The 139,127-nt window shown below is 47.0% G+C and overlaps 4 protein-coding genes and 1 long non-coding RNA gene across 13 annotated transcripts; 2 read left to right on the forward strand and 3 right to left on the reverse strand.

Moving 5' to 3' along the window:
- Window positions 1-1,874: 1,874 nt before the first annotated feature.
- On the reverse strand, window positions 1,875-7,542 carry LOC146765605 (uncharacterized). The gene is made up of 3 exons (XR_014949854.1): window positions 7,376-7,542; window positions 6,747-6,822; window positions 1,875-6,136 (listed from the first exon to the last, which is right to left on the reverse strand). It is a non-coding gene; the product is annotated as an uncharacterized LOC146765605 (long non-coding RNA).
- DOCK5 (dedicator of cytokinesis 5) lies at window positions 7,450-93,195 on the forward strand. Of its 4 annotated transcripts, none has more exons than XM_077789239.2 (52): window positions 7,577-7,938; window positions 26,002-26,085; window positions 32,632-32,672; window positions 34,040-34,095; window positions 35,400-35,496; window positions 38,988-39,136; window positions 39,841-39,976; window positions 40,135-40,292; window positions 40,927-41,008; window positions 41,826-41,955; window positions 43,672-43,744; window positions 45,124-45,266; window positions 45,834-45,959; window positions 46,534-46,658; window positions 46,756-46,854; window positions 48,218-48,290; window positions 49,049-49,152; window positions 49,428-49,620; window positions 50,363-50,460; window positions 51,446-51,535; window positions 51,900-52,000; window positions 52,781-52,915; window positions 53,573-53,684; window positions 53,962-54,032; window positions 55,725-55,831; window positions 56,473-56,609; window positions 57,288-57,383; window positions 58,785-58,883; window positions 60,976-61,070; window positions 61,584-61,662; window positions 61,853-61,953; window positions 62,885-62,943; window positions 63,417-63,571; window positions 64,828-64,913; window positions 65,402-65,558; window positions 66,747-66,787; window positions 66,879-66,969; window positions 67,843-67,962; window positions 68,951-69,040; window positions 69,794-69,898; window positions 71,258-71,399; window positions 73,682-73,763; window positions 73,944-74,028; window positions 75,018-75,104; window positions 75,511-75,687; window positions 78,605-78,688; window positions 79,069-79,206; window positions 80,581-80,747; window positions 82,309-82,486; window positions 85,007-85,145; window positions 87,034-87,131; window positions 88,992-93,195. In XM_077789239.2, exons 1-52 carry the CDS (start codon window positions 7,896-7,898, stop codon window positions 89,082-89,084), a joined length of 5,607 nt encoding a protein of 1,868 aa, XP_077645365.2. In that variant the 5' UTR covers window positions 7,577-7,895; the 3' UTR covers window positions 89,085-93,195. The 4 variants fall into 4 exon arrangements, with proteins under 4 accessions (XP_085415353.1, XP_077645365.2, XP_085415352.1 ...); XM_085559226.1 differs by having other exon boundaries at window positions 85,010-85,145; XM_085559227.1 differs by lacking the exon at window positions 26,002-26,085 and having other exon boundaries at window positions 7,450-7,938.
- On the reverse strand, window positions 93,178-98,671 carry GNRH1 (gonadotropin releasing hormone 1). 2 transcript variants are annotated; one of them, XM_085559233.1, is made up of 5 exons: window positions 98,455-98,671; window positions 98,026-98,116; window positions 96,151-96,292; window positions 95,328-95,423; window positions 93,178-93,613 (listed from the first exon to the last, which is right to left on the reverse strand). In XM_085559233.1, the coding sequence occupies exons 1-5, from the start codon at window positions 98,669-98,671 to the stop codon at window positions 93,572-93,574; spliced, it is 588 nt and encodes a 195-aa protein (XP_085415359.1). In that variant the 3' UTR covers window positions 93,178-93,571. The 2 variants fall into 2 exon arrangements, with proteins under 2 accessions (XP_085415359.1, XP_021403989.2); XM_021548314.3 differs by having other exon boundaries at window positions 96,824-98,598.
- A 133-nt stretch (window positions 98,672-98,804) lies between these two features.
- KCTD9 (potassium channel tetramerization domain containing 9) lies at window positions 98,805-107,003 on the reverse strand. Of its 2 annotated transcripts, XM_021548312.3 has the most exons (12): window positions 106,937-107,003; window positions 105,919-106,040; window positions 105,256-105,299; window positions 104,981-105,077; window positions 104,733-104,791; window positions 103,990-104,118; window positions 103,502-103,569; window positions 103,319-103,414; window positions 102,549-102,698; window positions 102,169-102,274; window positions 101,077-101,210; window positions 98,805-100,853 (listed from the first exon to the last, which is right to left on the reverse strand). In XM_021548312.3, the coding sequence occupies exons 1-12, from the start codon at window positions 106,982-106,984 to the stop codon at window positions 100,737-100,739; spliced, it is 1,170 nt and encodes a 389-aa protein (XP_021403987.1). In that variant the 5' UTR covers window positions 106,985-107,003; the 3' UTR covers window positions 98,805-100,736. The 2 variants fall into 2 exon arrangements, with proteins under 2 accessions (XP_021403987.1, XP_077645364.1); XM_077789238.2 differs by lacking the exon at window positions 103,990-104,118.
- A 172-nt stretch (window positions 107,004-107,175) lies between these two features.
- CDCA2 (cell division cycle associated 2) lies at window positions 107,176-120,098 on the forward strand. 4 transcript variants are annotated; one of them, XM_085559230.1, is made up of 15 exons: window positions 107,176-107,330; window positions 109,191-109,763; window positions 110,300-110,430; window positions 111,020-111,161; window positions 111,709-111,905; window positions 112,186-112,264; window positions 112,635-112,861; window positions 113,409-113,496; window positions 113,985-114,196; window positions 114,631-114,709; window positions 115,325-115,377; window positions 115,984-116,124; window positions 116,578-116,752; window positions 117,195-117,418; window positions 117,878-120,098. In XM_085559230.1, the coding sequence occupies exons 2-15, from the start codon at window positions 109,250-109,252 to the stop codon at window positions 118,661-118,663; spliced, it is 3,048 nt and encodes a 1,015-aa protein (XP_085415356.1). In that variant the 5' UTR covers window positions 107,176-107,330; window positions 109,191-109,249; the 3' UTR covers window positions 118,664-120,098. The 4 variants fall into 4 exon arrangements, with proteins under 4 accessions (XP_085415356.1, XP_085415358.1, XP_085415355.1 ...); XM_085559232.1 differs by having other exon boundaries at window positions 117,881-120,098; XM_085559229.1 differs by lacking the exon at window positions 107,176-107,330 and adding an exon at window positions 107,456-107,488.
- The last annotated feature ends 19,029 nt before the right edge of the window (window positions 120,099-139,127 follow it).

Consider the following 139,127-nt stretch of genomic DNA (forward strand, 5'->3'; position numbering starts at 1 on the left):
AGCCAGGGACCTCGTAAATCGGGAAAGCTGGGCAGGACAGAACACACATCCAACCAATGTGATTAATGCAACGTTCTCCGTTTGTTCCAGAGAAGATGGCAGCTTTTATACACTTCTATTTAGTTTACAGCTTACAAAGGCACTCTCATTGGCAAGCCAACATTGTTTGTCTTTGTCTTAAGGTGGCCTAAACCTCACACTATAAACCTGTGCTGCTTCACACCCAGACAGCCCAGTGCTCCCCATCACACCTTAATACAATTTCTAACTGTCACAAACTCTTAATTTCTAACTGTGCCACAAGCTCTTTAATTTCTAACTGCACCACAAACTCTTAATTTCTAACTGTGCCACAAACTCTTAATTTCTAACTGCATCACAAACTCTTAATTTCTAACTGTGCCACAAACCCTTAATTTCTAACTGTGCCACAAACTCTTAATTTCCAACTGTGTCCCAGGCTTGGAGGCCTCACAAGGCCCCGATCTGAGGCCTGGGCTGGAGTAGCTCAAATCTCATTCCAAACATAGATCGTGCCCTCTCTCTCTCAGAAATGCTGCAACAGAAATGTGTTTATTTTCTCTTAGCACAAAAGGCTCCATCCTTCTTGTGCAGTTTTTTCCCTATTTCTTAAGTAGTGTGTCTCTAATTCACAGCTGAGCCCCGAGTCAATATTCTGGGCTGAAAGCTCTCCTCTCTCCTCTCTCCTCTCTCCTCTCTCCTCTCTCCTCTCTCCTCTCTCCTCTCTCCTCTCCTCTCCTCTCCTCTCCTCTCCTCTCCTCTCTCCTCTCTCCTCTCACAGCTCCTGGATCTGGACTCTCACAGAGGATAATCCTCCACCCTGAGAGCTGCTGCTGGGTCAGGCACTTTTGTCTTACACTGCTCAGGCCTGGATTAGGAAAGCAATTCTAAAATCAAACCTTTCTCTGCAGCTTTGGGGAAATTAGGCTGCTGTGCTTGAGATAACTCTGATTTGGGCTGAGTTACTGGGGCAGGGTATTGACAAGCTGTTCCTCTCCATATCTACACTAAACTCAATAATTAAAATCCCAACAAACAGGAAGACACAGAGAAGGTTTTCCTCACTCACTACAGCGAGTTACAAGTTGCCAGCAAGTAATTCTGTTTTCTTTTTCTTGCTGGGTTGATTCCCTGCTCCAGGCAGTGGGTACAGCTCTGAATGCCTGGCAAGAGCGAGCTGACATCAGTGCAGCACTCCCGAAACTCAGGAACAGAGATTTGTCAGGAATTCTCTTTGGCCAGGGCCACATCCAGCCTGGGGCTCATTCCCCGGGATCAGAGAGGTGAGGGCAGTGTGCTGGCTCTGCCTGGATGGAGGGTGGTCAGTCAGTGATGCCGGAGGGCTGGGAGCAGCAGGAGCTGCTTCCCTGCAGGAGAAAGTCGCAGTTTTGTCACACGATGCCACCTTCAGTGCAGGGCAGAGTGGCACGGCCGCTGCTCTCAGCATTCCCTGCAGGACAGAGGTTCCCAGTCCTCCCAGTTCTGCAGGACCTATGGAGAGAGTGGCCACTCACCCAGCTGGCAGTGCCCCCTCCCAGTGCCCTCCTGGGCTCCCACAGTGACTCAGAACAGGCACTTTTACTAAAGAAAATAAATAAACATTTGTGTATGACATCCTCAATCTGAAGCGGGGCTGGGATCGTGTCAGAATCTGAGGTATTGATGATTCTGAGATTCTAGAAAGTCTCTGTCTGTCAGCCCCGTGCCAAAGCAGAAGCCAGAATTGGTCTGTGCTGTTTCCAGGTTGTTTATTCTGTTGATCTCTCACATGTTCTGCTGCCCTGCCCAGCTCTGTCCTGCAGGGCAGCGTGTGGGGCTCTGCCCTCAGTGGGATGTGACAAACATTCAATACCAGAAACTCCCTGGGCTGGATTTACAATAACGTGCCAATATCTGTCACCTACGTTGGACAGTGTGTCCCCAGCCTGAACCAACAGAAAAATGCCAACACCACAGTGAGACATGGAGGGCATGAAGAAGGAGAAAAAGGACAAGGCACACCCAATTTCCTCCAGCTTGTCCCCTTTGGACCCCTCATCTAGAATCCTAAAATTTTACTTTTGCACCCGTGCCACACTTAATTATTGCTTATATCAAACCCTCAGAGCTGGTAATTGATCCTGTAAGATTGAAAACTCTTTTCCATGGACAGAGATCACAGCCAGTGTCTCTGGGGCTCTGTCCAGGGGGTTCCTGAGCCCTGCCAGGGTCCCAGGGCAGCCAGAGGGAAGCTCTGGACTCCCACACCAAGGAGTCTGTGCCTGGCTGTTGTTGGAATGCAGATCCCCAAGTCACCAGAACTGGGAGGTTTTGGACACTGCTGAACCCAGCTGGGTGAGCTGTGGTGGAGTCACCACCCCGGAGGTGTCCAAAGGCAGGGTGGGATTTGGAGATTTGGGGACGTGCTGTGCTGGGCACGGTGGGACTGGCTGAGGTCGGGTTTGGTGTTTTTTTCCCAACCTCAGAGACCTTTCCCAACCTCAGTGATTCCATGCCAGGTCTCTGCAGCTCCTGGCTTTGAGCTGGGAGTGCTGGGGAGGTACAAATTGACTCTGACACACACTATAAACCCACACCTGAGTGGCTCCTGGGGAATTCACTGTTCCTGGATTCCTTTCAGCAGGAACCTGAGGTACTTTTGAACTCCTACAAGGCACCTTTCAGCATCATTAAGCACCTAAGCACCTTTACATATCTGTCCCCAGGAAATCTCCTGTCCAAATCCTGCAACGTTTGGTAGTTTTACACAAAAGCAACAACTTCTTCAGGAGGACAAATCCTGTTTCCAGCAGAGCACAGTGTAACCCACAGCAGCTCATGCATTGCTGCAAGGTTTCTGTCTCCAGCAAACCCAGTTCAGTGTGTTTCACCTGATGGAAAGAAATAATTTCTTTACTGGATGAAACAACAATTTTTCCCTCCCCTGTCCAGCTGCAGATGGGAACAAGTTTGTCACACCTTGGCTCCATCAGAGCTGGGTTCTGGTGCCTGTAAATTCAGTTTAATTAATGAACTCTGCCCTTTCTCACAGCATGGCTGGAGCCAGGGGAATGGGTGGCAGGTAAAGAGTGGTTTTGCTGAAAAAATATTTAGAAATACACCTGACACCTCAACATAACACGAAATTAACTGCCAAGAGGGTAATGCAAACCAAGGGACAAAAATCAACATTAGCAGACAAATGGGTAACAAAACGTGCAGTGGAATATTCAGACAGAACATATCTGGGCAATGGGATTGCCAGACAATACCTTAAACATTGTTCCATGATCAAACGTGTTCAGGCAGATGGATAAACCCACTGCTTTCCTCCTTTTTGTGGGGTATTTGCATATTAATTATCCACCGTCCTCTGCTGCTTTTTCTGTATGGTTTCTGCTGGGGACTGAAAATCCAAAGTTAATTTCTTTTCAGACCTGATCATTCACCTTCCAGAGGGACAGACTTGTTACATTAATGAACAGATGGCTTTTGTTGTATCAGTTTTTTTGTTGGCTTCATTATTTTTTCTCCAGTTTCCACGTCCTTTCTGTTGCTAAAATATAACCTGGTTTATTCAAGGGCCTCTTTGCTGTTTGTACATGCACAAAGCCGGACTTGAGAGGATCCAGACTGATCCAGGAGAGTTCTTAAGATCCCAGAAAAAAAAAAAAAACAAAAAAAAACCGTTTTTTTCTTTTTTTTTGTCTAGCTGTAGTAGCAATTTAATTGCTGTAGTTCTGATTTGGACACAGGAGGGCACCAGAATTCCATGTCTTAAACTTCAGTTGTGCCACAAAAAAAAAAAAAAAAAAAAAAAAAAAAAAAAAAAAAAAAAAAAATCAGAAAAATCTGCAATAAATGGACTTTTTAAAATTACTTTAACTTCACATTTAGAAGCTTAGAGACATTTAGAAATGTAGAGAAAGGTTCTCCTTTTGCAGCCTGATGGTTTGCAAATGTGCTGCTCTTTCAGCTATGAGGACCCAGGAGTAACAAGTAACACGACTTTTTTAGAGCACTAAAAATGGGGGTGAACCTCAGTCACCCAAATTCTCCCCAGCTCTGATCTGTCCCTCGACCTCAGAATCGGGGGTTTGATGTGGCTGAGAGTTAATTTCTGCTGCAGCCTCAATTAAAATTTAATTATTGATCCTGTTCCTGCTTGGGGCAGAGAAGAACAGGCTCCCCATCAATGGCCCTGTGAAGCAACAGAGAAAATGAGAAGGAAAACATGGATTTGGTGATTTAAAAATGAGATAAAAGACTTTCTGAAATAACTCCACCTCTCAGCGAGAGCTGAGCTCGCTGCCTGACATTTGCACATCCTGATACCTGATGGAGCATTCCCCAAGTTCCCCCACTTGGGTAAAACCAGCACTCCAGTTGCTACTTGCCTGCCTTTCATGCTTTGCTCTGGTTTTCATTTGCTGCCAAGAATTTGTTTCACCTGGGCTGGAAAAACACTGGCATAGCTCAGGCAGCTTATCTAAAAATCAGGGATCTGACAGGAAAATCAGGGTCTGGGCTGTCAGTTCCACTCCTGAGCAGAGAATTGGCAGCCAGAATTCAGGAGGCCTTGAAAAAGAGTTGGTGTCTCCATGAAAACTTTTCTTCTTTAATGATCTGGCCCCAGCTCTCAGCAGGTTCCTTGGTCCCCCTCCTGTCCCCTGCAGGACACCTCTCATGGAGCTGATTCTCTTCTTTTTTTGGGGGGTTTGTGCTGCAGAAATCAATGCCCAGGCCAAGTAAAATAAAAGAAAGAAAGCAATACAACTGCTTTTCTAAGGAAAGAAACAGCTGGTTGTGTTCTGCTGAGGAAAAACATTTTAACTGATTTTGGGTATTAGCACCTTGAATTTCAGCAAGGAATATTTCATTCCAAGCACTGGAACTTTTACAAGATTTAACCATCAGCCCTGGAAGGTGATGGATGGAGCATTCCCAGGATGGAAGGGAATACAGAGTGATCCAAAAACACCATTCTCCTCTGCTTCTCTTGTTGCCACACGCTGCAAAAAAAGGCCACAGCAAAGCCACATCCCAGTAATAGCAGGGAATATTTTGAAATCCAGGTAGTCCAAAATCAGACCTAGAAAATCATGGTTAATTGTCTTGACATCCCATTCACGTGAAGGCCTCAGAGGCCTTTGCAATATTTAGTTTTCATTGATAAAGCCTGGGTGAATCTTTCAGGATTTGCCAAACCCATGAATATTTTCTGTTCACACAGTTGGGACCAGGAGGGGCCTTGGCAGGGCGTGTGCTCTCTGTGAGCCCCCAGCTCCAGAAAAACACACCCTGGCACCACTCAACCTTCAGCCAGAGGAGCTGCAGCTTTTTCTGCATGAGAACAAGGATTTGATGTGCCAGAACAAGGTCTGAGCGAGGCTGGCTGCGCTGAGTTGGTGTTTTATAAATAACAAATCAGTTAAGCAGCTCCAGCTTGCAAATCTTGTCTCCTTTTCCTTCTGTCCCTCCCTGCCCCGCTCTGAGGTGCTGCTGGAGCTCTCAGGAGTTCTCAGGAGTCCTCAGGCTGCCGTGTCCAGGGAGCAGCTCCAGGAGCATCTCCCCAGCAGCAGCCCTTGGGCAAAACCCAAACATCATTTCAGGGCAGGGTTTGGGTCAGGGTTATGAATTTTCCATAAAAAGGGTTCTGAATTTTCCGTAAAAAGGGTTCTGAATTTTCTGTAAATTCATTTCCCCCATTTGGCTGCCTGCTGTGAGCAGGGTGTGACAGGCCAGCACATCCTGGGTGAGTAAGGCTCTGCGTGTGTGACAAACCCAGCTCTGCTCCTGGGGGTGACAGATCAGCAGCACTGTGACAAAAACCAGGGCGCTGTGCAGAGGGACTGTGCCTGAGGGTGACAGCGAGTGTCCTGCCTGTGGCTTTTGGCTTTTATTTGGGTTTATTTGTTAGAGCAAATTGCTGATAATTAATTCTTAGTTATGCTGCTCTGCCCTTTACAGGCGCCAGTGAAGAGGAAGGAAAACTGAACTTACTGGAAACACAGGTGAGAGAGGAGGGAGTATGGAAAACTCTTCCTGAACACGCCAGGCTGGAATCAGAGATCCAAAGTGATCTGCCCAGGGCACCCTGAGAGCTGGGCAAAAACTCTGCCCTGCTGCCTCTCACCTGCAGTGTAAAATAATCAAAAATGTGATGATCTCTCCAGATCTTCACGCTTTAATGCAGTTAAAGAAGTGGTCAGATGTTAAAATATTCAGAATGATCACCGTTCTCTTTCACGAGAGACAGAGGTGTCCTGTCCATGGCAGGGGGCTGGAAGGAAGTATGATTGAAGTCCCCTCCAGCCCCACCATTCCATGATTCCATGGGCTCCACGGGCACTAATACAGAACATATCCAGTTATTACAGCCCCAGAGAGATGGGAAGAACCCGGATCTCCTCTGTTTGGCCCCAAGGCTGGGTGAACAATGTGATTTAACATCTCTTTAGGTGCTACTGAGCACCCCTGTCCCAGGACTTTGCCAGCCCAGCTCTGGCCCTGCAGGACCCAGCTCATGCTCAGCTGGTCCCCGTGTCCCCAGCTCGAGGTGCTTCACCTCAAAGCCCTTTGTGGAGTGGCAGCTCCTGGCCCTGGAGTGGAGCTTTGCGTCACCGCGTGCCCAGTCAATCTCTAGAACATCGAGTCTCCTGTCAAGTGTGGCCCTGTGACATTTCCCAGATGCTTGGAGTGCTTTTCGAGTCACCTCGTTGTTTTCTTAGCTATTAATGAGTTACCTTGACCAGCGCAGCGGCCTTGGAGCAGCCTGGGCTGCTGGAAGGGTTGGGGTGACACAGGCACCAAACCATGATCCTGTCAAATCACAGAATATCCTGAGCTGGAGGGGACCCACTGGGATCACTGATCCAGCCCCAGGCTGTGCACAGACCCCCAAAATCCCACCCTGTGCATCCCTGGAGTGGTGTCCAAACTCTCCTGGAGCTCTGGCAGCCTCGGGGCCGTGCCCATTCCCTGGGGAGCCTGGGCAGTGCCAGCACCTCTGGGGGAAGAGCCTTTCCCTGATCCCCAACCTTTCCCTGATCCCCAACCTTTCCCTGATCCGCAACATTTCCTGATCCCCAACCTTTCCCTGATCCCCAACCTTTCCCTGATCCCCAACCCTTCCCTGATCCCCAACCTTTCCCTGATCCCCAACCTTTCCCTGATCCCCAACCTTTCCCTGATCCGCAACATTTCCTGATCCCCAACCCTTCCCTGATCCCCAGCCTTTCCCTGATCCCCAACCTTTCCTTGATCCCCAACCTTTCCTGACACCCACGCTCTGCTGGCACTGAAACCCCTCATTTTCAGTGCCATCGGGGCCATTTCTGCACGCTCACACCCCAAACCCTTGAAGCAGCAGTACCGGAACCAGGACCCGGCTCTGTCCCCAGCGCTGCCCCGCCGGCTCCGGCCGTTCCCCGGTCCCGGGGCGGAGCCGTGCGGGGCAGGTGATGCCGGGGGCGGGGAGAGCCGCCTCCTTCTCTTCTTCCTCCTCCTCCTCCTTCTCTTCTTCCTCCTCCTCCTCCTTCTCTTCATCCTCCTCCTCCTCCTCCTCCTCCTCTTTTTCCTCCTCCTCCTTCTCTTCCTCCTCCTCCTCCTGCCGCGCTCTCCCCTCCCTCTCCTGCGCTCGGCGCGCCGGGGGAGGCTGCGAAGTTGGGCGTGTGCCGGGGAGTTTTTGGAGCGTGTTTGGGAGCGAGTTCGGGAGTTTTTGGAGCGGGGGCAGGAGCGGAGCATGGCTGAGCAGCCCGGAGCGCCCGGCCCGCGGCTGCAGCGCGGGGCTGCGGCGGGCGAGGCGCGGCGCTGAGCGAACCCCCGAACCCCCGAACCCCGGGACCCCCGAACCCCGGGACCCCCGGACCCCCGGGACCCCCGAACCCGCCGGCATGGCCCGCTGGATCCCCACCAAGCGCGAGAAGTATGGGGTCGGTGAGTGAGTGCCAGCCGGGATGCCCCGGACCTTCTGCCCATCCCTTTCCCCCTTTTCCATGCTTCCCTCTGTTCCGCACCTTCTCTCCCACTCCGTCCCATCCCTTCTCGTCTGTCCCATCCCTGTCCCTCATTTTCCTTCTCTCCCTTCCCCTCCTTCACTCCATCCCTTCCCGCTCCGGGCATCCCTCTCCCGTTCCCGGGCTGCCGCTCCCGGAATTTCGGGGTGCACGGAGCCGGGGGTGCGCGTCCGCCGCTCTTCTCCAGGAACCCCTCAAAGTTCAGGGCTGACTTTCCCAGTATGATTTACACTGAAAAAAAAAAAAAAAGCTCTAACGCAGCAGAAAAGAGTTTGCCTTCTGGTGTGGTGTGCCTGGAAGGAGATGTGGTTGGAAAAGGATAAAGAGAGTGTCATGGGCAAATTGAGGGCTCTGGGTGACGTCTTTGCCAGAGGCTGGAAATCTTGATTTAGGGTCAGGGATAGGGAAAGCTTGAGTGGAAGTCTCCCAGGCCAGGTTGGACGGGGCTTGGAGCAAGCTGGGACAGTGGAAGGTGCTCCTGCCCATGGCAGAAGTGAAACTGGAGGAGCTTTGGGGTCCTTCCAACCCAAAGCATTCCATGATTCCGTGAGTGACGCCTCGTACCTCCTGCTCTCTCCTTTATTTAAAAGGATTCTTCTGAGTGCTGGCTCATTTGTCTGTAACAGGAACAGAACCCTGTGGTGTTGCTGATACAATTCCGCTCTGCTTGAGAGTTTAAACCCACAGTTTTGAGGTTGGTGGTGAGAACTGGGCAGGGAACATTTGGCAGGAAGCCACTTATGACACAGAGAGCTTTTGATAACTTATTTTACTAAGAGCGATCTTCTGTGCCGCCGGTGTTTAGCAGTGGACTTCTCAACGTGAGAAAAAAAATAACTAATTTTGTGCTTGCAAAGTGCTCGTTGCCCCAGCTCCCATGAGGGTGTTCAGCCTGTGAGTTTGAAGGTGAAAAACCTCACCCTGGGTGATTTTCACAGTGACTTCGAGCCGGGTGACAGAGTGGCTGTGCAGGGAGGCAGCTCAGCTCCTCAGGAGCTGCAGGGACATTTCACAGCCTTATCTGGTTTCTCCAGGTAACTGGCAGGGTGTGGAGTGCTGACACCCTGAACTTTGCTTCTTGCTGTTTCTCCATGGAAGCGTGGACATGGCCTGCTGAGATTGCTGCGGGCGTCCGTCATTCCCAGACTTCGGTGGATGATCAGATAACCCCATATCCTGCCGGGGTGATTGCCTGTGCTGCTGCTCTCTGAGCACACCTCAGGATGGCCTTGGGCAGCAGATGAATCAGAGGCACTCCTCTGACTTCCCTTTTATTTATTACCTTCCGGGGTGAGTTTTCCATGCTGGCCTCAGCTCCTTGTGACAGCTCCTCTTCCAGAAAAGGGCCTGGAATAAGCAGTGTGAAGGGAAAAAATGCCTCTTCTGCATCTTTCCACCCAAAAAGCGTGTGGTGGGATGTACCACGGGTGATCACCTGGGTGAAAAGGTGTTTTTTTCCCCCAGGTGACATGGGGGATGTCCTGCTGCAGCTCTGGGGTTTAATTCGTTGCCAGGACCAATGAAGTTGATCCAAAGGAATTGACAGAATTATTCAGGCACCGCCTGGCTCTGTCGGGAAGTGTTTGGCTCACTTGTGTTGTACTTGTGTCAATTTGGTGTTTGCGGACTCGATGAGTTTCTTATCTGCAAGTGTGTCCCGTGCTGTGCTCCAGGGCCCAGCTCTCCCTGGTTTGGGGTTATTTTGGAGGGGTTGAAGAGGACTGAGAGGGAGATTTGGGATTTTGGGCTGGGGCTGTACCAGTGGTGAAGTGGCTGCAAGGAGGGGAATGCCCCGGGTTGTGTGGGGTGGTGACAAACCCCAGCCAGGGAGCTGTGAAGAGCAAAGACACTGCTTTTGTTCAGAATAAAGAAAAGAAAAGATTGTGTATATGCATCTCACCAATGCACATAAACATCTCCAAAGGCTGCCAGGATGGTGCCAGACCCTTCCCAGTCATGGCCATAAAATAAAACACAAGTCCCATCTCACCATGAGGAAAATCTTTTCCCATGGAGGTGGCAGAGCCCTGGAGCAGCTCCAGTGAGGGTCTGGAATGTCCCTCTCTGGTGACATCCCAAACCCACCTGGATGAATCCTGTGCTCCAGCTGACCCTGCTTGGGCAGGGGCTGGGACTGGGTGAACTCCAGAGGTCCCTTCCACCCTTAAATAGTCTGGGATTCTGCAAAAGGTTCTTTCCCAAATTTTCCCTGAACCAGGACACCCTGATTCTGGCGTTCTCCTGGTGTTCACCCTGCTCTGGTGTAGCTGCTGGTGGTCTTTGCTTCGGACACTTCTGTAGAACTCCTTGGATTTATTTAAAACACGACCCTGGAAGGCATGGCAGTGAAGTGGGGAATTCCAGGGAGTCAGCCGTGTGATTCAGTGTCACTTGTCTGCTTTCTGTACCCTTCAGGAGGGTTTCTGTGCTGGGCTGTATTTTACAGATCCCTGCACTGCGAGTTCCAGGGGGTTTGCTGCGTTGTAGCTCTGTCCTGAACTGGTTAAAGCTGGGGAGGGCTCCCTTGGCAGAGGGCTGAGTTTGGAGTGGCAGCAGCAGGGAGGGCAAAACTGGGAATTGCAGTGTTTTTAGGGAAGCAAACGTGAGAGACAAGCAGCTTGCAGCTTCTCCCTCGCAGTGAATTGCCAACCAAGAGACAGATGGGATTTGGGGATGGATCAGCTCACAGGCAGCATCTCCTCGCTGAGCAGCAGGCTTTGCTGGCTCTGACAGAGCCTCCTTGCCACAGGCTGAAAGAGCATCTTCTTGGGAAGCTGATCAGTTTTTGAGCCACACTGAACAAAATAACCTGTTCTGGTCATGTGTTTCTCTCAAAAAGGAGTTGTCATTTGCAGAAATCCTTTCGCAAAGACTCTTTCCAGTCAAAGAACTCTGCTCTGAGGGAAAGAACACCTTAGTGAATTCCCCAGGCTTTTAACTTTCCTTATCTATTTGGTTTAAAATTATTAACTTAGAGCATAAGGAACCAATAATGTAATTACTTTCTTTTTCTGCTGGCAGTAACCTGCATTTGCACGGCCTTTTACTCGAGTGCTACACCTGGGTTGTAAAAGCAATTCTGGCATTGCTCATCAGCTGTTCTTCACTTCGTGGACTGGAAACTGTTAATGGAGTGAGAGAACCTGGAGTCTGTGGAATCCTGAATTGATCTGTAATAAATCCATGATAAACAAGCAGGCAGCTCCCTTTTCCTGACCCCTTTCTGCTGGAGTGGCAGTGCTGCCTTTGGGGTTTCCAGGTGTCTGCAGAGATGATGGATCAGGCACACCAGCTTCTGGTGGCTCCTCTGACTGTGAACCAACAGGATGTGAAGTGTTTATTCATCCTTGTGGCAGCCTGAGCTGAAAATGCACCGATTGTTTGGTGAATACACAAATCTGAGCTTCCAGAATCAGGAAATAATTACTTGGGTTTGGTTAGAAATGCTCTGAGGGGTGAAAACCAGCATAATTGTGGTGAAGGTGGTGGCTTGCACCTGGATGCGCTGGGAGGGCTGGGGGGATTCCATTGTCCTGAGGGAAGAGCTGGAGCTGTGCCAGGGGATTTTTAAGTTGGATTTTGGGAAAGGCTCTTCCCCCAGAGGGTGCTGGGCACCCCGTGAGGCTGTCACAGCTCCAGGAGAGTTTGGACAGCGCTGCCAGGGATGCCCAGGGTGGGATTGTTCAGGTGTCTGGGTTTGGATCAGCGATCCCAGTGGGTCCTTTCCAGCTCAGGACATTCCATGATTCCTTGACCCTCGTTTTTGGGGCAGTGTGGCTGTTCCACAGAGTTCATGTGCTGGGACTGGGGAGGGACCTGGGATTAGCCCTGCCAGGTTTTGGTGGCCTCTCACACCCGTGGCACCTGTCCTGGCTGGCAGGAGCAGAGCATTGGGCTGCTTTATTTGAAAATAAGTGTTGAAGTCTTTCCTTTGTCAGATCCCACTGGTGGCTGGCTCAGGAATGGCTCAGGAATGGCTCGGGAATGGCTCAGGAATGGCTCAGGAATGGCTCAGGAATGGCGCAGGAATGGCTCAGGAATGGCTCGGGAATGGCTCGGGAATGGCTCAGGAATGGCTCAGGAATGGCTCGGGAATGGCAGCAATTCCTCAAACACCAGCCCTGGGTGCTGATGGAGCAGGGAGGGAGCTGCAGGACCAGGGCTGCTCACTCCTGCTTTGGTTCCTGGTGGCTCCTTGGAGTGGCTGCCAGGAACAGAGGCCAGACAGAGGCAGAGAATAAAGTGGGCGTTTATTAAAGTTCTTCTGTAGATGAGTTTTTCAGACAGGTATGATCTTGATCCATTTACATATCAATGGATTAATCCTCCATTAATCCATTGGGTCAATCCTCCAATTACAGCTTCAGGTGATGAAGTAATTTACCCCCAGTTTGCTCCCCACAATTGACTTTTGTTGATACTTTTCCGGGCCTGAGGCAGTGCAGTGTCCTTGGTTCTCAGGCCTGGAGGGATTGTTTTGTGTGCCCAGGTTGTGAAGGCAGTAACTCAGCTCTCAGTGGAGTTGAGTTACGCACTGGGGCAGCGCAGGATGTGCAAAATATAAATGCTAAAATGGAAGGCATCACCTGGGGTGCTGGGCCATCAGCTCCTGGCTCCCTGTCCCCATTGCAGGCAGCTGCAGAGCTCTCTCCTCACACAGTCTGGGATCAAAGCCCTTCACAGGGAGTTGTGCATCGTGGCAAATTAGGGCAAAATCCATATTTGCCTCAACTTGCTCCTTGCTTTTCTCCCTCTTCTGACTTGGAGCTGACGTCCACTGTTGTGCCTCTGCTTCCTTGCAGGGGCTCCAGAAGGATGGAAAAGCCAATCCCCCCATTCCCGCTCCTTTCTCCTGCTTTATTATCATTTATGGCTAAAAATTGTCTGATGGCAATGCCAACAAAATTCCTAATGGGGAAAAGCAAAACCTTGGCGCTGTTAACAGCAGAGAATTGAATCTTCCCAGCAGATAACACTTCATTTCTGACCTAACTTCCCAACTTTTAGTGCTGTGTCTGCAGTTGATTGGATGTGAAATTTGGCCATGCTGCTTCTTTGCTTCCATAGTCCTTTCTGGTTTTTATTTTTTTAAATCCATATTAGCCAGGGTCTGTCTTCTCTTATTTTTGGTGATCTCTACTCTATTGCTTAAGTCATTCCCTGTGAAATTAATCCTGTGGACTTCAAAGGCATCTCACTGCCATGAGCAGGACTTGTCATTGTTCCTTATCTTACTCTCCCTTTGAAAAGGAATATTTCCCCAAGTGTTTGTGACTTGTGGCTGCTTCAGTTTCTGACTGACATAACCTTGGTGTTCAGGAACTGCCCACAGTTCATCTTTTTAACAATTAAATCTCTTTATGGAGACTCTAAAGTCATCCAGAGCTGCTGGGTGCTTCTGGAATCGGGCTGAGCTCTGTCCTGCTGAGTAAATGTGGGTTAATTGTTCTGAGGCATTGAGAGGTCACAGGAACCAACATCCCCCAGAGCTGGGCATGGGACCAGTGCTGAATTTCACACCAATTCTTGATTGTCCTGGTGGTTCTTCCTCTGGCACAGCTGCAAATGGGAGTTACGGAGAGAAAAAGCAAAATAAACACTCATGAGCTGAGAAAAATGTAAATATATTGGTCAAGAAACAGTGACAGTGTACTAATGTATAATATCCTTTATCGTAATAATGTGTAATAATCCCTATCATTCAGCTGCTGAAAAATGCACCCTCCTTCTACCTGCAAACTTTAATTGGAAATCTACATTTTTTTTTGCTCTTCAACTTGCACTTTACTTGAGTGGTAGAACATTTCTCTCAACTATCGCTTTTAAAGAAAAAAAGTCCTGTTTCTGCCAGGACATTAAAGACACAACCATGACCAAGCTGAAAACCATGTCAGCCCACAGCCATAAACACATTTCCCCCTTGCTGCTGGAGCTGAGGGGATGTTTCAGGTCCATTTAACTGCTGAGGCCTGAATGCCTGAAATCCTGCCATGGGTTTGGGTGCATTTGCCAGCAATTGTGCTAATAAAACCAGCCCATAAATACAAAAATTTATTAAACAGCTTTTTGGGCTGGTAGTCCGTGGTTGCCCTCATAAAGCGATGATGTTGCAGAGTTTTAGTTGGAGCCGTTGCTAAAATGATAAAAATGTCTTTTTTTGGTGCAGTACAGGCTGTTCTTCTGGGGAGATCTCCCTGGGCTAGAGGGGGAAGCTCCATTTAAAGGATTAATTAATTCTCTGGCAGCCTCGTCACAGAATGCAAACCCAGCAGTGCCTGTGCTGTGGGGAGTGCTCTTTGCTCACTGACACCGAATTTTTGGGAGGGGTTGGTGCAATCCAAGTGCCCCTGGTCCTGAAGGGTGCCGAGTCTGAGACAAAAGTTCATGAAGGTGCAGTGGAGATAAAGATTCCTGTTCTTGGGAAGCCTGGAACTTTGATCCACCATGGCAATTAAGCCATTAATGGCTTCAGCTCTGAAGTTCTGAGAGTGGCTCAGAATGTCATGGACAAGTAGTGGCCAGTTAGTTCTGGAAAAGTGCTGCTGGTTTTTTTTTAATATTTATTTATTTATTGTTGTTGTTTTGTTTTGTTTTTTTACCTTATTTCCCCTGGTTCTTGCAGCAGCTCCATTCTCCTGCTCTGACAATGCCATGGGGGCTTCAAGTTGCAGAGAGACAGAGTTTGAGGTAAAGGAATAAAGTAGGGAAGGCTTCAGTGGTTAATTTTTTGTCTCATGGCATCTCAGGCAGTTCAATTAAAACTTATTGCAAATTTTGGAGCAGTTTGTTCTTCATTCTTCCTGGCAACAAAGGGATCAATATTCTTGTTTGGCTTTTTGCTTCCAGTGTAAGCCCCCCCCATTCCCTGCCAAGATTTCCTGCTCCTCATTTTAATCCTATTCCCCCATTTCTTGTTATTTGGGATAGGTGGCAAGAGAAAAACACCTCGAAATTTGCATTTCTCTGGAAGTGAGAAGCTGTGAACCAGTCTGTCTGTGCAGTGCCCGTTCTCTGATGGGTTTTGTTCTGCAGAATGGGATCAGTGAGCCCCAGGCCATGAAGGGAAGGTAAATCTGCCCCAAAATCTGCCTTGGGTGAGCAGAACCCGAGGTGCAGAATTGCAATCCCATTGTTCTGCATGTCAGAATTTCTCCTTGTGTTACCCCTGCCAGCTCCAGAGAGCTCCGGGTTTTCCATAAAGGGGTTTCCCAGTGGAGCTAAAATCTTCCTTGGCACTGAATCCCAAATTTCTCCCGATGGGCTGAGCCATGCTATGAGCTCTTTCCTCAACCTGTGGGAGAGCTGCTCTCTCTCCTGAGCCCTGGGAAGGTGTTGGAGCCCTTTTTACACATTCCCAGCTGTGACTCAGGTGGGTTTTGCTTGCAGCTGGCAAGGGGGGGTTCCTCAGCTTTATTCTGGTTTGCTGCTGGTTGTGTTGGTTGTGTTGATGCCAGCAAGGGACAGACTGAAATTTGGACTCAGGGGTCCATTCTGCTGAAATTTGGACTCAGGGGTCCATTCTGCTGAAATTTGGACTCAGAGGTCCATTCTGCTGAAATTTGGACTGAGGGGTCCCTTGTGCTGAAGTTTGGACTCAGGGTTCCATTATGCTGAAATTTGGACTCGGGGTTCCATTCTGCTGAAATAAATTTGGACTCAGGGTTCCATTATGCTGAAATTTGGACTCGGGGTTCCATTCTGCTGAAATAAATTTGGACTCAGGGTTCCATTCTGCTGAAGTTCAGCCCTCGGGCACATTTGGACCCTGTGCTCAAATATTTCACTCCTTAAACCCCTCATCTCTGCCCCTGGAATATGCAAACAGCAGAGCTCAGGGTGGGAGCACTCAACTCTGGCATTTCCAAGTTTTCCCACTCCTGCTTTGATGTTTTGCCCAGCGAGAACTGGGACAGTAATTTCAAGCCAGTGGCAAATTCAATTAATTCTTTTGAAAGTGCTTTCAACTTGGAAACGAGCTGAGCAGTCCAATTTATGGAGTGGTGGGGTCTTGCTTTTACAAATCTGCCTGAAAATTTCATTGGAAAAGTTATTATGTTGTACTTAAAGTACCCAAGCACAAATTGCACTTTTAGCTCAGAGGAAAAAAGGTAATTACAGACAGACTTGCTAAAATCCAGTTGCAGTTGTGTGGGTGTTGTAAACAAACACTGCATCTTCACAGGCCGTAAAAATGAAAATTAAATCAGAGGTTGCTTTTGTGGAGTTGGATTTCAGAGCCCTGGTAGGGGTGTGCAGTTATTAAATCAGAATTAGTGCCACAGTACTGTGGAGTAGAAACTCCTTCTTGTGGAGGGCGCAGCCCCAAGAATGGCTTTGTGTTCTCCCAGGTCTTTGTCCAGAGGAACAAAGGAAAACCATAATCTTTGAGGTGTGTGGAATTGCAGTGAGGCCAGCAGCTGGGCTGACCTCAAGCCAGGTTCTGCCCCCTCGAAAAGCAGCAGCAAAACCCTTTGTTCTGTGCTCACATTGGAACAATTTCAGGGGTTGGGGTGATTATTTTAAATGTTTTAATGCCTTTTTGGGAGAATACTGGTCCTTCAGGCTGGGTGTAGCTGCTGGGATCCCAAAGAGGCAGAACAAAGCTGCAGGGCTTGGGGGACAATAACATCAGCACCTTTAACCCTGGCAGGATGCCTGGCAGAGATCACCAGACCTGGAACACTCTGCAGCCTTAAAAACTGATGCTTAGGCTAAGCTTCATTATTTATCTCCCCTTTTTCATGTTTGGACTCTTTTAGAGGAGGTGCTGCTCTCACTGGGGTGCACTGGGAGCAAAAGCTGGGGCACTCCCCCAGAGCACAGCCTGGGGAACGGCAGGATCAGGGAAGATCAGATTGGAGGAGACCTCGAGGGTCATCTGGCCCAACCTCTCCTGGCAGAACCTCGGAGATCCCATGAACAGATGTCTCAAACCTGGTAAAATTTACAGAAGTGTGAAGAGAGGCCAGGCTGGTTTTCCAGCTCTGTCTCTGCAAGGGGGAACATTTCCTGGTGCTCCAAGGGGACTGGAATTGCAGGTCTGGGTGTTGTGGTTGGTTTCTTTTTTCTGAAATCATGGCCTAGATCTGGTTGGGTGCTGTAAATTCAGGAGCACGTTGGCTCCTCCATTGGCAGCGCTGATTTATTTATCCTCTGGCTCACAACACTCCTTACCCAGACAGGAGCTGAGACAGCTCATGTAGATTAATTCCTTATCGGAGCTTAAAACCCCCAAGGGCCCTTCAGAGTGAAAATAAAAAAGGAAATGGAGAGGCCAGTGAAGAAAATGACACAGCAAAAGGTTTGTGTGTGAGTATTCATTGGGAAGATAAGCCAGAGTGTCTGTGAGGGTCAGAGCATGGGAGCAGCTGAAGTTTGGCTCCTTCCACCCTGAGCCACACTCAGAGACAAAACAGTTTGTGCTGGGGTGAAATTTGTGCCCAAATCTGGGTGTTCAGGGTGTATCTGTGTCCTGTGTGCAGTTCAAATGCACTCTGAGAACTGAATATTCTTTCATTTTACAGAGATACCGTGGTGTAAACACTTTGCAACAAATATTTGAGGGAAGGTGACTGATGGGAATTCTGCAGACATGAAAATACAGATATTATTATCTCTTTTTTTTTTCCTTACAGTCAGGATATCTCATGCCTCAGCAGTTCTGAGTGATCTCAGTTTGCCTAATTTGGATCTGAGAAGCTCTGATTTAAATCCAGGGACTCATTTGTCCCTTCACCAGAGCTCTGTTGTGGAGCTGCCTGTGGGTTTGGGGGCATTTAAAGCTGTGAGAGACCACGGGCTCATCCCATGGGAGCCCTTGTGTAACCTTGGGAAAACCTCCCCATTCCCATGGGCTGGGCTGTGAGGTTGTTTTTCCTAAAGCAATCCAGGCTTTAGGAGATTAAAGCGTTGAGCCCAGGATCTGATCCAGCCCCGGATGGGCAGTGAGACAGAGATTAGCCCAGAGATGATGAGGGCATGGCAGCCACCCGTCCCTGCTCCCAGATCCGGGAATCACTTTCGTTTCGGGCTGCTGGGTCAGGACAGGATCTGCAAAACCTCTGATTATTTGCCTGTCTCACTCCAAAATAATCCATTATTCAGAGGAAATGTTTCAGATTTCGATCAAGTGTGCATCAAGTCCTTGTCCTTGGCAGGTGAGCAGGGGACACGATGATTTGGGTTGGGTTCCTGGAGCAGTCTGAGCTTGGAAGTGTTGGAAGCCTCTTGAGGGCTCTTCCTGCTTTTCTCCTGCTTCCCAAAAAAAGGAACGTGTAGGAACTCAAAATGTCCCATGTTGGAATCTGAGGTATTGATGATTCTGAGATTGTAAAAGTCTCTGTCTGTCACCCTGCTGCCAAAGCAGAAGCCATAATTGGTCTGTGCTGGTTTCCAGGTTGTTTATTCTGTTGATCTCTCACATGTTCTGCTGCCCTGCCCAGCTCTGTCCTGCAGGGCAGCGTGTGGGGCTCTGCCCTCAGTGGGATGTGACAAACATTCAATACCAGAAACTCCCTGGGCTGCATTTACAAGAACGTGCCAATATCTGTCACCTACGTTGGACAGTGTGTCCCCAGCCTGAACCAACAGAAAAATGCCAACACCACAGTGAGACATGGAGGGCATGAAGAAGGAGAAAAAGGACAAGGCACACCCAATTTCCTCCAGCTTGTCCCCTTTGGACCCCTCATCTAGAATACGAAAATTTTACTTTTGCACCCGTGCCACACTTAATTATTACTTATATCAAACCCTCAGAGGTGGTAATTGATCCTGTAAGATTGAAAACTCCTTTCCATGGCCAGAGATCACAGCCAGTGTCTCTGGGGGCTCTGTCCAGGGGGTTCCTGAGCCCTGCCAGGTCCCAGGGCCAGAGGGAAGCTCTGGATTCCCACAGTCCCTCAGACATTTTTAGATATTCCAAGTCAGAAGCATTTAAAACCCTAACAAACAGCTAAAAATAACTGTAATTTTAGACTTAAACAATAGAATGATTTACCAACCTTACCAAAAAAACCCAAGAAGTCAAAAAAGTTTAGATATTGTAGTAGAAGTAGTCACAAAATAAAGAAAAAAAATAAATACTGTACAGGGGGGGTTTAAGTCTTATACGGAGGGGTTTTAGTCTTATACATAAAAGTCAAAAGTTTTAAAATAGAAAAATTTAAGCCTGTCCTGTCCTCCCTCCTTCTTATTCCTTACCTCCATATTCTTAGTAGTGTTAGCACTCACAAATTAGTTTAGAATAAAAAACCACCATTTAATATAAGTAATAAACATTAAAGAAAAACTATAAACATTTAACACATAATATACCATATAAAAAATAACACCAACCCTGGGTGGGGAGAGAAACGAAGAAAACAAAGAGTCAAAAAAAATGTCAAAGTATGTGTACCTTTACCTAAGCTGCTGAGCAAACCGCAGCAGCTCAAGAAAACAATCTTTTAAATAACTTACAATGAGCTACCTTAAAACCAAACAACAAAAGACTACTAAGCCTTTCTTTAAAAACACAAGTTAAAAGAAAAGTTTTTCCGCCACACAAAGCCACCCCCAACCTGAGGTGATCTCCAAGAGGAGTGAGTGTAAAACCCAATGGTTCCAGCATCCAGATCGGAAAGGGCACGTCCCCTCCTCCTGCAGAGGCAGAGGATGTCATTGCTCGGGTGATTTAATGCTCATTTTTGAGATAGCCCAGTTTGAAAACGTTGAGTGCACTCATTGTGTGAGGTCACCAGTGAGTGTGCAAGGTGCTGGAGTCATAAACCCACAGAATTCCAGGGAGCTTGGGGCTGGAAAGGACCTTAAAGATCCCCTCATTCCCTGGGCAGGGATTCTCCACCTGCAGCCCCTCAGAGCTGGACATTGGCAGCTGAGGGTGGCTGTCAATGAAAGCATTTCCAGCTGCATAATCCCATTAAATCGGAGTTACTGACATCCCAAATGCTCAGCACTCACTGGCAACTTTTGGAATTGATCTGAATGGCAGCAACCACCATCCAAGAGTGGGATTTTTTTTTTTTTTTTAATCACAGTGACTAAATGTCTGTATTTCCCAGTGTTGAACCATGAATTACTTTTTTTTTTTTTTTTTTTTTTTTTTAAGCAGAAGAAGTAGCCTGACATCTAAATCTTAATTACGCCTTTCTCAGTTTGTCAGACACAAATTCCTGGGAAGTTACCAGAATGTTTTTGCTCCATACATAAAAAAGACTTTGTTTCTCTGAAGAATTAATTCCTTGGGTAGTTCCTTGTTTTTTTTTTAAATAAAGCCACTGTGTTTTTGCTGGATCTTGGCACCGGGGACCATCCCGGGCTGCTCCGGGCAGGGCTGTCCTGGGGAAGGGCCATTCCTCAGTGAGATCAGCTCGCTTTGGTTGTGTCTCTGGGGTTTGGCTGTGGGGCTGAGGGGTGGAATGAGCTGGGGCCGGGTCCTGCAGGGCCCTGAATGGGCTCCTTTGTTCTGGGCAGCAGAACTGCTCAGATGGGAGGGCAGGGGGAGCAGGACGTGGCATTTGGATGGGGTTTTTGTGTGGGGGGGTTCAGAGCCAGCTCAGAGATAATGGATCTTGCAGGGACTCTGTTTTCCAGGCCAATAATCCACATTTTAAGTGCCCTCATGGAGGGAAAGATTCCATTTCCTGCCGATTTGAATGATGCACAAATTGTGTGTGGCGGTTGCTGCTTTGTTCTCTTTGCATTTTGAGGCATTTTAGCCCAGCTTGGCCTTTAGGACAGCCTTGAAAAAGTAATTAATCTGTGGGAAAAAATGGGTCTAGGAATTAAGAGAAATCATGGAATGGTTAGATTGGAAGAAATTTAACAGCATATCCCATCCCACGCCTGGCATGGCAGGGACACCTCCCACTGTCCCAGGCTGCAGCCTGGCCCTGGGCACTTCAGGGATCCAGGGGCAGCCACTGGGAATTCCAGACCACCCTGACAGGGAGGAATTCCTTCCCAATATCCCACCTAAACCTCCTCTCTCTCACTTTGAAGCCATTCCTCCTAAAATCTGTCCCTGGTTCCACTGAACCCCAGCTCAGGTTCCATGAGCTGCTCACAGGCCTCTTGCAAAAACTGAGACTTCTCCCCAGGCTCTGGGACAAAGTGGAGTGTTGGAATCTGAGTATTGATGATTCTGAGATTGTAGAAAATCTCTGTCTGTCAGCCCCCTGCCAAAGCAGAAGCCATAATTGGTCTGTGCTGGTTTCCAGGTTGTTTATTCTGTTGATCTCTCACATGTTCTGCTGCCCTGCCCAGCTCTGTCCTGCAGGGCAGCGTGTGGGGCTCTGCCCTCAGTGGGATGTGACAAACATTCAATACCAGAAACTCCCTGGGCTGCATTTACAAGAACGTGCCAAGATCTGTCACCTACGTTGGACAGTGTGTCCCCAGCCTGAACCAACAGAAAAATGCCAACACCACCCTTCTCAGCCCTGGCGAGCCCAGGCTGTGCCAGCTTTCCTTTGCCACTCGTGCAGTCACTGTTTTGGCGTGAGTTTGGAGCAGAGCATCAGCCAGAGCTCACCTCAGGTCAGGGTGGCTCCGTGTGGTGGAAAAGTCTCTCCTCTGACCCGAGCTCCCAAAGAAAGGCTCAGCAGTCTCTGTTGTTGGGTCTCAAGGCAGTTTATTGCAAGTTTTCTAAAAGATTTTCTCCTGGGGCTGCTGTGGTTTGCTCACAGCTCAGGCAGAGGCACACACACACCCTGACATCCTCTCTGACTCCCGACTGCTTCTTCTCTCCCCACCCATGTACAAAACCAAAACCCCCCTGTACAGCACTTAAAAATTCTTCCCTCTACTTTGTGACTACTTCTACTCTAATATCTAAACTTTTGTGACTTCTTGTTCTTCCTGCAAGGCTGGTAAATCATTCCATGGTTCAAACCCAAAATCACAGCTGTTTGCAGCTGCCTGCCAGGGTCTCAAATGCTTCTGACCTGGGCCCAGAACATCCAGAAATCTCTAGGGACATTTTGAGTTCTGACAAGCATCCCCCAAGGTTGTGCAATGCCCTCAGGGTTCCTCCTCCAGCCCTGCTAGGGAATCACCCTCTGCCCTGGAGTATGAAAATTGCTGCTTATCTTCACCTTCTGGCCCTGGCTGTGCCATAAAGTGAACTGCTCATGGAATTATCTGCTGCCCTTTCCAATCCTGATGTATTCCATAGGCTGGGTGCACTTGGAAAACACATTCTTCACCTTTTAACCAAACTGAAGCGCTAAACCAAACACAGCGAGACCTTGCCTCCAGTTGTGATCATTCAACAAACCCAGGCTCGTGTTTTCCACCTCCACCTCTTTATTTGGATTAAATTTCCTCAATTTCACTTCTGCGTTTCATCTGGGATGATAAAAGGAGCAGGATCAACACTCTGAAGTGAATTTCAAAGGACAGAATCACAGCTGAAGTTTAGCTCGGAGCAAAAAGACTGAACTTCAGACATTGCTGCAAATTTGAATGCAAAAGTCTCTGTATTATTTTTCCTTCTTCCTTTCTTTCTGCTCTGTCAGGATTTAAGTGAAGGGGTTTTATTTTTCCACACCATGCCCATGTTTGTGAAGTGCAGCTTCCTTTTCCTTTCAAGTCAGGGAGAGGTCAGGGAGGGGGCTCAGCAGCACAAATCCCTGCAGATGGGATGGCTGGGACAGCTCTGCCTTCCAGCAGCAGGAAACATCACTTGCAAGCAGCAGAGTTCCCAGGGAAAATATGCCAGCAATTTGTCTTTTATAATCTTGTACATAAGCATGAGGGAGGAGGTTTCAGACAGTGACCCTCTGTTCTGCCTTAGTTCTGTCTGGCATGGCGAGGAAAGATAAAATTGGATAAAATTGACTTTTTTATGTTGTTGTTTTTTGTGTTTTTTTTTATTTTTTTATTTTTTTTTTTTAATGTGGGAGTTCCTCCAGGTTGTAAATGCTGCGTTTTGGGATGTGAAACCTGCCCGGTGGAGCAGGCAAGGGGAAGGGAAGGGGAGTGCAGGGGTTGCTTCTGTCTTGTGGCTGCTGTGATCTGCAGGAAGGGGAAGGGGATGGCTGGGTCCTCCCTGGTGCTCTTTGGGCTGAATTAACTCTGTGTTCCCAGCAGAAAGGCTGAGTCCGCCCACCTTTCCCTGGAAAAATGCAGCCTGGTGCTGATAGAATGGGTGATTGTCCCAGAAAAAGCCACGGCGTGTGGGAATTGTGTGTGGGAATCCCTGGGTGTGGCAGCCCTGCAGCTCCACGGGGACCTGGAGGGGCCAGGCCAGAGAGAGCTGGGGGTGCTCCGGGGCTGGAAGCCTCTGGAGCTGGGATGGGAGAGCTGGGAATGCTCACCTGGAGAGGGGAAATTCCAGGGAGAGCTGGGAATGTTCATTTGGAGAAGGGAAGGATCCAGGGAGAGCTGGGAATGTTCATTTGGAGAAGGGACATTCCAGGGAGAGCTGGGAATGCTCACCTGGAGAAGAAAAGGAGCTGTGAATGCTCACCTGGAGGAGGAGAGGGATCCAGGAGAGCTGGGAATGCTCACCTGGAGAAGGGAAATTCCAGGGAGAGCTGGGAATGTTCATTTGGAGAGGGGAAATTCTGGGGAGAGCTGGGAATGCTCACCTGGAGAAGAAAAGGAGCTGTGAATGCTCACCTGGAGAAGGGAAATTCCAGGGAGAGCTGGGAATGTTCACTTGGAGGAGGAGAAGGATCCAGGAGAGCCGGGAATGCTCACCTGGGGCAGGGAAGGATCCAGGAGAGTTGGAATGTTCACCTGGAGAGGGGAAACTCCAGGGAGAGCTGGGAATGTTCCCCTGGAGAAGGGAAGGATCCAGGGAGAGCTGGGAATGTTCACCTGGAGAAGGGAAGGATCCAGGGAGAGCTGGGAATGTTCACCTGGAGAAGGGAAGGATCCAGGGAGAGCTGGGAATGTTCCCCTGGAGAAGGGAAGGATCCAGGGAGAGCTGGGAATGTTCACCTGGAGAAGGGAAGGATCCAGGGAGAGCTCAGAGCCTGGAGGGGCTCCAGGAGAGCTGGAGAGGGACTGGGGACAAGGGATGGAGGGACAGGACACAGGGAATGGCTCCCACTGCCAGAGAGCAGGGATGGATGGATGGATGGGTGGATGGATGGATGGATGGATGGATGGATGGATGGATGGATGGGTGGATGGATGGATGGATGGATGGATGATGGATGGATGGATGGATGGATGGATGGATGGATGGATGGATGGAAGGATGGAAGGATGGATGGGATTTTGGGATGGAATTCCTGCCTGGGAAGGTGGGGATGGGCTGGGATGGAATTCCCAGTGAGCTGTGGCTGCCCCTGGATCCTGGCAGTGCCCAGGCCAGGCTGGGGTGGCTGGGGCAGTGGGAGGTGTCCCTGCCATGGCAGGGGTGGCACTGGGTGGGATTTAAATCCCCTCCCAGCCCAAACCATTCCACGCTTCTCACTCACGTCCAGCTTTGGCCATGAACATTATCCAGATTTTTTTCTGTTAGAATGTGAATGGAATTTTTACTTCATGGCCCGTTCTGGGCTCTTGAAGGTGTCTGAGCTGCTCAACCAGCTCACCAGTCAGCTTTAAAATCCTGATTTACTTCTGTGGGGAGGGAGAGGAAGGTGGGTGAGGAAGCTGCTCTTAGGAGCAGAAATCCAGCAAAATTCCTGTAATCCTGTGGAAATCAAGGATTCAGAGCCTTGTCCATGTGTCTGGGAGCAAAGCCTGCCCTGCACAAGGAAATCTGGGATCAGGGATCCTGCAGGGATGCACATCCCCGGCCTGTTGGGATATTTGTAGCCAAAATATTTGGAAAAACCTCTGATCAGGGAGAGAATTTCCGGTGGTGAAAGCCCCAGGCTGTGCTGGAGCCCGGCCAGGAGGCAGAGCTCCTCATCCCAGTGGGAATGGGGGCATTTCATGGGAATTTCCTGGCAAAAGAGCTCTGATTTTTATTTATTTATTTCATTTCCAGTCCAGAACTCCTCAAACACAAACCTTGGGAAGTCTCAACAATTTCCCTCCGAAAATTATTCGGGTGGTTTTTTTGCTTTCTTAAAACCAAATGTGGTTATTCACCAATGGATTTCCTCAGGGATACATAAATGTGGGAATTTTGTGTTTGGGAAGATTTCATTGCCTCATTTAGGATGTGATCTATTCTTAAATCAGTATTTTAAATAAATCAGGTGGTCTGGGTTTGGTCTGCTCTGACTTTGCTGCTCAATTCCCTGAACCACAGCAAAACATTTCGCTGATTTTTTTTTTTCAAAACATTTCACTGATGTCTTTTTACTTGGTTTGAAAGCAAATTTAGTTTAAATTTCTCATCTGGTCCCAGGGAGGGCTCTGCTTTGCCCCGAGAAGCTGCAGCAAATCCCAGGGAAAAAGCACTCCAGGAGTGTGGGCTCCTGCACTTAATCCTATTCCCACTGGAAATCCCATAAGCATCCGTCTTAATTTTGTCTTTAGGAGGGATTAAATTTGCACAGAATCCCAAGTTTTGGTGCTAAAATTGTTTCTTGGCTGGGCAGAGCCTTTAGCAGCAAACAAGTGTGATTTGGTTTGGGAATGGTTTAGTCTGGAGCAAGGGTGGTTTTTATTACAACATCCCATTTCTGATGTTTTCTGATGCTGGAGTGGCTCCTGAGGAAGACTGAAAAATGAGAATTATGGCACTGATGTGCCTGAGGTGGTGGTGACCTCTGTGGGCAGGTTTTTGGCAAAGTGAGAACGTGCAGCTCCTCCAGAAGGTGTCCCAGGCCTGTCTGGAAGGTCAAATAATATATTTGATATATAATTTCATAGATAATCTATATTTCAATAGATAAACTAGATTTTATCTATTTCTGCATGATAAAATCTGGAAATGGATACAGGCTGTCCTTTCCCAGTGTATTCCACACCCATTCCTTTTCCCAAATTCCTCCCCTGCCTTTGGAGAGCCCATTCCCAAAGCTGATTCCCTCATGGTTCTGTTTTTGCTCCTTTTCTCCCCATTTTTCAGCCATCTACAACTACGAGGCCGTGCAGGACGTGGAGCTGTCCCTGCAGGTGGGGGACACTGTTCACATCCTGGAGATGTACGAAGGTAGGTGCAGCTCACAGGGGGTTGGAGAGGAAAACAGGAACAAATCAAGATTGGTTTTCAAATTTTAGCTTTGTACCTAAATTTTTAGGGTTTTTTTGTACCAGATTTTTAGGTTTCTCTTACGCCCCAAAGCACAAATTTGGTGTGTGGTAGCTGCTGTAGCCTCTTAATTTTTAAAATGCTGTTAAAAATGCAGAAAAGCAGAAAGTTTCTCATATCTGTGCTGTTACAGGCAGAGTTTATCAAGGTAAGGTTTCACCAGTATCTCACTAAAAGACAAAGAAACATTTAATTCTGGCTGTTCACTGCTGTTTTCACCCCACACTTCTTTGATTTGGCTCTTCTTTGGGCCAGGCCAGGCACCTGTGCTCATGAGATGAACTGATCCTGCTGGAAAATAAGAATGATCATTTTTAAAAAACCGAGCTTTTAACCTGAGTGGATGGCAGAAAAGGAGGGGAAAGGGCTGATTATTTCATAATTCATGTTGCTTTGAGTTGTAATATCACAAACTGGCATTAAATGTTCTTAAAATGCTCCAGTTGTGGAGCCTCCATGCCCTTTTTAGGTTTTCCTAGTCCTTCACTGGGACATTTTTCTTAATGCCTTAATGTAAACCACAGGGTAAACAAAATTCTTATTCTGAAGTTTAAAATGACACTGGAGTGTTTCAAATCTCCCTATCAAATTTGACTCTTTGACAAAGATTTCAATATTAAGACTGGAACAGAGATATTCAATCACTTTAAGGAACATTCTGGTCACTGCTTCCCTCTCCAAAACTCCAAGGTAAAATAGAAATCCAATTATTTTCACAAGCAACATGGATTTGAAGGAAGATTCCGTGGTGGGGGAGAGGGGAAAAAGGGAAATGCCCAGGGGAAATCACTGATTTATGACACGGTTCTGCAAAAAGACACAGGGAAGAGGGAGGAAAACTCCCTCAGAAGGAGGAGGCATCTTGTACTCCCCAGAATTTGGGGGAATATAATTCTTTCTCCCTGTTTTAAATTTTTAAAATCATTGTTTAGCCCCTGTTTCTTATAATCAGTTCAACAGAGACAGGAATAGGGAATGAGTACATAAATGGCACCTTTTTTTTATTTTTTTGGCCTGAAGTCTCCCAGTTTGGAGCTTTGTCAGGAGAAAATTGCCTGTGAATAGTTTGGGAAAGACGTGGATGTTTTCGTGTGTGGAGGGGAACGTGATTGTTCCCATATGCTGAGCCATCAGTGGGGAGCAGAAATCTGTGCCCGAGGCACCTCAGCATTCCTGCAGGGCAACAAAAATCTCTTTTCCCAGAAAAATCCAGGCCAGAGAGTTGTGAGCGCACAGGAGAAGATGCAGAGATGGTGACTGCTGTGGGTCTGCTCTAATTTCCCATAAATTCACCTCAAACCCTCTCCATTCCCATTTTCTGCCTGCCTGGGAGGAGCTTCTTGTGTCTTCCCTGTGGGAATCCAGGAATTCCCTCTGGCTGCCCTGGGACCCTGGCAGGGCTCAGGAACCCCCTGGACAGAGCCCCAGAGACACTGGCTGTGATCTCTGTCCATGGAAAAGAGTTTTCAATCTCACAGGATCAATTACCAGCTCTGAGGGTTTGATATCAGTAATAATTAAGTGTGGCATGGGTGCAAAAGTAAAATTTTAGGATTCTAGATGAGGGGTCCAAAGGGGACAAGATGGAGGAAATTGGGTGTGCCTTGTCCTTTTTCTCCTTCTTCATGCCCTCCATGTCTCACTGTGGTGTTGGCATTTTTCTGTTGGTTCAGGCTGGGGACACACTGTCCAACGTAGGTGACAGATATTGGCACGTTCTTGTAAATGCAGCCCAGGGAGTTTCTGGTATTGAATGTTTGTCACATCCCACTGAGGGCAGAGCCCCACACGCTGCCCTGCAGGACAGAGCTGGGCAGGGCAGCAGAACATGTGAGAGAAAAACAGAATAAACAACCTGGAAACCAGCACAGACCAATTCTGGCTTCTGCTTTGGCAGCGGGGCTGACAGACAGAGACTTTTACAATCTCAGAATCATCAATACCTCAGATTCCGACATTCCCGAATGTATTTTTTTGGGATATCAGCTCTGAGCTGTGCTCCCAGCTCCCTGTGGCTCTGTTTTGAGGGTAGATGTTCTCACAAGAGGCTTTTTCTGCTCCTTTTCATGCTAATGCTGCCTGCTCACCACTGGAGCTGATAAAAACTGGTTTTGTTCCTCTAATCACTGCTCTTATCTGGACACACAAGCCTCGACTTAGGAAAAGTTTCCATGGAACCAGGGCGGGGGTTCTGTGGGAGGAAAGGCTGGAGATGCCCTGTGGAATCATTTTTTGAGGCTGGGAGATTCCCCATGAAGTCATTTTTTGGGGGGGGTTAGGACATGCCCTGTGGTGTAGTTTTTTTGGGGCTGGAAATGCCCTGTGGAGTCATTTTTTGGGGTCTGGGAGATGCCCTGTGAAATAATGAAATAGGTGACTATGTGAAATAGTGCAATAGTGAAATAATCTTTGAGGGTTGGGACAAGCCCTGTGAAATCATGATTTGGAGGTTGGGAGATGCCCTATAAAATAATTATTTGGGGCTGGGAGGAGGAAGCCCTGTGAAAGCATTTTTGGAGGCTGATAGGTATTTTTGGGGGTTAGAAGATGCCCTGTGGGTCACTTTTTGGGTTACCTTACCTTACCCATAGCTGAGGGCATTCCTTAGGCTGTCAGTGCCATTCCTCAGGGATTTCAGGGGAGTTTTGGGGCTGTCCAGAGGCTCTGGCTCCAGCAGCCCCTGGGTGTTGTCGCTGTCACTGCCCAGCTCAGGATGCTCAGGAGCACATCCCAGGAATTCCCAGTGATCCAGAACATTCCTGCTGGGATTTGGTGTTTGCAGGAAATGTTATCTGCTGCCAGGGCTGCCAGACACAACACTGACAGAGCTGAGCTGCTCTGGGGGCTCAGGCAGAGGCAATAAAGGGGATTTTGGGTGTGCTTTGGGGCAGTTTTTGCACAAACTTCTCCTGAGGCAGCTCCCAAACCCTCTGGGCAGTCCCTGCAGTCAGGTGCTGCTCCTGTGCTGCCTCACCGTGCCAAAATTTCAGGGTTTTTGAAATTGCTGCTGGGTTGTGCTGCCACTGCAAAGGCTGGAATCACAACATATCCCAAGGGACCCACAGGGATCATCCAGTCCAACCCTGGCCCTGTACAGACATCCCAAAATCCCACCCCAAAATTGGGGCTGAGGCTCTGAACATGCTTTGCCTCTTGTTTTCCGAGCCCCAGCCAGGCTGATGCAGCTGGGGTGGATGGTCAGAGCACCTGAGAAGATTTGGGGGGGATAACACGGGGTGATAACACAGCAGAGATCACGCAGGGGGTGATAACACACAGGATAACACGGGGTGATAACACACAGGATAACACGGGGTGATAACACAGCAGGGATCACACAGGGGGTGATAACACACAGGATCACACAGGGGGTGATAACACACGGGATAACACGGGGTGATAACACAGCAGGGATCACACAGGGGATGATAACACAGGATCACACAGGGGGTGATAACACAGGAGGGATCACACAGGGGATGATAACACACAGGATCACACAGGGGTGATAACACACGGGATCACACAGGGGTGATAACACAGCAGGGATCACACAGGGGTTGATAACACACAGGATCACACAGGGGTGATAACACAGCAGGGATCACACAGGGGTGATAACACAGGAGGGATCACACAGGGGATGATAACACACAGGATCACACAGGGGGTGATAACACACAGGATCACACAGGGGGTGATAACACACAGGATCACACAGGGGTTGATAACACAGGAGGGATCACACAGGGGGTGATAACACACGGGATAACACGGGGTGATAACACAGCAGGGATCACACACAGGGAGTGATAACACACGGGATAACACGGGGTGATAACACACAGGATCACACAGGGGGTGATAACACACAGGATCACACAGGGGTGATAACACAGCAGGGATCACACAGGGGGTGATAACACACGGGATCACACAGGGGGTGATAACACACGGGATCACACGGGGTGATAACACACAGGATCACACAGGAGGTGATAACACACAGGATAACACAGGGGTGGATAACACAGCAGGGATCACACGACAGGGATGACACAGGGGGTGATTGATTCATTTTTCTGAGCTGCAGCTCCCCTGTGCCAGGGATTCATCAGGGGGTGATATCCCTGCAAATTCAGCTCCAACTTGGACAAAGGGCATAGGGGAAGACGTCAGAGGAAAACCACAGGCTGAGCAGTGAATGAAGGTTCCAGATACTTCCACTATGAGCTGATGTCTGTGGAGTCATTGAGTGGTTTGGGTTGGAAGGGACATTAAAATCATCCTGTCACACCCCCTGCCATGGGCAGGGACATCTTCCACTATCCCAGGTTGCTCCAACCTGGCCTTGGGATGGAAACACTTCCAGGGATGCTTCTGTGTGCCAGTAACTATCAGTGTAGGACACCTGAGGGCTCTCAGATCTCTTTTCTTGGATCCCCTTTTCCTTTTACACAAGGAATCCCTCCCAATCTGCAGGATTTATCATTATTTTTTTAGCTGTAGGATTTCAGGGGGACTGCAGGAAAAGCCACGCTGTGGCTGGAAGGAATGTGTGCTCACATACCGTGACCCCTGGCAGGTGCTGCTCCTGCTGAAAAGGAGTTCACCTTGAATTTGTTCCTGGTTTTGCTCAGCCCTGGGGAGGGTGAAGCAATGCCCTGAGTGCTGTGGGACAGGACAGACCCCGCAGGAGGAGGAACAGGGACCTTGTGGTCCCACGCGTGACCTGGCCTTGCATCACTGCGGAGAACTTGATCATCACCGGAGCCTTGTCCTTAGATTTGTCTTCTCCATGCTGCATAAAATCCACTTGGTGAAGGGTAAAATTGAGAACTTCATCCATTAAAATTACCCCAACAAAACAACAACCCCAAACTTTCAGTAATTTCTTTTCAAGTCTGCTTATTTTTTTTGTTTTCACTCAGATTTCAGTCTGAGTTTGTCTTTTCCATGCTGCATAAAATCCACTTAGTGAAGGGTAAAATTGAGGACTTGATCAACCCCAACAAAACAACCCCAAACTTCGAGTCATTTCTTTGTAAGTCTGCTTTGTTTTTTTTGTTTTCACTCAGATTTCAGTCTGAGTGTTGGAGCAGCTGAAATTTTCCCTGTCATCATCAGCTACAAAACCTTTCTCAGTTTTTAGCCCATCTCTGCTAGGGGAAAACCACTCAAAACACTTAAACAGTCTCATTCCACTGAAGATTTAAGCAGATTTTGGGGGTTTCTTTAAGAAGAAATCACATAGTTAATTAACCACTGCCCAAAGATTGATGTTCATGTTGAAGTGATGGATGAAGTTATTGAAGGTGGGAGCAGAATTCTGACAGAACTTGCAGGAGGTGCTTGCAGAAACAGCTTTGCACAATCAGACCCAACGTGCTTTTATGCAATGATTGCAAAATATTTTACAGGAATGGGGGGAAGGCCAAGGGGCCCTTTGAAACAGGGGGAAGTGGTTCTGTCCAAGGGCTGAACGTGTTCATTGGGATCAAAATCCCTCCTGGGAAATTCCAATGAGCTCTGTCTCCCACCCGGAGTCATTTGTGCTTTCCCCTTCAATTAATGGCAACTTAGATAAAAATAGAACCTAAATCTTCTCATCCCTAATCCAGGACCTCATCCATGGCTCCATGAGCAATGGATAATCTTGTTTTCCTCCTGTGGAAAGAAATGGAATTTCTTCTTTCCTCTGAACTCATTACTGGAGTATTGGAATTTTTGAGGTGGAGGTACCTCCCCATTGCTGGAGAAAAGGCACAAAACTGCACTTCAGAAAATAAATAAATAGAAATTCAACCACATGCACATAAAAATACTCAATAAAATACTAATTAAACCATTTTAAGGTCTGATGTATGGTTGAGGAGTGTCAGATCCATGGTTCTTTATGGGACCATCTTCGATAAATTTAGGAATATGGGGGGGGACCAACAATAAAAACACCAAAAAAATGTAGAAAATAAACCTAGAGGAAGCAGCCTCCCCTCCTCTCTTCTTTTCCTGATTATTCCCTTAAACCCCTTTGCCTTCTTGATGCTGCCACTCAGCTGGATGTAATCTCCTGGGAGGGGCTTTAATGAATTCAGCCATTAAATGGATTCAGCCTCCCAACCCAATCCCTTCCATGGAAATCCTGGTGAAAACCCTGGTGCCAAAGAAGGAGAAATGTTCTCTCAGAAACATTTGCTCCTGAGGCCTGGGCAGCACAATTATTGCTTCTTACAGTTTTTAGATCTTCCCAAAGGTAGGATTGATAAACAGGATTTGTGCCAGGGCAGGGAGCTCAGCTCCTACAAACAGAGGTGTCTCCCAGGAGTGGATCCCAAATGAGAAAATCAATAAATTGGTGTTGTAGAAAGGTGGTGAGAATCACAATCCGTATTTCATTGCTGCCAACAGGAAATAATTAAGTACAAATATCTGTGTTTGCTTTGCCAGGCTGGTACCGAGGATACACGCTCCGGAATAAATCCAAGAAGGTACGACCTCACTTTTGGGTGACTCCCATTTTAATTTCACACCTCGCCAGAGCCCATCTGCTGCTGAAAACTCCTTTATTCTTGTCTGAAGCTCAGGCAGGACTCCTTGCTGTGGTGTCCTGTCCTCAGTGACAGAAATTAATGACCTTGAGCTGCAAGTTCAGAGCCACGTGTTGGGAATTCCTGCACTGGAAGCGTGAGGAATGCAGTTGGAATTTCCAAAATTCCCTGCTCCCATCTCCATACAGGGGTTTATTGCTTTATCATGATGCTCTGGGACCTCTGCACATCCAGAATTTGTTTTATTTAATGGGAATATCAGAGTTTTGACTGGAAGATATTCCAGAAATTAAACATCCCTGGCTCTCAGCCAAGCTGCTGGAGCATGGGCTGGAGGCTGCTTGGAAATCCAGGTTCCCCCAGGAATGCTGCACCTCTCCTGTGGTGACATCCTGAGACAGAGTAAAAATTTAACAAGGTAAAAATCCATTTAGATTTAGATAAAATGTGCCACTTTAAGCTTGCTAAATATGCTATTTAGTCTACTGACTTCAGGCCTAGCAAAACTACCCCAACTAGAGAAAAAGAATGCAAATTTCCACACTAAAAAATAAATAAAAAAGACTCCTCAAACCTTAAAACAGGGCAGAGTGACCCAAAAGTTCTTTCTGTACTTTCTGACAAAAACTAAGTACAGTTGTAACTAGCTATAAGTATAATGTAAAACCAGCAAAATAAATATGCATTTACCTATTATAAAATCCTATGCATATAAAAATTAATAAGAATAATTTAAAAAAAATCAAAAGTTCTCAAAAGTACCCATGTCCATCAAAAAGCAATAAATCCCAACGTGCATCCACAGCACTATAAATAAAAATACCCATTCCCTACAAATCTTTATTGATCTTTATTAAAATTATAAAATTTAATTTTTCATCTTCATTTCAATCCCCCACAGCCTCTGGCTTTAGGGGTGAAGAGGAGAGAAAAGGGAGCAGAAAAGGATTCCAGCATTTCCAGGAGGTTTCTCTGCAGCAACAAGAATTTGGGAAATTCTGCAGCTGCTGGTGATGGGAGCTTTTCTAGGGAGCACGGGGTAGCATGACGGAGGACTGCAGGAATATTTCATGAGAATTACTGATAATTTTCAGGAATTTCCTGCAGGAAGATGAGGTTCATTAGAGTAAAACAAGGAATCAGATGCTCTGAGTTGCCAATGTGGAACCTGTCGCTCCTCCCTGTCCTTTTTTCCTGGCATACCGGGACATTTCTTACTCCTTTCCCCTGTTTGCTGTTAAATATCTTCTTGTCACATCCTATCCCACAGTAGGATTGATTTATTTCATTTCTCTCTTTATTTTTAGGGCATTTTCCCAGAAACTTACATCCATTTAAAAGAGGCCATCGTGAAGGACCGGGGGTAGGTTGGCACTTCTTTGGCAGCAAAACCCAGGGAATTTCATTCCGTTTAAACCCAAAAAGAAGCAATTCAAATAGCTGTGGGTGCCACGAGCCCAGCGTGTACTTCCTTGCACTGCACAATTGCATTTTTCGGAGTGCTGGCGGGGCAGAGCAGTGGGGAGCAGGAGATGGTTTGAAGGATGGAGGAGGTTCTGCTGGACGAGTCAGTAGTGGGGAGGGTCAGTCCAGCTCCATCCAGCCCCTCCGGGGACTCCTGGAAGTCCTAACAGCCTGCTGCAGGCAGCCAAGGGCCCAGCAGGAGCGTGGATTCCTTCCTGTCTTGGAAAACACTGGAGGAAATGACTCCTCCTTGGATTCCTTGGGTCTGTGCTCGTTAACAGCGGCTGCAAAGGAAGCAGCTTTATAAAACACTTCTTTTTCAACTCTTATTTTCAAGTAACTGTTACAATCCCAAGTGGGGATTTGTCCAAACTTTGTTTCTGTCTCTTTATCCTGGGTTTGGAATGGATCCGATGGGAATAAGAGGAGTGAAAGGAGCTTGAAGCATTTTTGTTGTAGTTTAATATAAGAACAAAGCATGTATTAAGTTATAAGGTAAATTAAAGTAGATGTTTAGTGTAAACTATTGTTTTATGTAAAAGTGTGTTAAATATAATTTTAATAATAATTTTTGCAATCAGAAGCAAAGAGTAGAGTATGGTACATAAAAAGGAAAGTGTTACACCAGCAGATTTTCTCCGAGCAGTGCCATGTGTGGCATAGAAGCACAGGATGTGGCAGCTGTGTTCCTTAGGGGGTTTGTGGCACAAGAAAGGCTCCTCTCTCCCTCAATAAACTGAGTATTAATTATCTAGAAGGTGAGAACCTGGTTGGGATCCAGGTTGTGTCTCATTGTAGTTAGGTAGTGAGAAGAAGAATGTTTTAAAAAGTTTTCATTTTAAATTTTGTATGTTTTTTTTTCCCCTTTCTTTTTTCTTTTATAATAGTATAGTAGTAGTAGCTTAATAAAGTTTTCCCTTGTGATTACATTAAGCCAGCTCTGCTCTGTTTCCTGATTGCATTTCACAGCATCCAGTTGAGAGGTTGCATTTTCATAAGGGCAGGCATTGTGCCAGCGTCAAACCACGACATTTTTGCATTAAGAATGGATGATGGCTGTGTTGAGAAGAGCTTAATGGTTTGACACCACGTGTGAGCGAGTTGTGTGCAAATCAACTCCTCTGGAGTCCCATTTGTGGTGTTTCTCAACCAAGGGTGTTTTCCATGAAGTTTTAACCCCGAGTGTGACACGTTTCTGCGCAGGCAGCACGAGACGGTGATTCCCAGCGAGCTGCCCCTGGGCCAGGAGCTGACGGCCACGCTGCGGGAGTGGGCAGTGATCTGGCACAAGCTCTACGTGGTGAGTTCTCGGGGGCTGCTCTGTGCCCAGCTGAGCTGAGTTTAGGGCAAATTTGGGGGAAAAACCTCTGGAAGGATTCCCCCCAGAAAACAAACACGGCCCCTCCCCACCCACCTGGTTTGGGAAGAATTTTCACAGAGAGAAGTGGAAAAAAACCTGTTTATTTAACAGATAAAACCCTCCCCAGCACCAAAAAAAATTAACAGCACTGATGACAACTAAACTCTTTCACCACTCTGAAGAGATGACAAATCCAGAAAGTCTCTCCTGGGAGTGGTCGCCTGGGTCTGGGCGCTGGGGATTATTGTAAATGCAGGAGAATCCAATGGGAAGAAATGCTGAGTCTGACTGAATTCAGAAAGCTGAATGATTTCTTTATTATAACTATGCTAAAATACATTAATATACTATAGAAAAAGGAGGGTACTAAAACTAGATACTACTTTCTCTGACCTTAACACAACTTGTGACCCTCTCTGAGAGCCCAGCCCCTGGTGGGTTGGATTGGCCATCGGGCTCAAACAATCCTCACCAGAATCCAACCAAGCACTCACCCCAGGTAAACAATTCTCCAAACACATTCCACATGGGAAAAACAAGGAGCAGAACTAGAAATTGTTTTCTCTTTCACTTCTCTCTGTGCACCTCTATGAAAAATCCTGAGAGGGAGAGAAATGTGGATGGCTGCTGCAGATCACAGAGCGCAGGCTCTCGGTGTTCCTCTGTGTTTCCCATGTCCCAGTTTGGAGCAGTTGGAGTGATATTCTGGAAAGGGAAAGGAAAAAAAAGAACAGTCCAGGGAAAGAATTGGACTGCTTATAAACTAATGCAAAAGCAAGCAAACAAAGCAAAAGCAAGCCAGCCAGCACCAGCCTCTTCTAGACAACAGACCATGGGCAAGACAAAACAAACCTTCACTTTCAGAGTCATTCTGAAAGCACAGGACAGAATATCAAACATAAACAGAGCACACGAGTGGGGATACAAGCACCATAACATCAGCCCGTGGCAGCTCTGCAGGGCGCCCTGTGCCTGGGGCAGAGGCAGGAAAACCCAGGCGGGCACAAAGCTGGAGTTGGGACACGGCTCTGCTGGGCTGGGAATGCTGGAGGGATTCTGTGGATGGCTGATCCCCAGCCAGGGCACCCCTGGGAAGCAGGGAAAATTCAGGGATGTGTTGTGGGGGGAGATGTGAGTTGTCAAAAACATCATGGAATATCCTGAGCTGGAGGGGATCACTGATCCAGACTCCCCAAAATCCCACCCTGGGCACCCCTGGAGGGCTGTCCAGCCCTCCTGGAGCTCTGGCAGCCTCGGGGCTGTGCCCAGCATCTCTGGGGGAAGAACCTTTGCCAAAATCCAGCCTGAGCTGCCCTGGCACAGCCCCAGCTGCTCCTGGGTCCTGTCCTTGTCCCAGCAGGAGCTGCCCCACAGGAGGAATTCCTTGGCTGCTCCAAGGCCTCCCCTGTCTGGGGTTCTCAGCAGGGTGGGGAAGGAGCTCTCCTGTCCTAAATAAATCCCTGAGCACAGAGTCCCCTCAGCAGTGTCACTAACCTGCCACTGCAGGGATTTGAGGACTGTCCTGCAGCTTCTTGCTCAAGGAAATGAGTCCACAGCGAGTTCCTTTATTTTAAAGGCACACTAAAGAGTCAAACTTGATTTTTCTCTGAGTTCAGCCTGCACAAGACGTGCTCCAATACTTTTAATTAAGAAGAGGGGGTGAGTTTTAAATGAGCTCTAATCACCCAGTGCACCCACAGCAAGTTTTCCTATTGGAAATTTCACCAGGCCACAAATAAGTTGTGTTTGTGTGCCACAAAGCCACAAGAATTTGTTCCACCCTCTCAATTTAATGAGAAGCTCTACGTGCTGGTATTACTGTGTGAAAAGAGAGTTTTGTTCCTGGCATATTTATTTCTGAATAACTTTCAGATCCCAGCCTCACAATCTGTTATTTTAACAAGCAGAAATCTTTCATGTTCCTGTGCTTAACCACTACAAGGCTTAAAATAGGTTTGGAAAATGTTGTGGTTTAAAATGGATTTGAGTTTATTTTATTTTCCCTGCAGTATGTAGAAAAAGAATTTTTTAAAAAGATAAAGGAGGAAGGAGGCATTTGAAGAGAAAAGGGAAACATGAGGGGATTTTTTATTTTGGCAGCATTTAATTTCACTTCTTTAATTTCTGTGGGTTTCATTGCAGCAGTGCAAAATAAATACAAAACTGAGGAGAGTGTTTAATTGGTTTAGTTAATAGGAATTATCTGTGGAGATAACTCAGGTCAAATTGAGATCTGCTCTGAAAATTCAAACAAATTGCCTTTTCTTAGCAAGCTGTTTTACACAAGAACATAAGGGTTTTTTTTTTTTATTTATGAAATATATCTCAAATATCCTTTCCATAGAGCTGAAAACTCAGCCCTCGTCAGCACCTTGGTGTTCACCCAAATCAAAGGGAGGATTGTTTTCATACCTTTAAATTTGAGGGAAATACGAGTAGCTGACACCATTCCTGTCCATTGCGGAGAAGAGAATGGGGAGAAAATTGAATTTCGGTTCTTTTTGTGCTGGGTGGGAGCAGGGGGTTTGTAGCTTACCATTAACAGCTCCAGCCCCCAGTGAACCCCAGAAGGTGCCACTGGCTGAGGGGCAGATGTGACCCAAACCAAACCCCTGGGCTTCGGGATCCCCGTGCAAAACCAGGCCCTGATGTGCACTTGAATTTCTCCTTTGGAGCTGAATCACCTCATCACTGTGCCAGTAACTCAAATCTGTGGCAATTCCCTGTGAAAAGAGTCAGAATCCTCCCAGGAGCTGCCCCACTGAGGTGGCAGGCAGAGAGTGAAGCCTTTTTTTGGGCTCCCTTTTTAATGGGTTCAACGTCTTCCCTGACACTTCTAAAAGCTTATTTATCTGAGCACATGCTGCCACAAACAGGGTGGGTTACCACGTATCCATGTTTAATTTAATTACAGCCTTGGAGCTTGGAGGTGCAGGAACAAAGTGTGGGTATGGGACTGATTTTATGAGGGTGCAACCAGTAAAGGGCAGGGGAAGTATTTTCATTAATTGGAGATGATAACTGAAGGGATGGCGGGGCTTTTTCAGTGTCCTTATTCAGTTGTGGTCCTTTAGCATAATTTCTCTGTCCCTTTTATAAAAAACCTCCATCAGAGCAGTCTGGAAGTGCTGGAAATCACCAGAGGTCTATTTTTAGTGGGTGAGGTTTTTCTGAAATAACGTCCTGGGGAAAGGTGAAGCCCTTAAAGGCACTTAAATATCTTAAAGGCACTTAAACCTTGGCAGTGCCAAGTGCTGCAGAATTTACTGCATGGCTCTGATCTTGTGTGTTACAAAGTGCCAGGTATTTTTGGTTAAAGAAAACTTGTGTGGTTCTGCAGCTGCACACATTTCACAAGGGTTGCTGAGCTAAGGTTTCCAGGTTTTCCTTGATTAAAATTGCCTATTTTTTTTTTTTTTTTTTTGCCTCAGAACAACAAAACCACGCAGTTCAGGCATGTCCAGCAGCTCACCTACAGCCTGATAGAGTGGAGATCCCAAATCCTGTCCGGGACCCTGCCCAAGGATGAACTGGCTGAGCTCAAGAAAAAAGTCACAGCCAAGATTGATTATGGCAACAGGTGAGCTCCAAACTCCACCTGGAGGCTCCCAAACCCCGGGGAAGGCTCTTAATGCAGAACCAGGCACTGAATTGGGCTGAAATTAGGTGAAGTGGCAGCTTTGAGTCCCTCTGACAAGGTGGCCACCTGGCAGGTGGACGTGGAGCAGTTGGTTCTTGATGTGCCACAGATCTCTGTGCCTTGGCAGGAATTCTCCTCTCTTAATTCTGCACAATTCCTGGCACGGGGTGGCCTTTCCCTCGGAGCACAGCGCGTGCCTGGTCGGGATGCTGGTGGGGAAATGCTCTATCAGCAGCTGAGGGGCAGGGTTCCATGGACAGCCCAGCCCTGGGTGCTTTGCAGTCCCCAGCACTCACTTGTCTGCCTGCCAGCTGTGAGTCAGGCCCAGTAAGTGAATTAAAAAGCTTATGGAAAGAATAACAATCAGCTGCAATCTGTGAGCTTGGTAGGCATTCATCCACCTCTGAAACAAAGCCGTTTAAGCAGGAATAAAGGAGATGTCGTTTTAGGATTGAGTTACCTGACTAATTCTTTCTGCCTTTAATGGGCAAATGGGAGGGAGGAGGTTTTTAAGGCAGGAAAGCCAGCAGTGAGTGAGGCTGTTCCAAGGAGTGGGATGTTGGGCACTGGCAGCCTGGGCAGTGATTTGATCTTTGCTGCTCCCACACTCTGACTCTTTTATTTTGTCTCCTGGGGCTGTCCAGGATCCTGGGTCTGGACCTGGTTGTCCGAGATGACAATGGGAACATCCTGGACCCCGATGAGACCAGCACCATCTCCCTCTTCAAGGCCCATGAAACTGCATCCAAGAGGATTGACGAGAGGATCCAGGAGGAGAAGGTACCTCTGCTGTCCCTGGTGTGGCCTCTTCAGTCACTGTGCCCGCCGTGTTTTTATATTCCTCTTAACGTTGTGCTTCTTTGGCGGCAGAACTAAATTCTCCTGTGTCTGTTGGTATATAAATATAAAATTTAATGGAAATACGGAATTCTTTGCAGTCCCTGCAGCAGAGTTTGGACCTCAGGGGACAGCCAATATTCAACTCCACACACACTTACAGCCTCTATGTGAACTTCAAAAACTTTGTCTGCAACATTGGGGAAGATGCAGAGCTGCTGATGAGCCTCTATGACCCTGACCTCTCCAAATTCATCAGGTAGGGGCTTTTTTTTGGAAATTCTTATGCAATGCAGTCACCATTCGTAGAAGTCAGCAGGTTGGGAAGGGAGATCCAGCAGATGTTTTCCAGTTCTCTTGGTTGCTGCCCCAGTGGGGGAAAATTAATTCCAATTACTTTGGAATGAATTTCAGAGAGATAGGAAGTCCAGGCACTGTCCTGCCTAGAGCTAGGTATTTCTTTGATCCCACATTGTCTTTTTATATTGTTAATTTTCCCTGCTGTGGCTGCAAGCCTTGGTGAAACATTTCATTAATTATTTCCCAGTAAATCATGGATTTAAATGTTGTTTGCCATCCAGTCAGTGCCAGTTCACATCTGAAGAGTTGGGGAGGATATGAGGAACTTTATCAGGGAGGCAGTTCCGTGTCAGGAACACTCTGTGTCCACCACTGCACTTATCAGGTGTGGCCACGCAGTGGGAATTGTCCAGGGAAGCAGCTGCCAGGGCTCACCCCATCTGCCTCCATAAGTGAGTCACTCCAGAGGCATTTTGGGATAAAAGACTGGTCAAATATTCCTAAAAGGTCAAAATGCTGTTGGGCTTTTGCCAGGGAATGAAGATGTCAGGTGTTGATTTGTTAAAATTTGCTTTTTCTCCCTTTCTTTGCAGTGAAAATTACCTGGTTCGCTGGGGCAGCAATGGGATGCCTAAAGAAATTGAGAAACTGAACAACCTCCAAGCTGTGTTTACTGTAAGTTCAGAGAATCCCAGCAGAGGTTGGGTTGGGAGGGACCTGAATCCCACCCAGTGCCACCCCTGCCATGGCAGGGACACCTCCCACTGTCCCAGGTGCTCCAGCCTGGCCCTGGGCACTGCCAGGGATCCAGGGCAGCCCCAGCTCACTGGGAATTCCACCCCAGCCCTGCCAGGGAAGGATTTCTCCCCAGTATCTCCTCTATCCCTGCCCTCTGGCAGTGGGAAGCCATTCCCTGTGTCCTGGCACTACAATGTCTCCATCCCCCTCGTGGTCTCCCTCCAGATCCAGAGGGCCACAATTTTTACCTGTGTAGAGCCCAACAAAACCCCTCCCTCCCACTCTCCTTGTTTCTTCTTTACCACCCAGAAAGGATGGAACTTTGTAGCAGCACATTTCTCTCCCTCTCAGGATTTTTCAGGAGGTGCACAGAGAGAAATGAAATGAAATCAATTTCTATTTCTGCTCCTTGTTTTTCCTATGTGGAATGTGTTTGGAGAATTGTTTACCTGGGGTGAGTGCTTGATTGGATTCTGGTGAGAATTGTTTGAGCCTGATGGCCAATCCATCCCAATCCAATCCAACCCACCTGGGGCTGGGCTCTCAGAGAGGGTCACGAGTTGTGTTAGGGTCAGAGAAAGTAGTATCTAGTTTTAGTACCCTCCTTTTATATAGTATATTAATGTATTTTAGCATAGTTTTAATAAAGAAATAATTCAGCCTTCTGAATTGAGTCAGACATTGTCATTTCTTCTTGGGTTCTCCTGCATTTGCAATAGAACTTGATGTGAACTCTTTTTTTTTTTTTTTTCAGGACTTGAGCAGCTCTGACCTGATCAGGCCCAGGATCAGCCTGGTGTGCCAGATCGTGCGGGTGGGGCACATGGAGCTGAAGGATGGCAAGAAGCACACCTGGGGGCTCCGCAGGCCCTTCGGCGTGGCAGGTGGGCACTGCCACCCTGGTGCCGGAGCAATCCCTGCTTCAGGGCTCCGTGTGCTGGAAAAGTCTCTCCTCCAACCCGAGCTCCCAAAGAAAGGCTCAGCAGTCTCTGTTGTTGGTCTCAAGGCAGTTTATTGCAAGTTATCTAAAAGATTTTCTCCTGGGGCTGCTGTGGTTTGCTCAGAGCTCAGGCAGAGGCACACACACACCCTGACATCCTCTCTGACCCCAACTGCTTCTTCTCCCCCTGCCCAGGGCTGCTTTTCTATCTTTTATATGGTACATTACATGTTACATGTTCACAGTTTTCCCCAATGCCTATTACCTATATTAAATGGTGCTTTTCTATCTTTTATATGTACATTACGTGTTACATGTTCACAGTTTTCCCCAATGCCTATTGCCTATATTAAATGGTGCTTTTCTATGGTACATTACGTGTTACATGTTCACAGTTTTCCCCAATGCCTATTACCTATACTAAATGGTGCTTTTCTATCTTTTATATGGTACATTACGTGTTACATGTTTACAGTTTTTCCCCAATGCCTATTACCTATATTAAATGGTGCCTTTCCACTCTAAACCAATCTGTGAGTGCCAACATCACCAAGAACATGGAGGTGAGGAAGGAGAAAGAGGGAGGACAGGGCAGGCCCAAATCCCAAATCCATCTTAAACCCTCTGACCCCCATGTACAAAACCAAACCCCCCTGTACAGCACTCAGAAATTCTTCCCTCTACTTTGTGACTACTTCTACTCTAATATCTAAACTTTTGTGACTTCTTGTTCTTCCTGCAAGGCTGGTAAATTGTTCCATGGCTCAAACCCAAAATCACAGCTGTTTGCAGCTGCCTGCCAGGGTCTCAAATGCTTCTGACCTGGGCCCAGAACATCCAAAAATGTCTGAGGGACATTTGGAGTTCCGACACCCTGGGGACACCAGCACGACCCAGAAGCCCTGCCTGGGGGGACTGGGACACGGGGCTGGGAGCTGGGAATTGTGTGCTGTGAGTGCCAGGGCCAGCAGCTCTGCCCCAGAGCAGACAAACTGTCCCCACGAGAACCCTTCATGCAGTGGGAGCTGGAGATCAAACACTGTCACTGCTCCCTTTTGTCACCTCCCCCAAAGATAACGGGCTGCCAGGCTGCAGAGACTTACAGGGCCTTATCAGAGTGGGATTTGCTCCTCAGGACTTGTGGGATAAAGCTGGAGGTTTTAAAGAAGCCTTGGTGAGCCAGACTGCCAATTCTTATTTTGCTCCTGGGATTTCTTGTGAAGGGGCTTACTTGAAATCCTCGGTGGAAATCAATTTCCAAAGAGGCAGCATTTGAATAGAAGTGGAGTTTCTTTGCCTTGAAATGCCCCAGTCCCACCTGGTTTTTCTCAGAGTATTTTATCAGAGTGTATTCAGTATATTCACACTCACTGCTGTGGGCTGACATGCACATCAATGTAAATGTGCTTTTAAAAAAGCTAAAATGAGAGTGATTCCCTCTGTTGCTGTCACAGAATCCCAGATGTTTTGGGGTTGGAAATAGCCTTAAATCCCATGCAGTTCCACCCCTGCCATGGCCAGAACTCCTTCCACTATCCCAGGTCACTCGGATCCCTTGTTTTGAGTGACCCAAAATAACCCTTTGCTGTTTCCATTCTGAGAGGGAGAAGCTGTCTCTGGGGTCTTGGCAGCTCTGAGGGATGCTCTGGTGTCGTTGCAGTGATGGACATCACCGACATCATCCATGGCAAGGTGGACGACGAGGAGAAGCAGCATTTTATCCCCTTCCAGCAGTGAGTACTGGGCTCCAGAGCTCACCCCAGCCCTGGCCGAAGCTCTGGGGCAGGACAGATCTGCCTGGGAGCCTGGCAGAGCCCCAGGCACAAAGAGATCAGTGAGACAGCAGTCAGCTCTTTGCGGGGAGAACTTTCTGCCAGCCCTCAGGAACCTTTGTTCCCCTTGGTTTCCGTGGCTCTGTGAGAGACTCAGTTGCTGGAATTTCTGTGGGGTGAGGAAAAGCAGCACAGAGCAAAATAATGTTGTGGGGCTGGGGGGATGTGACTTAGAAAATTGTTGAGGGGTTGAAAGGCAGGACTTTGGCAGAGGCTGAGCAGAGACACAGATTTTTGTGTGGGGCCCTCTGTGCCCCTCCCTGGTCAGGCTCAGCCATAGGGAAGGGGTTTCTCCTCTTCCTGGGGAAGAAATTCCAACCCCAACCGAGTTCTGCATTTCTGCACTGAGAGTTCGACTTTGTGTGTTCTGCCTGCTCTGGTTGCTCACTTTTTTTGGCACATTAGAGTCACGAAAACGGAGCTTGTTTGGGTAGACCCAGCCTTGTTGTTACAGCCCTAAATAGAGCAAAGCATTGGCTGCAGCCATTTGTTATTACAGGCTATTTTCAGGGGAGATTTGGGTTTGTTCCCCTGCCCTCTCAGTGCCTGGAAGAATGGCTTTCCCTTTGCAAAATAACATTAGTCTGCTACTTTTTTTTTTTATAAGTTTGATTGGTTAATTTTTTTTTGTTTCAGGGTTTTTGTTTTGGTTTGGTTTTTTTCGTTTGTTTGTTTGTTTGTTTTTAATTATTTGGTTTGGGGTTTACTTGGGGTTGGGTTGTTTTGTTTTTTTTTACTTGTTTGTTTGATTCATTTTTCGTTTTGTTGGTTTGAGTTTTTTTCCCATCTTTCTTCTGCTCCAGTGAGGCTGAATTCAGAGCCCCAGGTGGACACCAGGATGAGCAGCCTGTGGAGACCTTGTTTCTCCCTCTTTATTGGTGGTGTGGGTACAGGAGTAAAGTCAGGGTCAAGATCTAAACCTCATTAGTCCTGTTTGTGACTAGGGATGGGTTCATCACTTAGGTGTTGTCACAGCAATCATTAATTTATATTAATTTATATTAGTTTACCAATAGTTAATCTGGTTCTGAGGCAAACCTGAAGTAAGGGCTTCAATCCTGAGGTCAGTGTTACTTAGGTTGAGGGATACATGCATTTCCTAGCATGAAGGTTTAAATGGATTTTGTGCAGGTGAAGGAATGAAAATCCCCATGGAATCCTTAAAAAAAATCCCACATTTATTTGGAAAACAGGCGACTCTTGGCCAGGCCCCTCCTTGTAGGTGGTTGGCGTCAGTGTGCCCCAGTTCCTGATGCCGTTTTGGTGGTTCTTCTGCCCAGGATTGCCATGGAAACCTACATCAGGCAGCGGCAGCTGATCATGTCCCCCCTGATCACCTCCCACGTCATCGGCGAGAACGAGCCCCTCACCTCCGTCTTCAACAAAGTCATCGCTGCCAAGGAGGTCAACCACAAGGGCCAAGGTGCAGCCTGGGGGAGGCTCCAGGGAATAAACGAGTGCTGAAAGTCTGAGGATGACGCTTTAGTGGAGTTCCATCCCTTCCCCGAGCCCAATCCGTGCTCCTTGCCGTGGTTCTCACTTTGTCCCTTTGTCACCCCATCACACACGGAGCTGAAATCCACAAAAAACCAGACAAAACCTGCACAGGAACAGCTCTTCCAGCTCCTCACTTGCTCGCTGGTCTTATGTTTAAGGTCGATATTTTTTTAACACCTTTAAAATAAAAGTGTTTTATGGGACGTGAAATATTTGTAAGTAGACTTGGCTGCATGTCCCAAATGCTTTGGGGTTAAATCACATTATTCCTTGGCTCAAAGGCAATCAAGATTCATCTCTGAAAGTTTGGGGTTTGCTTCAGAGAATCTTCTTGCCCAGAAAAATCTTACTTAGATTCAGGGACAGAGAGGACTGGGCAATGGAGAACATGGAATTGTCATGAAAACACTGATTTTTTGGAAGCACAGACTGAAATTTCACAGGTTTGTACCTTTTTATTTTCAGTAAACGAGTGTCATCCCCCTTTTCTTAGGTCTCTGGGTGTCCCTGAAGCTGCTCCCTGGGGATCTGGCTCAGGTTCAGAAGGATTTTTCTCACCTTGTAGACAGATCTACTGCAGTGGCTCGAAAAATGGGTTTCCCTGAGATCATCCTTCCCGGTAGGTTCCATGTGCTTTTGCATTCCATGGAGTGAAAGAGCCACCTGAAATTCTAGAATTTCTGTCAGAAAAAGATTTATTAAAAAAAAAAAGATTTATTTTTATCTGAAAACTTTTTATTTTTCTTGAAATGTCCAGGTTTTTGGTTTTTTTTTGTTTTTTTGGGGTTTTTTTTTGCCACAAGAAGTTGAAAACATGAGTTTCCTTTCTTACAGCAAAATGATGGTTTATGGAGCTTCTGGAAGAAAATCTCTTTAGTCAAAGGAGTTTTTATTGCATATGGCTTTGACCCACCCATTCGGAGTGGGTTTAACCCTAGAAATTTCATTAAATTAAAAAAAAAAAAACAGAAAGAAAACCAAACAAAACATCAGGACACAGGTCTGTAGAAAGGAAAATGGTTCATTTTAGAAGATTTTGTGTAATTTGAGATGGAGATGAAAACGATGTGCTGGTGGGTGTTGTTAATGAAAGGCTAAGAGGAAATTAGGATAACGTGGTACCTAAGGGTGTTCAATTTTAACCTGTCACACTGGGAGTGAACAACCAGCTGATTAAACTCTGGGAATTGCAGGTGACGTCCGCAATGACATCTACGTCACCCTGATCCAGGGGGAATTTGACAAAGGCAAGAAGAAAACCCCCAAGAACGTCGAGGTCACCATGTCTGTGCACGACGAGGACGGGAACCTGCAGGAGGTAGGATGGCCTCCGACACCCAAAATATTCTGGATTCACCACCCAAAATATTCTGTATTGACCTTTTTCCCCCGTGCCTGTGTTTTTTCCTCCAAAGAAAGCCATCCACCCCGGGGCTGGCTACGAGGGGGTCTCGGAGTACAAGTCTGTGGTGTATTACCAGGTCAAGCAGCCCTGCTGGTACGAGACTGTCAAGGTGAGGCTCTGTCAGTCCCTGTGTGTCTCTGCTGGGCAGCAGCACGGCTCTGGGGCTCTGCAGAAGGCTGCCCTGACTGTAGTAGAAACCCATTCTGTTATAAACTCTTCTGATATGATGGAATCTGAGCTATTGATGATTCTGAGATTGTAAAAGTCTCTGTCTGTCAGCCCCGCTGCCAAAGCAGAAGCCAGAATTGGTCTGTGCTGGTTCCAGGTTGTTTATTCTGTTGATCTCTCACATGTTCTGCTGCCCTGCCCAGCTCTGTCCTGCAGGGCAGCGTGTGGGGCTCTGCCCTCAGTGGGATGTGACAAACATTAAATACCAGAAACTCCCTGGGCTGCATTTACAAGAACGTGCCAATATCTGTCACCTACGTTGGACAGTGTGTCCCCAGCCTGAGCCAACAGAAAAATGCCAACACCACAGTGAGACATGGAGGGCATGAAGAAGGAGAAAAAGGACAAGGCACACCCAATTTCCTCCAGCTTGTCCCCTTTGGACCCCTCATCTACAATCCTAAAATTTCACTTTTGCACTCGTGCCACACTTAATTATTACTTATATCAAACCCTCAGAGCTGGTAATTGATCCTGTGAGATTGGAAACTCTTTTCCATGGACAGAGATCACAGCCAGTGTCTCTGGGGCTCTGTCCAGGGGGGTTCCTGAGCCCTGCTAGGGTCCCAGGGCAGCCAGAGGGAAGCTCAAATTCCCACACTGATACAGGTACACCTGATTGGTCATTTAATCAACACCCCTCACCCCTAATTTGGCCAATTAAGAAAACACCCTTTGGTGAACATTTTATGAGAGAACAACTGTTTGAAACACCAGTTGCAAGATTGTTTTAATTCTTTCCCTGAGCTTCTCACAGCTTTTCTCAGAACAATGCCTGGCAAAGTGATCTGTTTCTCTCTCTGACTAAACTTCATTTCCACAGGTCCCCCTTTTTGTTTAAAGGAGGAGGCAGCATCTGTAATGCCCTGCAGGGCTCCTTGCAGGGAAAACAAGCACAGCTCAAGAGGTCACTTTAGCAATGTGCTGGCTGTTAATCTGAACCTCAATCAGACACTGATTTAGAATGCTCAGAGAGATTTCCAATTTTCAAATTCTTTACAATCAAGCCTTGTTGTTTTTTCCTGTAAAAAACCCCTTATTAATTCCAAGGCAGCAACAGGCATTTTTAGTCTGCTCAATGTGTCTAACTTGTCAGCAACACTTTTCCAGAAACGTCAGCAGCTGCTTTCTTCTCTGTGTGCAAACCTGAGCTGATGTACAGCCAGCAGCTGCACCAGCACCAGAACGTGCTGGAGAGTGGCTGGGGGCAGGAAAAATGTGTTTTCACCCTGTTCTCCCTGCAGGTGGCCATTGCCATAGAAGAAGTCAGTCGCTGCCACCTGAGGTTCACCTTCCGCCACCGCTCGTCCCAGGAATGTGAGTGCCAGGAGGGGACACCTGCAGGACTGCTGTGAACTTGAATTTCTGTATAGCCACAGTGTTTCTTCCTGCCCAGTTTACTTATTCCCAGTTTTGTGGCAAGCAAAAAAACCAAAACTCATTCAGATTTTTTGCACCCAAAGTTAGGTGCTGGTTTTTGTCCTGAAACTGAAATTTGATAAGGAGCAGCAGTTTATCCCCTCGAAAGACAATTATCTATGTTTGTTATTGATTTGGTTTCTCAGTGTAGGGTGTTGCTTTTAATTTATTCCCCAAAATTCACTGCAAGGCCTGGTGGGCTTCTAATGATGTTCCTATAGAAAGATTGCTAATTAGGCTAATGAAAGGCTAATGAGAGAGTGAGAGCCAGAAGTTCCATCAGATCACTTCAGAGCCCTGAAAAGAAATCAATAATGTGAGGCTCAGCCATTGAAAGGAAGGCAGTGACATCATTCCATATCTACAGCTCACAAACCAAAATCCCAACCAAAAATATCTATAAAATTCTCTATCAGAGGATCATTGAATTGTTAAGGTTAGAAAAAACCTGGAAGATCAAGGAGTCCAACCATTAATCTGTCCATCTATCAGCACAAAACCCACTGAAATTGTGTGTGGGAGATGCTCCAGGAGGATGTGTTTGTGTAGCTGCAGTTGCCTATGAAATACAGCTGCTGCTGAGGTTAGAGGGCTGCATTTTGGGTTGTGTGGGCATGAATAAGACAATTCCTAATGAAGATTTCTCCATTTTGCAGCCAGGGATAGATCTGAGAGAGCTTTTGGCATGGGCTTTGTGAAGCTGATGAATGCAGATGGAACGACGCTGCAGGATGGCAAACACAATTTGATTATTTACAAGGTAACCTGGGCATTTCCAGCCTTGTCTGTGTTAAATTCATCAAAATGCTCTCCTGGCTGATTTTCCAAGCTATAGAAAGGTACACTGTGTGTGTGGGGGGTGTAAAATCCTCTTAAACTCTGTGGCTTTGGAAATAACTCAGTTCATTTGCAGTATGAGCAACTTATCCCTGAAATTCAGAACTCAAGCAATGACAGAGATGAAAAAACATTTCAAACCCATTCTGGCTGTCACTGTGGGACATGACCCTTCTCCTTGCTGTGTCCAACCAACAGGGTGACAACAAGAAAATGGAAGATGCCAGGAGTTATTTGACTCTTCCTTGCACCAAAACGGAGGTGGAGGAGAAGGAGGCTCCCTCAGGGAAAAACCTGCACCCTCTGGCCAACTTCACCCCCACCAAGGACAGCACAAAGGACAGCTTCCAGATCGCCACTGTCATCTGCTCCACCAAACTCACCCAGAATGGTAGGGGCTCTGCAATACACAGGGCATTTTTAAATTCAGGCAGGTTTCTGTGTGTGCCCAGAGAGCTTTTCAGCTTTTGTTTTTCTTCTCGTGTGTCAGTGGCAGCCCTGTCCCATCAAGCTGCCAGAACAAGCTCCCCGAATGTTTGTGCAGCCCCTAGAAACACCTTTCACACAAATATTCCATCCAGACTGCCAGTGTTGAACCCAACAAGTTTGTTGGCACGTGGAAATGTCACCTGTCAGTGACAGTGTCTGTGTTTTATCAGAATGTTAAACATTTAAGGTTAATTGCCTTCTTTCCTCTGGCTGTTAAGAGAGCAGCAGTTAGGGCTGAGCTCTCCAGGGTGGTGGTGTGCATTAACTCTGCTGTGCTGCCAGAGGGGTCAGAATGAGGAGCAGTGTGTGACTGAGTCCAGCCTGTGCTGGTAAATGATGGGAGACTTCCAGCAGCAGCTCTGGAAGGCTCCTGCACTGAGTTGTGCACTTCAATGAAATTCCTGGCTTGAGGTACCTGCTCTGAAAAAAACCTGCAGAATGGTCTCAAGCGTGTTATCAGATAGCAGCCAGGTTTCCATTTATAGCAGAGCTTTGCTGTTTTGCCAAGACAAGAGAAGCACCTCAAGGTAACGTTCTGTACCTCAGGGTGATTGTTCTTTGTGCACTGACTAAAAATATCCCCCAGCCTTGCTGTGGGCTGCTCTGCAGCAGGAATTGCTGATGGCTGCTTTGTGTCCTTGCAGTTGACCTGCTGGGTTTGCTGAACTGGCGCTCCAACGCCCACAACATCGCCCACAACCTCAGGAAGCTCATGGAGGTGGAAGGAGGGGAAATTGTGAAGGTATCCCCAGGGATCTGAGCCTCCTTGGTGCACACACTGTCGTGTGTCAGCCTGGTGTTGGACCCAAAAGGTGTCTGGGCAGGCTGGGAGGGCAGGTCTGAGTGCTGAGGAATGGGAGAATCATCAAATCATGGGATGGTTTGGCTTGGAAGGGACCTGAAAATTAGATTTTTCCACCCCCTGCCATGGGCAGGGTCACCTTCCACCGTCCCAGCTTGCTCCAGCCTGGCCTTGGACATCTGGACACCAGGGATGGGGTAGCCACACCTTCTCTGGGAACCTCTGCTCCACCCCTCATTAGGGGAATTTACCAGAATTACACAAGTTGAATATTAGAGGGATCAGGGAGAGAGCGTTGAATTTATTTTCCCCTTTATCCTTATGAAATAAGAGACACATCCAAAGCCTAACATTTAATTTTCAACTCCTCTGTGAATGAGGAGGGGCTTGCTGTGAATCTGGGAGCAGAGAGAGCCCAGAGATCTCACAGAACAGGAGATGGGGAGTGGGCAGTGGACCTGATATGGGGGGAATTCCCACAGCAAATGGTGTGCTGAAGGATTTAGGAGGAAGGATCTCACCTGTGCTGGGTTTTTGCAAGGTGATGGTTTTGTGGAGCAGCTGAACACGGGGTTGATGTGTCACTGTGTCACTGCAGACTGGCTGAGGGCAGTGTCCTGCCTCGGGACAGGGCGGGCTGCTCCGGAGAGGTCAGGATTTTTATCCTGTGGGATGAAAAGGGAATAGAACAGCAAAGTGGGACCTTTTAGAGCTGAGAAGAAAAGATTTTCCTTCCTATAGAGATGATCATGACAATCATGTGCATGAACACAGGGCTGAGATCCCTTTTTAGATGTTTTCTCGTGGACAGGTTTTACAGTTCAGCCAGGCTGGAAGGGGAGGAATGATCCAGCTCATGCTCCTGTGCAGGATGCCAGAAGCAGTTGCCTTTCCCCACCCTTTTACTGTTCCTTTTCCCCTCTAGTTTTTGCCAGACACCCTCGATGCACTTTTCAACATCATGATGGAAATGTCAGAAAATGAAACCTATGATTTCCTGGTGTTTGATGCGCTGGTGAGTGAACCCTCTATGGCTGCAGAGTTTGTTTTCAGCCACATTTCCAGTCTGTTCCGGGTAATTCCAGTGAGCAGTTGGTATTTTGCTCTAGAAATAAATGATATTTAAACACTTTTTAAGGCTTTTTCAGGAGCCAGGACTGAAATGTACATCAGGTTTTTAGTACCCATAGTTAAAAGAGTAATAAATTGCACACACACAGTATTTAGTGACTGTTACAACATGAATAACCCTCTCTGTAGCATTGATGCTGTTGATAAAACAAAAATTACAACCCAGCAAAATAAATGGAATTAGAGACTGTTCTATTCAAGTTAGTGTGCAGCTCTGTGGATCTGTTTCCTTCTGGATTTTTTGGCAGGTATTTATTATTTCTTTGATTGGAGACATCAAGTTCCAGCATTTCAACACTGTGCTTGAGACTTACATTTACAAACACTTCAGTGCAACCCTGGCCTACGTGTGAGTATTGGTCCCAAAGCTCGGGTGCCACCCAGCAGTGTGACTGGGGGCTTTGGGGATGACATCAGCTCCTGGTGATGTATTTGATGAGGTCATTTTGGATGATGTTAATGTGATAAAGGCAGCAGAGAGCAGAGTTCCATCCCTTCTCTGCATTCAGGAGAAAAAGAATCCTTCTTAGTGCTCTTTTTACCCTCTAAAAAATTCCGTTGTGAGGTTTTTTTCTGGCAAAGCAGACAGAAAAGACACTTCTGTCGTGGATCTTGGCTTTCCAGCCCCTTGATCAAGCACCCCTTAGCCAAAAGTCATCACCCTTGTGGTGGCAGAAGTGAAAAGTTCAAACTGAGGGCAAAACCAGAAACCAAACTGCTTTTCCTCTTTAAAAATCTCCTGTTAATTTTTATTGATCTGCATGAATTGGCTGCCACCCTAAAGGAGGAAACACAGCTTGAAGTCCTCTTCTCCTGCCCATCCACGTTTCCTTTTCTCCTCCTGCTCCACACGTGGGAATTCTCTCACAGGGAGAAAGCCTCGGTCCCTTCCCCTGGGAGCGGGGTTTGCATCCTCCTGGACAGGTCCTTTCAGGGCAAAAGAAAAGCAGAGCAAGAGGGTGGAATCTGTGACCTTTTAGCCCGAGGTTTGGGAAGGAAATGGGCAGTGAGGAGGAGCCCTGTGGTGTTTTTGTGCCTGCAGTTCCTCTCTGGGGCGAGGCAGCTGAACCTGCACAGGAGCTGAACCGTGCCCGAATCGCTTCCCCTTTTTGTGTTTTTATTTCCAAAGGAAACTCACCAAAGTCCTGAACTGCTACGTGGGGAATGCTGAGGACTCCAGCAAGACAGAGCTGCTCTTTGCAGCCCTGAAGGCCCTGAAATACCTGTTCAGGTTCATCGTGCAGTCACGGGTCTTGTACCTGAGGTGGGTCCAGCCCTTCCATCCCTGCGCCTCCTCTGGGAAACCACTGGGGTTCCTTCCAGTAAATATCACTACAACAGATATTCTTCACCAAATCCTCCATCACTGACTGATTAAGAGGATCTTTCTGCCCTTCGTTAGTGGCTGGAACAAATGAGTTGAGCAAAAATTAAAGTACTAGATTAGAAGGGAGAAAAACCTCTTAGTTCCCCCTAACGTGCAATAAGCAGCACATGGTAGAGCTGAAAAGGAACCCAGTATTTATTTTATAAAGTAAAATATGGAATTTCCTCCTCATTTTCAGAAACTTTAAGAAACTCATAGATACTTCAATCATTAGGTGAGGTGGGAGATGACACATTTCTCCAATCAAAGTAGTTTAATTGCAGCTTCAAAAACATCCTTCCAGAGATTCACAGTGAGGGTTTGAAACTCTTTATTCATGTCCATTATGGATTTTTTTCCTGTTTAATACTTGGAACTCAAGCAGAATTTGCTGCAGTAGCAGCCTGGAAAGTGCAGTTTTCCCTGCAAAATGTCCAATTCCATTTTTACCCCCGTGTCTTTGTGGAAGGAGATGGCATTAAGATGTTGTTCCACGGGATGAAATCCTGTTTCAGCTGCTGGATTTCCGTGTGTAACTGGCCCTGTTCTTTGCAGTGTTTATGGGAAGAGTGAGGATGGGAATGAATTCAATGATGCAATTCGCCAGCTGTTCCTCTCCTTCAATGTCCTCATGGACCGGCCCCTGGAGGAGGCTGTCAAGATCAAGGTGAGCATCATTTCCAGGAAAAAGTAAAAATCTTTAATTAGATCAACTGGTGCAGCTGGGAAGGGGCTGGGCCAGAAAAAGGAATGAGAGAATTATCCATTAATCACTTCTCCTGCACTTTTCCTACTCTGCACTGCAGATCTGGAGTGGCTGGAGGCTCTTTGAATGCATAAATTTGATTTTAAACCTGTTCTCTGCAGTTGTCCTTATATTTACTTTTGACAAAAACTGGATTTCCCACGTGTGTTTCATGTCCTTGGTTTATTTCTTTTTTCAGGGGGCAGCTTTAAAATATTTGCCCAGCATCATAAATGATGTCAAGCTGGTATTTGACCCCGTTGAGCTCAGGTAACTATTAAGTTTGTTTGTCCTCTAAACCCATCTGATCTGGTGGGAAGAGCTTTGGAGCTTTGGCTAAAAAGAGCCACTCTGGTTATGATCTGATGGCGCAGATCCTGTGCATGGACTCGAGGAAGTGCTTGCAGGGCTTTACAGGATGTTAGTGGAGTTCAGAGGATTCTCTGCATCCCAGTTTTTCATTCTGGGAGTGCCCAAGCCCAGGCTGGATGGGCTTGGAGCCACCTGGGGCAGTGAGAGGTGTCCCTGCCCATGGCAGGGTGAAGCTGGGTGATTTTAGTGCCCCTTGATGCCCAAATCATTCCAGGATTCTGGGATCCTAACAGGCACCTTGAGATTTTACTGAAAAGCAAAATCTGAGGGCAGTGAAGTGTTGAAACCTCGTGCAAGTTTCCACCAGCTCTTGGTGAATGCTCTTGGAAAGTGTGGCAAAGGCCAAGCTTTGGTTGGGAACCCAAAAGTTGTTTTTATCTGGGAAATTCTCAGCCCTGTGGATTCCTGGTGCTCAGAGCTTTGCCCAGCCCTGCCTCCTTGCCCTGACACAAGTGATTTGCTGGGCAGCAGCAGAGAGGCAGCAAATGTCCCTGGAATTGAATTAAGGGAATCTGGGGTTGGAGATGAAAGGGGCATCTGGAAGGAGGCTGTGCCTTTGCTGCTGTGGATGTTCCAAATTTCACCAGCGGGCTGCTGAGTTGGTTCAAATGAATCTTTCCAAACTCTTGCTTTCCCTGGGTGTGACAGCTAGTGGGATTTACCTGTGTGGCACTGCAGGGTGAGAGAGAGGCCATGATTTATGTCTGGAATAAGATTTAAGCTACTCCAGTCTAGACCTCAGGTCTGGGCCTTGTGAGGCCTCCAAGCCTGGGATACAGTTAGAAATTAAATTAAGAGTTTATGGCACAGTTAGAAATTAAGAGTTTGTGGCACAGTTAGAAATTGTATTAATGTGTGATGGGGAGCACTGGGCTGTCTGGGTGTGAAGCAGCACAGGTTTATAGTGTGAGGTTTAGGCCACCTTAAGACAAACAATGTTGGCTTGCCAATGAGAGTGCCTTTGTAAACTGTAAACTAAATAGAAGTGTATAAAAACTGCCATCTTCTCTCTAATAAAGGGAGAACGTTTGATTAACCATATTGGTTTAACGGGTGTTTGTCCTGTCCAGTTTTCCTGTCTTATGAGGACCCTGGCTTTGGGAGGGCACAGAGCAGTGCCTGTTTTAGGGTTTGGGATGTACCTGGCGTGTCCTAGAATAAAAGCACCATTTAAAGGGTCCCAGGCCTTCCAGGGCAGCCAGAGGGAAGCCCTGGATTCCCACAAGCAGGCCCAAGCTTAATAACAAAGGAAAAAACTTTATTAAACTACTTCTACTATAAAAGGAAAAAAAAAAGAAAAACACACACCAACTCCAAAATGAAAACCTTCCAAAACATTCCTCCTCCCCTCTCCAATTCCAACAAACCATAGTGAGACACATTTGGACCCTCCAGTCATGTTCCCACCCTTCAGATAATCAATACTCAGTCCATGGAGGGAGAGAGGAGTTTTTCCTGTGCCACAGACCCCCAAGAAGCACAGAAGAAGCACAGCTGCCACTTCTGGTGTGGCCCGGGTGCCTGGCAGTGTCTGTGTGGGATGGATGGGCTGGGAATGCTGACCCTCTGCTCCCTCTGTGCTGCACACAGTGTCCTCTTCAGCAAGTTCATCCAGAGCATCCCTGACAACCAGCTGGTCCGGCAGAAGCTGAACTGCCTGACCAAGATCGTGGAGAGTGACCTGTTCAAGCAGGCTGGTGAGTGGCACTTGGAAGGCTCTGGGTTCTGCCAGGGGCCACCCACCCTTCAAAACCCTTCCCCTGTCAGTCATCAGGGGCAATCCACCATTAAATCCAACTCAAAGCATTCCTTGCCGTGGAAGAACTGAGTTTTTTTGCTGTTCAGTCTTTATTCAGTGCCCAGTATGTGGGATCCTGATCCAGGGTGGTGATGTAGAAGGAGGGAGAAGCTGAGTGTGCTGTTTGGTGGAATATACAGAATTTATGAATGAAAGGGCAGGGTTAAATGGGATATTGGGAAGGAATTCCTCCCTGTGAAGGTGGGCAGGGCCTGAGCTGCAATTCCCAGAGCTGTGGCTGCCCCTGGATCCCTGGCAGTGCCCAAGGCCAGGCTGGAGCAGCCTGGGACAGTGGGAGGTGTCCCTGCCATGGCAGGGGTGGCATGAGATTATCTTTTTGGTCCCTTCAACTTAACCCATTCTGGCATTCCATTATTCAAATTACAGATCATTTATGACTCTCTCCAGTCCTTTTTTTGTAACTCCAGTGGCTTTAAGCAAGTTCTGCTGTCCCAGATGGAATCAGGAGCAGGACCCTGCTGTGAGGTGCCCACAGCCAGGCATGCTGAGGCTCTGCTCTGTCCCTGTGTCACTTTGCAGAGTGCAGAGATGCCCTCCTGCCCCTGCTCATCGATCAGCTGAGTGGGCAGCTGGATGACAACTCCAGCAAGCCCGACCACGAGGCCAGCTCCCAGCTCCTGAGCAGTGTCCTGGAGGTCCTGGACCGCAAAGATGTGGTGAGCACGAGCTCTCAGGGCTGCCAGTTCAGCTCAGTTCTTCTTTTGAGATGTTACAGGAAAGAAACATGCTCAGCTTATGCTTTAATGAGCCAGAATTGTGATATTTATAGAAATTTTGTGATGCCTTGCTGTGCAGGTCTTTGTAGGAGCTCTGTCTGAAAAGGAGTCAGGAAAGGCTGAATTAGTTGTTATCACTACTAGAAGCAGTTACTTCCCTTTCTAGGGACCAATATGTCATCTCAGCTGCTTTGGTGGCTTGTTCAGTAATTTGGAGCAAGTCAAAGAAATATTATATGGTATAAAAATGAGGGGGTTGCTCATTCTTTCTATTGTGGAATAAGGACAACAATCACTGTTCAGGCAGAAAGATGCACTTCCCACTCTGGCCATGGGAACTGTTCTTAGGGGCTGTGAACAGAGTGGTTTGAACTGCTCAGAGAAAAGATGTGGAAGCCTCAGGATGAGCTGATGAAGCTGGGACAGATCCATTAAGGGAATTCTCCACCAAGTGAATCCCAGAGCGTTTGAATCGATCGCTCGTGCGCTTAAATCTCCTTCTTCTTCTTCCCCTAATGGCAACTGAACGCTGCCAGGGCAGTCGTCCCACACAGGGAGCTGTGCAGGAAGGCTGTGCCTGAGCAATGGTCTCCAATGTCCCTTGCTGGCTGTCCCCAGGGTGCCACTGCTCTGCACGTGCAGCTGATGATGGAGCGGCTGCTGCGCCGGGTCAACCGCACGGTGATCGGGATGAGCCGCCAGTCCCCGCACATCGTGAGAGCCCTGCCCTGCCTCCCCAGCCCTCTGACAGAGGGGTTCACTCACCTTGGAGCCCTGCCCTGCCTCCCCAGCCCCTCTGACACAGGGTTCATATCCTGGGAGCCCTGCCCTGCCTCCCCAGCCCTCTGACACGGGTTCATACCCTGGGAGCCCTTCCCCACCCCTGTGTCCCTTCCCCTGAGAGCCCTTCCCCACCTCTGTGTCCCTTCCCCTGAGAGCCCTTCCCCACCTCTGTGTCCCTTCCCCTGAGAGCCCTTCCCCACCTCTGTGTCCCTTCCCCTGAGAGCCCTTCCCCACCCCTGCCTCCCCAGCCCCTCTGACAGTGGGGTTCATACCCTGGGAGCCCACCCCTGCCTCCCCAGCCCCTCTGACACAGGGTTCATACCCTGGGAGCCCTGCCCTGCCTCCCCAGCCCTCTGACACGGGTTCATACCCTGGGAACCCTTCTCTGCCTCCCTTCTTTCTCCAGCCCCTCTGACACAGGGTTCATACCCTGGGAGCCCTGCCCTGCCTCCCCAGCCCCTCTGACACAGGGGTTCATACCCTGGGAGCCTTTCCCTGCCTCCCCAGCCCTCTGACAGAGGGTTCATACCCTGGGAGCCCTTCTCTGCCTCCCTTCTTTCTCCAGCCCCTCTGACACAGGGCTTCACTCCCCTGGGAGCTCTCAGTGGGCAGCAGTGCCTGATGCACTCATCCCTCCTTGCCCTGCAGGGTTTCTCTGTCACCCAGCCATGGCTCCTGGTGTTTTTTCTGAGGATTAGGATTCAGGTTATCCCTCTCCAGTCTGAGCTGAGTCACTGAGTCGTTTCCTTTTGGCCCCTGTGCTCAGAATTCTGTGTCAGTGCAGCGCCTGACACAGGATCTTTGCTGCATTTTGTCACCTGGGCTCAAGAGGATGAAATGCTGGGGGATGAGACCATTCAGGGGCATTTCTGAGCCCTGTGTGGCAGCTGGGGTGTTAAAATTCACCCTGGAGCTCATCTACAGAAGGATGGGGAAGCCAGGAGCTGGGGATTTACCTGATTTTTGATAAGTCTGGGGTCACTTTAATGTGCTACCCATAAGAATTGCAGCTGGCCCTGCTAAATCTGGAAATCTGAGTCAGCTTGGAAAAGACTTCTAATATCTGATGGAGTAGATCAATATATACAAAACAAAATTCTGTGTTTGAAGGATGTGTTTCTTTTGCAATCCATGGGGGGGAAAGAAAGCAATAGCCAGATTTCAAGCTTTAATTTTAGGAATTCTTGACTGGTTTAGAGGTTGATGTTAGGACACAGATAAGGATATTCTGATCAGTGATACTTGACCAGGTCACACTGATGTGCCACACTTAGAAGTTCCAGTGCTTAACCCAGGCAAATAACCCAGTATTTTGTGGTTTTCCCATTCCAGGGTATTTTCGTGGCCTGCATGACAGCCATCCTGAGGCAGATGGATGATTTCCATTACAGCCATTACATCAACACCTTCAAAACCAGGCAGGACATCATTGTAAGTCAGCCTGGCTGGGGAATGACCTCAGCCCACCCAGCAGCACCTCTCTGCTCTGCAGGGTCATTTCTGGGCTGATTTTGGGGTGAGCAAACCCTCAGCAGTGGCTCCTGGGGCCACAATTTCTGGGAATTTATTCCTGTCACCCTTGCTGGGCATCGGGGGGATTGCTGACTCAGCAGAGCCCAAGAGCAGCATTTGTGGCATCGAGGAAAAACATTTTTGAATGGGTAAAGAAATGTTTGATTTGAGTCAGGAACCAGAAGAGGGAATGAAGATGGAAAAGAGAAACATTTCCCTTTATCTGGTGCTCCCTTTGTGCCCCTGTTCTCTTTATCTAATTCTTTCCCCTCCTCTGAAGTTTAATGAAATGCTTGAATCTTGCTTTAGTGCAGAAAGTTCTCAAAATGTTGAAAATTCACGTCCCCAAAAACTTCGGGTGTGAAATAAGGTGAAATACTACATTTCTGAGGGGTTTTTCTGCTTAAAATCAGCAGCTTTCCCCCCAAACTCACCTAAATTAATATTTTAGCAAGACTGGTACCCAACTGTTGGAGCTTTTTTGTCTCTGTATTCTTATTTTGAAATTGGGAAGTGGCTGTTTATTGAAATACCAGCTGGGGAAGGGCCTGGAGTTGTGTTCTTCCACAAAACCCACCAGAAGCTTTGGAATTCAGTTTTGGGAGCCAAGGTGATCCCTTTTTCCCCCTGTGCAGTTGGAAATACAGAATTTCACAGACAATCACTTGCAAAATCCGCTCTTGAGCCAGCGTGGAGCAACAGAGCCATCTACAGATCACTCACACTTCATGTGGGTTTAGGACTGGTTTTATCTTACCCAAATGATTTGTTGAGCAGGAAGGAAGGAAAGAAAAAATAAACCAAAATCAGAAAGATTCAGGATTTCTGGAAGTGTTCATCCAGTGAGAAGATTTTCAGGATGATTATAGAAAATAATAATTTCTAATCTGATTTTTATACACCTTTAAATCAGGAGCAAATCTGCCTTTGTAGTGGTGTGGTGGTTGTTGATACCAACAGAAAGTTTTGGGTTTAAAACTCCTTTTATTTTTGTTGTTCTTTTTTGGGTATGTTTGTGCTGCCTTGGCCTCATTCCCTGGTGAGTTTAGCACTTTTAGGAGTTAATTCATATTTTCAAGGTGCCCGTGTCAAGTCCAACCCTCTCCTCAGGCTCTGATTTAACAATGCCAAAAGGATTTTTACTGAGGCAGCACCGAGTGCTTCATTTCTCCATCAATATCTTGCCAATTCTTCAGCCCAAACTGTTCAGCTCAACAGATTTTTTTGCTGGTGATCATTTCAAGGGGATGGTTCCTCCTGTGACCTTCTTTGTGTCCCTCTCATATTTGAATATTAATGTGCTGCTGCAGAGAATAGAATTGATTTAAGAGCTCAGAGTGGCTTTTGTATCTGCAGAGACCACAAGGAGGAGATCAATATTCTTGATATTCCCTTCTTTTGCTTATCTCTGTTATTTTTCCTTTTTTTTTCCTCTCATTCTGCAATTCAACCTTGTTTTTTTCCAAGTTTGAAGTCACGTTTGGAGGGTGTTTGTGCAAAAAAGTGTATTCTCTACAATAATGTAGAATCACATCTAAATCGCATCTCTGGTGTTATATTCACTGCCTTTAAACTGGACCAGGAAAGATTTAACCCTAATTAGTGAGTGAAATTACATTATCATTTCAGACTTCCTAGATCATTTAGATCTGCTGCACTGTCAGCACTCAGAGATTTGGGAACAAGCCTTGCAATATTGGTTTTGCTCTCTAATCCAGCTTGTGCACAGCTTAATGCAAAACAGCAAAGACAGATACCATTAAGCAGACCAACATTCTGTGCAATTATTTCTCCTTGTGCAAGTGGATGGATGAGATGTCAGGAATAATTTCATTATTGGGCTGTACCAACAGAATGAGAGACCCCTCTTAGGCAGGGCAGGGCACTAATTGCCAATCAGCACGGTCATTAATCACTGCAATCTGCATTTCACCAGCTCACAGCATCTCCCGTAATTCCAGGGACACAAACCCACCACGTGCAACCTGATGGGCTTTTCTTTTTCCAACAGGATTTCCTGATGGAAACATTCATTATGTTCAAGGATCTGATTGGGAAAAACGTGTATGCAGCTGACTGGATGGTGATGAACATGATGCAGAGCAGGTACAGGGTTAAATCTGGGTTAAGTCTGGCTTTGGAGCCTCCCTGGACCTGCCACTCACACAAGGCAGTTTATTTTCTTCAGCTGCTTCAGGTTGGTTTAAATCAGATTTCAGCCCGTTTTAGTTCCACTGCTGGAACTGGAAATCTCTGTCCTGCCTAGAACATCATCGAACCCTGAGGTCTTTTTTACAACTTAATCCACAGAAGCTTTTTTGGTCTCAGTTCTGGGGGAATCACATGGAAAACCTAAAGCCAGAACTGGATAATGCTTAACCCCTCTTGCAGAGAGGAAATTTTCCCCAATATCCAACCTGAGCCTCCCTGATGCAACTTGAGGCTGTTAAACCAAGGGTTAACTTTGCCTGAATATTCCCTGATTTAAAGGGATTCCTGCCTTTTTTGAGAGCATCTCTTGCTGCCTCCTGAGCTTGCACATGGAGCTGTAACCCAGAGCTGCAATGTCATTGATTTTGCTCACAGAATCGCCTTTATTTGATGTTTTTATCTCTTCAGGGTTTTCCTCCGGGCAGTGAACCAATTCACCTCCGTCCTCAACCGCTTCTTCCTGGATCAAGCTAATTTTGAACTCCAGGTGATTGTCCTGTTTTTCTGGATTTCCTTATGGATCCCAGACCTGCTAGAACAGCTAAATCCCACTGGTAGCAGGCTGTGGCTCACTGTGGTTCCCCTCCTCATGGAGGGAGCTCTGGGCAGCTTCTTTTGTGCCCGTTGTTGCTTTTCCTTTGTTATCCTCCCATTTTAATCTCCTCTCTCTCCCCCAGCTCTGGAATAATTATTTCCATTTGGCAGTGGCCTTCCTCACTCACGAGTCCCTCCAGCTGGAGACCTTCTCCCAGGCCAAACGCAACAAAATCATCAAGAAGTGAGTTCCCATTTCTGGCCCTTTTTTTGCTGTTCCAGGCACTTTCACACAGCCCCGGGGTGGAAATGCTGATTAAGCCACCCTGATAAGGGAGGGACCAGGACAAGATGTCAGGGCTGTAAATTAGGGCTGCTTGAGGTTTGGGCAGGCAGATCTTGAACACCTTGCCAGGAGTCTCTCCACGGAGAGGTCGGTAATGGAAAGGTTGTCATGATTCCCAAAATTCCCTTTTGCAATTCCTCAGCCTTTGTGGAAGGTAGGTCAGAGGAACCCTAAAAACTCTCCAGCTTTTAATCCCTCACCTTTTATTTTTCATAGGTCAGAGGAATCCTAAAAGCTCTCCAGCTTTTAATCCCCCACCTTTTATTTTTCATAGGTCAGAGGAATCCTAAAAGCTCTCCAGCTTTTAATCCCCCACCTTTTATTTTTCATAGGTCAGAGGAATCCTAAAAGCTCTCCAGCTTTTAATCCCCCACCTTTTATTTTTTTCTTCTTTTCAGTGCCATTCATAGCTCCAAACCAGTAATTTTTAGTCACTGAGCAGCTTTTGCATCTTCATTTCCTTGGAGCTGGGTGCCTCTGAGCATCTTGACACAGACTTTTGTTATGATTTGTCCCTTTTATCTGCAGAAGTGGCTTGAAGAAGCCTGATAGCAAAATCTTTTTGCTTTGCCTTGATATCAGAGATTAAAGCTTTAGGAAAAAAACCCCAAACCCAACCAAGGTGGGGTGGAATTGCAGGAAGCAGGAGGAGGGCTGCAGCTTTCAGGAAATCTGAATTTCCAGGAAATCCTGCTCTCAGCAGTCTGCAGTGCCCTCTCAGAGTGAGCCACGGGCACCTGTGGCTTTGCCTTTCATTCTCCAGCAGCATTCCAAGGATCATCTCAGTGCTTGGGCCTTTCTCATCTCTTCCTTTGAATTCTGTTTCCAGGTATGGGGACATGAGGAAAGAAATCGGCTTCAAAATCAGGGATATGTGGTATAACCTGGGTGAGTTCCAGCTAAAGAATTACCTTTATTCCAGCCCTCAAGCTGGCTTTCAAATCCTTTTATTTCCTTATAAAAGCTGCACGTGTTTAATGTGGGGAAATGCACTTAAACTTCAGCTGTTTCAGCACACAAAATCCTCCTTTTTCCTGTGAATAACTTGGAAAAGCTGATTTTCTCCTCACATCAGTTGCTGAGATGATTTCTTAGATTCCTTCTAAAGGATGTTCTGCCATGTAAAGGTTGAGTGGGATTTTTCAGAGAGTTTTTTTTGTGCTTTACAATTCAGCCCAATTATTTCCTTGGGCTAATCCTGAGTTTTGGAGCTGTAACCTGTTAATTCTTCCTTAAGTAACATCCACATCAAATCCACATTCTGAGCAGAGTGTTTGTTGTGTGAATAATGTGCTTAAACATTGGGAAATCCAAACCCTGCCCCTGGATGGATTTGACTTTTGACTTTCAATTTCTTGCAGGTCCCCACAAAATAAAATTCATCCCAGCAATGGTGGGGCCGATCCTGGAGGTGACCCTGGTCCCAGAGCCTGAGCTGAGGAAAGCAACAATTCCCATTTTTTTTGACATGATGCAGTGTGAGTTCAACTTCAGTGGGAACGGGAACTTCCACATGGTAAGGCATGCCCTATATAATTAATATATACAATATATATAGCTATTAAATACAATATAATATGAAATACAGATATACAATATGCAAAAATCAATATTTTAATACATAATATTATATGTACAGAATTATACAGAATGTGATTGAATATTCATTATATACGACTATAAAATAATACGTATTTAAAATAATATATATATTAAAATAGTATATAATGAAATATTTAATATATTTAAATATAAACAATATAAATATATAAACAATATAAATATATAAACAATATAAATATATACATATAGAAAATAAAAATATTATATATTTAAAATAATATATATTAAAGTAGTATATAATAAAATATTTAATATTTAAATATAAATATATATAAATCTATAAATATATAGATATTATATATTTAAAATAATATATTAAAATATATATTAAAATAGTAAATATATAGTATAGTATATATTAAAATAGTATATACTAAAATATTTAATATATTTAAATATAAATATATAAATATATAAATATATAAATATATAAATATATAAATACATAAATATAAAAATACAGTATATTTAAAATAATATATATTAAAATAATAATATATATATATATAAATGCACTGTAATACATGTATTTGCAATAGACACACAATACTGGTATCTTCACTACAAATGTTCCATATTCTCCATTGGGCAAAATAAGAATAGAACACTTGAACAAAACAAAAAACTTCCCACCCAAAATTGTGCCAAACCCCTTGGCAAGTCCCTCTGGTCTGTAGGGTTCAGGACTTGCCAGTTCTGTCCTGCCTGAGCCTTGCCATGACTTTGTCAATCCTTGGATTCCCCTTTTTTCACCCTTCCCTGCATTAGCAGAGGTGTCAATGCTCACCTCTGAACTGGGAAGCAGTTTGGGGACCCTCAGCGGGTCTAAAATACAATTTTAGCTGTTTATTTACCTTTACAATAACAAAATCCCCCACACCAGACAGTAAGTGGCTGCAGAAAGCTGCTGGGCAGTCAAATATTGGGATTTTTTGGGCGCAGAGCGTTGCTGTGTGGGATGGGAGGGGGGGGACTTGCATTTCCTTGCTCCAATCTTGCCAGTTTGGATTTTTTCCTCCTTTTTTTGTGTTTCAGCACTGAGAGCAGCCCGGCCTCGGCTGTGGGGAGGCTCAGGAGCCCCCCAGGCTGTTCCTGTGGCAGCCCCTGGGAGCTGCTCTCTGCTTTACTGGGATTTTTGTGCCTTTCCAGTTTGAAAACGAGCTGATCACCAGGCTGGACCAGGAGGTGGAGGGGGGCCGAGGGGATGAGCAGTACAAGATCCTGCTGGAGAAACTGTGAGTTTTTATAAAGCACCTGGAGGCTCTTTTTATATATTTTTCCGCACTTTATTGGGCTGCTTTTCTAATGCAAAGAAGCCCTAATTCGTTAATTATTCCAGTGAGCAGGAAGCTGGTGCAGCTGCAGTGATCTTAGTGCTGTGCAGGTGTTCTGAGGCTGATTGCCCAAAAATGAGAGGTTTATTTGCACTTTTAACTGCCCTAACCTGGAGATGGAAATCAGAGTCGGCTGCCAAACTTTGGGAGGGGGCTGCAAGTGGAAGAGCAGGCTCAAAGTTAAAGCAAAATTGGAGCTTTTAGCAGCAAAAACTCGATTTTTTTGACCAGCAAGTGCTGTCCTGCCCTGCCTGAGTTGGCAGTCTCAGGTGTGTGTGTCCAGCACCGAGTGTCCATCCGGGGAAACGGTGAAGATTTTGGGGAATTGGCAGGGAAATGCCATTTGGCAGTGCTGGGAGGCAGAGCTGAGCGTGCCCGTGTCCCTGCAGGCTGCTGGAGCACTGCAGGAAGCACAAGTACCTGTCAGCCCCGGGAGAGGTGTTTGCCCTGCTGGTCAGCAGCCTCCTGGAGAACCTGCTGGACTACAGGACCATCATGCACGATGAGAGCAAGGAGAACCGCATGAGCTGCACCGTCAACGTGCTGGTACGGCTGGGGACCCTCCCCTGGGCTGGGGACCCTTCCTTTGGGCTGGGGACACGTCCCCTGGGCTGGGGACACGTCCCCTGGGCTGGGGACACCTCCCCTGGGCTGGGGACCCCTTCCCTTGGGCTGGGGACCCTTCCCTTGGGCTGGGGACCCTCCCCTGGGCTGGGGACACCTCCCCTGGGCTGGGGGACACGTCCCCTGGGCTGGGGGACACGTCCCCTGGGCTGGGGACCCTTCCTTTGGGCTGGGGACCCTTCCCTTGGGCTGGGGACCCTTCCCTTGGGCTGGGGACACGTCCCCTGGGCTGGGGACACGTCCCCTGGGCTGGGGACCCTCCCCTGGGCTGGGGACACGTCCCCTGGGCTGGGGACCCTCCCCTGGGCTGGGGACCCTCCCCTGGGCTGGGGACAGCTCCCCTGGGCTGGGGACCCTCCCCTGGGCTGGGGACAGCTCCCCTGGGCTGGGGACCCTCCCCTGGGCTGGGGGACACCTCCTCTGGGCTTTAGGGACCTTCCCTTGGGCTGGGGACCCTTCCCTTGGGCTGGGGACCCTTCCCCTGGGCTGGGGGACACCTCCTCTGGGCTTTAGGGACCTTCCCTTGGGCTGGGGACCCTTCCCTTGGGCTGGAGACACCTCCCCTGGGCTTTAGGGACCTCCCCCGGGCTGGGGACATCTCCCCCAGGCTGGGGACACCTGCCCTAGGCTGAGGACCACTCCTCTGGGCTTTGGGCACCTCCCCATGGCTTTTCTAGACCCCCTTGGAGTCCTTTTCGATCTAGGGGACGATTTTAATGAATTCCTCATGCCACTTTTGGTTAATGATGTGCTCGAGTCAGGCTCTGGAGCTATAATCACAGAAAGATGGACAGTCCAAAATCAGGTCCTTGGCTGATCCTCCCAATCTGGAACCCTGGGACACAGGCAGAGACTGGGATCTTGTTCCCCTGCAAAGAGCCTGTCTAACTTTAGACAAGTGATTTCTCTGGTTTGTCCCTTTTTTGGAGGTCCTGGTGCCCCTCTGGTATGAAGGGATGGTCCCAGAGATGGATCCACCTGAGCAGCCAAAACAACAGCAAATATCCCTGAAATTCCTAAAACTGCTGCTCAGGTTACTTGCCTAGAGATGATTCTGCAAATCTGTGTTGCTCCACATTGCCAACGTTGGACTTTTTCTCTTGTTGGCAGAATTTTTACAAGGAGAAGAAGCGAGAGGACATTTACATCAGGTAGGCCGTGTCCTTGAGCCTGGACGAGCCTTTGGAGCTGCCTTGGACACAGGAGGAATTCACACCGAGGAATTGCTTTTGCTCTGCTCAGGTATCTGTACAAGCTCAGGGACCTGCACACAGACTGTGAGAACTTCACAGAGGCTGCCTACACCCTGCTCCTGCACGCCGAGCTGCTCCAGGTACCCCCGGGTTTGGGATTTCATGAGGCACAAACACCTCAGAATAACCAAAACCCTCATTTTTCTGCTTTTAATGGGACTTTGAATCATGTAGGTAGCAGTGGTCATTGAGGGGCTTGACAGTCTTGGGGATTCCACAGCAAAATAATTATAACTATGATGTATATAATTATATATACATAAAATGATATAGTTATATATACGTGACAAGCACATTTCTCTCCCTCTCGGGATTTTTCATAGAGGTGCGCAGAGAGAAATGAAAGAGAAAACAATTTCTAGTTCTGCTCCTTGTTTTTCCTATGTAGAATGTGTTTAGAGAATTGTTTACCTAAAATAAGTGCTTGATTGGATTCTGGTGAGGATTGTTTGAGCCTGGTGGCCAATCCAACCCACCTGGGGCTGGACTCTCAGAGAGGGGCACAAGTTGGGTTAGGGTTAGAGATAGGGTCAGAGAAAGTAGTATGTACTTTTAATATCCTCCTTTTATATAGCATATTAATGTATTTTAGCATAGTTATAATAAAGAAATAATTCAGCCTTCTAAATCGAGTCAAACATCTTCATTTCTTCCCACTGAGTTCACCTACATTAACAATATATATATAATGATATGAGATACAAATAATCACATATGATATGTCTATATAATTGCATGTTATACATAAAATAAGTGATATAATCAGATAATAACATTATAAGAAGAATCATTATTAGCATCCTCCTGCTGCAGTGAGCTGGGAGAGAACGTCTCAGGTTTATATCCCTGCCAAACTTCCTTTGCCTCGATGAGGGATTTGCTTTGAGTCGCCCTGTGAGGATTTATCTGGAAGTGTGGCAGTTGTTCCAGCTTTGCCTTTTTCCCTGTGCCAGTGGTCAGAGAAGCCCTGCGTGCCTCACCTGCTGCAGAGGGATTCCTACTGCGTGTACTCCCAGCAGGAGCTCAAGGAGAAGCTCTACCAGGAGATCATCTCCTTCTTCGACAGAGGCAAGGTGAGATCCTCACCCCATTCCTGCAGCAAGCCCTGCCTTGGCAAATCCACTTTGCTGTGGATTTAGGATTTCCTTACTGGGGAATTCTCGGTGGTTGGGGCAGGCTGGGGTTGGTTACAAGGGGAAAAGCAGATGTGGTTCCACACCTGGCTGGGATTTGGACAGGGATCCCAATGCTGCCATCAGGATTTAAATACCACCAAACACAAAGGCACGTGTTTGTCTGGAGATCTTTAAATCCTATTTCTGTGCTGGCCAAAGAGTGTCTGGAAGGTGAAGCTGTTCTGGGTAGATGGGAACAGGGCAGGAGTTTTCCTTCCTTCCTGGCTTCCCCTGGGAGTGGCTCCTGGCAGGTTTCTGGGCTTCCCTGGCTGGCACTGACCTTGGGGAGAGGCTTCTGCCAGGGCTGAATGGCCCTGAGCTGAAATAAGGGAAATTTAGGTGGGATTTTGGGAAGGAATGTCAGGGTTTGGGATGGAGGAGCCTGCCCCTGGATCCCTGGGAGTGTCCAGGCTGGAGCAGCCTGGGACAGTGGGAGGTGGCCTCCCCATGGCAGGGGTGGCACTGGGCTTTGAGGTCCCTTTCCACCCAAATTCCATGATTCCATGATGAGACAAACCCAAGGAGCCCCTGTCCCAGTGCTGCTGGAGCAGGAGACCACCTGGGCTTCTCTCTCTGCTGTTCAGGCCTGTCCTTCCTCCTCCCAGTGCCTCAGTTTCTCGTGTCCGGATCTCAGTGGAGACCTGGCTTTGTAAATCACTCTCAGATCTCCAAATCACAAGATCTGTATGACTGTAATAATCCCTGCAAAAAAAAACCCAAAATGCACAGCAGAGTCTGAGGGAAACCTGGCAGAGCATGAAAGTAGTGCCTGAATTAAAATCAGCTGCATTTTGTTTACCTATCTGTGCTAATGAAGGCTTTTAACTGAGTCTTTCATGTTGCTTGTGCTGTTCTTCCCCCTCCTGCCTGTCCTCACCCTCTGGAGATGTGGGAAAAAGCCATTCAGCTGAGCAAGGAGCTGGCTGACATGTATGAAAACAAGGTCTTTGACTACGAGGGACTTGGTAATCTCCTGGTAAGGCTTTCTTCCTCCATATCCAGCAGCCTGCTGACTGCTTCAGTTAATACTGTTCAAGCAGGATAAGCCTAAAATAAACGCATGTTAAAGACAAACAAACCAACTTAACCCCATGGTTTTGTAAAGGTTAGTAGTAGAATAAATATTTTCATAGTGTCTTTTCACCTCCTAATTAGCATGATAATACCATTTGCAGATGTTTAGAATTCTTGCTCTTAACCAAATGAAGTGACATCCAGGGTGTATTTTCAGGCTCCATAAATCACATCACCTTGTTATTTCTGTGGTAAAAGTGCTGGGCATGAGCACAGAGCTAGAGAATCCTCTTGGCTCTGAATTCTGCTTTTTAGTGGTTAAGGATGGAACCAGATGGTCTTTATGTTCTTTCACAGCAGAATCATCTGCCCAGTTTTATTTCTGCCAGTTCTCTGACATTTGTCACCATTTGTGTCTGTTCTCTTTCAGAATGTATTTGTATTTCATTTGTTTTCCCACAGTGAAGGATTTCAAATATCCTTCTGGAATCCTAAAGCCGTGGCATTGTTCTCATGCCTGCAGACCAGGAAATGAAGTTGGTTCTGGCCCAGAAAAAGCAAATATTTAATCAAGTAAATGGATAAGGATGAGAGACTGCATCAAAGGGCAGTTGTGAAGTGTGTTCTGCGGGCAGAGCTCAGGAATTGTCCCTGGGAATGTGAGCTGGCAGTGTCCTGGACTATCCCAAAGTGAAAATGTTGTTTTCTTTTCCAGAAAAAAAGAGCTACATTCTATGAGAACATCATGAAGGCCATGAGACCTCAGCCCGAGTACTTTGCTGTTGGATACTATGGACAGGGTTTTCCCTCTTTCCTGAGGGTGAGGATCCTTCCCCACTCAACTTCTCCACTGCTGGAGACCCTAAAAGTCACAATTTTTGCAGAGCTTCCAAGAAAATTCGGTGCCAAACTCCTTTTCCTTTCAGTGGCACTGACAGATCTAAATCCCAGGAATGTCTAAAATTAATCAAGTTAGAGATTAAATTTTGTGTGTTCCAGCTCGAGTGGAGTCTGGGTGTTACAATAGGTTTTTTAGATGAGTGTTAAATTCTTCTATGGATTTAAGCAGAATTTACATTCTGTGTTTGTGCTCCCTCTGGAATGGAATTGCTGCTGTTAGAAAATGTTTGGCCTGTGAAGAAATTATCCCATTGCTTTTCAGCCTCAATAAACCAAATTTTCAGGATGGGGATTATTCATATAAAATGATATATACATAAAATGATATATTTATATATATAATGATATAATGAGATATATTATGTGTGGGACAAACTCTCTCTCAGGTAGAGTTTGTCCCACACAGAAGAATTCAGTTGTAAAGGTGCTTCTTATTTAAGACAGCTGCTGAGCACTGCTGGATCTGCGTGGAGGACGGGAATGACTCAGATCCAGGGTCAGCAAGGCTGAAAATACTCCTGTTATTTAAAATTCAGGGCCATTTTACCTGCTCAGCCTGGAGCTATTTGAAGTTCTGGTCTTCAGTGGAAGCCAAGCTTAAAAAAAAAGAGGAGAATGTTAAGTTAGAGCTGTGTGAGGAGATGGCACAGAGGGCTTTCAGCTCCAGGCCAGGTTTTGGAATCCATCCCTTCCTGAAACCGCTGCCAGGTGGAAAAATGGTTGGCCCTGGTCTGGTGGTGGCTGTGAGAACAGAACTGCCAGGACATCGTGGGTGGTGGTGGTCAGGAATGGGACCGAGGTGGAATTCCCACCTGTGCCCAGGGACATCCCTCAGGGAGCTCACACCAGGCCTGGCAGGCAGGTGCCTGTATTTAAGAATTTCCTGGCACGTTTATTCTGGTACTAAAATCCAGCTCCTGGCTGAGATTCCTGTGCTGAAGCTGGGGGTTTTGGGGGTGCTGGGAGGTGTGAGCAGCCCAGTGACTCTGGGCTGTGTCTGTGTGGACAAACCTGCGTGAGGGTGGCCCTGCTCATTGCAGGTGGCCTTTAAAATCTCCTTTCCAACCCTAGCTGATGATTCTTTTTGGAGCAATGGATTTTTTAGACAAATCTGAGGTTCCCCTGGCTCCCAGGAGGTGCTGTGCCCTCATTCCAACCTTGTTCATCCCTTCACCTTTTCTGTCCAGCTGGAATCCACCTTTCCCATAAACCAGGTTTGGAAAGCTCTGTCCCACTGCTTTGTTGTATTTTAATTCCCTTTTTCTTCTCCTGCCCACAGAATAAGGTTTTCATCTACCGTGGCAAAGAGTACGAGCGGAGGGAGGATTTTAACCTGAAGCTGCTGACGCAGTTCCCCAGTGCTGAGAAGATGACCAGCACAGCCCCTCCAGCAGAGGAGATCAAGGCTTCCCCCAGACAGTGTATCTTTTGGGTTTGGGGCAGCTTGGCACACCCCAGAGCTCCCTGTTCCCTGCCACAGCAGCAGCAGCGAGGAGTGAGGGGTTCTTGCTCCAGGGGGATGTGGAGGCAGGCACTGGGCATGAAAACGGGGCTGCCCAGAGTCGTAAGGGGGGATTTAGAGGCTGTTTGAGGCTGTCAGAGTTCAACAAGTCGCTATCAGGGTGAGAATCAGGCTGCAGGGAGGATCTCCTGTGTTCTCACTCAGGTGGTGCTGGCTGCTTGGGCCATGGTGGGACCCACTTGGCTGTTTCTGGGTGAAAGATGGGAAATGCAGGCTGTGAAAGTAGGATGAGAAGTGCAGGGTACTCCCTTCTTCCTTGCAGTCCTTCAGCATTTATGAAGTGCTGGGGTTTATGTGTTTTTTCCCCTGAAAGTGCCTTTGTAAGAAGTGTGAAGTGATTATGTCACTAAAAGTTGTTAAGTGCAGAGCCCTTGCTATTTTTTAATTCTTATTTTTCCTCCTTGCTGGTGGGACTCCAGGCTGTGTCCCAAGCTCCCCACCAAGCTTAAATCCTCTGAATTGTGAGTGTGAGGCAGTGGAGATGCTCCAGATTGCTGCCAGTGGCTTCAGTCAGGAAAACCAAGTTCTGGGTTTCCAGCCTGTGCTCCCCAGGCCAGGCTGAGGAATCTGAAGGTCCTTTTTGGCCCTCAAACCCTGTGCACAAAGGCCCAGCCCAGGCAGTGATAGCAGATGCTTCCTGCTCAATCCTCCTGCCAAGCACTGAATCCACAGAGGAAATTAAAATCCATTCAGGATCAAACTTGGTATCAAAAATGCCTCTTCTGTTGCTGCTTTGTTTCAGCTGCTTCCTTTGCATCTGTTTGTGTTTGTTCTGATCTTCCTGGCTCGGGATGAAGCTGAGCAGCAGAATTTGGATGCAGATCTGAACCCTCCCCAAGGTTTGGGGGTGTTGGGTTCCGGGACTCTGGCACAGCCCTGGGATAAAGGGAGCAGCTGCAGGGCTTGGATTTGGGACAGGTTCTCCTTGGACTCCCCTCAACCTCCTGAGATGAGGAGTGCCCAGACCTCTGTTGTGTCAGGCAGATCTTGCTGCTCCTGGGGTTGGTTTTACTTTCAGCCTCCTTTAACCTTCTTTGCCTCAGGCTCTTTTTTTATTTCTTTAGGCTGGGTTTTTTGCTCTTTTATGACAAAACACCTCGTTCTTCTTTTGGTAGTGATGTGCTGGGGCTGCCAGGTGAGCTGTGCTGAGCCTCGGGGCTCCCTGCAGCCCAGAGCAGCCCAGGGGCACAGCTGGGCACGGGGAGATGTGCAGGACATCCCACTGAGGGCAGAGCCCCACACGCTGCCCTGCAGGACAGAGCTGGGCAGGGCAGCAGAACATGTGAGAGATAAACAGAATAAACAACCTGGAAACCAGCACAGACCAATTATGGCTTCTGCTTTGGCAGCGGGGTGACAGACAGAGACTTTTACAATCTCAGAATCATCAATACCTCCGATTCTGACAGACATCTCCTAATGGGGTCAGATTGGCTCAGCCTTGCTTTTCCAGACAGGTTTTTGTTCCTGTAAAGCCTCAGCACAGTCCTTAAAGCAGAATTTTGGAGGAACACGATAAGCTGTTGTGCTTGGGGATACAATTGCTAAGATCTTTTTCGTGTCTGTCATGATTCACAGGTGCAAAAGCCGAGTGTGAAGCAATTCCTTTGTTCAGTTGGCTTCATGAATGTAAAAATTGGGAGGGAAGGAGCAGCAGCCTGAGATAAATAACTGTGGGGTGAGAGAGAGAAATAACTGTGGGGTGGGAAAAGGAAGATGCATCACTGAACCTCCTGCAGAACCTTGCTGCTCTTTTTCTTGTCTCCCAAAGTAGGAATCAGTGGTGCCAAGGATTCCCAAGCGTTTTCAGGGAATTTCAGCACCTGGAAGTGTCCAAGGCCAGGCTGGAGCACCCTAGGGTAGTGGAAGGTGAACTTGTCCATGGCAGGGGTTGGCCATGGCTGAATTTCGAGGTCCTTTCCAACCCAAACCATTCTGGGATTATTATTTGTAAAGTCCTTTTCTTTTTGGGTTTTTAATTCACAAGGAGCCTACGAACTGCAAGGTGCAACAGAATGCCTGTGATTTGTGATGAATTAGTCAGGTTTGAAGAAAAATACTTAACGAGAGCACAGGGATTTGTGGAAAAGTCTGACAGTGGAAACAGGAAGGGTTTTTCTCTCCCTCTCCTGTTTTCCCAAAAGGGTTCCTAGTTTTTCATCCTTAACCAGAGCTGCTCAGATGTGCAGTGCTTCATTGTGAAGCCTGTGATGAACCTGCCACCTAATTACAAAGACAAACCTGTTCCTGAGCAGATCTTAAAGTAATTTCTTTTTCTTTTCCCTCAACGTTTTGTGTGTGTTTTCCCCACAAGGTGCTGTGCCTTTGTGTCTTGTGTAAATTGTGTCAATTCCTTCCCACCAACTGTGAGGAAACACTTGAACATTTGAGTGAGGAGGATGGGAGGTGAGGAAAATCACCTTTTTACTCTGCTTCTTCTCAGCTACTACAGAGCCAACGAGGTGCAGCAATTCACTCACTCCAGACCTGTCAGGAAAGGAGAAAAAGATCCAGACAACGAGTTTGCTGTGAGTCCTTTGCCTTTTGTCGGGTTTGTTGGTGGCATTTTGACCAAACTGTCACCTTTTCCCTCTGTTGGGACCACAGAAGTTGGGAAGGAAAAAGCAGGAGACACAAAGGGCATTGCGGTCTCCACCTGAAGCTGGGGGTGATGCTCAGCTCCTCACAGCTGGAGTTTGAACATTCAGCATCCATAAATGTGTGTGGGAGCCCAGCCTCACCAGAGCCCATCCCAGAGAATGGCTGTGGAGTTCTGCCAGCTCGTCCCGGAAGCCTCATTCCACGCAGGAGAGGCTTGAGTTGCAATGATTTATTAAAGAAAATCTGGATATTGATCTAGTACCAATATCCAACTGTGACGGACAAACACTCTCTAACAGTTTAAAGTTACAAAGTGTGTGTTTATTGTGTGTGGGATCCCAAATCCACACAGCAGCTTCCAGGTGATTACAGAGTCCTTTTATCCATCCAAGTGTTGAATACCCAAAATACAAATGCATATTCATCATTTTGGTACATCCCATTCCTCATTTCAAAAGCCATTCAGCACTCGTGGTTTGTCCCTTGAAATGGGTCGGTGTCCCTTCCATGGGGAGGGTCCCAAAATGAGGAAGTCAATGAAGTCTTCCTCGTTCTGACCTTTCTACCTTTGCAATGCAAATATGACAAATGAACTCTTGGTAGAACTCCCATTCCTTGTCTTCAATTGGTTTCAGAACAGAGGAGGCCACAATTGTCTGATGTTCCTAAAAGCTGTTTATCAGTTTATATTCTTCATTATAAACCCAGCTAACTCAACATTGTGCTGACGAGCAATTATTAGTTAACTCCTAACTTCATCAAGGCCTACTCATTTATTTTAATTTACTCTAGTAAGGCTTATCTCTAACTAAAATCTTAGCTCCTCTAAAATCTCTAAATTCCTTAAAATTTACGTTTCAGCAAGACCAAATATTTCCCTTACATCTCAGATCTCTTTCTTTCCTTCTCTGACCAGAACATGTGGATAGAGAGGACAACCTACACAACAGCTTATTCCTTTCCAGGCATCCTCAAGTGGTTTGAGGTCAAACAGGTCACAACGGTGAGTTCTCCACATGGGCTGCATCTTCTCCTCTCCAATCCCTCATGGAATAAAGCCTTGGAGCACTTGGCAATGCCAGTCCTTCCACTGTTGGATGTGGCTCAGATTAAACCAAATTATTGAGTTTCTTACTCAGTGGAGAGGAATGGTTTGGGTTAGGAAGACCTTAAAATCATCCAGTGCCACCCTCTGCCATGGGCAGGGACAATTTCCATTGTCCCAGGGTGCTCCAGCCTGGCCTTGGACACTTCCAGAGATCCGGGGCAGCCACAGCTCCTCGGGGAATTCCATCCCAGCCCCTCCCCACCCTCACAGGGAAGGATTTCTCCCTAAAAACTGCATGAAGGTCTGAAAGCTTTATCCTGCGACTCTGCAGAAGGCTCATTCTGTTTCTTCTGTCCCTCAGGAGGAGATCAGCCCCCTGGAGAACGCCATAGAAACCATGGAGCTGACCAATGAGAGGATCACCAACATCGTGCAGCAGCACACGTGGGACCGCAGCCTGCCCGTGCACCCCCTGTCCATGCTGCTCAGCGGCATCGTGGACCCCGCCGTCATGGGGGGCTACACCAACTATGAAAAGGTCCTTGGCACACCCAGGGAGCCCCTCTGGTGTTCACCTGGAGAGGAGGAGGCTCCAGGGAGAGCTCAGAGCCTGGAGGGGCTCCAGGAGAGCTGGAGAGGGGCTGGGGACAAGGGATGGAGGGACAGGACACAGGGAATGGCTCCCACTGCCAGAGGGCAGGGATGGATGGATGGATGGAAGGATGGATGGATGGATGGATGGATGGATGGATGGATGGATGGATGGATGGATGGGATTTTGGGAAGGAATTCCTCCCTGAGAGGGTGGGGAGGGGCTGGGATGGAATTCCCAGTGAGCTGTGGCTGCCCCTGGATCCCTGGCAGTGCCCAAGTCCCCGATGGAGCAGCCTGGGAGGTGTCCCTGCCATGGCAGGGGTGGCCCTGGGTGACTTTTAAAGACTTTTAAGGTCCCAGCCAAACCATTCCAAAATTCCCTGGAGAGGGACTGGGGACAAGGGGTGGAGGCACAGGACACAGGGAATGGCTCCCACTGCCAGAGGACAGGGATGGGTGGGAGATTGGGCAGGAGCTGTTCCCAATAGGTGGGAGGATCTGGGATGGAATTCCCAGAGCAGCTGTGGCTGCCCTGGATCCCTGGCAGTGCCCAGGGCCAGGCTGGAGCAGCCTGGGACAGTGGGAGGTGTCCCTGCCATGGCAGGGGTGGCACTGGGTGACTTTTAAAGACTTTTAAGGTCCCAGCCAAACCATTCCAAAATTCCCTGGAGAGGGACTGGGGACAAGGGATGGAGGCACAGGACACAGGGAATGGTTCACACTGCCAGAGGGCAGGGATGGGTGGGATGTTGGGCAGGAGTTGTTCCCTGGGAGTGGCTGGGAGGGAATTCCCAGTGAGCTGTGGCTGCTCTGGATCCCTGGCAGTGCCCAGGGAGCAGCCTGAGCCCTGAAGTCCCTTCCCAAAGCACTGCAGGGCTCTGGGAGCTGCTCTGGAGCCCTGCAGCGTGCCAGGCCCAGGTGGGAGCAGCTCCAGCTCCATCTCAGCCCTGTCTGGGGCTCTGTGTGTGCAGAGCTCAGCCAGGGGGAGAGGAGCACAGAGAGCTGAGGTTTGCACTGGCTGAAAGGTGGAAGGATTCAGGTTTAGAGCTCTCAGGGCCAGGGGAGGATCCAGCTCTTCCTTTGCAGTGGGATGAGAACCTGCTCCTGCCTTGTGGGCAGCCTGGGTACCAGAGAAAAGCCAAAACCTGCCCTTCCTCCCCTGTATTCACAGAAGGCAGAAGAGGCTTTCTCTTGCCAGCAGCCTCTGTGTCTTTGGAGTCTTGCAACAGAGCAAATAATCCAGGAAAAAAGCAGCATTTCCTCTACAGGTTTACTCAGCTGACTTCGCTTGAGCAGTGTAGGTTGTTCTTTTCTGTGATCTTTAACTCAAGCTGTTGATTCCCTCCACCTCATGATGAAATTCCCAGCACAAAAGGCACTGCTTGTTTGCACAAAGTGGGTGCAACGTGGTAAAACACATTTAATTCTCCTCAGCTGCGTCCCAGTCCCCTGAAATGAGGTGCACACATTAATTGGGAGAGGGGCTGATTGATCTGGGGTCTAACTCTGCTGATTCCAGAGGAGTTTGGATGCTTTGCCAGGGTTGAATTTGGCCCCGAATCCTCCCATTTTATGAATTAAGGTTGACATCAAGTTTAGAATTACAGAATTGAGAAAGCAGTTAAAACTAGAAAACACAAAATCTCTGCAGCCACATCTGGAAATACTCATTTCTGGTTCATATTTTCCTATTTCAGCTGCAGATCAGTGCAGAACATTTGGCTTTTGTGGGCGGCTAAAATCTTGAGTTTTAATTGTTTCATTGTAGCCAAAACCCAAAGTTGGAGTTTTTAACATCTTTCCTCTTGAAATAATTAAGCACTTTCAAGGAAAATCCCCTGGGACCAGCCCAGCAGCCCTTTCCCAGGTTCACCTCCATCCTGTTCAGGATCAAACCCCCAGCCCTATAAACTTGTACCACAGTCCAGTCTTACAGAAGTAAAAAAAAAATATACTCAGAGGCTGAAATAGCTCGGAGAGACAAATGAAAAATTTATTAGGGGGTTTATCTACAAAAAAAAAGAAAAAAGTTACTCTGAGCAGGAATTAGGATCCATTTTAATGGGATACATCACGGGAATTGGCACAAATTTAAGTTTTTCGTCCAGGAAAATGGATTTGTTTTTGTTCAACTTCAAACCAAGACCAGATTCTGCTGATTAAAGGTAAACCCAGGAGAAGTGGAGACTAAAGGTGCTTTGTTGAAGGAAGCTGGGAGCCCAAATCCCAGCACGGTCTTTATTTCTACTGAATCTTCGTAACCAGCCCCAGGTGAAAATGGGGATTTAAGGGCTGAAATAAGGAAATTGCAGCAGGAGCTGCTTTGCTCTCCTTGGGGCAGCTGGCCTTGTGTGCTGTGAGGCACTGACTGCTGAAAATAAAGAGGCTTTTTGAAGTCAGAACTTGAGGTTTTGGGTCTGCCACTCACATTTAAGTGAGAAGTAGAAGTTGATGGAACCTCAGTTATTCAGATCAGTGCTGTGAGAAGGGGATCAGGGCTGGGCAAAACCTTTCTGATGCAGTAAGTTTTTTTCCATGTGTTTTGCTAGGAAAAAAGCTGTAATTTTTTTAAATAAAAAAGTGGGGTTTGTTCCCTTTTCCCAACCAATAACCCTGACTCTTTGTCCCTCATCTTGTTGCCAGCAAAATGTGGGTTTAATATGAGGAATAATGGCAGTGAATTGCTTTTAAAGGAACAAATAATCTGTGTTCTTTGTCCCTCATCTTGGTGCCAGCAAAATGGGGGTTTAATATGAGGAATAATGGCAGTGTTGCTTTTAAGGGATGTTCCCCTCAGAGCTGCCTGAGGAAGAAGTGTCTGTGTCACCTGTGTCACCTCCTCTTTCTCTCTGTGCTTCCAGGCCTTCTTCACAGAGAAATATCTCCAAGAGCATCCTGAAGATCAAGAAAAAATTGAGCTGCTCAAGCAACAAATTGCTATCCAGGTGTGGGACTGGGGATGTGGAGGCACTGGGGGAGTGGGGAGGAGGGAATCCTGGAATGCTTTGGGTGGGAAGGGCCCACCCAGTGCCACCCCTGCCATGGGCAGCGACACCTCCGCCCATGCCAGGGTGCTCCAAATCCCACCCAGCCTGGTCTGGGGAAAACATTGATGTTTGTTCAGCACCTGGAGCTCCAGCACTGAATTTGAGGAGCAGCTGAGCTCCCTTGCTGTGTCACTGTTTATTTTCCCCTTCAAAAGCACAAAACACGTTGATTTAGAGCTTTTATTTTTATCTGAGCTGTTGAACTGACCCTCTGGGGAGCAGGAGGGCTGGTCTGTGCTCCTGCAGCTCATTCTGCTCCTTCCTGCCACCTCGCTCAGATGCCTCTCCTGGCAGAGGGGATCCGCATCCACGGCGAGAAGCTGACGGAGCAGCTGAAGCCCCTGCACGAGAGGCTCACAGCCTGCTTCAGGGAGCTCAGGAGGAAGGTGGAGAAGCAGTACGGGGTCATAACTCTGGTGAGGGAACCTGGTTTTTTCCATGTTTTGCCCCAGAGGAACCCAACTCCCCCTTTGCCACCCACGGGTGGGTGTGAGGTGGTGTCACAGAATCCCAGAATCATCAAGGTTGGGAAAGAGTTTTGAGACCATGGAGTCCCAGCTGTGCCCAGTCCCCACATTGTCCCCAGTTCAGAGCTCTGAGTGCCACGTCCAGGCCTTCTTTGGACACCTCCAGGGATGGGATCCAACCCTCCCTGGGCAGTTCCAGTTCCTGAGCTCCCTTTCCATGGGGAAATTTCTGCTGGTTCCACCCTGAGCCTGCCCTGCCCAGCCTGAGGCCGTTCCCTCTCCTCCTGTCCCTGGCAGGAGCTGGGCAGAGCCACAAGGTCCCCCCTGATCCCCCTTTGCTCCAGGCTGAGCCCCTTCCCATCTCCCTCAGGAACTCTCCAGCCCCTTCCCATCTCCCTCAGGAACTCCCCATTCCCTTCCCAGCTCCCTCAGGAACTCTCCAGCCCCTTCCCAGCTCCCTCAGGAACTCTCCAGCCCCTTCCCAGCTCCCTCAGGAACTCTCCAGCCCCTTCCCAGCTCCCTCAGGAACTCTCCAGCCCCTTCCCAGCTCCCTCAGGAACTCTCCATTCCCTTCCCAGCTCCTCAGGAACTCTCCATTCCCTTCCCAGCTCTCTCAGGAATTCTCCAGCCCCTTCCCAGCTCCCTCAGGAATTCTCCAGCCCCTTCCCAGCTCCCTCAGCCTCTCCTGGTGCCCCAAACCCTTCCCCAGCTCTGTTGCCTGCCCTGGACTCCCCTCAGCCCCTCCATGTCCTTCCTAAATTTGGGAGCACAGCACTGGAGGTGTGGCTCCCCACTTGCCCAGGGCACAGTCCCTGCCCTGCTCCTGATCCCTTTGGCCATTTTGGCCACCTGGGCTCATGTCCAGCCATGTCCATCGACTGACCCCCAGGTCCTTTTGTGTCCAGCAGCTCTGACCCCAACCTGGGGGTTGTGGCCCAAGTGCAGGACCCTCGGTGTTGCTGTTTTTAACCCTCGTGTCCCCGGGTTCAGGCCATGGGCCTGGCCTGGCCAGGTCCCTGTGCAGAGCCCCAGGCGTGCTGCAGGGCTGCTGCTGCAGGGCTGCTGCTGCTGCTGCAGGGCTGCTGCAGAGCTGCTGCTGCTGCTGCAGGGCTGCTGCAGGGCTGCTGCAGGGCTGCTGCAGGGCTGCTGCAGGGCTGCTGCTGCTGCTGCAGGGCTGCTGCAGAGCTGCTGCAGAGCTGCTGCAGAGCTGCTGCTGCAGGGCTGCTGCTGCAGGGCTGCTGCTGCAGGGCTGCTGCTGCAGGGCTGCTGCTGCTGCAGGGCTGCTGCTGCTGCTGCTCTCTCACGGCGTTCCCGTCCCCGCAGCCCCCGGCGCTGACCGAGAGGAAGCCGAGCAGGTCGGGCTCGGTGGTGCTGCCCTACATCATGTCCTCCACCCTCAGGAGGCTCTCGGTCACCTCCGTGGCCTCGTCCGTGGCCTCCACCTTGTCCACCTCGTCCGACAGCGCTTCCTCCAGGCCGGGCTCCGACGGGTCAGTGATGGACAGCGGGAATGTGCCCAGAGAGGGGCAGGGATGTGCCCAGAGAGGGGCAGGGATGTGCCCAGAGAGGGGCAGGGCTGTGCCCCAGAGAGGGGCAGGGATGTGCCCAGAGAGGGGCAGGGATGTGCCCAGAGAGGGGTAGGGAAATGCTTCAGAGAAGGGCAGGGATGTACCCCAGAGAGGGGCAGGGATGTGCCCCAGAGAGGGGCAGGGATGTACCCCAGAGAGGGGCAGGGATGTGCCCAGAGAGGGGCAGGGATGTGCCCCAGAGAGGGGCAGGGATGTGCCCAGAGAGGGGCAGGGAAATGCCCCAGAGAAGGGCAGGGATGTGCCCAGAGAGGGGCAGGGATGTGCCCCAGAGAGGGGCAGGGATGTGCCCCAGAGAGGGGCAGGGATGTGCCCCATAGAGGGGCAGGGATGTGCCCAGAGAGGGGCAGGGATGTGCCCCAGAGAGGGGCAGGGATGTGCCCAGAGAGGGGCAGGGATGTGCCCAGAGAGGGGCAGGGATGTGCCCCATAGAGGAGCAGGGAAATACCCCAGAGAGGGGCAGGGATGTGCCCAGAGAGGGGCAGGGATCCCCATTGACCAGGAACTGGAGTGGAGTGACACACAGACTCTGAATCTCCTCAGAAGGCTCATCTGAGTTTATTAGAAACCCATTCTGTTAGAAACTGTTCTGATACAGGTGCATCTGCTTGGTCATTTAATCAACACCCCTCACGCCATTGGGTAATTAAGAAAACACCCTTTGGTAAACCTCTTATGAGAAAACAACTCTTCAAAACACCAACTGCAAGATGGTTTTAATTCTTTCTCTCAGCCTTCTCTAAACTCCCCAGAACAATTCCTGGGGAACTTTGTGTGGCTTGTCTCTCTCTGACTAAACTGTCACACCCACAATCAGGTGCTCTGAAAATCAAGATTTACTCCATGGAAATACCTTTAAAATGTGTCTGGAGGTCAGTGTTGTTGTTCCATTTTAGAGATGGGGCTTTGGAGCACAAACAGAGGGAGCTGAGCCCCAGCTGCTGCCTCTGGAGTACAGTTATCCCCAGTGCATTCCAGGTGCCCACTGCCTCTGTTTCCCAGGAAAACGGGTGTGAGGCAGCACAAAGGGTTTATTTTGGTCATCCAAGAGGTGAATAAGGCACACATCATGTGTTTCACCCTGTTTGCAGCTGCATCCGCGGTGTGGAAAGGAGCTGCCACACCTGGGGACATCCCCTGGTGTCCCCTGTCTGTACACTGCCTTTACAGCTGGGATAACCAGAGTTTAGGTGATGTGGTGCAGGTCAGTGAGACTCACGGCTGAGCAGGAGCTGCAGCTCTGGCTCCTTCTGCAAGCAGATCATACTTTACCTTGGACCAAAAACACATCATACTCAGAATTCCAGGGGTAACAGCACAAATCCCACTGAAAAATCATGGTCCTGCCTCACTTTTCCACAGTAATCCCTTACACAAACGAAGAGATCACAGCTTTTTAACAATCAGCCCTTTCCATGTCTGATGGACTCATGTTTCATGTTTTTCTCACTCTTTTGGGCTACAGATCTACCCTGGAGCCTCTCTTGGAGAGGAGAATATCCACATCTTCCAGAGCTGAGGAGCTGCCTGTGAAAGACGACGGTGACAACAGGATTAGCAAACTCAAGAGGAAGGAGTGGAGCATTAGCAAGTCTCAGGTTATTGTGGAGAAGGAGCCAGAAACAGAACTGACTTCCAAAATGGTAAAAAAACCCCATCATCATAACGTCAGCAATAATAAAACCCACAGCAGGAGCTGAGAGTTTCCATTGCTGGTCAGGGGGAGCCTCATTAAACAGTGGGAGGGGTTCAAATACCAACAAGCCTCAGTCATCTGAGTAATTCTCTTTTTGTTAATTTGGAAAATTCGTGTCACGGGCCCAACTGCAGCTTGGCTGGAGGTGCAGACTGGGAGCAGGAAGGCTCAGGGTGGTGCTGAGCAGAGCTGAGCCCTCTCAGCACCGTGGCAAAGCCCTGTTCTGCTTGGAGCAAGGAGCCCCTGCCCAGCCAGGCAGGGATCCAGCTGCCCAGCCAGATGTGGAGCTGCTGGCAGGCAGCAGCACTGCACAAATCAAATGTCCTGTGAGGTGCAGAGCCCTTGGATGGATCAGGGAGGTGGGAGAAGATGCTCTGGTGGTTCATCAGCAGCTCTGGAGACCTGGATCTGCCAGGCTGTGCTCTGCTGCAGCCCCCTGTGAGGGCAGGGCGGTCACTGCTTGAGGAATAAACCAGAATGTGCCCCCCAGGAGCTGGCATGAGGAACAGACTGGAGCTGTTGGGCTTGGAGGCTCACAGTGGGGTTCAGAGTGGTCACCCAAAGCACAGGGATGAGTTTCAGGCCACAGACAGAACTGTGCACCCTGGGATATTGTCCTGATGGACATAAAAACTGTGCTATACCTTGAAATATTGTCCTGATGGACATAAAAACTGTGTTACACCCTGGGATATTGTCCTGATGGATGTAAAAATGTGTTACACCCTGGGATATTGTCCTGATGGACATAAAAACTGTATTACACCTTGAAATATTGTCCTGATGGATGTAAAAACTGTGTTATACCTTGAAATATTGTCCTGATTGATGTAAAAACTATGTTTTACCCTGGGATATTGTCCTGATGGACATAAAAACTGTGCTACACTCTGAGGCTGAGAGAACTGGGCACCTGGGTATTTCAGTGCTCCTAATCTCACTGAAGCTGGTTGCTAATCTGATTTAACACAGGCTCATTTTTCACAATAGCAGGGAAACACAAATTCCTGTGTTTCCCTTTCCTCTCCAAGTTCCAGCTGAATCTGGCAGGGACAGGTAATGCTGATCCATTCCCAGGAATTCTCATCAGCTCTGAGGGAGGCTGCAGAGTGTTTCTGAGCAGGGGATCTGTGGTGCTGTCATTGGTACTGACAGCATTTCCAGCCCAGTAAAACTGGGGCTTGGGATGGGGTGCTGCAGGAGGCCTGGCCCTCTGCCTCTGGAATTGCTGTTGGATGAAATCCCCAACATCTCTGAAGGGAAGGAGCCATCCAGGGTTCCAGTCCTGCCTCAGGATGCTGCAAAGCCCAGGAAAAGCTGCTTTTATGGCTCTGCTCCATGGCTGCACAGAGAGCAGGAGTTGGACAGGGATTTCCTGCAGCTCTGGACTCGGCTGGAAAGCCAGAGGGCTTTTTGTGTGTGTGGTCCCTTCTGTGCAGAGAGAATTCCTGCACAGGGGATGGAGAATTGACCTCTGAAAAAGAGTTTAATTATGTGTTTAGGTGACAGCCTGCTCTGGGAAGCAATGAACTAATATTTAAAAGGGCCCCTGGACTTATCACTGCACTTCTGGGGCCACACTGAGGTGGCCTCGTGGTTTGAGTGAAGAGCACAAAGGATGTGACACTGGAAGGAGCTGGATGCAAATTCCCAAATGGAAAAGATTTGTAAAGCCTAAAATGGACTCATTTCACGGCCCTGACCTGCACCCAGAATTTTATTTTTCTTTATTTCTTGGAAAGAGTTCATCCTCACTCCCCTCCAAAGTTTTTCCACAGAACTGCAGCAACTTTTCAGTGTGACATCTTCCCTCCTTAATTAATTCAGCTAATTAATACATTAATAATACCATTAAAAGCAGTTTAATGCTGCTCAGGAAGTGCCAGGGGAAGCTGGGCTGTGTCCTGGGAGCACAGAGGGTGCCTTTGGCACAGCCAAGCCAGGCAGGGCTTGCACTCCTGCTCACCTTTTGTGCCAGGGTTTGTGTCACTGTGTCACCTCTGAATTTCCTGTGCTCACCTTTCTGTGCCAGGGTTTGTGTCCCTGTGTCACCTCTGAATTCCCTGTGTCACCTTTGAGTTCCCTGTGCTCACCTCTCTGTGCCAGGTGTTTGTGACAGCTCCGTGTCACCTGCCTGTGCTCACCTCTCTGTGCCAGGGTTTGTGTCACTGTGACAGCTCTGTGTCACCTGCCTGTGCTCACCTGTGTTTGTGTCACTCACAGCTCTGTGTCTCCTGGCCGTGCTCACCTCTCTGTGTTTGTGTCACTGACAGCTCTGTGTCACCTGCCTGTGCTCACCTCTCTGTGCCAGGGTTTGTGTCCCTGTGTCACCTGGCTGTGCTCACCTCTCTGTGTTTGTGTCCCTGTGTCACCTCTGTGTCACCTGGCTGTGCTCACCTCTCTGTGTCCCTGACAGCTCCGTGTCACCTGCCTGTGCTCACCTGGAGGTTTTTGTGTCTGTTCCCAGCAGGGCACGGCAGGGAAGGCACAGAGGCCCAAGAGTCTGCAGCTGGGAGAGAACAGGCTGACCCTGCTGCAGGGCTCCTCGCTGCAGCAATGCACCCGCAGCCCTCCCCCCATCACCCCCAAAACCCCCCGGACCCAGAGTAAGTCCTGCTGCTGGGGTTTGGTGGGACTGACTCTGTGTTTGCTGAGGGAACACGCTGGGGAGGGAGGGAAAGAGGGAGGGAGCAGCTGGGGCCTGTTGGAAATCTCGAAAATCAAATTTACTCCATGGAAGTGCATGTAAAATGCTCCTGGAGGTCAGTGTTGTTCCATTTTCAGACGGGGTGTAGAGCACAAAGAGTGGGAACTGAGCCCCAGCTGCTGGATTAGTTACCCCCAGTGAATTCCAGGTGCCCACTGCCTCTGTATCCCAGGAAGACAGAGGTTATCATTTTTGTCAGATAACAGGATTTGGCTGTGCCATCAAAGATCACATCTGTGGCTTGCACGTCACTTGTTGAAGCAGTGCATCACTGGGATTCCAGGGAACAGTTTCTGGGTTTCTCAGTTCCTTTCTTTTTCTTGTTTTCTCCTGTATTGACCTGGACAAGAAGGATGGGGAGAGACTTTTCACAGGGGTGTGGAGTGATGGGACAGGGGATCAGTTTTAAACTGTGGGAGGGCAGGGTTAGATGGGATTTTGGGCAGAAATTCCTCCCTGTGAGGGTGGGTAGGGCCTAGATGGAATTCCCAGAGAAGCTGTGGATCCCTGGGAGCATCCAGAGCCAGGCTGGAGCACCAGGGACAGTGGGAGGTGTCCCTGCCATGGCAGGGGTGGCACTGGGTGGGATTTAAGGTCCTTTCCAACCCCAGCTGTCCCATGACTCTGAATTTTGGGCAGGTTTATTAAACCCTGAGGAGAACAGCACGTGCAGTCAGTGTAGATATCACCAGGTCAGGTCTGCAGGAGCACCTCCAGTGGATCCCCAGGAGGGCACTGCAGGGATCCCGTGGTGGTTGTGATCAGCTCTGTGCCTGAATTATCAATGCGAGCCCTGAGGGTTCTGTTAATTAATGAGCAATACCTCCCATCACATGGCACAGAGTTCTAGGAGAGCTTGCTGTGCAGCTTGGACATTCAGCTGTAAAGGTTCAACCTGAAGGAGATGGAATTTATCTTCAAGAATTAACAAAACAAGTAATTTCAAAGGTTTCAAAAACATGCTGAATGTAAAACAGCGCAGTAATCTGATCCTGGAAAAGAGTGGGGGGGGGAAAGGCCCTTTCTTGTATATTCAGGAAGTTTTGTAGTTAATTCTGCAGCATATTTAAATGTGGCTTAAGGTAAAAATAAAAATCCCTGGGCAGTTCCACCCCTAGAACTCCCTGGCTGCTGCATTTTTCTGTCTGCTGCTCTTTTTTGAAAGGAACAGAAGTTCCTGGGTAGGACTTGGCTGCCTTTATGTGGGCATCAAGACAGAATCCAGTGCAGATAATGATCTAAACCAGCATAAAAATATTGTGAGAGGATAAAAAAAAAAAAAATATCCTTACCAGGGCAGGGGATGAGTTGGGGAGACAACCAGAAACAAATTCAGGAACTCGGTGAAGAAAGGTGTGTGAAAGGAATGTAAAACCTCTTTCTTCTCCTTAGCAAGGGTTTCATTGCTGGAATCCTTGTGAGGTTTGGGTTTTATCTCCTCCATCAGCTGGAGTTAAAATCAAAGTGAGTTCTGAGGAACACTCCAGATGTGCTGATGGAAGCAGATTGCTGCTCTCAGAGCCATTTGGGGTAGGGGAAACTCCTCAGGGCATTGCAGGGAGACTCAGCTGGGACCCAGCACATCCATGACAACCATGGGGAATTTAATGAATCTCCCTAAAAATCTGTGTGCAACCCCATTTCCCATCTCTTTTTCACCTTTCTTATTTGGTTGGGGTTTTTTTTTCCTCCTTATTTGCTCGTTTTTTTGTTTTGTTTTTTCTCCTTATTAGCTCTTTTTTCCCCTTATATTTTATTATTTCTTCTCTCATTGCTGTTGTTTCCAGGCTCCCCCTCCTTGCAGGCTGATGGATTGGCCACGCCACCTCCTCCTCCACCCAAAAACAAACCCTACGAGAGCAGCACCCCCAGGAACTCCGTGGAGGTGAGGAAATGGGAGCTGACAGCTTTTTGGAGAGCAGCTTTGGGGCAGGAGGCACCAGTGGAATTTTCCAAACTCTTCTTAGGGTGGTGCTGCTTGAAACCTGTCTCATCATTTCACTGCTTCACTCCCTGAAAGCACAAAATAAGGAAAAAATGGGAAATTTTTTTTTTTGCTTCAGGAGAGGACATTGGAGTGCAGTGCCTCTATTATTATTTTTTTTTTCCAAGTGGGAGTTGTGTTGTCCTTGGTCAGGAAAAAAGTGTGTGGGGATGGGAAGAGATACAGAAAACACACCAGCAGCAAAAGTTTCAAAAACATGATTAGCCTAAAATAGTGCAATAATTTGGGTTGAAAAAGAAGTGGGGAGAAAACCACAATTTTCAGAGGTCTCCAGTGTCTCCTTCTAAGCTTCAGCTGGGCAGAATCTGATTTTTCAAGCCATCAGTGACTTTAAAAAGGCTGTATTTAACTCCTGCCCTTTGTGTCAGTTCCATGGAGTGATTTTCTTGCAGGAATATCAAACTGCCCCTTTGTCAGTGCTGTATCACTGATGTTTCTGCAGGCTCTTTGGAATCCAAATGCAAATATTGTGTCAGAATCCTTTCACCTGTCCCTGAAATGCAGGTGCTGGTGATGCCAAACTAATTCCTTACCAGTGGGAAGCAAGAAAAGATCCTTTTGTGACTGAGAGAGGGATGGTGCCCTCCCAAAACCCGTCAGGAATTACTTTTTGCAATTGAAAGGGAGGGATCTCTTCCCCAGTCCAGTTCACAGAGAGGATTTGGGACTACCTGAGTGAGCTAAACTGAAGAATTTGAAGAGTGAGCACACTTAACTACTTCAGCAGCACAGGAAAACAAGAAAACAGCTCATCACTTAATAATGCTGTGTTGTGACACTGGAATAAACCCTTGAAATATGGGACCAGGAGGAAGTTTTTCTTCTTCTTTGCCCTTCATTTAGCTGGAAGTGACTGTGGCTGCTGTGGTGCTGTGCCCAGCAGAGATCCCAGCTCCAGGGATCTGTGGGAGTCACTGGATCAAGAGGAATTAATCAAAGAGCCTCCTTCCCTTGAGTCTTGTAAGGAAAAATTTCCTGCCACGTCCAGGCCTGCAGCATCCCCCTTGGCTGGGGGCCAGAGGGAAAAGATCCACGGGGCTGCAAAGGGAGATTGGGAAGGATTTTCTGAAGGATTTTGGTAGTTTGCTGTTGTAAAGTTGGGTGTGTTTTCCTTGGATTAGAACAACCCTGAAATGTTGAGTTTTGGCTGAAGAGTGATGAACCACACAACCTCCTCACTCTCCTGGCCTTTCCCATCTCATTTATTTACAGGATGCCCCTCAAAACAGGCAGACACAACATGAAACCCCCCCTTAGTGCAGTTTTCTGCAAGAACAAAAAACGCCCTCCAAGCCCCTCTGCAGGCAGGCAGGATGTGGCTTGTTTCATTAGAACTGCCCTCACTTCCATTTTAGGGTGTTGAGTTTTGCCATTCTGATTTGAACACATTTTACATCCTTTTGGGGCAGCTCATCCAGCCAGCAGGAGAAAAAAAACCCTGAATTTTAAAACCTGGAAAGATGGGTTTGTTGCCATTTTACTGATCACCAAAAGGAGGGATAAATGCTGAAGTTGGGCTGCAGGTCAGAGGCAATTAAAGTTTATCTCAGGCATACTCCAGCAACTAAAACATTTCAGCTCCTGGTATCTCCTGGGGATCTGTCCTTTGGCCCACACGTGGGTGAAGTCAAAGGTTTGCTCCTGCAGGAACCATCACGACATTTTGGGTTTCTCATTTGGTGAAAGAAAACGCCCTCCACTCACCAGCAATGGTTGAATTTTGTGTTTCCATCTCCTCAGGTTGCTCCACCGCTGCCCAGCAGACGTGAGGCCAAACCTCCCCCTCCACCCCCCAAAACCAGGAAATCCAGCGTGGTGTCCTCGGAGCAGTGAGGATTTGGGATCTCCCCTGCCACTGCACCACTTCCCTGCACTTCTCCTGGGAAATGCCACCAAGGAAACCTTGTTGGGCCTGGATTCCCTGCCCTGTGTTGACACACTAACCCAGATGTCTTCCTACTGGAATTCTGCCTCCTGCTCTTCTCTGTCCCAAGTTTGTCACTGCTGCCATCCCAGCAGCTCCTGCCCAGTGGAACTGGGAATCCTGGGGTGATCTCACTGCTGATCTCCTGGGTGATCTCACTGCTGATATCCTGGGTGATCTCACTGCTGATCTCTGGGGTGATCTCACTGCTGATCTCCTGGGTGATCTCACTGCTGATATCCTGGGTGATCTCACTGCTGATCTCCGGGGTGATCTCACTGCTGATATCCTGGGGTGATCTCACTGCTGATATCCCTGCAGGGCACTGGAGTTTCCTGCCTGGGTCAGGGGCTCTGCCCAGCTCGTGCTTGGTTTGGAACAAGATCTCATTTTGTGCTTTTGAATGGGGTGGGAAAAATCCCTCCTGTGAATGTTTGAGATGACAGAAGCTGCACTTTTGCCAGGGCTCGACTGGTACCACCTGCACTGACACCAGGACTTTACTGGTACCACCTGCACCGGTACCAGGACTTTACTGTACCAGTTCCATAAACAGCTTGTGGCCTGTTTATTTATCATCAGTATTGATGAAGATTTTGCTTTATCTTCCAGGAAATAATTTTTTTTGTTGTTGTTGTTCATTCTCTCATTTTGCTTCTGATTATCTTGAAGAAGTTGGGAAGAGCCACTAAAACCCTGCTGAGGGTGTTGCTCACAACAGGAAATACAATTATTGTTGGGCTGGGGTTTCACAGGCCATTATTGTGCTCCCCTGAGTGAAATGGGTTTGTGCCCTTACTGAAAAACCAAAGTTTGTTAAACCTAATGAAAAGTTTCCTCAGCAAAGGCTTTCTCAGGGAAAAACCAACCAAACAAAACCCAACCCAACAAAAACCACCCGCAGGAGGGTTTTGCTCAGACTGAAGTTGTCATTTTCATTTGTTCTTCCCCACTTCCTTTGACATCAGGGTGACTGCAGGAGCTGCTGTGCTGCCTGGCCAGCTCTAAAAGCAGATTGCCTTCATCCCAGAGTCATCCCAGATCCCATCACCTCCAGCCTGGAGCTGCTGTGGAGGTGGCACTGCAGTCACATCCCATCCATCCCCAGCCTGACTGCTGCAGCACTTCCAGCTGCCTCCGGGCTGCTGCTTCTCAGGGGAAATCTTGGGAATCTTCCTGGACACCCTGGCCAGCTTTCCCCCTCTCTGGGGCCTGGTGGGACGTGTCAGCTCCTCGTTGTGTTCTTGGACACAGACACTGCTTGACTGGAAAACCGCTGGGTTTTCTTGTCGTTCCATTTTCTGGGCACTCTCCCTCCCGTCCTGCTGTGCTCACACCAGCCCTGGATCCTCTGAAAGTTCACTTTGAGAGCAGCTTTTTGTCTGGGCTGAGAATTCTGCTTCAGGCAGAACAACAGGATGTGGGCTGAGTTGTCTGAAGTGCATCTCAACAGCCCCTAATGTTAATTCAGTGCCTTTCCCCTCTGCTCTGCCTCAGTCCTGGCTGCTTTTCAGAGCAGGTTGGGTTTAACTCCTTGAGTGAACCTGCAGGAGGCTCAGTGGATCCCAGGAATGGTTTGGGCAAACAGACTGAGCTGTCAGGTTTGGCTGTTTTGGTTCTAAAATGGTTTGGGCAAACAGACTGAGCTGTCAGGTTTGGCTGTTCTGGTTCTAAAATGGTTTGGGCAAACAGACTGAGCTGTCAGGTTTGGGTGTTTTGGTTCTAAGTGACTTTGAATTCCTCTTTTCCTGCCTTTTTGTTCTGCTTTAACAACCTTTACACAGGGAGCTACCTTCTGCATCCAGGTTTTTCCTGGAGAAGGAAAACTCCATGCAAAAAACACTCACAGGAGAAGGTGAGGCCTTGGGAAGAATTTTCAGCAGATCTTTTATGAATTTTTGCTCTTTTACTTGGGGAGGTTTGGCTCTGGCTGCATTTTTTGCAGTTACAGAGCAGGATTTTGAACAGAATCCTTGGCATGAATTATCCCTCCCTTCCTTCCCTTCTTTGGGCAGTGCAGCTGCCAGGGGTGAGGACAATTCTTCAGCTCTGCCCTGCCTTGAAATTGTTCCTCTCACCTTAAAGCTCACCTGGGTTTGCTGCTCACAAGTTCAGGCTTCTCCTCTCCCTTCCTGTGCCCGCCCAGTTGGGCACTGGGACGGGCACCCTCTGAACTGGGAGGAGGGAGCAGCTGACACCAAAGAGCTCAGGACAAATTTTCCCTTCCCAGGACATTTTGGGCATTTTCACTGGCAAATTTGCCAGAAAGGGCTCTACATTTGGTTCTTTTTTTCCTTCATTATTTATGTTCCAGAGTTTATAACCTGCTCCTTTTGGCAATGTCCCCAAAGTGGTGTCCAGTTCTTTTACCTGGCTGATAAAAGTTGGCGTCACTGGCTCAGAGGTGCAAGATGGAATTTTTGTTCTGTGCCCAAATGAGTCACGGCTTTGGGGAGAAAAAAAATCATGTAAGTGTCAGATTTTTAAAGGCAATTGGGTATTTAAGTGTGTGAGGAAGAACAGAGCATTCTAATGATTTTTAAATAAGTGGAATTAAGTGCCCACTCTTAGGAGAAATCCCGCCAGAACTGTGATTTTGTTTTGTGTTTGCTCTTTGCTTGGGTACCTGCCTGACTTGAGTTTTTAATTTTCAGAGGCAATTTAAGGTTGTCTCTACCTTGCTTTTTTAAATGAGGATCATCTCTTCAGGTTAATTAGGTGCTTTGGGAAATGCCTCTAATGTGTTTTAAACTGGAGGGTTTAAAATGGGAATAGGAAAATCCATAACGATGGTCTCTCCACACCACAAATTACAGCAATTTCTGCCCAATTCATGGTTTGGAATAAAATCTCAAAGTTAAAACATCCAAGAGGACACAAAACCTAATCCCATTTCAGAGCCAAGCTCTTCAAAGCTGCTGTGAAATTTCGAGCCTTTGAGGATTTTCAGTTTTTCTCCTTGGGAGAAATGTGTTCAACACTTGTTTTCTGGAGCTTTTAATTAAAATTTATCATGCTGTGATAAATTCCTTTAAAAATGTGACAGGCTTTAATCCACATCAGGGGCAGAGGGGAGCAGGCAGCTTTGATTTCAGTGGATTATTGGATTAGGAAAGGACACAGATTCCAGGGAGAGCAGCACTTGCAGTGACAGCGCCCCAGATTTTCCTCTCCTTATTTATTTTTACCATTGTAAATGGAAATAATAATTTTAAATCTGTAATTTAACTGATTTTTTTATATAGTGAAAATATTCCTGACCTGCTTCTGCTACCTTCTTTTGATTATTTTTATTTTAATTAAGAACTTGACCTTATTTTTACTCTTGTAGACCAAATCCTGTGGACCAGGGTAAGCTTTTCCAAAGACTACAGCAGGGAGGAAAAATAAACAAATAATGTGATTTTATGGCTGTTGAAAAGCACGAGGTTCACTTGATTCTTCTCTCTGACCATTAATTAAAGCACTTTTAGGACAGTTTGGGCACTAAGGGGTTACTCAAAGGGTGTTCCCACCTTAACCCATTTTTCAGGTCCATGTGGTGCTGGTTTGTGTTTTTAGGTAGAGGTGGAAATGCCTCAGCTCCAAATTCACCCCAATGTACACTGAATTAATTTTTCTCACTGTGGTATTACAAAGGTTTGATCACTCCAAACCCTGGGACGTGTTTGTTCAGGACATGAATTGAGGAGTTTTTGTGTGTTCTGGGATCGTGGATTGGTGATTCCATCACAAACCCACTTTTGCAGCGTGTAAATAGGATGTTTGGTGTGGGTTTTTTCAGTCCTTTGCAACTAAATCAATAAAAATACAGCTTTAAAGTGGCTCTGGGGAGGGCAGGAGCTGTGGGAAGGGGCTGCAGCTCCCTGGGTAAATGCCACACGATTCACTAAACCTGTAAAGCAAGGTGTACACATCTTTGTGGGTTTTTAAAATGTAATGATGGTTGTAAAGTTTGTAAATACATTTTTAAAATAAATGTAGCTTTTATGACTGAACCAGAAAAAACAAGCAGGAAAAGTCTTTCTTCCATGGACCAGTGGTGGACACGGGAGTTAATTCCAAACGTGAGTTTATTCTTTTACCAAAGTTTCCTTGTTTTACCCAGAAAGGAGTGAGATGAAGCCATGGTTTTGTCTGGACACGTGAAACAAAATTTGTCACATCCAAATTGTCCCTGCAGGACTCAGAGCAGACTCTGCTGCTCCCACTCTGGACTGGGATGTGTTCTATTTTACATAAATAATCTACACAACAATTTTCCACCATTTTAATGCCATTTCAGAGTATTTATTCACATATTGATCCAAGCAAAGACCGTTTGAGGAGGAATTTATTTTAACACAGTTTTGAAACCTCACTCTGGCTCTGTGGCTCCATTTCACTTCGGAAATTTTTAAATATTCTTTCTTCTGCCTTCTCCCTCCACCAGCCTCTCCTGTAACACACACCAAATTTGGGGTTTAAAGAGCAGAAATGACTTTGAGGATGGAATTTTCAGGTGCTCAGATACCACAGAGGTGAAGCCCCGGGGTGATTGGGATGGGCTGGGTGAATATCTGGGGTTTGTTCCCTGGAGTGCCTCAGGGAGGGGGAATTTTGTGCTCCCTCCCACCTTCCCCAAGAAATGGTGATAATTAGAGTTTTTCCATGGGGTGGAACATTCCCAGCCACGCCCCTTTTTTTCCCTGTTTAATATTCCTGTAGCAGCGCCAGGATTGTGTTGGGTTGGAAAAGCTGGGTGTGGGAAAAGCTTCATTTGTTTTCAGTGTTATGAGCAGCAAGGAAGGAGAAGTTCCTGAGCAAACCTGGTGAGGTTTGGTCCTTCCATCTCTGCCAAGACAAGGCAAGTTTCCCTGGGTGAGCCAGAAAGACTCATTTCAAATATCCTGCTAATTATTCTGGTGTGTTTTCCTGCCCAACATCATCTCTTGCAGTAAAAAAAAATACTTGACTATAGTAAATGACTGCTGCTGGCTCTTCACTGTGCAGGCAGTGCTGCTGGAAGTCATGGGCCACAACTCCAATACATGTTCAGTACAAGCAGGATTAAAGATGAGCTAAAATTGTATTTATTGGGGTAGTTTCTGCATGGAAATCCAGTGGAATTCAGGCTCTGCATTCCTGTTCCTGACTTTATGAGCCTTTTCAAGGCCTGACTCCTCGGTGAGTCTGGAGAGGCTTTCAAGCACTCAGAGCTTTGGGGCTTGGCTTCAAATCCAAAGTAAGCGGAGATTGATCTTTTGGGATGGCCCAGGGACACTTCCCAGGAAATGGTGCCCATCTGGCCCCATCGGGCTGTTGCTGGGTTAATGAAAAAGCAGATTTTTGCCTGAGAAGGCTGGCTGGGTGTCAGTGAACTCGGAGATGAGGTCTGTGCTGTCACTGCTGTGCAGCAGCTCATGGAAATGCATTCCCAGCCTGGGGACCCTGGGAGCTGCAGCTTCCATCTGGCTGTGCCCTGCAGCGGCGGGGACAGAGCTGGGACAGAGCTGGGACATCAGGGACAGAGCTGGGACAGAGCTGGGACATCAGGGACAGAGCTGGGACAGAGCAGGGACAGCAGGGACAGAGCTGGGACAGAGCTGGGACAGTAGGGACAGCCCTGGGACAGGGACAGGGACAGTTCTGGGACAGGGACAGGGACAGGGACAGTTCTGGGACAGGGACAGGGACAGCCCTGGGGCAGGGACAGGGACAGTTCTGGGGCAGGGACAGGGACAGTTCTGGGGCAGGGACAGCCCTGGGACAGTTCCGGGGCTGCTGTGGCTGCGCAGGGAGCCGGGGAGGGCTGGGCTTGCTCTGGGTGAATTGAGTCAGGAAACGCCACTGCTCCAAGGGCTGCTTTGCAATGATGGGTCCCTGGACTGGGAGTGTCCAGGGAGGATTTTGGAACGGTGCAGGTGACAGTGAGGGACCTCTGCAGGGATTTTGATCCAGTGGGAGGTGTCCCTGCACGTGGCACAAGGTGGATTTTAGGTCCCTTCCAGCCCAAACCATCCTGGGATTCCATAGTAAGGGCAGAGCCAGTATTTCCTGATGTGAGCTAAACTTTACTCCCTCTTCCTCCTCCACCACCCTTTTTTTTCCCTCCCCTCATGTATCTTCTCTAAATTTCCCCATAGTGATGACAGAAAAAGCACATTACTCACCATGGCTTCCTTCAGAGCCCCCCTCCTGGAATTCTGGTAGGAGCCTGGGCACGCGCTCTGCTGCTCCTCCTCTAATTTCTCCATTTCATTTGCAATCTGGATTGGAAAAGTGACCCGAGGAAGTGAGACAACCTTCAGGAAGGGAGAAGGGAGATTGTTCTGCCAAAAGCAATTCTACCCCAGTTACAGATGGAGGTGAAACTACAACTGCAATTGTGGAGTGGAATGTTTCAGTGCACAAATGAAATTCACCTTTTCCCCACCAGCCCCAGGATGCTGAAATAAGGAACTAGACATGAGGTATGGATTGGAAAAGAGGGGAAAACCACTGCTGGACAGAACCTTCCACACGTGCTTTGTCATTTAATGCTGAGCATCCACCACGTGCAAATTGCCAAAATGTTAAGGGAAGTGGAGGAATTATCATAAAATAACCCATCAGAATGTTGGAATTTAGGGAGAGGATGAAATCAGATTTAACCTGGACCTCAGAGCTCCACCTCTCCCTTGGAGCTGTCTGTCCAAATTATTCTGTAATGCTTCAGTGAAAGTTCAGAGATTTTAACACAGTGATTATGAAAAATTATCTCAATACAATTGTTTTACTTCTGCCAGCTACAATGTTCCATTATTTGTGCCAGGGTAAGTGGTGGCACCTCACCTCACCCCTGTTTTTCCAAATCCTCCTTCAACCAATGCCTTTATCCCCAGATGTGGGGATGTTTGGGGGACAGCCACGGGGAGAGGTGTAGAGGGAAGCCTTTTGTCACCTTTTTGGCTGCATTTGTTGCAGGCTGGGGTTGTTTCCCAGCCCAGGACCCACCTCCTGGAATGGTCCCAGCAGGAGCTGGGTGCTCCTCTTGCCCCCTGGCTGGAGGCCGTAGGACCAGTGCTGAGCCAGCCCCAGCCCCACGGCCAGCACACACAGCAGGACAGTGGCCACCATCCTCCTGGGCTTCTCCATCCTGCCAGAGACACAAAAGCACCTGGCTGCTCACAAAGGCATGGCAGCTCCATTTGCACCTTGCAGAGGGATGGAAATGAGGCACTTCTGAGACACAGAATCATGAAATGTGCTCAGCTGGAAGGGACTCACAAGGATCAGGGAATTCCAGCTCCTGGCCCTGCACAGATACCCCAAAAATCCCACCCGGTGCCTGTTCCACTTCTGAGCTGCACCTCCTGGGCAGGAGCCCCAGCTGGGTTTGCAGCCTCTCAAAGTGTGGATTAGCTCACTTGAAAGAGATTGGACATCTGAAAAATTTGGATGAAGATCTAAATTAGGATTTCTGAGTTCCAGGCATGTGTGGACCTCAAAGGTTGCATTCCCTGGTGGTGTTTGGCAGATGTGTTCAGCTGGTTTCTGCTCTCATGTCCCTGCTCCTTAAAAGCTGCTCTTTGCAGACTCTTCTAATCCTTTTTTTTTTTTTTAATAGGAGCATCTGTAAGCACTGGATAAATAAAAAGGGAGTGTGGGATGTTGTTCAGCACATTACCTGCTGCCTGAGAGAGATTGTGGAGTAACTGCAGCTCTTCTCCTCTGGAAAATGTCTGTAAATGTGCTCTCACCTCACTTTTTATACCCAAGAACCCCAGTGCCACCCCGTTCCCAGCAGGAGACCTTTCCCACTTCTCCCTCCCCGGCTGCAATTTTGGTGTTACTGTCATGCACAAGCAAAGCCCATAATTGGGACACCCGGTGCAGCAATTAAATTCAGCTCTTTTCTCAAAAAGTCATAAAAGTAACAGCTTTGTTTCTAAGAGGTTGTAAATCCCACATTGGGATCCCGAAGATCCTGCTGGGAAATGCAGGAGCTTTTCTGTCAGCGAGTTCTGCTTCCTTTAGTAAAAGTTCTTGGGTGAGTCTGAATTTGTTGAGGGTGTGAAATGGGTGAGGAATTGAGCTCAGTCTTTAAGAATCCTGGAATGTTTTGGGTTGGAAAAGACCTTAAATTAATCTATTTCCACCTCTGCCACCTTCCCCCATCCCAGGGTGCTCCAAGCCCCATCCAAGCTGGCCTGGGACACTTCAGGGATGGAGAATCCGTGGTCCAGGCAACACCTCGTGCCCATCTTCATTTCTATCAGGCATGAAGGAAAAACCCTTCAGTGCTCAAACTCATGCCTGTGCTTGCACAAATGCCCAGAGCAGGTTGAAATCCTCCTCCTTAGTATTTAACTTCAGGTGCCTTGGTGTTCCTTGCTTTATAAAAAGCCAGGTGGGATTAAACTGGACAAATCTATGGTTGTAAATGTATTTTGCTGGTGTCTCTGGTGTGAACAGGATCCCCAAATCCTTTTTAGAAGGGCCTGGAGTGACAGGGACAAGGGGGAATGAGTTTAAACTGACAACAGAGAAGGTTTAGGTTGGGAAAAAATCTATAATTTGGGTTTATATTAAGACAAATTTCTTCCCTGAGAGGGTGGGGAGGGGCTGGGATGGAATTCCCAGAGAAACTGTGGCTGCCCCTGGATCCCTGGAAGTGTCCAAGGTCAGCCTGGAGCAGCCTGGGACAGTGGAAGGTGCTGGGGATGGAACTGATGGAAATGATCCTTAAGGCCTCTTCCAACCCAAACTATTCCACGATTCCTTATTTTTCAATCTTGAGAGTTTGTGCACTGCAGGTTTATAAAGATTTATTTGCATGCAGGAGTTAATTCAGTATTTTTGACTGCAGAAATTGTAGTTTTTGCCCACCTGGCTGCTCCTCTGCCTTGCTGTGCACTGTTCTGTGCCACCTGAATGTTCTCCAAACTTCCTCTGTTCCGGCTGCCATGACCTCTTGGAGCTTTAATGGATTAAAGTCATTTAATGAGTAAATAATTCAGGGAGGATTTGGTGACTCTCTGCAGAGTCACTCTTCCTGCCCCCGTGCTCCTCCCACTCCCGGCAGGGGCAGCCAGCCCCAGCTCCAGCTCAGCTGCTCAAGCTGTGAAAAGTTTGGGTTTTAAGAGCAGAAATGTTCCTGCTCCTGCCTGGGGCACGTGGAGTCACCCAGGGATTTCCCTCCTTCCTTCCCCGATGAGCTCTGCAAAAATGAGGGTTATTTAAAGGTAAAAGCAGAGTTGGTTTGGACATTTAAAGAGAGCTTTGCCCAATAATTGCACCTCATTATCCACCACTTACCCTGGCTCTGAACAGCTTTGAACAACTCCTTCTCCACAGGTTTCTGGTGCAATCCACATTTATGATCCTTGGGGCCCTTCCAGCTCAGAATATTCCATGATTCTCTGACTATTCTGCCTCCAACTATTTTATTAAGCAAATATGAAGGGTGGGGACAAAAAGACTGAGAAGGCTTGGAGAAGAATAACAAACAAAAAACAATCCCATGCAAATTCATGGCTCAGAACCCCCACAAGCATAGTTGTTTTTCCAACAGGTATTTTATGCTTAAAACTAAAAAAAATTCTTGTTCTTCTCACATAAGCCAGGAAAGATTTGGGGTTTTATTAAAATGAAGACAACTAAGCCACTTTTTCTTTCACACTTTTTATTAATGCAACTTAAATTAGCTGGAACCTGCAAATTCTGCACAGGGCTTTTCACACAGCTCTGTCCTGGCAAAAGAGGTACCTAAAATCCAGCTGTGAATGATGGTGCCACATGCTGTGATTATTCCATAGTGCTTCAGTGAAAGTTCAAAGAGATTTTATACACAGTGATTATGAAAATAGATATATATATTTTTTTTTCCCATACAATAGTTTTACTTCTGCCAGCTACAAAATATGATAAAGAAAAATAATTCATTTGTTTCTCTAGCCCTAGGAATCTTCTTCTACTGCAACAGACACAACATTCCCACTGAAAGCCATGAGGTGCGAGAAAGGACTCCAAAGTCACACTGGAATATTTCCCTGGAATCTACAGGTCATTTCTCCAAGGATCTAGTGTTGTCCTAGAGCCTGATCCAGAGGGATCTGCAGGAAATAATCCCAATTCTGAACCTCGTGGCTCTGGGATTTTGAGCCTTGAAAGCTCACGTCACTTGCCTGAGTCAAACCAACTTGAAAAGGAGGGAGAATCCTGCAATTCCCCCCAAACACATCCTTTGCTGACCCTCAGCCATCTCTGATCCTCCCAGACTGGTGGCAAAGCAGCATTTTTGTAACAACAACTGAGACAAGACGACAGAAATTGCACTGCAAGGGAGAGACAACCCCCTGAAGAACTGTGGAACTCCCACTGGTTCTTATTCTTCCTTTGTATTTCTACAGTAACAGCTTGATTTCTTTAAATTCAAGGTTAGTTTTAACTTTGGGGTGGTTTAAGCATCTGAGGTAAGTTCTTGATGCACCTTTTTTCTTTTTTTTTTTTTTTTTTTTTTGGTATAGTTTCTTCATGTGCTTTTTGATTGTGTGTAAAATAAAGGTGGTGTGAGCTGAGAACTCCGTGGATCCTACAGGGAAGCAGCTCCTTATCCACAGCAGGGGTGCTGAGGCCTCTGCCCTGCACAACTCCCCCAGAGCAGCTCCAGCTGCTCTTGCACGGGCACAGCAGGGCTGGGAGGGCACGGAGGGCACCTGGCCCTGGGCAAAATGCGTTTACAGCCACCTGAAGCAGCCCAAAGAGAAGAGGAAGACCCAGCTGGGAAAAGGAGGATGCCCAGGGAGCTTTCAGGGAGTCTTTGCATAGTACATGGAGGGGAAACAGGGAAAGATTCACCTGCTGAGGTGATGAGGGGAGGGCAGAGCACGAGCTGGGGCTCCTCTGCTTCTCTCTGCTTTGGTGCCAGCTCTGTACTTTCTGCATTGAATTCACCACAAAAAGTGAAAACACTGCAGGAACTCCAGCCTGGTGTGGTCAGGACATGTGAAAGCAGGATTTTTCTCACCAGCTGTGACTGACAGTGCACCTCCACACTCATTTGGAGAGGATTAATTAAAGATATCCAATTTCTGAGCAGGGATGTTCCCATCAGCTTCCACCCCAGCAGAGACCTGAGCACCCCCTGGGGACGCCGAGCCACCCCTGGCATGGATCCAGACTGCAAATACACCTGTAAACCTCAACTTGGTTGCTACTGTACAGGAGTAACATTTTCTATTCATATTGCAGCTACAGATCTAATAAATAGAATTGCATATATTGTGCTTTATAAATTAAAATGCATTCCAAAGTGAGGCAATGCTAAATAATGAAACCATTGAACCTTTTCCCCCCGAAACCAGCCAGACTCTCTGATTCCACCACCACTTCCTCACTCTGCTCACAGAGGTACAAACTCTCTGCTGGTACCTCTGAAAACAAAAATTCCCTCCCCAAAAGTGACCAAAAAGAGTTTACCTAGGCACTACTGCAAATGTAAGGTGGCTAATAACCATGACTTGAACTCAGGAAGGGGAGGAGGTGAAGAAAGTCACGATGAATGTTTGGATTCCTTCCTTTTCAGTGTCTTCTGGCCCCTATCTGACACTCTGGGACATGTGCAGGGGTGTCAGCATCTCCTCAAAGATGGCTCCTTTCACGTTAGATCCCCTCAAATTTGCTTCTTGTAGGTCACAACCTGACAGATCACAATTCTGAAAGGGGGAAAGGAAAAATAACGTTAACTGAATAGAGACAGAGCTCTGTGCAAAAGTTTAACTCCATTTCCCTTAACTCCATTTAACTTTGTAGCTGGAGAAAAGCCAGAAATCCCCCAAATTACCATATTTTTGTACATATACTTATGTTTATGTCCAGAAAATGAAGACTAACTCATCTCCTAGTATATTTATGTCCAGGAAATGAAGGCTAACTCACCTCCAAGTCAGTCCCTGCCAGCGTGGCTCCTCGGAGGTTGCAGTTCTTGAGTTTGGCGTTTTTCAGCGTGGCCACTCGGAGGTTAATCCCGGTCATCTGACTGCCCTCCATGTCCACACCCTTCAGGTTGGCACCTGCAACACACCCACAGGTCAGGGGTGTGATGGAAAAGTCTCTCCTCCAAATGGTGATTTTCTATCTTTTATATGGTACATTACGTGTTACATGTTCACAGTTTTCCCCAATGCCTATTACCTATATTAAATAATGCTTTTCTATCTTTTATATGGTACATTACGTGTTACATGGTTACAGTTTTCCCCAATGCCTATTACCTATATTAAATGGTGATTTTCTATCTTTTATATGGTACATTACGTGTTACATGTTTACAGTTTTTCCCAATGCCTATTACCTATATTAAATGGTGATTTTCTATCTTTTATATGGTACATTACGTGTTACATGTTCACAGTTTTCCCAATGCCTATTCCCTATATTAAATGGTGCTTTTCTACTCTAAACCAATCTGTGAGTGCCAACATCACCAAGAACATGGAGGTGAGGAAGGAGAAAGAGGGAGGACAGGGCAGGCCCAAATCCCAAATCCATCTTAAACCCTCTGACCCCCATGTACAAAACCAAAACCCCCTGTACAGCACTCAGAAATTCTTCCCTCTACTTTGTGACTACTTCTACTCTAATATCTAAACTTTTGTGACTTCTTGTTCTTCCTGTAAGGTTGGTAACTCATTCCATGGCTCAAACCCAAAATCACAGCTGTTTGCAGCTGCCTGCCAGGGTCTCTAATGCTTCTGACCTGGGCCTGGAACCTCCAGAAATGTCTGAGGAACATTGTGAGTTCCAACACACAGGGAAAGCAGCAATGCAACAGCTCAAGGAGATGCTTCCCAAGAGGTGGGTCAACTGGGAGAGGCCAAGGCAGAACTGGGAATTTAATTATTTTATTATTTGACAGAACCAGAGTTGTGGGCTCTTCCCACAGACTTTACAAACACAGCTGAACTTTTGCCCTATCAGAGTACAGGCTCAGGGCTGGTTCCAGGGAATAATTAACAGGCAACAACTTACCTTCTAAATTAGCTTTAAGGCCTGATGGATCTTCAAAGTTGCAGCCCTTCAGGGATGCTCCCTCTGCGTTGGAACACAGCATCTTCACCCCCTGCAGGTTTGCACACTGGCAGAGACAGGATGTGAGTCACGAGGGTGTCAGGATAAATACCAAAAACCAGCAGAACACAGACTTAAATTCTGCACTGCAACTGAACCCCCCAAAGCACAACTGTGAGGAAGTGAGCACAACTGTTACTGTGAGGAAGTGTGGGAGCGCTGCAAGTGGAACAATCACAGAAAACATTGGGAAATTGATTTTTTTTTTTTTTTTGTTCCAATTCCTGTTTTTTGAGACAAGTGCAGGGCAGCCCAGGCTGCCCAGGGTGCAGCATCCTTACATCCAGCACGGATCCAGAGAGGTCAGCTCTCTCCAGGTTGGCACAGCACAGGTTGGCATGGGCCAGGTTGCAGCGGCTCAGATTGGCCATCTTGAAGTTGATGTAGCGAAGATCCAGGCGGGAAAGGTCAGCTCCACTGAAATTCAGACCCTGCAAAAGCCAGTCAACACCCCCAGAATGGTCACAGAAGGGAAGGGGGAGGTCTGGACACAAAAGAATTAAAAGAAACACGTCTGGGTAGTTGTGTATATAAATCTATACAGACAAACACACTTCCAGTACCTTAAAGGAGCTGATAAAAAGATGGGAGAGACTTTTTATATGGACAGAGATTGCCAGGACAAGGGGCAATAGGTTTGGAGATCAGGTTTAGATGAGATATTGGGAAGAAATTCCTCCCTGTGAGGATGGGGAGAGGCTGGGATGGAATTCCCAGAGCAGCTGAGGCTGCCCCATCCCTGGAAGCATCCCAGGCCAGCTTGGAGCAGCCTGGGACAGTGGAAGGTCTCCCTGCCCACGGCAGATTGGAACAAGATTATCCTTAAGGTCCCTTCAACCCCAAACCATTCCATGGTGCTAAATAAACACCCACTCACAAGATTATTTACTCTGTTACATAACACCACAAAATGAAAATGCAAAGCTCTCAAAATCTGGACATTTCCTAAAAACAGGCTGTGGTTTTAGACTGCGAGAGGGCAGGGTTGGAGAAGGTGTTAGGAAATAACTGTTGGAGTTTTGTTGGAAGGACAAAGGCTGAGCTCCCTGACCTGACAGCGCAGCTCGGACTTGGTGGGCGTTGCCAGCAGGAATCGGACAAACTCCTTCCGAGAGATGGGGGAGTGATCCTCGGCTGGCTGCGAGTTCTGGGGAGAGGAGGCAACAGGGACACTGAGTTCTGTGTTCCCTGGCACAGCAGGACGTGCCTCCAGGGATTACAGAGAGCAAGGTACCTTAATAGCAATTTCCAGGTGTTCAATGAGGGAGTCGATCCCAAAAAACCTGGCTTCTTCCAAAACCCCTACAAAGAAAGCAGTGCTGGTTATTCCAGAGAACTGCAGATCCAGCAGCACCCTTCTCTCCCCTTACTGGAGAACACACACACACATACTGGATGTAACTGGGGGGAGAGAGAAAGTTTGCTTGCAGCTAAAAGGAAAAACATAACTCGGACACAACATTTCCAACACCAGCATTAGGTTAAAGAGATCAACTCCAGAATTCCAGATATTAATCCAGTATGGGTTTTTAATGCTCCAAAGAGAAATAACCAGCCTATCCTCATTACAGCAAGCACATGGAGCTGCACTGCTGAGAATAAATCCACCAAAATTCCCAACCATGGGGATGAGCACACAAAGCTCCCCCTTGGCTTCACCACGGGCAAAGCTTTAATTCCAAGGAGGAATAATTGAGGAGATGTCAGACAGGTAATACCTACCTAGCAAATTAATGCCATCATTTACAATGAGCTGTCCGTGACGCAAATAGTTCAAAATGGGCTCAAAATACTCGGGACTGCGGTCAATGAGGAAAGCTCCTCTAGGATCTTGCTTATTCCCCCAAGCATCTGTTTCCACAACATATATATATATAAAATTACTTTTGATGTAGTGATAGAAGAGCATTTGCTTCAGTTTTCAGAGTTTTTCATTACCAAAGGGGACTGGAATAGCAAACATTCCACTTGGAAGGGCAGTTTGGAGACAGAAGGAAGGAAAAGAGGAGTGAGGGGAAAAATCAGCTTAAAATGACCTTGTTCCTGCTCTGAATAACTGGATTTTTACAAAAGAATCCTGTCTAGGATAAAAGCAGCACTGAAATTTTAGTCTGATTATCTCCCCAAGGCTGCCTCGTGCAGTTTGCTCATTTGCTCTGCTGACAAAACTGAGGAAGATGCAACAAGACAAAAACCTCAAATCAAGTAAACAAACAAAGGACCCAAACTACTCACAATGGATGGGAGCTGTGTTTGCAGCTTGTGAGACAAATGATCAACATTAGGTGGTGAGATGATAAAGAGAGGAATAAAGTTATTAAAAAATAATTCCCTGTTCTGCTCTGGTACTTTAACACACTTTGCATATTTTCCTTTATGAACAACAGTCTTAGCCTGACAGTGACTTTTACCTACTTTGCTCATTTATTACTTAAAAATAATAAAGTTCATCTCAGCATACTCACCTTTGTCTTTGAACATGTGTGCCAACATACTGTCAGGTTCTTTGTTAACCAAAGTGCTCCTAGAAAACAAAAGCAGCCCAACTTTACTTCTCTTTCATCTGTAAACGTTTAAGAATTAATTTCTTGCAAAACTGTGGTGGCAAACATAAAATACAGAGAAAGATGCAGGAATCAAAGACCTCCTGCTTCACAGTAAGTTACTTTTTAAGGTATTTTGCTTTATTGGAGTTTTTGAAGACCATTTTTACCGGGTGGTGGTGAAATATCTGCCGCCCACATTGAGAGTCAGCCAGTCTGTGTGGGACCCTGTCAGCTCCTCCTGAGCCCTCCCATCAGTCTGAGGATCTGCAGAGAAGAAACAAACTAATTACTGGAAAAATCCTTAATATTCTTTAATTACAAAGAGGTATCTTCTGAAAATACCAGAAAATAAAATCTTAAGTTCATATGAATGCAAAATAAACTCTATTAAATAGGTTTAATAAATAATAGAAGGTTTAAAAAGTAAGAATTACAGACTCACCAATGAAGGGCTCCCCTTCACAGACAAACAAAACATCATCATCCCTGAGACAGGAGGGGGCAGAGGGAAGAGAAAAAGAAGGTTAATCATACTTAAATCATAATTTATTGTTCATCTAATAGATAGTGGAACCTCTCGTGATTATTTCAGGTAAATTATGACCAGTGGCTATTAGCTGAAATTTCTTTATCTATTTTTTATCCGTATTTTGAAGGTTCTACTGGATTGGAATGGACTGACCTCACCAGAGATTTTATCTGCAGCAGCCAGGTAGGGACCACTTGTGTAATCAATTAATTCTTAAAAATAGTTGCTTTTCTCTCTGGTCTGGGACTATTCTGTGAAGCCAAAGTACTGACAGAATTTGTCTCTTTTACAGAAATCCCCCATTGCAGGGCTCACTGGAATAGTGGGGATTTCACAGCACAACCATTGCCCTAGAATCAACACAGGAGGAGGTGAAAAGGCCTCAAACACAGCTTGTATCAAGTTCTGACTCAATAAATGGTTTGAAGTTAGAAAGACACAAAGGACCTTTGGGCATCCTGGCTGGAAATGATCACATCTGGTTTTAGGGAAAGCACTGGGTATGGATTAAGGAGGATTAACAGGTTAGTCTCTTAATCCACAGCTCTGGTTTGCCTTTTCCTGGCTGAGCCTCACCTAATCAAAGCAATATCATCAATGAGTCCCCCTTTCCCGTTGTAAACGCTGGTGGCTTTTATCCCAAGCTTGTTGCTGGCCACAGAGAGCAAATCTGAGAGAGTCCCATACACGGCCACCACCTGGGGGAGGAGAGAAGAGGCTGTGAATAAAAACAAACCCAGCAAACCGCTCCAAAGTTCTGCTACTTCAGATTTCATTGGGGCTATTAGGAGGAGCAAAGTCCATTTGGATCTTGACCAAGAAACAAGGGAAAAGCCCAGCTTTGGTGCTGGAACACAAACACAGGGTGGCTTGCACAGCTCCCACCAAAACTCACTGCAACAGCAGGGAGGGAATAAATGTTGGTGCTGGAGGAATGTAATTCAGCTATTTCTTTCTCTAAAGAAACATTGCTGCTTGTGCTGTTCCAAGCCTCTCCCAAGTGTTCTTCCTTGCCTAAACACAGGGATTAAAGGACAGGCACGCGAACTGTCTGCACCCAGGATGTGGATGGAAAATCAGCATCACAGACGTGATTTAGCAGAAGTGCAAGGCTGAAATGCGGCCACATGAACTCCTGCACCCGGGATCGTGGGCAGAATTAATAGAATTACACGTTGAAGCACAGTCACATCGCCGTATGCACTCAGCATGTGGATGGAAACACCAAAATGAACACCACGATCACGGACTCTGTGCGGAACTGCATCCCAGGGCCTTTTCCTCTGCTGGACAAGCACTGCCTGGGCCCAAACCCCACAGTTTTCAGCCCCGAGATTATTTTAGCGAGCTTTTAAACAATTCAGTGCGATTATTCCCAGGGTTCCCGTCTCCCCTCAGAGCCCTCATCCCACAGCCGTGCCCCGCACGAGCAGCCGGACGCGGCTCCCTCAAGCCACCAAAGATCCCCGCCTGTCGCGACTGCCCCCAGCGAGGGGGCTCCCCGCTGCCCCCAGCAGGGCGCGGCTGCCCCGGGAGGCTGCGGGAGGGCCGGGCAGGGCCGCGGGGAGCGGGGCCGGCCCCGCTCCGGCCTCACCTTCCCGTTGCGGGCGCTGCCGTTGACGAACAGCGTCACCCGCCTCATGCTGCGCCCGCCGCCGCGCGACACCCGGAAGGGGCGGGCGCTGACGGGCAGGCCCCGCGGCCAATCAGCGCCGCGCGTCCGCCCAACGGGCAGCGAGGAGGCGGGATAAAGTTCGGCGCGGCAGCCAATCGCCACTAGAAGAAGCGCTGATATTTGCATAGTTCCTCTGTGATTGGTTGTTGCCCGTCACGTGCGCACGGGCCGTTGAATGAATTCATTTAATCGGTTTATTTCTTCCTCCCCCTACCGCCGCGGTGCTGCGGCTCAACGGCCCGCGATCCCTCCGCCGGCTCAAAGAGTCCTCCCTGTCCCCGCCAGCCCCGCGGACCCCCGGGGCAGAGCAGCGGTGAGGGGTCGCCTCCGTGATCCGTCCTCCTTACGGTGCTACCGGAGCCGGGCTGGCTGCGGCGGGCGCTGGGGTGGGCGGAGGGGCGGGGGCGCGGAGGGATCCGCAGGGGCGTGGCGCGGTTTGAAAGCGTGAGGCGGGACGGGCGTGGGGCTGAGGTGAGGGCGGCTCGGGGGGGAACGGGACCCCGAGAGTGGCCGGGAGCAAGCGGGGGGGCCGGGGATGCACGGAGATACCCGGGGTGCGCTCCGGGATTCCCGGGGGTACCGGCGGTGCGCTCCCGGGGGATGCTCCGGGTGCGCTCCGGGGGTACTCTGGGTGCGCTCCGGGGGATGCTCGGGATGCGCTCCCGGGGGATGCTCTGGGTGCGCTCCCGGGGGATCCTCGGGATGCGCTCCCGGGGGATGCTCGGGATGCGCTCCCGGGGGATATTCGGGATGTGCTCCCGGGGATACTCTGGGTGCGCTCCCGGGGGATTACTCGGGATGTGCTCCCGGGGGATTACTCGGGATGCGCTCCCGGGGGATCCTCGGGATGCGCTCCCGGGGGATCCTCGGGATGCGCTCCCGGGGGATATTCGGGATGCGCTCCCGGGGATGCTCTGGGTGCGCTCCCGGGGGATGCTCGGGATGCGCTCCCGGGGGATGCTCGGGATGCGCTCCCGGGGGATCCTCGGGATGTTCTCCCGGGGGATCCTCGGGATGTTCTCCCGGGGGATCCTCGGGATGTTCTCCCGGGGGATCCTCGGGATGCGCTCCCGGGGATGCTCCGGGTGCGCTCCCGGGGGATGCTCGGGATGTGCTCCCGGGGGATGCTCGGGATGTTCTCCCGGGGGATGCTCGGGATGTGCTCCCGGGGGATGCTCGGGATGTTCTCCCGGGGGATCCTCGGGATGCGCTCCCGGGGGATGCTCGGGATGTTCTCCCGGGGGATGCTCGGGATGTGCTCCCGGGGGATATTCGGGATGCGCTCCCGGGGGATGCTCGGGATGCGCTCCCGGGGGATGCTCGGGATGCGCTCCCGGGGATCCTCGGGATGTTCTCCGGGGGATCCTCGGGATGTTCTCCCAGGGTTGCAGGCTGTGAGTGCCCGAGCCCACGGAGCGCAACAGACCGGGGCAGCCCCCGGCTCGATGTTTTCCCCTCCTCGGCTGGTGGCCGTGACTGTGGCCATTGGCTCTGCCGGGGCCTAAGAGCAGAAAAAGAAAGAATAAGAAAGAAAAGGTTTGCCCAGGCGTTGTAAAGCAGATTAATTTCCGTAATTTTATTGCTAAAAGTGCGTGTGTTTGCGGAAGTGAAGTTTCAGAGTCACGTTATTGAGTTGTGCATCATTCACTTCAAGTAATGAATTGCAAAAAAATCTAGCTTTTTAAAGTTTCTACTTAGAAGCTAATGGTAGTTAAAAAGTATTTATTACTAGTGTTGTTTCTTCTGCTGATTTCTTTCTAAGACTTGCATTCTCTTTCTGCTGCTACTAATTAGTGCTATTAAAAGTAGTATGAAACTGCTGATATTTATTGTAACACTTGGAGCAAAACAGTTGCAGTGTAATTGTGATAATTGTATATTGTACGCATATTTTATATTCATGTGGAGTTTAACAGAGTGAAATCACAGCCTTGTGGCTCCTTACCCTTTGCCACTCCTGTGCACGTTTATAATGCAGGTTTTTATTGCTCTGTGTTTTTCTTTCTGCTCCCTGCCCCTTGTGTCTTTTCCCTGTAGGTTTTAGGGGATAAATTTCCTTTCCCACCCCACTATTAAACACCTTGTCCAGGAAAAATGTGGATTTGGGAGAAGCTTGAGCATGGTAGTGAGTTCTTGCTCTTAGTAAATAAGTTTTTTATTTTCTTTTTAATAGGAATCTGTAATTACAGCAGCAAAGGCTGAGTGGATGTTCTTTCAAATAAATCCCAAACAATGTTCAGAGGATCTAAAACTCCCCTGAAAGTTAAAGAAAACGAGAGTGGCTGTCCTGAACAGAAGGAAGAGGCCTCTTTACCTCCATCAAGAGCCCAGAAGAGCTGCAAAGCGACCAAGCCCAGAGTCATCAGGCCATCCAAGAAGGAGAATTTCACTGATGGGAAGGGGACACGGTCACCAAAACGTGCCTGGAAATGCCCCAGAGGCCCCGAGGAGAGCTCATGCCAGCCCCAGGGGGCTGATGTGGGCTGGCAGCTCCCGGGGGGCTGCTCGGGGGCACTGGGGGGGGATGTGCTCAGTGAGCCCCCCTTGCCTTTGCTCACCAGGGAGGATTTGTCCAGCAGCCCGGCTGCTCCCTTGGGAAACGACTTCTCCACTCCTGAGAGGGACCAAGTGGAGGGAAAGCCTGATTTTGGGCTGTCTGAACAGAGGAAAAAACCCGTTGATTTTGCTGCTGTGCTAAATGCCGAGGTTGGGATCGCTCAGGAAGGTTTTGGAACACGACCCACGGGTGAGGCTGGGGTGACAGATGGCTTTTGTCCTTCTCAGAGGGGCTTCTCCAGCTCCTTTAGTCCAGCCTCGTTCCAGAGGCTCTCATTTAGGGCAGGTTCAGGTGAGCAGGGTTTGGATGTGCCCAGGAGCACTCTCAAGAGGTTGTTGTTGCAGCATCTCTATAGGACATGCCACAGACAGGGTAATTATGCCATTTAACTGTTCTGGGCATATCCTACACAGTTAAATGCTCCCTGTGTATCTCTCTCCAGTTAATGAAGCGTCTTGTTTCACAAGGGAGTTGCAAGACAAATTCTGCAAGTGTTGGTGCACACTAACAAACAATTGAAAAGCTAAAAGGCAGACTTGATTCGTGATTATTTGATATACTCAGGGAGGTTTCTTGGGCTGAGCAGGTAATTTTATACCTTAGAATAAGTAGCATTACCAACCTCTAAAAAAGATTAAATTAGCATTTTAAAGCTTTAGGTATTACAAAACATTTTTGTGGTTTTGTGCTTTGTTTTTCTTTTTCACCTCTCGTCCCCTTTTCAGGGCCTTCCCCAACTTCACTGAAATTTAGGAGAAGATCAACCATTGGATTGAGGGGATCACCAGAAAACAACACTCTGATCCGGTACCTGGCCCAGCAGAGGAGCAGCAGACAGAAAGAAGCTTTCACCCAGGTGAGAGTCCTTCCCAAATTCCTGATGGGGAGCTTGCATTCCCCCAGGAACCACCCAGTGCTGGGAGAAGGGGAGCTGAGTCTTGGGAAGAATCCAGCAAAAGGAATAACCATGGCAGTAATTTGCTGTTGTCCCTTACTCACCTGATTTCAGGACAAGGGAATGTTCCAGGTTTTGTTTGCACTGCATAGAGGCTGGAATTTCTTCTCCATGTTGAGTTTGTTGATAAATTGTATTTTTTGTTACTTTCCCGTGCTGGCTGCACTTGGGTTTGGGTAATTAAACTGTTGCTCTTTCCAAGTGAAGTCAATTTCAAGCATGAGTGACTTGGCTAATCAGATTTGTTCATAACTTGAACTATCCTGGGCTGTCAGAAAGCAAATTCTAGACTAGAGGAACAGATTAAATGCAATAAAATGTACCAGATTTCTGAATAAAGTTCCTTTTTTTCCTTATTTTTTACTGTACAGATATAATTGCAGCCAGATGAAATGCTAGATCCTTTATATTTTATGTTAAAGTGCAAATACAAAACATTAAAGCTCAAATGATGAGGGAAGGAATGCCTGATGGGATTTTGTTTTGGCAGATCAGTCCTTTTAAACCTGCAAATGTGAGGTCGCTGAAGGACAAGATCGATGCTTTCCAAGCCTCCTTTGAATCCCTGCAGGAAGCTGAGGCAGAGGCTGGGCCCTCACACCTGGGGGAGCCTGCCCAGGAAGGAGGTTCCTGTAAGTTGATTAAATATCCTGGTCAGTTATTCACCTTAAATGTCAGCTCTTCCCTTAGGCTAAAAGTGTGAAACCAGAAATACTTATAAAACAAAATCATCTTCCTTTCTAAGGCACGGCACAGGTGTTTGTGCTTGGTTTGAGGTTTGTTTTGTTTGTTTAAAACATCTTCGTGCACCCTGATTAGTGGTTTCTCTGAAAACTCATATTTTTGGGTCTCTTTCCTGAGTTTTAGTTCCTAGATTTGTACTCTTTGATGGATTTCTCACTGAGCATTAATGGTGTTGCACATTCTTCCATGAAACAGAGAATGGTTTTCATTTTGCTTCTATGTTATTGCTGATCTTAACAACATTTATATGAAAAGAATCTCTTATTTTCTTCTGAAGGTTGGTAATGTTATTTCAAAGTAGATTAAAAAAATGTGTTCTTCTCCCTGCCTAGAACATTTCCTGACTTTCTGCACCTCTTGATGAAGAAATATAAAAAGGATTCATTGAAAAACCTGAAATTTGTGTTTTTTTGGGTTCTGTTTTATTTGATGCAGCCCAGAACAAACCACCTTCTAAAAAAGAGCCAAACCTGGAGCAGTGGACTGAAAAGTTTATGTTGGGCAACAGTGGAGCTGCTTTGAAAGAAAATTTAAGAGGAAATGGGAGCAAGAGCAGCAGGAGTGAGCTCAGGATCTGCAGCATCTTGTCCCCACACCAAGCTGTGACTGTCACTGACCCTGCTGCTGAAAAGGTGCTTTGAACTGGGGAGAAACCTCCAAGTTAGACATTAAAACAGACAATTTCTTCATTTGCCATGTCTAATCTAAGTATTAAATATCTTAAGTATTAATATATTAATATGTCTAAGTATTTAATTAGTTAAGCATATTCTAAGCATTTCCCTGGGTGTTTTGGGAAAATAAATTCAGCTGAAATTGTGGGTGATGGAAAAAACTCTGAAATTCTTCTCTGTGGGATTAAAACCCTTCACAGTTTGTGCTGTTGTAAAAATCCTGGAACTCTTTCTTTAGGTATGGGTTTGTGAGCAGCAAAATCCTGTGAAATCCTTGGACACTGTTGTAACTGGAGATTCCCTGGAAACAGGCCATGGTAAGAGGATTCAGCACTGTTATAATCTTTGTTAAACTCTCATTAGGAAATAAAAATACTGGAATGTTTGTCAGGAAACGTTTCAGCTGACATTTGTCATCTTGTCTACAATTTAGGATGCAGTAGAAACCCAATATAACTTTTTATTCGTGCAGTGCTTCTTTTTAGTATATTCTATAAATTTCTGAAAATAGCAGCTGTCCATTTGGCACCAAAAGAGCCAGAATTTACAGACTGGTGGATTTCTGTGAGGTGTTTCTGCAGAGGATCTGTGGAGATGTGTGTGCTTTTATCCTCATGCTTTTTGTACTAAAGTTTTGTCACTTTTCCTGAGACTCTTCAGTGTCACAGCTCTGTTCTTGCCCTGCAGCTGCCAGGTGTGAGCACGGTGGTGCTGCTGATGCTGTGGCAGAGCTCAGCACAAGGAAGGCTGTGGAAGTGGTGAGCCTGGCAGTGCTGGCTGGAAACCAAACCCCTGGGAGCACCCCCAGCACTGAGCTCTCCCTGCCAAGACCCATCCTGAAGAGAACCCCGGGCAGGGAGCTCTGCCACGGCCCCGAGGCTGATTCAGTGCTTGCACCAAGGATGAGCATAAAGGTGCCTTGGGGGACTGATTGCTGTGGCTTGGGAATGGTTTGGGAATGATTTGATGCTGCTTGGTCATCCTTGGGAGCTTTGCTTGAAGCTCTCGTGGCGTTGCACCTTCAGGACCTGAAGGGGTGACAGGAAAAATTGAGACTTTACGAAAGTCTGGAGTTCCAGGACACAGGGAATGTCTTCAAACTGACAAAGGGCAGGGCTGGGTGGGATACTGGGAAGGAATTGTTCCCTGGGAGGGTGTGGTGGGGATGGAATTCCCAGAGGAGCTGGGGCTGCCCCATCCCTGGCAGTGTCCCTGGCCTGGCTGGACAGGGCTTGGAGAACCCTGGGATGGTGGGAGGTTTCCCTGCCCATGGCAGGGGTGGCACTGGATCATTTTAAGCTCCCTTCCCACCTGAACCATTCCATGATTCCACGAAATGGATGTTTTGAATTTCATTCATGCAGCAAACAAGGATTAGGATATATGACTGATTATTAAATGCTGCTTAGAGGACAATATTTTAATTAAATTTTATTGAACTGTATATCTTAAATTTGACAGGAATACTTAAACAGTGCCACTGACAGAGGAGAAGATGAATCTGCTGCAATCTCCAGTTGTGTAGAAGCCTTTGAAACATTGCAAACAGGTCAGATTCCTTTTTCCAAGAAGAAAAAAAAACCTCTTGGCTTTATTTCTTTTTTAAATAAGTAAAATATTGTGCTGATAAAGTTTTTGCCTCTTTGCTGAGTCTGGTTATTGGTATTAATCACCACTGAATGACCTCCTTGTGGCATCATGCTGATAACATGGAAAACAAGATTGCCAAGGAAAAGAAAGTCTATAAAAAAAAAAATCCCACCACAAAATTTCAGAAAGCCTTGAGCAGCAGAATAGAACTCCTGATTATTAAAGGAGTTTTATACTTTTCAACTGAAACTTGGGGAACAGGCAATAATTTTTAGTGTGTTTCTTACTTGATTTTTTAATAAACCCAGAGTGAAAATCCTGGCTGTCCTCCCAGGTGTTTTGCTGATTGTTTGGGTGGTGATTTTTAGGAGAGATTTAAATCTCTTGCAAAACCTCTGCTCTATGCCAGTTCTTCACTCAACTCTTCGTTTCATTTGATTCCAACAGAGACAACTGACAGTCAGAACTCCAAAACGCCGAAGAAGAAAAAAGTGACTTTTGGGGAAGTTCTGAGCCCTGAAATCTTTGACCAGAGTCTTCCTGCCAACACCCCCTTGCGCCGAGGAGCCTCCCCAGGGCGACCCCTGGGGCAGAGCCCGGGGCCAGGGCCGGGCCTCTCCCAGGAGCCTCTGCCCCCCCTGGATTTTGCCTGGGATGATGTGAGTTTGTTGTCTCTATTCCCCGTCAATAATCAATTCTTGCTTCGTTTTCCCCCCCGCCGCTGGGTTTTGCAAAGAAATTGCTGAAACAGAAATGTAGAGTCTGCTCAGAGTTAGAGAATCACACTGAGAAGTTGAGTTTTTAGGAATTCTGAGCAGCACTTTGGTCTGCAGAGCTGTTTTAGAAGGTTTCTGGACCTTGAAGTGTTTTCCCCTTCACTTTTTCTTATATTTTGCTGCTGTGTTTCTTTGAAATTTTTTCTTTGAAATTTCTTTTCTTTGAAACAAGAATTTTCCTAAAATTCTTTGCCACACAGAACAAAGTTGGTTTCTCTAAGGAAACAAAATAAAACCACGTTGTCCGCAAACACTGATGGACAAGGTCCATCAAATATCTGCTGTAATTGCTAAGAAATGTCATTTTTTGTCTGAAGGAAGGCATTGAGCCTCCCCCAGAATTCCTGGAAGGTTCTGTTGCTGCAGAAGCCCCTTCATCTGTTGAAATGGCAGAAGGTAACCCCAACTTGGCTTTTTATCAATAGATAATGAAGCTTTTAGAACCTGAAAATTGAGAGTTGAGGATTTGGTTTATTTTTCTGTTTGTATTTTTTTAAATACATAATTATTAATATATTGCAATTGTGCTAAAACTTGAATGCTAGCATTTAAATTGAAAGGTTTTCTTCTGAAGCTCCTTGCAGTAGCTGCAGTGTTTACCTGAGCTTTAGGTTAACTGGATCTTATTTAAACTTGTCATATCTTTCTGTGACAATTTTACTGCTTAAAGTAATTTTTTTTTAGAGTCTTGATTCTGATACTGTAATTTCGATGACTTTTAAACAGCAACCAAACAACAAAAGCATTGAAAATGGGTTGTGCATATTTATTTTTTGAAAGCTTTGGATGTTCTAATTATTGTTACCAAATCCTCCCAAGTTGAATTTTCCTCTATTTTGTAGAGCAACAAGGAATTTTTATCTTGCCATGTTTGATAGTCCTCAAGATTAAGTTTCTACTCAAGACTAAAATGGCTGAAGTGCATAATGTCAGAAATTACGTAGATAATTTCCTTAAAATGTGATTAACTTGCATTGAAAGTGATTAAAAATAATTTTTTTCCATTTATAGTAGCAGAGACTGACAAACCTGACGTAACAACTTGTTCTTCTACTAAAAGGAAGGTGAGTTTCCTTGGTGATGAAATTTATTTTGTTTATTTGAACTTCTTCAGGCAGAATTGTTCTTTTATCCCTCTTGATGCTTAAAAAAGTTTTTCCAGCCTCAGCTATGAGGCTTATCTATATATCCAGGTATATGGAAATACCTCTTGTTAGTACCTTGAGGAAATGAGATTTTTCAGTAAAAGTGATTTTCCAGTTGTTAAAAATACAGCCTGATACTTTAAATGGACAATTTCTATTGAATTTTCCAGGAGCTTTTCCAAATAATGTGACAAAATGTTTTGGTTGCTGGAATTTCAGGCACGGAATTGATTGTACAAGAAGTGCTTTCAGACTTCAGTGTTGGACAGCTCTGGTGGGAGGGGAAGGCAAAAGACAGAGGAACATAAAAAAGCAACCCATTTTCTTAAATAACTGAAGATGAAAATTTACTGTGTTTTCATTCTAATACAAAAAGGACTGGATTGCACTGTGGGAAATGAGTCTCTAATATTTAATTCCCAGTTGTGCCAGCCCCTAATGAGTGATAAGAGATTAATTCCATTTGATTCCTGTGCCTGGTGGACTCTGGTGGGTTTTGGTGCCTCCAAATCCTGTCCTTAACAGTGCAGGGCCATGGCACAGGGCACTGATGGGAGCAGCTCAGGAGCCACAAACACTGAGAATGACAAAAACACTAAAAATCCAAGAAGGAGCAAGATTCAGAGACAGAAGGATCCAACCACAACTGCTCCCAAGAAGACCCAGGTGCGTGCCAGCCACTTGCTGAATTCTGCTTTTATTTTTATTTATTTCTCTCTCCACGTGTCTTACAGCATTATTTTGATCTTCCTGTCGCTGCCAATATTTTCTTCTTCATATTTTCTTCTTCATCCCCATCTTGTTTTCCTGCGTTTCCTGGCCCATCCTTTCTCCTTACTGACTTGAGGGATTGAGCTTTTTGCAAAGAGGTGTTTGTGTGCCACTTTTCAGAGTTGAGGGCCAACAAATGAGTTTGTGGTTCTTGCATGTGAGAAAAGTAATTCTTTTTTGCTTTTGAGTTTCTAGATTGTTCTGTAGCTGGCAGAAGAAGTGGAGCCTTCCTTTTAGGGGAAACAGTTGTCATCCATCAAAATCCAGTAATGGGGTCACTTATTGAAAAATATTAAAGAGGATGATTAAAATTTCACTGTGTGTTATTCTCTTTCTCAATCTTTTCAGAAAACAAAATACCCTGGCTATGGGAAAAGAAGAAAGAGAAAAGTGAAGAAATCTTTGTATGGGGAAAGAGAAATGGCTTCTAAGAAACCCCTGCTCAGCCCTATCCCTGAAATTCCAGAGGTTTTCTCTTCTGTGTCATCTCCAGACTCACCAAAGGCAGATGCACTTTTCACAGGTAATTTGGGTTTTAGTTTTGTTGTGCTTTGTTCTTTCTGTTCCTTTATATCAACAGTTAAACAAAAAAAAAATTACTTTTAATTGCTTCTGATAGCAGAGTCTGGAGGATCTAATAAATTAATAATATCCAACTGATAAATTCAGTTCTTGTTGGACTCCAGTGTAAATCAGACAAAAAATCCACCTCTTTACTTTGGGTACACTATTTTCCTTAGTCTTTAAGCTGGGTATGAAGAGTTAAGGGATGTGCAGAGCTTTCTGTTGGGTTTGTTCCCCACTGTTCATCTGGGATGGTTGTTTAGAAGGTTATTTTTATATAGGTAAATAAGTATAATAAGTAAAACAATTTCTATATGAAGTGAACCACCATGAAGCTTTTCTTGTAATCACAGAAGATTTTGTGCACTCAGTGAATTAACCGTGTGTTTGCTCCCTTTCAGGGGGTGCCAGCTGGGGTGACCCCCAGCACAGGGGTGCCTGCAGGGACCCTGCCCAGGAGCCCCAGGCTGGGAGGACGCGTGCCAGGGGCCTCCCTGCAGCTGCCCTGTGCCCAAAGCCCGGGCTCCTGGAGGAGGCAGCAGCCACCAGCTCTGGGCATGGAGACTCTGAGGGGCCAGGGGGGCTGCAGCCTGCTCCTGGCACTGCTCCTGGCACTGCTCCTGAGGTAACTGCTGCCCTGGGGGATCACAGAAGGGATGGATGGCTGGGGGGAAGCCCTGGGAGGGGTGGATCAGGCAGCCTGGAGGCCATCCTTGGAAGGAGGAGTTGGGCATTCAGAACTCAGCTGAGCCTCTGAGCAGCCTGGACCCATGGCAGGGGGTGGAATGGGGGTGATCTTCAAGGTCTCCTCCAAGCCTGGCCATTCCAGCATTCTCTGCTTCCCAAGCAACCTAGGTTTGGCCTCACACTGAAACAGGTTCCAGCCTGCAGGATTCTCTGTCAGGTGTTGGGATTTTGGAGACACATGGTAAGAGAATAGGAGCCAGTTCAGCTGTTTGAAACCAGGTTTTTATGGATTACCTCTTGCCTATATTTTTAAAAAATCAATTTTTTTTAATCTCCCCAGTTTTCAAATGCTGTGCCAGATGCCAAAGGTGATTTTGATACATCTGATTATTTCCAGCAGGGCAAAGAGATTCTATGTGGAAAAGAAGCAAAAGAAAGCAGTTCCTTGATAGAAAAGGAAGAATTACAGGGAAATCTTCTAAGTGGGCTGGAAATTCTGGAGCAACAGGATGTACAGGAGGATGCCCAGAGAGCCAAGTGTCCTCAGAAGGATTCTGTCAGAGGTGATGCAGCAAGGAGAAGAAGAAGAAGCAGCAGTGCCTTTTACTTCCCTCCTGTTGGAAACTTGGAAATAACTGGGGCTGATGTTGCAGTTTGCTCTTACAGTGTGGAAGAAGTTCTGTCAGTGCCCCAGGGGCAGGAGGGGTCCCTGCAGGCCCGCAGGAGGAGGAGCAGTGCCAGTGCTGAGGTCAGGGTGAGGCGCAGCATGAGGCTGAGCAGGGATGCAGCAAATACGGGACTTGCGTGGATTCAGCTTCCCAGTGAGATTCCCAAGCTGCCTCCCCTCCCGGCTGCTCCCAAAGCCAGGAGAAGCAGCAGCACATCCATCCTGGCAGGAGCTGAGAATATTCACCACAGGGAGCAAAACCTCCTCCCCTTGCCAGCCCCAGGGAAGGAGAATGAGGACTCTGCTCCTCCTGCTGCTGCTCCTGGCAGGAGGTGGAGGAGGAGAAGCTCCTGTGAAGCCACAGCTCAAGAAACGCCCTGGGCTCCCACCCAGAGAAGGAGAAGCACAAATTCTGTGTGTGGGAAGGGCAGGAGTGACCAAAAACACTCGGAAGCAGCAGAAACTCTTGAGCTAAGATTGAAAGATGTCTCAGGCATCTCTGATTTTCTGAAGTGAAGGTGCTTCTTAGAGCCTTGTGTTGTCTCTCAAGTGCAGTTTTCTTTCCCACTCGTATTTCCTCACCTTCTTACTCATTTTCTGGATAACTCAGAACTCATTTTCCTTGTCTTGATGCCTAAAATGCTTGAAGATCTGAACTGTGTGGCGGACTGGCTTAGAGTATTGGTCTGGTACAGTTATGGCAGGTAATGAAGAGAATTTAAAAATTCTCTCTCGTAAATGTGGGCTTGTCTTTAGCAGTTAAACCACCGAGTCAAATGTGTCCTTCCAATTGCTCCAAGGGTTTGTTTCCCATATGCTTGACCATGCCCTACAAATTGCTGTTGAAATCTGCAAATACTTTCTTCTAGATTGCAAAAATACACTAAAAAGAGATTGTCTGCAGTGAACGAAGGAGTCACTTCTTGAAAGGGAAGGGGAGGAAGTGAGGAACCTGGTTCTATCTTCTGAAAAGGCTTTGGGCATGAGCAGAGGTGCAGCTCCTTAGAGTAAGATTTTGTGTTAGAGTTCATGAATTATTCTCTGATGTAAAGGCTGGTCATTAAAGAAAAAAAAAAGCTTTTAGATCTTTATTTGTACAAAATTCATCTGACACATGAAATTGGCTGAGGGGAGAAGCATTCCTCACCAGGAAGGCTGTGCTTCATTTCCAGCCCTTCCCAGCACTGTGTGTGTGTGTCCCATCCCCTGCTGGCCCTTGTCACCTTCCTGTTTTTTACTGCTTGGAACAGTGGAATAAAGAGTGAGGACTGCAGGTGCTCTGCTCCAAGCTTTGCTGCTGCTTTCATTTTTCATCCTGGGGTGTTCCAGCCCAGAGGGGTCCCCGTGCCAGCCTGGAGGAAATGGCTTTGTGTCCAGCACAGTCCCTTCTGTGACCTGCTTTTTCCCCTGAGTGATGTGGGATAAAATCCTTTATGTACTTGGCTGCTTTTATAGAGCTTGAAAGCAACCAGAGCAGTTGGAATTTTATACCACTTTCTCCCCAGACAAGAATTCCTAAAGCAACTTGAAAGAAACTCCACTATTTAAGTGCTGTTTGAGTTACAGAATCACTGGGGTTGGAAAAGAGCTTTAAGATCAGAGTCCAGCACTGCCCTGTGGCCCATAAACCACGTCCCCAAGTGCCACATCTCCACGTCTTAAATCCCTCCAAAAACAGTTGCCTGAATGTTTGGCTTGGGGATTTGCTTTTGGGGAGAGTTCCTGGGTTGGCTGCTGTGCTTGGCTGCCAGGAGAGGGCAGGCTGGGCTGAGCTTTCTGCTTGGAAGGGACCTGGAAAAGAACATCGTGGACAAAATCAGAGAGGCTGGCTGAGGTTATAACGAGAAGCTTAAAAAATTAGTAAAAAATAGCTACTCCTTTTACTGTTCACAACAAAGAGCAACTGAGCTGTGCACTGGAATTAAACTGGGAAAGTGAAATGATGATGGAATTAAGTGTGAGTTTCATATGGAAATCACTTTGTGCCTGAACAGAGTCAAGTCTCTGTGCAGCTTTAGGTACCAAATCCAGCACTGAGTGCCACTGGGGCTCTCACATCCTGAACATCAGCCTGAAGAGTGAGATTGAAGAGTTGTCCTGGAGGAAGAGACAAATTGATGGGTTTGATGCAAGAGGGTAAATCCCAGCTCTGCCCAGAGGGGATGGAGTCCAGCCCCAGCAGCACAGGGAGCTCTGCCCCAAGGTTCCCTGAGTGCACTTCAGCCAGGAGGTGGGAGAAGAACAAGGGTAAGGAGAGGAAAACAAAGCAACAAAGCTTGGATTTTCCTCCTGGCACAGCTGGGTGGAAAAGGGTTGTTAGGAATCATTTGTGGATCCTTGATGGCAATGGCAGGAAAGGAAGAGGTAGTTCTTTCCAAGAGATGTGTCTACTTCTTTATGGTGCTTTTTAGTTCCTTTTGTCCTTCTCTGGATAGAATTTATCCTCAAAATGTTTTCTTAATCTGGAGAGGATTTGAAGACGTCTTCAGCTGTGCAGAAGGTGCAGAGGTAGGGGGCAATAATCTGTTCTCCACATCTGCACTGAGAAGGACAAGAGATGTGTTTTAGTCAGAGGAAAAGGTCTCTGTTGAACATTAAGGAAAAGTTCTCAGAGCAGCAGTGGCCAAGCAGGGGAACACAGGGCCCGGGGAAGTGTGGAATCCCCATCACTGGAGCCTTCAGGAACAGATTAAACAAATACCTGTCAGCAATGACAGATGATCCTTGCTGGGGTAGGGATAGGCCGGGGTGGCCTCTGGAGGCTCTGGCTGTGTTTTCTGATTGTGGAGATTCAGGAGCTGCTCTGGGGCTTGCTGAGCAGCCCAGACCTGGGAGGGAACCGTGGTGGAGCTGGGCAATGGCTCAGCTGGGGGAGCTGGAAGCTGGGAGAGCTCCTCATGCAGCAGCTTGGGGCTTTAAACACCCAGATCTGCCTCCGAGCAGGAGCTCACCAAACTCCTGAAACTGTGGGACCTGCACCCACACAGGGGGTGGGAGCAGCAGTGTGATTCCATCGTCACCTCTGCTTTTCCAAAATCAACATTTCCCTCAGAACGACCAGCAGCTTCCCTCTCCCTGTGCCCTCCCTGTGCTCTTCTGGAGCTGGGTCTTGTCGAAGTGGCCCTGCTGGAGGGTAGGGAATGAAATCAAGGTGTGTGACAGCACAGAGGTGTCAGAACGTTTTCAGTTTGTGGTTCTGCCTGAAGGACATTCCAGTGGTTTTATCCCATTTTGACGTGCTGAGCTCCAGCTCAGGCCATGTGTTATAGTGGCATCTAAATAAATCCATGGCATTGCCATTCCCAAAGCAAGGCTCTTCTCTCTTTGGAGGGCTTTTATAAAGATGAATTTGTGTTTAAAAGTACTTCCCTACTTTAATATATGTGGCCTTAAATGACTTCAAGCAGGTACAAGCCAGCCCTGGGTGTGGATTGGTGAATAATTGCATTTAGCAGCTCTCCACGTAATTGCTGCTGTGACTGGCAGGGAGGACAAGTGCTGGGGCCTGGAAAAGCTGATTGTTTTGGGGCTGTGTAATTATGATGTTGTTAATAAGTAAGAGTAATTACACATCGCTTTTGTGAAGTGCAGTGGTGATGGATTTTCAGAGCTGGATTTCCGGCAGCTATTTCACAGTTGGGAAAATCTCTGGTTCACTTTGCTCAAGGTACAAAGAACAATCCTTATCCCTGAATTTTCCAGGAGGTTTTCAAGGGAAAGGGTTAATGTTTCCCAGGAATTATTTTATGCCAATTTTTTGCCTTAATTAAGGTGCGCATAAGTTATAAAAGTGGGGATGAGATGACCAAATTTCTCCCATATGAGTTCATAAAAGTTGAAGAAGTAAAAGTTTTCTCATCCTGACCTGATAAACAGGGAGGGGGAAAAAGAACTGTATATGCCATTTTTATTTATTTCACTTTAAAATAATTGTAAATAAATCTGGTTTTCAGCTGATTTTTTTCTACTTTATCCTGACTAATGGGCAATAGAAAATGCTGAAACACCTGAGTGCTGCCTAGAAATGTCACTGTGGTGGGTTTGTCTGGGTCAGTTGTTCAGAAATGTTTAGAAAGTTTATACTCGACTCTTCCTCCTCCTCACTGGGAATCCTCTCACTCTTAGACCTGGTGAGACTTTAGTGATGAGCAGGGAAGCAAAGAGCAAAGGATTGTTAGAGCTGAGGACAAGGAGATGGAGAAAGGGGGAAATTCCCCTGAAGAATCCCAGAATAACGAGGTTGGAAGAGACCTCCAAGATCATCAAGTCCAACCCATGCCCTGACACCACAACCAGACCAGAGCACCAAGTGCCAAGTCCAGTCTTTTTTTAAACCCATCCAGAGATGGTGATTCCACCCTAGGAAGACAATTCCATTATTTTATTATTCTTTCAGTGAAATTTTTTTCCTAATATCCAACCTAAACCTTCCCTGACGTAGCTGAGGCTGTGTCCCACAGGGCAGGGATGGCTTCAACACACAGGAACCAAACAGGCAGGGGAAGAAATTGCATTTTGAAGCTGCCAACAGGTAGGTAGCACTGGAAATAAATAAAAAATAGTAGGGTATTCCTTCAACACGCCTTTAAAGTGAGAAGCAAAATCAAAATGTTTTAAGTCGAAAATGGTCCAGTTTCCCCGGGTCCCAGTGGAGGAGCTGGGCCTGTGACTGGGAGACAAGCAGCCTAATGTATTAGTTTAGTAATTAACTCCTGTAAATTGTGCATAACAGAGCAATTAACTACTTTAGGCGGGCTTGGGAGGGGGGAGCAGGAAAACCTGTGTGCTGTGGGAGTGAGGGCACGGGATGGATTCCCTAAGCCCAGCCTGAAAATCCTGGTGTTAGTCTTGGTTTTTTTCCAGTGACCCCCTGACTCCCATCTTCCTGCCCCCTGCCCGGATTTGGGGCTGGTCAGGCAGCTCTGTTTTTGGAAGGCAGAGGAGACAGATATAATGAATGGCTTTTATTGTGCAATATTTCAACCCCTTTTTGACTGCCTTCGGATGGGATGGAAAATGTTCCACCCCGCGCCGCAGCCAAGATAAATAAAACATATTCCCTGAACCTGGCTGTGTGTTTCACTCAAACTGGCAGTAGTCAGAGCTCCACTCTTAAACAAGAATTTAGTTTGACAATTTTTAGGCCTTGTTCAGCTGAATGTAACAGCCAAAGAAAATACTTGAGGAAAAAAAAAAATTAAATACATGTATTTACAGCTTGCAGGTGGCATTAATTTTTTTTGGGGTCAGACATTTTAGGTTTAAGGATCCCTGTACAGTTGGGCTGTAGTGTAGATTTTTAAAAAACATTTTTAATTGTTTTTTTTTTCTTTTTAAATTAGTTTTTTTTTATGAGAATAGTCACTCTGAAGGAAAATACATTTATGTAGCTCCCTGACGGGTGATAAACTGTTGTGATTCAAGGCTTTAAGAGTTTAGGGTCTACCAAGAACCTGAAAAATCTGCAGCCACAAGCCCCAGCAAAGGAGCAGTAAAAGCTCTCGACAGAATCCTGCAAAGGATTGGCCTTCAAGCCCGCTGAGTTGGGTTTAAATTCTTTATGGAGCCTTTACTGCTGGGCTTTAGCATTGCCAAGCAGTGAACCCTCACTCTGTAGCTGAGATCTTCCCTGCTGTGCAGCACATTTAATGGTCTGAACGATCCTATTTTTTATTATTATTATTATTATTATTATTATTATTATTATTATTATTAATAATAATAATAATAATAATAATGATAATAATAATAATAATAATAACAACACCTTTTAATTCAGTCACCGTGTCCAGAGCTCTCTTGAGAGCTTGAACAATGAAGGAGTAAAACTGAATAATCAAACCAGCCACCTCCCCACCCTACAAAGCTTTTACTCCTCACAATCCCTCTCTACAAGCAAAACCTCTTTGAACAGAGATACAAAATGCAAAACTTAATATTTTAAAGTAGATAAATGAGCCTGGTTTTACATCCTGATGATGAAATTATTAACAATTACCAAGTGCCTGAAAGTCTGAAGAGAATCTGCAGCACAAATGGTGCCCATTCCTCAAAAACCCTGATGATGCACTAAACTAAACAAGGCAGGAATTGGAAAATTGGGAGTTTTATCCCCTCTGTGCTCTGGGTTTGGGCTCGTGCTGTTCTTGAATTGAGTTGTTGCTCCTTTTCCTTGCTCTTCGCCTTGCCAGCACATGGAACATCAGGGTGGAAAACAGGGATCCAACATCCCCATCCCTTAAATCACCTGGGTTGCACTGGAGATAGAAACTTCACCCTGCCATAAATAACCTGCCTGTGGCACCCAAATGTTTGGACAAACAAATGCCTTCAGTCCCACGTTCAGCAGGTCAGAAATGCTGGGTTCTGGCAGTAAATAATATTCACTAATGCAAATCTATTAAGGTTCTAAGGGAATTCACATTTGAACTGGGATTTGGAGCTGTTGAGTGGCCTCGGGTGTGCCATTGAGGAAAAAGTAATTGTGTGGGTACAAATATTAATGAGGAATAAAAGGGTCATTTTACTCTTTCCTCAAGGAAAAAAAAAAAAAACAAAACCAACCTGAAATACCCAGGGTATGTTTTGCAAGGAAAGCTTTGTAAGGTTTATATAAGGAGAAGGTAATGTGTATGTGGAGCTTATATCAGTGCATGACATAATCCCAGCTATGGAATAGAATCCCTAAATGTTCATTTTACATTTGTTTTCCCCAGCTCTCCCCCTGCTTGTTCCTCACAGAGCTCCGTTGTCCTGGGTTTTCCTGCACCCCTGCCTCGGGTTTGGAGCGTGCTGCCTCCTGCTCTGCCTCTCCTGAATTTCTTTGTCCCCAGTGCTTCCTGCCCTCGTTTAGCACCAACGCCCAGCTCTTCCAGTCACAAAAGTGACAAATTTGTTCAGGGAAATGGTCCAGAAAGGGAACCAAGCAGTTGGGAGCACAGGGAAGCTGTGTACCCAAAAGCTGAGCAGTGAAATGCTGGCTGGCAGGAGCTTTTCCTGCTCCTTGGCATGGTGCTCCCTCCAAGAGCCACAGAAAGCTTCACTCCCAGCCACATCTTGGCTGTTTGGTGCCTTGGAACTGTCCCTTTGTGCAGGAGTGAAGAAAATGATCAGGCTTTAGGCAGAATTAAACCCATGCTTTCCTCCTGACACACAGAATAACCTGAGCCTTAAATTGTTCCTCTTTTATTAGCAAGGCAAATATCTGCTTCTGAAAATGTCTCTTTTTCCTCATTCCGTTAAGGACTGGGGACTTGGGCCAGTAGTCGAGGAGAAGCCTAAAACTAAATCTTAAAACTTTCCATTTCCATCTTTTTAGCCTGCCTTGCTTTCAGCCCTGAGCACAGCACAACTGGCGTGCCTGTGCCAAAAGCTGTTTAAACAATATTAAGATGTTTTCTTCAAACTTCTCCCTAGGAAGATACTCTTTTTCGAGAGGAATGTTTTCCCTGGAGCATTACATCATGAGCTGGTTCAGTTCTTGGAGGAAGAAATTGGACCAAATGGTGGGGAAGGTCTCCAGGGGAAACATATTTCTGCTGTTAAATATTCCCCCCAGGAAGCTCAGAAACCACTCACGTATTCCCGTTCTGTCCACATTTAGCCTTTCACCTTGCTGCAGCTGAGCACGGGGAAAGGGGGAGCTGGACTTTTTTTCGGAGGAAATTTGACCCTTCTTTGTTTTTGTCATTCCGTTTCCCCTCTCTCCTTGTACCCTGTGATCTGAGCTGGGGTGATGGCTTGTCTCGTTCCTCTGACAGTGATGCTGCTGAAGGTGCTCTGGGTCTGTGTGCAAGCTGCTAATGAAATCTTAATTAGGGAAACTTCCTTGGAAACTCTGGATTTTGGAGGCTTTTTGAGGATTAAAATGAGAGGAACCTCTGAGAAGAGCAGAGGACGGAGGGATTTGGGTGGATTAACGGGACAATGGGAACCACGTTGAGCTGGAGCAGGATTGTGTTTCCTCCTGTGTGGGGAACATTTCCCCATCAACCATGGAGGCTCCTGATAAGGTTTCCTGTAGCAAATGAAACTCTCAGAATGAGGAAAAATATACTCCTTGAACGTAGTAGTGCAGATCAACCAGGTTTTTATTATTATAACTTTTTTTCTCATATGGCAGCTCTGCTCCGCAAAATTATTCCTTGAGAGCTGATATGCTGCAATTCACACTTTGGTTTGAAGGCAGTCAAGGACCTGAGAGCAAGCTGGACTTGGAAGGTTTTGAATTGCTTATCTTCAGCTCACACAATTTCCTTCGAGGATATCCAATGAAAATACAAACCAGTGGAATAAAACTTGGAAGAAAAACTCTCTTGGGCAAAAATGTCCCAGGGCAGGGCACGGCACTGAGTGGTTCAGGGGTGGCTTAAATTGTGCTGTGGGGATGAATTCGAGGAATCTGAGTTGAGTGCCCCAGATTGGTTTGATGGGCACAGAGAGAATTTTCATATCCAAACCTTTTGTTTTGCACCTTCAATCACAACTCGGAAAAAACAAAACCAGGCAAAATTTTAATTAAATTTGGTTTTCCCACTTAAAGGTTCTGGCACTTGAAGATTATAAGAGGTTGAAGTGAAGGTCAAGCCTGCAGATGTTTCCTCCGTTTTTATTTAATATCTAATTTTTTGTAAAAAGTGGGGTTTTGCTGGGGTTTTTTAACAGAAAAAAATCACAGGCAGATTTTTAATTGTTTCTAACTCGTGGGCCCATGAAGCTGGGGCAGTGCTGAGGGCCTGGCACTGGAGCTGGTGACCTGGAGTTGGCACAGGCTTGGGGAAGACTTTGGCCAAGCCATGTCCAGTTCTGTAATGGAGTTAATCACACAGCAATTACCCGGAGCTCGTTACTGCTGCGTCCAGGTTATGAGGTCATTCCATGACAAAGTGGGGAGCAGATAATTTAATTTAATGGAAGTGGTCAGGGCCTGGAGGTGTCCGTACCCATGGGAGGGGTGGCACTGGGTGGGCTTTAATGCCCCTCCTCACCCAAACCATTCCATGATTCCATGAAATCTGGATTCTCCTGCCACTTTGCTTTTAATTCACAAGCTCGTTCTGATTGCAGCAAAGTCTTTGTTTGGCTATTTCCCAGATTTTTTGGCTCAAAACCCACTTTTTTCCAACTCTGAGCTCTGAGGATGTGAAGCCAAAGGGCCACTCCATCTTCCCGCTGCTGGAGCTGAATGGGAAGAGATGAACGTGCAAAGACAGATTTCCTTTTGCTTCCCTTCTCAGCCATTCTTTCAGTGCAGAACAAACTTTTGCAAAGTGATTACACCAGATGATTTAACAGCACGGCCAAACAGTCCCTGCTGATTAAGATGGATGGGAGCTGTATTTGGAGCAATTGTAATTAAAACTCCCGTGGCAAGCAAGGAAAAATAACAAATTAATCTAATAAGAACTTATGGGGGAACTCTTAAATTGAAAATTGTTCAGAAAATGCCAAATACTGTAACATTGGTAAAATTTTAGTTTATTAAGGCTTTCAGCATTATTGAAAACTCAGACTTGGAGTTAATATTTTGATATTTGTTACTTATAAACTTTAAAAATATAGCATGAAGATCTGAATTTTTCAACACAGCATAAACATTTTCAGTTAAATTTCTATGAGATGGGTTATGTTTGTGGTCTGGTTTTAATCATCTTTTTACCTGATCCATCTGAAAAAAAAGCCTTTCTATCATGAAAACATTTGATCCCTGGGTTGCATTTTCTGTCTTGGTCAGAACATACTGAAATAAATACTAAAATTTAGATTTTCTTTCTCAAAATACACTGACAACAAAGTCTGCATGGTCTGATGGGCATCACAATGACTCCTGGTCCTCTCACACCATTCCAGAGCCCTCTTGACTTTGCACAGCCCATTTGTACACCAGTGCCTCACTTTCTCCACGTGTAAAATGAGGTGTCCCCTCTTGAAGGCAGTAGAAATTCTGTTTATCTTGGGGAAAACCTCTTTTTCTGTCACTCTTTGAACCATTTCTGGGCCATTTCTGTCTCTGGGGGCCGAGCTGGGGTCGCAGCACTCCCCTCCCTCCTGTTCAGGTGCAAGCACAGAAAAAAACCCAACCATTTAAGGTCTGGGGCTACTTTTAGAAGAGAGGTGGCTTGTTCAGCTTTTGCAAGTCCTTAAGATAATGTCTTTTAGATCCATGATTGATTTATTTGATATTTATGCAGTTGGCAGGGGGATTTGAAATATAACATAAGCACTTCCTGAGATGTCACGGCTGCGATGTTCGTGGTCTGAACAAGGATGTAATTCATATCTGCAGGTGCTTACTCTGGTATCAAACACTCCAATAACATCATGCCTGTGGAATCTGGAGCTCCCCAGTGTCCCATTTGTATCCTGATATGCCCACGTCTTTCCTATGTGTGTTTTTCTTTCTTAAGGAGCTCTCATTTCCTTCAATAGGATATGTTTTATTTCATCCTTTTTCCTGCATTTACTCATATTAATGTCACCGCGTGCACTGGTAATAGCTGAGCTTGGAAATAACCCGTGTATCCCTGAAAACATGGGCCTGAAACTCAATGCTGGGATACTTTATTAGCAAGGAATTGATGTTTAAGTGAAGGGAGGGGATCACTGCTGGCTGGACTCAGATCTAACCCCTCTGAAGGAGCATCCAGCAGGCTCAGCCCCAGCACATTCTGCTGGGCAGGGTTGGAGTCCTGGCTTTGAAGTTTTTTGGTTTGGCTTTTTTATTTATTTGTTTTTTTTCCTGCTAAATGGCTGTGAAATTTGGAACTGGGTGCTGCCAGTTTGTCCTGTGGAGCAGTTGGGTTGGAAATGATCTTAAAGCTCATCCAGTCTCACCTCAGGGACACCTTCCACTGCCCCAGGTTGCTCCAAGTCCTGTGCAACCCGGCCTTGGACAATTCCAGGGATCCAGGGGCAGCCACAGCTTCTCTGGGAATTCCATCCCAGCCCCTCCCCACCCTCCCAGGGAAGAATTTCTCCACGATATCCAGTCTAGAGGAATTTCCACCTTTCTAACAGGGAGGGGCTGCAGGCACCTTTGGGTTTCTCTTAGGGGAATTTATTCGGGGTGCAAGGACAGCGGGCAGGTGAGGGGCTCAGCTGGTGAGGGATTCCTGGCCACTCTCAGGGCACTCTCAGGGCTGGATTTTCAGCCCTACAGCCGACAAGGAGTTTTCCTCACCCTTTGTGTGCCATGAGTTACCTTTCTGTACCTCCTTTCCCTCAACCCTTTCTCCCATTTCACTCCACTTACGGACTCTGAGTTCAGTGATCAATTCCTTAAGTCTCTGCGCTTGCTTTGCCAAACCCCTTTGCACATTTGTGAGGTGCAGCTACCAGGTGTTGGGCACAAAATGCTGTGAGCATTCCCCTGAACCTGCAGTGTCCATTCCAGCTGCTCTGAGCCACCTCAGAGAAGGAAATGTCCCTGCTTGGAAGGATCTGAGCCTTCCCCAGGGCAGGGATCAGGGAACAGCTGAGCCAGGGAGGTCAGGTTGGACATCAGGGAAAGGCTGTGCCCCCACAGGTGCTGGGCACTGAATTTGGGAATGGTCACATTCCCAAATCCTCCAGAGCTCCAGGAGTGTTTGGACAGTGCTCCAGGGATGCACAGGGTGGGATTTTGGGGGGTCTGTGCAGGGCCAGGAGCTGGATCAGTGATCCCTTCCAGCTCAGGACGTTTCAGGATTCCCATCCCTGCAGCTCCAAAATGTCCCAGTTGTTCCTCACTCTGGAGGCCCCTTTGGAACAGCTTTTGATTAAATATTCTGGAGTGTTCAGTGCGCAAAATCTTTTTATTTCCTGTCATTATCTCGGTACAATAATGAGTGCCTCTTTTATTATTTTTATGGATGTGCTCATCAGCTGTAGCTTTTCCCATCCCAGTGGGAATTCCCCTGCCCTGAAAAGCTGAACCTCACACTATCTGGTAGAAATGGAATTTTTTCCCAGCTGGTGAGTGCAGCACCAGCATCTCCCATTAACAGAGCTCTGCTGGGGGAAATATCACAAACCATAATCTGCTGGAACAGCCCACTGGGGTGAGTTTGGGCTTTCCTGGAAACTGCCACAGGTACCTCAGCTGGGACATGGCAACGAACAGAAATAGAGGAATAAATACACAATAAAAGAGTCTTGCTTGTAACTTGAACTTGTGCTTTACAAGGCAGAAAATCTCTTTTTATACATTTTGCTATAAAGCCAGCCTAAGTTTAATGTTTGTTTGTAGTATGGAGGGATTTTTGTTATCAGTCTTTAGCTGGAGGAGAAACCCCACAGTCACAGTGGAAGCAACCTCATTTTTTCCTTTTTATTTCCAAATCAGGTAGATTTCTTTTCCTGAGACATTTTTACATTAGGCTCTGTATAAACCAGATAAATTCAGGATCAATCCTTGCTGTGCTAGGCTGACTTCACCTGAGGCTGTTTGCTTTGTTCTTATCTGTTAACTTTATGCACAGGAAGGTCCAAAGCGTGAATAATTCCACAGAATAAACCTGTAAAGGACTTTGTGACAGTCAGTGCAGATAAACCACCTTCTTCCAAAAAAATTGAATTAAAGAGAGGCACTTTGCAGCTTACAGGAGCTGTGCCCCAAAATGTCCCTAATTCAACCTGGTATGGCAGTGCAGTGACACTGAGATGTGCTCTGGGCTGGGAGGAGGAAAGTGCTCTTGTGAGAGGTGAGGAACACAAATTATTGGGGTTATAGGATACTTAGATACCCCAGATGGGCTTGGGCAGAGGCAAACCCAGAGTTTTCACATTCTTTCCCTCTCAGTTTGTAAATAGCAAAACTAAACAACAAAAAAATAGCTGTAAGATCTCTGCCTCTCTCAAATTTCCCCCTTCCTCCATCACCATCTTGGGTTTTCATTCTCAACCTTTTCTCACGGTCCAGCCTAGAAAATGGACAAGTTTTGCTCTGGACAGATGAAGACAGGGGATCCAAGACCTGAACTCTGCTATGGAATGAATGAAGCAGGAGGATTGAATTTAATTTCCTCTCTTCAGCAGGTGGAAGGAGTCTGCCTAAAACACACATTTCAGTGCTCCCCTCCGTGGAGCCTCTTTAGATTTTCCCTTTATCTGGTACGACTTCATCTCTCCAGAAGTAAGCAAATGCAGTTTTTTATTTTGTCTTTATAAGTGTTTCAGATATCCTGGAGCTCCTCATTCTGGGAGAGGTTTTCTCCTCACAGTTACTGGATGTGCTGAAGGAAGCGAAGGAATAAATAAGGATAAAATTTAAACTTCCAGGATTGCCCAGGGCCTGCCCTCCCTCAGCTGGCAAATCTCTGCAGACAGAACTTTCTGAAAGGTTAAATACTGAGAAAAAGGACATTGGGACATGCTGGCCTGTCCTTTTTGGGTGAATTTATCAGTCAGGGAGAAAGGAATATTTAGGAATGTTATACACAGGCAGAGAAATCAATAGCAGTGGTTAAATGACTCTGATGAATCCAAAAGAGATTCAACAATCCACGTTTTTAACCCCCATTTTCACAGCAGAGGTGGCTACAACCCCACATACACTAAAATTCAGGCAGGAAAATGTTGGAGGTGCAGCTTTGTGTGTGAGCACAGTAATGATTTTAGGTTAATGAGGGGATTTGTCTCCGGCTCTGCAGCAATTCTGCTCAGGGGGTGCCCTGAGCTGTCTGATGCTTTTGGCTGGTCGTGAATAAAGGACCCAGCTCTGATACCAGCATTACCCAGATCCTGCTCTGGGCTTTGTTTTAGGCTGATTTCCTTTTGGAAGTTGTGGAGGATCTTGGATTCTCTCCAAAACCTTGACTCCCCAGATTTTGCCCAGCTGCATTCCCAGCTGACCCCCTTGGGTTCCCAGTGTCTCCAGAGGAGTCTCCTTCCAGAACAAGCCACCAAGTCCATGCTCAGATCCCCAAAAATTCCAACCTGAGCTCTCCTTTCAGCCTTCTGCAATGAGGTTTGGTCATCCAGACCATGAACCACACGTGGCTTCAGAATCTGAGGTATTGATGATTCTGAGATTGTAGAAAGTCTCTGTCTGTCAGCCCCCTGCCAAAGCAGAAGCCAGAATTAGTCTGTGCTGGTTTCCAGGTTGTTTATTCTGTTGATCTCTCACATGTTCTGCTGCCCTGCCCAGCTCTGTCCTGCAGGGCAGCGTGTGGGGCTCTGCCCTCAGTGGGATGTGACAAACATTCAATACCAGAAACTCCCTGGGCTGCATTTACAAGAACGTGCCAATATCTGTCACCTCCGTTGGACAGTGTGTCCCCAGCCTGAACCAACAGAAAAATGCCAACACCACAGTGAGACATGGAGGGCATGAAGAAGGAGAAAAAGGACAAGGCACACCCAATTTCCTCCAGCTTGTCCCCTTTGGACCCCTCATCTAGAATCCTAAAATTTTACTTTTGCACCCGTGCCACACTTAATTATTACTTATATCAAACCCTCAGAGCTGGTAATTGATCCTGTGAGATTGAAAACTCTTTTCCATGGACAGAGATCACAGCCAGTGTCTCTGGGGCTCTGTCCAGGGGGTTCCTGAGCCCTGCCAGGGTCCCAGGGCAGCCAGAGGGAATTCCTGGATTCCCACAGCTTTGGATAGATGTCAAATGGGAATTTGAGCTTTGGAGGACACAGTTTTTCCTTTGCTGTGTGCCTGGATGAAGCCAAACCCACCCAGACGAGTGGCAGCAGCATCCAGCTCCTCACACGGCCAAGCTGGAAAAGATCTTTGAGGGTGGAGGGGAAAGGAAAAGTTATTAAAAGCAGGAGAGCTCTCAAGGACCCCAACTTTTCCTTTCATTCTTATGAAGAAGTTCTGAATCCAACAGGGAAAAAGCACTGGGAGTAATTATCCAAAATGGGTGGCATAAACCCGAGCAGAAAGTAATACATCAGTTTTAAAGCTGCTCATCTCAAACTGTGAGTTAGATTTATTTGACCTGCATTTGGGAGCAAATATTAATGAAAGGGCGAAGGCAGCTTATGGCTCTTTCAGTTCTTTCATTTCCCACTAGATGTCTCCGGTGGAAAAACTAATTAGGAATGTTCTTGATTTAATTTGGAAAAAAAATTGGATGAAGTTTTTTGGTGTTTTTTAAAATTATTTTTATTTTCTTTTATTATTATTATTATTATTTCTTTTAAAGTCTTGCAGCTTAACCCTTGATCTTTCTTCAGTAATTACTTCAGCCTGAAACATGACAAGAGGCTGCTTAGAAATTACTCAGTTAATGAATATTTTGGTTTTTTAAGTAATAAAGAGTTGTCCAAGTATTAGGAGAATGAAATCTTTATTCCCACCAATTCTTTGGCTGGAATCTGTAACATTAATGCTGGGAGAGAAGGTCAGGAATTGATGAAGACTCCCAGAGTTTCTTTAATTTACCCCTGTATTGGCAGTGTGTCTGAGAGCTTGGATCTCCTTTCGGAGTTTCTCTTTCAAGAGCAGCTTTATAAAAATAAAAATAAAAATAAAAATAAAAATAAAAATAAAAATAAAAATAAAAATCCGTGTGGATCTGCAGAAATGGTTTCTTTTGTCTGACTTGCTGTTTATTAAAAATAATGAGTCTTTAAGTAGATGCGAGGATGCACCCACATGAGTCTGGCTGCAGAACTGAGGCTCCAGCCTAGAAAAGATCCCGATTTTCTCCTGCTGCCTGTGGACAGGAAACCTTCAGGAGGTGGGGTGGCACTTTGGGGACTTTGATATTGGAGAGTTGAAATGTGGATGAAACATTAAACTTTATAATTTTAACAAAGATTTGTAGGGAATGGGTGTGTTTATTTACAGCACTGTGGATGCATGTCGGGATTTATTGTTTTTTCATGGACTTGCCTACTTTTAAGAACTTTTGATTTATTTATTACTTTTATGAATTTTTATATGTATAGAATTTTATGATAGGTTAATGCATATTTATTTTGTTGATTTTTCATTATACTTATAGTTAGTTATACTTGTACTTAGTTTTTGTTAGAAAGTACTCTGCCCATGAATAATAATAATAATAATAATAATAATAATAATAATAATAATAATGATTATTATGATAAGGATAAGGATATGAAGAAGAAGAACAAGAAAGAAGAAAGAAGAAGAAGAAGAAGAAGAAGGAGAAGAAGGAGAAGAAGGAGAAGAAGAAGAAGGAGAAGAAGAAGGAGAAGAAGAAGGAGAAGGAGAAGAAGAAGAAGAAGGAGAAGGAGAAGAAGAAGAAGAAGGAGAAGGAGAAGAAGAAGGAGAAGAAGAAGAAGAAGAAGAAGGAGAAGAAGAAGAAGAAGGAGAAGAAGAAGAAGAAGGAGAAGGAGAAGAAGAAGGAGAAGAAGGAGAAGAAGAAGGAGAAGAAGGAGAAGAAGAAGAAGGAGAAGAAGAAGGAGAAGAAGAAGGAGAAGAAGGAGAAAGAGAAGAAGAAGAAGAAGAAGAAGAAGAGCTGAACTTTCGTTTCTCTTTCTTCAACTTCACTTCTTTTCCTCTAATTTATTTTTTATTTATTGCCCTTCAGGCTGGGCCCTGTCCCCCAGTTTGGCCAGCCAGTCCCAGTCCCAGCTCTTGCTCTGCCTGCTGGGGAAGGGGAGGGCTCTGGCAGCCCTGGGAGTCCCCAGGCTTGGCAGGAGGCTGTGGGCACCATTCTAATTAGATAATAGAATAATTCCATATGCAATTGGAAGTGCTGCAGGGGGGGAAGAGAGGAGATGTGTTTGGGAAGGTGGGTTGTAATTACTCGAGCTGGAATTCGGCCAGGACAGGGGGGTTACTCGTGCGAAGAGCGCCGGGGGAGCTGCATGAGCACAAGGAGTCAAAAGCTGATTTAGGAGCGCAGCTCTCACAGCCTGGTGCCTGCCCAGGGCACCCGCCCAGCGCTGAGCAGAGCCACCAGAAAAACCACAAGCAATTTGCCACGATCGAGGTGGAAAGGAAACAGGGGGGAGCTGGCAATGGTTTTTATTCTGCCCCGAATTGTCCTTGACATTTTCTGCCGTGCTTCCCCTACGAAACGAAAAGGATTTGATGGTGTGGGAACTGAAATTTGAAGTCCGGTGGCTAAAATGATCTGATAGTTACGTGAGGGACCTCAAAAAATCGTGATTTGGCACCACTCTGAGTGGAAGATGAGCTGTGTGACTTGATAGAAGCCCCCAGCCTTGGTCAGGCTGAGCAGCTCAGAAATTTGAATTTTCAGAAGAAGTCCGTGTCAGTAGGTGAGACTCTGACTTTTACTCTCCAAAAAGGGACCTCTCTTATTTTCATCCTTACTGCTAGTCAGGAAGATATATACTCCCCAAATAATAGCAGTTTCCTTGTGCTGGAGTTATAGTGGCTTTGTGATACAATAAACAGCACCCTGTCATAAGTCTGGGATAAAAAATGGCCTGACATTTCTTTAAAAGTAAAGAGAAACACCACTGCAGCAATGACCTCTGGGCAAGGGCACAGATGTTTTGCATGGTGGGGGAAACTGTGGTTCCAGGCTTATCCACGAGGATATATTGCTTACTTTTCACAAAGAGTTTTCCTGAGAAATTACAGTACATTAAAAAAAAAGAGAGCCCCCGGTTCAGCCCTTCGGTGTTCATTTTTTAAGTGATGCAAAGCAGAATAAATGGGGCAGGGTAGGTTGGTGACTTTTGTTCTCCCTTCTGTTCACTCACTTTGCACTTAAAAAAAAAAATCTCAAGTCCCTCATGGTCCAAACTGGATGGAATTGTGAAGAACAAAATGGACAAGGTTTGCAATTCAGCACAAGTTTGGAGAATTGCCCGAGTGTTTGGATATTTTTCAGAACATCTGCAGGAATGGAGTGGGGGATCTTGCCATGGCAGTTTATTTATTGGATTTCTTGTCTTTCCAGCACATGGGAAATCAGCTGGTGGGGTTCAGTGCCACCATTCAGCCCTGAAGTGCTGTCTGGGGTGTGCTGTCCTGCTGAAAGGTTGGAGGTGGTGTAAATGGATTTCCACCACCTCATCTCTGTCAGGGATGAAAATTCCACTTCATGCTGATGGCTCCAGCGGTGAGTTTGACCCTGGGTGCCCAGATCTTGATGCACCATCACCAAGGAACTCGCTGGGGTCACCAAAATCCATTTCCCTGGGGATTTTCAGCTCCCCTGCCCCATTCCCCTGGGGCTCTGTGCAGGTGAGTTCCTGCTCAGCAGAGGCAGAGGCTCACAGAACTCCCTGAGTTTGGGGGGAACGGGACAACTTTGATGATTTCCCAGCTGGAAATGTTCCTGGACGCTTCAAGCCCGTGGAACTCAGCATGGCAAGAACCCTCCAGTCCCCTCTGGCCAAGTGAGGATTCAGAGTGATGGGTTTAAGCTGCAATAGCTCTGATAATTCCCTTTTCAAGCTACCTAATTTAGGTATGAGAGTAATCCAAAATCTGGGCTGGTGAATACGATGTGCTGGAAACTCTGTTGGTTCAACAGCTGCTCTGTGGATATTTGGAGATCTCCAAAACCAAGAGCTAGAGCTGAGCTAGCTCTTTTCCCAGGTGAGAGTCCACAGATAGTGGCAGATGGAAGGGAATTGGCTATAAATGAAGATTTTGGGTGATTTCTCCAGGTTGCCATGGCTGTTTCCCCAGGTTTCTCCCAGCTATGTTCACCTCCAAGGCTATTCTCCACCCACACTTGGGCTGCTTCCCTGCCTTGGAGGGTCTTGTTTGAAGAAGAAAAGTTGATTTGTACATACACTAAGGAGCTTTTCCTCCCCAAACATCACCTCAATAAATGTTGTGGAGGACACAGGAAGCACAAAGAATGTCCACCTCTTTTTTCCCCTCTAATATCATACAGCAGAGCCAGGGAAAAACAGAGCTCCAGGGATTTTGCTCTGGTGTTTTATGTGTCAGACTCTGGTTTTTCAGGTGTTTCCAGCCTGGTGACAGAGGAAAGCGACCAAAGCCCAGCCTCTGCTGAATGAAATGTTCACTGACAGCCCTCCCTGGAAACCTGGGGGATGGATTTCTGCAGAGTGAGGAACTCAGGAGCGCGGGGATGTCCTGGGAGTGCCACCGTGGGGCTCAGAGGTCCAGCATCAAGCAGGGGGTGGCCACTGCTCCCTGAGCCTGTCCCACTCTTATCAGAACCAATTTTATCAGCTTCATCTCTTTATCAGAACCATTTCTGATTGGCTTTGCTGTCAAACAACAGAATTTTAGTTATCATGAAAAAAAGAAGCTCATAACCCCAAACTCATCTGTCATGATTTAACATGGGACTCCATCCCTGGCAGGGTGGAAAATGTTCATCCTCATCGCCTGGGGACAGAAAAAAATGGGGATTTTTTTTCCTGTTCCTTAAATCCCGTCCATTGGACATGAATGGACTTCTCTTGTTTAAAGGATAAATTGTGTCAGACATTAATGTGTTCATTCTGGAGATCCAGGGGGCTCAGTGTGGGGCTAACAGGGCTTGATTGAGTCACTTCAAGTGAAGCTTCTTCATTAAATGTTTCTTCTTTAAACCTTTTTCAAAAACATTTTGTTCTTGAAATGTTTTTATTTAAATGTTTTCTCTAAATGTTTATTCTTTAAACTGTTTATTCTTTAAACTTTTTTCTCCTCTTTTTTTTCCTTGAAATGTTTCTTCTTTAAATGTTTTTTCTGCAAATGACTTTTTTCTTCAAATGTTTTTTAATGTTTATTATTCTAGTGGTTTTTTTAATTAAATGTAGAGTTTTCCATGGTTTTGGTTGGTTTCCTGTTATTTTGATTGACTGGATATGAATGAATCTCTCTGTTGGAATTTATATCAGTGCTTGACTCATGGCATCTTCCTTATATCTCCCTCAGTCCTTATTTTTCTATATGTGCTATCATTGATTTTCTGATCTTTATGTCTTTGTGCTGGCAGCAAAATTCAGATTTTTTTAATAGCATGTTAATAATAGTTAAATTCCAGTAGGAGTCACCACTTGGGAAGTTCAAGGAGGGTTAATAAATGAAGGTCCAAGGATAAGTTGCAATTTTTTCTGTGGGGAAACTGAGGCAGGGAGACTTTCTGGGGTCATCTGGCAGGTGATGTGAATGTCTGAGCTGTTTTTATTGGCAGACACTGAGCCAAAGTGTGATTTAACCCAATATCCATAAATCTCCAGGGGTAGGATTGAGAATAACAACTCCTCCAAGCCCAGCTCCTGCTTCCCTCTCTCGCTGTTGTGAACTGGGGACTCAAAAAGGGGCACAAAACCTCCCATTTTTCAGAATTAGAAGCATCCCATGGCGTGGCATTAAATAAATGACATTAAACACTTTCATCCCTGGGTAAACTGGGAGAGGAAGGGCCAGGAGGGAACTTGGATCACATTGTTCACGACAAAAGAAAACGATTCTGTTTCCCAATGAACGTTAATTTAGTGCCCTTTTAAACGTCTCAGTTCAGGTTTTCACCCCTTGACCACTGCTTGATCCATGAAATTGCCGAGCAAACCCTTTGTTTGCCATTTGGCACAAATTTCATCTGCTTTCCCCTTCTCTTTCATCTTCCAGCCAGTTCTTCAAACTAATTAAAGGAACTTAGACTTGACCCAGGCTGTCCTTTCAATGAATTTTTCAGTCAACAGGAAAAAAAATTAAAATCCCTTTATCTGAAAAGCAAACAACAAGCAGCTGATAACACAGTGGAATAGGAGTCCAGAGATAATCCAAAGGGAAAGGTGCTGAGGCTGAGAAGGGGATTTTGGGCCTTTGCTCGTGGCTGGGATTTTGGTGTATATTTTTCATCCACGAGATGGCAACAACCACCTGCAGAGCCCTCGGAGCAGCAATTTGGGTTTCCCTCCTTGATCTCGGGCACTTTTCTGGGCAGGTTCAGCACAGAGTGACCTTTGCTGCCTCGGGCTCTGAGGAGAAACGTCTGAGCCTTGGTTTAAACCCTGCCAGGCTCTGTACGCCCGTCGCTGCCACCCCTGGGGAAGGTCTCCAGCAGAACAGATTTTCTAAAAGGCATTTTTATCCCCCTGCAGATGTAGGGTTGTTTGGGAA

Source organism: Lonchura striata, chromosome 22 (assembly GCF_050655825.1).
Source record: "Lonchura striata isolate lonStrDom1 chromosome 22, ASM5065582v1, whole genome shotgun sequence".
Taxonomy (NCBI): domain Eukaryota; kingdom Metazoa; phylum Chordata; class Aves; order Passeriformes; family Estrildidae; genus Lonchura; species Lonchura striata.

Bases quoted from the DNA above. Each gene is read 5' to 3' on its own strand.
- DOCK5 (XM_085559227.1), top strand. From the start codon at position 7,464: ATGCCGGGGGCGGGGAGAGCCGCCTCCTTCTCTTCTTCCTCCTCCTCC. The intron at 34,096-35,399 runs GTAGGTTGGCAC...GTTTCTGCGCAG, and splicing joins GCCATCGTGAAGGACCGGGG to GCAGCACGAGACGGTGATTC. The intron at 49,621-50,362 runs GTAGGGGCTCTG...GTGTCCTTGCAG, and splicing joins CACCAAACTCACCCAGAATG to TTGACCTGCTGGGTTTGCTG.
- CDCA2 (XM_085559230.1), top strand. From the start codon at position 109,250: ATGTTCAGAGGATCTAAAACTCCCCTGAAAGTTAAAGAAAACGAGAGT. The intron at 112,862-113,408 runs GTGCCTTGGGGG...TAAATTTGACAG, and splicing joins CACCAAGGATGAGCATAAAG to GAATACTTAAACAGTGCCAC. The intron at 113,497-113,984 runs GTCAGATTCCTT...TGATTCCAACAG, and splicing joins CTTTGAAACATTGCAAACAG to AGACAACTGACAGTCAGAAC.
- GNRH1 (XM_085559233.1), bottom strand. From the start codon at position 98,671: ATGAATTTGCATGGGATTGTTTTTTGTTTGTTATTCTTCTCCAAGCCT. The intron at 96,293-98,025 runs GTGGGCAAAAAC...TGTCTCTGGCAG, and splicing joins CAAGGCAGAGGAGCAGCCAG to GATGGAGAAGCCCAGGAGGA. The intron at 95,424-96,150 runs GTGGGTCCTGGG...TTTCCAATCCAG, and splicing joins TGCTGGGACCATTCCAGGAG to ATTGCAAATGAAATGGAGAA.
- KCTD9 (XM_021548312.3), bottom strand. From the start codon at position 106,984: ATGAGGCGGGTGACGCTGTTCGTCAACGGCAGCGCCCGCAACGGGAAG. The intron at 104,119-104,732 runs GTGAGTATGCTG...TTGTGGAAACAG, and splicing joins ACACATGTTCAAAGACAAAG to ATGCTTGGGGGAATAAGCAA. The intron at 102,275-102,548 runs GTAAGGATGCTG...TGTCTCTGCCAG, and splicing joins TCTCTGGATCCGTGCTGGAT to TGTGCAAACCTGCAGGGGGT.